We start from the raw sequence: 144,179 nt of genomic DNA on the forward strand, positions 1-144,179 counted from the left end.
GGGGTTTGTTAGACTCTTTACAGTAGCAAAAAGAGTGCGTGTGTTATTTATGTTTCTGTTTATAATATTTGAGAAGAAAGTCTGTCTAGCTTTGCCTAGTTCCACATTGAAAGCATGAAGGCTGCCTTTATAGATGTTATAATGGACTACAAGTTTTGTCTTGCCACATGCGCTCTGCTTTTCTGCATTGTCTTTTCATATTTTGCACTGCTGTTGAGTTTCTCCAAGGTGCTTTTTGTCTGACACTCTTCTTCCTGACTTTAACAGGAGCAATATCATCAATTACACTCTGTTCTCTGTTAAAGATATGGCCTTTATAAATAGCACACTAGTGTTCTCATTTAAGCATCTCTTCTTTACAGACACAGATCTAGCTTTAATAGTAGGAGAGATCAATATATCAAAGAAAATACAGAAATTATCAGACAGTGCTACGTCCTTAATAACAATCGATTAAATGTTTAGACCTAGCCTGGCTAATGTCAGACCAAGTCTCATTTGAGACTTGGTCTGGGAACCACGTGTTCATTTTCTCGTATTTGAGGCATGGTTTACGAATGCCCAGAGCCGTTTATTGGGCGCTATGAATGTCTATCAAATGCGCCTGTATGTAGCTCATAGCCAGTCGCTTCAATTATACCAGATGACGTATGTAGAGTGACAGAAATTCGACGAGGAAAAAGACGATGGGTCAAAGATTTATTTGTACACGATCGCGTTTAGCGAATATTACCGTTTGTGCAAGATAAACATGAGGGTAGAAGGTAACGTCGAGTCTGATATAAACAAACTGCTTCGGTGTCGTCATCGTCTTGCTGCTCCCTCCCCGTTCTGTGATTGGTTCCCTTTTTCAGGGGAAAATTTGGTCCATGGTGTCCAGACTGCCTAGCAGCGTGAATAAAATCGCGCTGCGAGCAAGGCAGTATGGGGAAACCCAGGCTAGTTTAGACCCTTACTGATAAGTAAATCTAGAGTGTGTCCACGATTGTGTGTGGGTCCCTGTACATGTTGAGTCAGATCAAAAGTATTCTCAGGGAGAAATCGTGTTCATGGATGAGCTTATATATTAAAGTTTTATTAATGTTATGAAGGAGAGTGGAGCCGAGAGCCGAGAGCCTAGGAGATTTTACCTTGCTGTTTTATTATGCTTTTATACCTCAGTCGGCCGCTGCAGCTCCTTTCATTTTGTAGTTTATGCATCTGAACTTGAACTGTTATTTTTGATCACTTAAATTCACATTTGATTTCATTCTAACGAAACAGCTGCAAGTGCTAAATTACTACTCATATAGGTCACTTTATTTGATTAATTAAAATTAAAACAATAATTTTAATAATTAAAACAATCATAATAAAATACTTTCATATGTGAAAATTATGTTATATCATTACTCTGTGCGTTAGCTCGGTGGCTGGTATGAGACACATGTTGCATACTGCAGTAAAAACAAAAGTGCTACGGTCTGGTGTGATCAAGAGAGTGCACGACGAAGAAGAATGATTTGGAACAGGATTTAATAATCAACTTAGAGAGGAACAAGCATCCACAACCAAAACCTATTTCAAACGATGACGAACAAAGGCTGAGGGAGAACACAGGGTATATATGCATATGGCAAACAAAGAGAACTAATTAGAATATTAATGACAACAAGGAACCTAATCAATTAGAAACCATGCTAATCGTCTCAAACTTGTACTTGGAAAACTTGTGGAAAACAAGAAGAAAAAAATATATTGTCCACTCCAGTCACATTGTAGTTCTGGCAGGATCTTTACAGCTGGCTAACTATACTGATATTCCTTCACCAAATTTATTTAAAGTTTTGGTGTATAGGTCTCTCAAAAAGAGATACCATTGATGTTAAAAATCATTATTAGATACATACCATGTACATAAAAGCAAGTGGAATAACAGTAAACCCCCATTAACTTGTTTTAAAAATGAATGTAAAAATAATTTCTCCAAAGATAATCAATCCCATTCTTTCTAATATTTTGTACATGCTTTTTTTCTCTTTGTAACCTGCCTTAAATGTTTGAAGATTATGTTTTTTTTTTTTATTGTACTCAATATTATTTCTTTCTTATTTCTACACGTTTAAGCATATATACATGATAAATATGTTATTTGTGTATATTTTCATATGGATATTATTGTTTTAGTTTGTAAATTGATATTGTTAAATAAAAAAGGGAATAATAGGCTTACCATATAGTCTAGATGGAAATAGGGGTCCACGCGCACCCCCCGGCTTTTTTTATGCCACCTGATTTTTTTAAATCCTTAAAGTGTCTATTTTCAGAATCTGCCAGGTACCAAGCTGAAATAATGTCCCAAAGGCTTCATTTTTAACCCTTTGCTGCACCCGACCGGAACCAGAAAAATCTAAAAATGATGTAGAAAGTGGCATAACATTTGAAGTAAACAACATACAGAGACAAATGAACACATTTTCCCATACAATTCTGACCCCAGGAATTTAATGGAATGGTTATTTTTGACATTTGACAACATATTGGCCCTATTTCTGGTCTAAAATAGCAAAAAATGGCCAAAGATGTGTAGAGGATCAACTATATTTTCGTTTTCTCAAGCGCATAGGGTGATTTTTTTTTTTCACAACCTGTTATTTCTTTATCATTCAAGTGTCTATTTTAAGATTAAATTGGGTACCAAGCTGAAATAATGTCCAAAATGCTTTATTTTTAACCCTTTGCACCAAACCCGAAAAATCTAATGTGATATAAAGTGCCATAACTTTTGATAAAAACAACTCACAGAGACAAATGGACACATTTTTCCATACAATTCTGACCCAGGGAAATTGTTATTTGTTATATTTTACAACATCTTGACCATCTATGGTCAAAAACAGCAAAATAAAATAAAAAAAGCTAATTTGACAACGTTTTTATTATACTAATAGCAGCCTGAAATGGGGTTTATTTTAACCTTTTACTGCACCTATCCCGAACCTGAAGAAATTGAAAATAGCTTTACTTTTGAAGTAAACAAAACAAAGCAAATTAACTTAAAAAAAAAAAAAAAAAAAAAAACTACAGAAAAAATTCCAAAAAGGTCCAAAAAGTTGACTAACTGCCAGTTTGGGAATGTTGGGGCTTTGCAGTTGGCAGTTGGTGGCCGTTGGTTGGTACCTGCAGATCACCATCTCCCACTGCTCTCTCTTTTGGAACAAGTTCGAGATGGTTCTCAATGCAGAGCATAAAATCCGGGGGGAGGAGTCGGATAAAATCCAACTCCTCCCACCTTACATACCTAAACCTACCAATCTCCACCCCCTGATCCCTAAACCCACCCCTAAACCTACCCATCTCCACCCCTAAACCTACAATCTCCACCCCTTATATAAGATCCGACTCCTCCCCTCGGATCTTGTGTACTGCATTGAGGTGCTACTGACAAGTTCAGTAAGTATTTGAAACTATAATTAAGATATACCTTTGTAGTCATAACTAAGTCATAAGTAATTACTATATAGTACTATTTACTATAATCACAGGCTTTCGGAAAGCAAGAAGCTATCATATCTGCACAGTATCCGAGATATGAGACTCTGTGAAGCAGCCAGTTCACCATACCGCATGATGGATATTTGTGAACAGATTCCATTAACATTAGAGGACTTGCCTTTGGATACAATTGGCTATCACCAATATTGCTATAAAAGCTTTACAGGGAAAATAGATTGTTTACAAGTGTCAAAGGTTTCTACATCTGGTGAATCATCATCATTGAAAAAGGACTCTCTGCGCCATGTCAAATCTCTGTCAATTCAATCTGAAGGAGCTCCAAGAAGGTGTTCCTTCTTGTTTCCCAATCAGTGCATTTTCTGTGACAAAGCAAAATCCAAGTTCAAGGGCAAGACTGAAGAGCTTACAAAGTTTCAGAGCTGGAAACACAAGGAACCAGCCTGGAAAGTTATTCAACCTAGGGCACAGGTATTAAAGAAAGAGGCTCTTTATCGCAAGGTGCAGGACAAGGACCTTTTTGCGATGGAGGCTAGGTATCATCTATCATACAGAAACAACTTCAACACAGAGTACCAAACCCATGAGCGTGGAAGGGAGAGAGCAGAAAAGGCAGCAGACAACACTGACAGCCTGCAGGCCCAGAAGATAGCAGCACATAACAAGTCGTATTGTGTGGTAAAGGATTACATTCTTAGGAATGTGATTGAATGCAAAGAGGTTGTCCATGGGCAAAGAAGACCCATGTGCAACTTGTACATGAAGACATTGGAAAATCAAGGTTCCCTTTCGAGAACGGTCACTTCGTATTGCATAGCTAATACACAGTGGGAAACTCCTTTCCTCGAGAATATTGAAGCTAATAATTTAAAACGCAGTGCAGCTGCACAGCCAATGGGCGAGCTAGACGCTCTGCTGTGTTCGCTGTGCAGCTGCACTGCATTTTAAATTATTAGCTTCAATATTCAATGTCTTCATGTACAAGTTGCACATGGGTCTTAGCTGGACAAACCACTTTGCATTCAATCACATTTCTAAGAATGTAATCCTTTACCACACAATACGACTTGTTATGTGCTGCTATCTTCTGGGCCTGCAGGCTGTCAATGTTATCTGCTGCCTTTTCTGCTCTCTCCCTTCCACGCTCATGGGTTTGGTACTCTGTGTTGAAGTTGTTTCTGTATGATAGATGATACCTAGCCTCTATCGCAAAAAGGTCCTTGTCCTGCACCTTGCGATAAAGAGCCTCTTTCTTTAATACCTGTGCCCTAGGTTGAATAACGTTCCAGGCTGGTTCCTTGTGTTTCCAGCTCTGAAACTTTGTAAGCTCTTCAGTCTTGCCCTTGAACTTGGATTTTGCTTTGTCACAGAAAATGCACTGATTGGGAAACAAGAAGGAACACCTTCTTGGAGCTCCTTCAGATTGAATTGACAGAGATTTGACATGGCGCAGAGAGTCCTTTTTCAATGATGATGATTCACCAGATGTAGAAACCTTTGACACTTGTAAACAATCTATTTTCCCTGTAAAGCTTTTATAGCAGTATTGGTGATAGCCAATTGTATCCAAAGGCAAGTCCTCTAATGTTAATGGAATCTGTTCACAAATATCCATCATGCGGTATGGTGAACTGGCTGCTTCACAGAGTCTCATATCTCGGATACTGTGCAGATATGATAGCTTCTCGCTTTCCGAAAGCCTGTGATTATAGTAAATAGTACTATATAGTAATTACTTATGACTTAGTTATGACTACAAAGGTATATCTTAATTATAGTTACAAATACTTACTGAACTTGTTCCAAAAGAGAGAGCAGTGGGAGATGGTGATCTGCAGGTACCAACCAACGGCTACCAACTGCCAACTGCAAAGCCCCAACATTCCCAAACTGGCAATTAGTCAACTTTTTGGACCTTTTTGGAATTTTTTCTGTAGTTTTTTTTCTTTTCTTTTTTTTTTTTTTAAGTTAATTTGCTTTGTTTTGTTTACTTCAAAAGTAAAGCTATTTTCAATTTCTTCAGGTTCGGGATAGGTGCAGTAAAAGGTTAAAATAAACCCCATTTCAGGCTGCTATTAGTATAATAAAAACGTTGTCAAATGAGCTTTTTTTTATTTTATTTTGCTGTTTTTGACCATAGATGGTCAAGATGTTGTAAAATATAACAAATAACAATTTCCCTGGGTCAGAATTGTATGGAAAAATGTGTCCATTTGTCTCTGTGAGTTGTTTACATCAGAAGTTATGGCACTTTATATCACATTAGATTTTTCGGGTTTGGTGCAAAGGGTTAAAAATAAAGCATTTTGGACATTATTTCAGCTTGGTACCCAATTTAATCTTAAAATAGACACTTGAATGATAAAGAAATAACAGATTGTGAAAAAACAAATCACCCTATGCGCTTGAGAAAATGAAAATATAGTTGATCCTCTACACATCTTTGGCCATTTTTTGCTATTTTTGACCAGAAATAGGGTCAATATGTTGTCAAATGTCACAAATAACCATTCCATTAAATTCCTGGGGTCAGAATTGTATGGGAAAATGTGTTCATTTGTCTCTGTATGTTGTTTACTTCAAATGTTATGCCACTTTCTACATCATTTGTAGATTTTTCGGGTTCCGGTCGGGTGCAGCAAAGGGTTAAAAATGAAGCCTTTGGGACATTATTTCAGCTTAGTACCTGGCAGATTCTGAAAATAGACACTTTAAAGATTTAAAAAAATCAGGTGGCATAAAAAAAAGCCGGGGGGTGCGCGTGGACCCCTATTTACATCTAGACTAATAGTAAATCAGGGTGAGACAAAAACATGTTTTGGAAGAAGGATTGATGAATGTTGTAAGAAGGATGTATTGACTTGTTAATTATGAACAAAAGAAAGTTACATAGTTTGCCTTTAAGCAGTGAAAATAGTATTGCATTATGTAATATACAATGCGTAATATAGCCTATACATCTTGAGCACTGTGTTTGACTTTTATTTAACTACTTTTCTCCTTTTACATTTAAGATGACACGAGAAAAGCCATAAAAGGTCATTATGTGTTTAAAGTATTAACCCTTGTGTGGTGTTCATATTTATGTTATTCAGCCAGTGTTCGTGGGTCTGGTGGACCCGCTGCATTTTGGGTTTTTTAATTCAACATAATCAAACAATTTATGTTAAAATACTCAACAGATGTTTACTTCATCCCAATTACAAGCAATATAAACAGCATATATGGTTAATATTTTCCCTTTACCTTTGTTAGAACACATTTAAGAATTGCAGCCTTGTGCGGGGACGGCAGGGGTAGAAACAAAACTCACTTTTGAGCTCACACTCTCTCACACTTGCACACAATCTCTCTCTCACATGCACACACACACACACACACACACACACACACACACACACACACACACACACACACACACACACACACACACACAAACACACACACACACACTCACATACACTAACAGCAAGCCCTGACAGGAGGAGGACAGAGTAAGGGTACCCAGGACCTAAAATTTCCACACTTTTAATAGCCCCGGGTCTATTCCAGTGGACCCGAACATCCTTTGTGTAATATAAATGTGTAGGGGGGGGGGGGGGGGGGTGGGGGGGGGGGGGGTGTACAGTGTGTGGTCATTGAAAATGTGTTCTGATATATGTTCTTCACAGAAAATGAGCCAAGGCCAATGAGTCTGAGGTTGAAAAAATAATTAATTGTATCATTTTTCTTTTGATAAAAAATGAAAACGGGTCCTACAGACCCGAACACCATACAAGGGTTAAATAAAATCTCAAATATGGTTAATTATTTACAGTTCTTACTATTCCCTTCAGCACAACACTGTGGGGTTTCCTCACTGAACACTAGTATTGTGGGAGGTGAAGATGCACCTGCGGGGAACTGGTCTTGGCAGGTCCGTCTACACGCTAATGGTTCTAACTGTGGAGGGTCCCTCATCAGCCACGAATGGGTGCTCACTGCGGCTCACTGCGTTTACTTCTCGTAAGAACACAAAATAGATGTATAAATCAAATAATGTGTGATTTACAGGAATGTGCAGTTGTTATTCTCAGAGCAAACACACTGAGAGTCTTTTCTTCCACATTCAGACCCCCAGCCAGATACTGGACTGTTTACCTGGGCAGACAAAGCCAAAACATTTCAGTCTCTAACCCAAACGTGGTGAGTCGAGGAGTCCAATCCATCATTACACATCCAGACTATGTCCCTTCACAGTTGACCAATGACATCGCCTTGCTGAGATTGAGTGAGCCAGTGAACTTTACCAGCTACATCAGCCCAATCTGCCTGGCTGCTAATGACAGTGTCTTTTACAACGGCACCACCTGCTGGTCCACTGGATGGAGACGAACCAGCTCAGTAGGTAATGATCATTAGAGACTTTTGACAATTTATTTTCCTTATGCTTTTAATTAGGATCAAAATACTGTAATCTGACATATAATTTAATGGAAAGCTTACCTTATTGTTTTTGAAATACTGTCCTAAATACTGTAAAGAACAACAACGAACCTCTACTGACCAAACCCCAGATTTGGCCAAGTAGGACACAGCATAGGCTTACATAATGATTACAGTATCCACTTGTTAAATCAATTAAATTCAATTAAAATATATATTAAGTTTTTTTAGATAGTCTCCCTATTTTCTCTCCATTGATTTAAAAAATATCTTGTTCCTTTCCTTTATCATCTTAATGATTCTATAGAAAATACAGTATTATAAATGATCTGAAATTACTTTCTATATTTTCCGAGTCTGATGCACCTCACATCATAAAAAAATAAAAGTGTCACATTTATTACTTTAACCCTTAACATTTATTCATCATTTTCCTTAACATTGCTTTTCCCACTGTGGTTTGATTTGAGCTCTGCCCTCAGTTACTCGATGTGAACTCATCAGCTTAGAAACCCAAATGCTGTGAATTTTCAATCATATTCAACTAATTTTCACTAATTTCATAGAATGAATGAAATGCATTCAAACTACAGTTGAACATTTCATACACAAAAGAAAAAAATTATTTTGGGAACTAAATCCACTTAATACCATTTTGTGCATAATTGATAACAAAAACAGATTTCGTGCGTGCATTATGTCCATCACATACATTTCTATAGCAAAATGTCTTTCAGGAAATTAGCATTTTTTACATTCTGAGTGAATCTTTCACAGAAGGTGTTTTCTGTTCCCTTTTAAAAGCTACACTCAATGCTGCGCTTTGCACTATGGGAAAAACTTTGTGCGACCAGCTGTGAAGTATGTGTATAACACGTCAATGAAAATTGACTTTGAACTTGACAGCCTCAGACGGTGATGTCATTTGAATGGGCGCTAGTCGGAAGTGTAAGACTTGAGAAATTAGATAAATGCCAGGCAGTCTACTTGAGGAACGACCACTCCCTGAGAAGACAAAGGACCTTTCTGGAAATTAACATTTGAACTCTCTCTTGGGAAACTAGCACCATCAATCGAGACGCAAGTCTCACCTAAGCAATCCTAATCCACATCTTTTTCCCATGACCCCCCATTCCCCTGTTCCCTCTTTCGATCATGCTGAGATCACCTGAAATTCACCCAAAAATCTATATGGTTTAATGTGAATAATTATCATACAGTATTACACATGTTTAGTATCATTTGAAATGTCTCAGTATGACTGGTACAGAGGTCTCATTCCCAAAGAAGTAAAACAAAAGGTAATAAGGTATTTAAGAGTTTAGAGATAACTGGCACACAAAGGAGGGTGGGTTTTCCAGGCAAATGGCTTCCTGCTCCCTAAAGGTGTAAACTCTGAATGTAAATTCCCATTGTTAGCAGATGTTTCCATGTGAAAGAAGTTTCTGTCTATATAATGAAATGCATCTGCCTGTGATGCGAAGTGTAAGCAAAACATCATGTATTTTATAATGCATCATGTATTTTATAATGTCATGGTATTGAATCTTCTCTCTTTATTCCAGAGCATTTGATGTTTTGTATCTATTATCTTTGAACTGATTATGAAATTGACCTGATACATTTACCTGACATAATAAATTGTAAACATTTGATTTTATTCTATACAGAAGCAATAACTAGATGTGCCACAGGTGCATCCTCAGGTTTCTTTGTCTTCAGAGCCATACTGTGTGTGTGTGTGTGTGTGTGTGTGTGTGTGTGTGTGTGTGTGTGTGTGAGTGACAAGCTCTTTCTTTCTCCTCTCACTCTAATTTAAGGAAAGAGAATAAGAAGAATGAGCAACGAAGGTAAGAGGTGTGTGTCTCCTTGTTCAAGGCCCATGCCTGAATATGACACACAGACCCAGTTTTGCTTTGTGTGTTTGGGGGAAGAGCATTCTGCCCTTGCGTCTGAGCATGGTGAGTGCGAGCTTTATGAAACGTTCAGTTAAAGTACTTCACGTTCACTTTGCTTATTTCAAAGGGGTAGCACCCACAACGTGATTGTGGGGCAGGTGCGATCCGGTCGAGGGGTGAGAGATGGGTATTAAAATTTAAAATTGGTACCCCTTTATAGAGACCTTGGCAGCGTGGAAACTACTGTTGGGTATCTCTCTTAAAAACTGTAGAATAAGGAATACACTGTCTTCCTTGTTTCAATGGTGTGGTCTCCACTACCGTGAAACCTGAGCAGGAGTATCTGCTGTAATAAGAAAATCTCTTCTGGGCAAAGGGGCAGAGAACATGTTCCCCTCCTGGAGAGAGAGTCAGGCTACTACAGTCGGTACTTTCTGGTTCCCAAAAAAGATGGTGGGATTGCGTCCGATTTTAGATCTTCGGTCCTGTCCAACATCACGATTGGTTCATCACAATTGGTCTCTGAAAAGCACTGTGACGCTACGGGAATGTATGAGAAGGAAATCGAGTCAGCCGACCTGCTATATGTAGCTGATTCTGAACGAACTCGTCTTCGAGATGAACGTGTTCTAACGCATTTTTAGTCAATAAAATTTTAACATGATAGTACATATTTGACCATTAATTTTTTGACATTATAGGGGAACGCCGAGCTTCCCTTGCAGTCTTAAATAAATCCCCACTGCTGCACATCATGGAGATCCAGTTAACTGTTTATCGGCTTGCCACGCATTGATTGATGGGGTACCACTCGGGAAAGTGCAAGAAGGCTCACTGGGAAACGCATTTCTGCGGGGGCCCCAGGGCCAGCTGTGGCCAGAGTTTTTTTCTGTGTCGAGGGATATCCACTCAGGCGGAGAAGAAACAACTGGTGGAGGGACGAGTCCGAAGGGGCAACAGGTGTAACTGTGTGGCCCCGAACTGGTCCCAAACAGCTGGCCAGCTGGGGGCAGATTCTCCACTTTCTCTGGGCCAGAGGCTGTTGTGAGGCTTGTCAGCGGCACGATTGAACAGGCCAGCAGGAATAAGTGGAATGAAGTGACCTTAGAAGCTTCTGACTCCAAGGAGGAGGTGGCGGGCAAGTTGCAACATGCAACGGTCACAACGTTGTCTTTTCAGACCGGTACATGCTCGCTGAGCAGTGGTGTCTCAAAGCGAGGAAATTGTAAGCAACTCGAGGCAATAGATGCCAGTGCAGTAGGAGGGCACCCAGACCTCTGTTACTGCATGCCCTTTATATATGGCCCCTCAGCCGGTATTAGTGGACACTCGTTCTAGGAGCCATTGGCCCGGGGAAACGAAAGGTCTGTTTACGGGTTGAGGGTTTGGCGACAGGCCAGGGTTTTTATCACACGGAGCGTGTCGCTCTGCCACGGCCACCTCTGGACTCGGCCCGTGAAGCCAGTGCTGAAGTGGTCTTCATATGGAGGAAGAAGTTTCAGTGGGACCTTTTCTCACTTCTTGAATAGCACTGAGCTGACACACCTCTGAGAGATGTGCTGGACCGAGACCATCTCCATACTAGAAAAGAGATCCTCAACCCTTGGGTGAGTTTACTCTTTCCCATTTGACCTGAAGACCCAACTGGCTATGGAGCACTTGAAGGGTAGGACCATGTACTGATACTTCATGCCTTCGAATGCAAGAACACAGGAGGCCTGTGGAGCGGAAGGATAGAGATCTGAAGTACATGTCTTTCAGGTCGAACGCTGCAGCCCAAGCATGGGGACGGGGCATTTTTGAAAATGCATCTCTGTGTTTAGCAAGTGAATGGAGGCTTTCGAAAAAGGGCCCGTTTCAGTTGACACCAAGATCCAAGATAGTCGTAACCCACCACACATTTAGGGTACAATGAAGTACGGGCTCATGGAAGCCAGACTTCATATCGGCTGGAGGGAACGGCTAGCTCGCGTCCTTCGGCAGTAGGACTGCGATGTACACACACAGAACAGGAGCACTGCTCAACACCTAGGTGTGATGAATCTCACTAATTTTTAGGAGCATCTCTGCTCAACACCTAGGTATGATGAATATCACTGAGCCTGGGCGGAAGCCGAGCGAAACGAATCACAAGCCGAGTCTGGAGGTACCGTTTCAGGCCTGGTTGGACCGGTTGGAAGCATTTTAGGCTTCCATAAAACCGCACCAGGGGCCAGGGAACCACAGACGTACCCGAGGTGGGGCAGCGAGGTGGAGGACAGGGACCCGACTCGAGAGGCTCGAGAGGGACAAAGGCGGCTCGAAGGCAGGGTCTGAGTGTGCAGTGCAACACTTACCACGAGACGGCCAGGGATGCGAGAGAAAGTGGATGACCGAGTCCTCAAACCGCACCCAGCTGCCGTGCTGGCGAACAAGAGGGGTGAGGGGTGCAAGGCTTTACAGGGCCTTTTTACACACCGCCAGACTTGACATCTCGGGACCCAGGAACAGAGGAATTTGCTCTTTTTTTGAAGTGTGGGTACCACTTGCTCTGCCTTTTTTGGGACCCAGCGGTGGAACAGACACACACACAAACAAAGACTCCACCCAGCCCTCATCCGGGGGGGGGTGGATTGCTTTCGCTGTCACTTGCCATCTGGCTTGGCAGCGCCTAGAGCGGACTGGGTGTCCCTACTGCGGCTGGCTCTATGCTGAGGCCTTGCTGGAGGCTGCTGCGGAGGTCCAGCGGGAGTGGCGGCAGGGGAACACCCTCGGCGACGAGCAGGCAGAGGAACTGCCACTGGCGGTGTGGAGGCAGCAGCACGGTCTGGGCTACCCTCGTGCATGTCCATGAGTGCCCTGACCTGATAGACCTGTAGCAGCGCCATGGCACGCAAGAGGAGGCGGCTTGCCCACAGGCCTTGTAAGCTCTTCCCGTCAGAACGGGCAAGAATTCAGACGAGGGACCCCGTCCAAAAAGCAGCGGCCGCCGGACACAGGTGCACCTGTGTCACGCCAGGAAGCTCCATTGGAGGGACAGCCTCGCAACCCTTCACCGCTCCTCCGTCAAGGGTAGTGAGGAGGGAAAAGCTTATTCAGGCAGTTTCTGACAGAGAAAGGTGCCGTCTACAACCTGGTAATCTCTCCATGCACTTCGGGAAGGAAAGGCACTAGGGCGGTGAGCTGAGAACCAGCGCGGCCCGTCCTGAGATACCTTGGATGAAACTGTTCGGGACACGGTGGAGGATTCCACTCGAGCCCGACAGCCTCGGTGGCCCGATTCAGCATAGCTGATGTTTCTGGATCTGGCTCGGACACTCCCAGAGGGAGATAACGCAGCCGAGTCATAATTTCCAGAGGTCAGCTCACCCGCCGATGCTGCAATCGGCATCCTGTCCTCTGGAGAGGCCCCGAATGAAATGGCTGGTCGGTCCATTACAGAGGGACCAGCACGCTCAATGGGGGGCTCCACCGGCTGCGATGTGATAGAGTGAGTGAGGGTCTCACAGGGATTGGTTACTGGGCGGGGAAGCCTCACTATGATCCTCTGATCACCCATCCCACACAGCATCGTAGCGGGGCGTGGTAATGGGGACTCCACCCTCACGCATAAAGGTGAGTCTCGATCTCAACACCGCGATAGTCATATCCTCGCAATGAGAACACAAACTATCCACAAAAGCTGCATCAACGTGCTGCATGTATACACATACATTATATATATATATATATATATATATATATATATATATATATATATATATATATATAGGGAACAGGGCAGGGAACGATCGCATTCAGAAATGCACGGGTGGAATGGCATCTTGAAAAAGACGCAAATGCACCCGTGTTGCTCTTTCAGGAAATGGGACTGTTGTGAACTTAGAATCGAAAGACCAGGAGACTTGGTTGTTTCTTCAGCAGGATTGTTTATTGAAAACACGAGCTGTCGGTAGCTGCAGTCACCAAGTCTGAATCTGTGAGATGTTCTCTTACAGTTTATATACATTTAGGGGCAGGAACCAAAACTTTGTGATGAAACAGGTTTCGGAACCTGTTTGGGACTGAGAGTGCTGCCCACCCTAATTCACTCAGCATATCCATTCAAATGCTGAGACCTGAGAACAGGACTGACAGGACTCTCTTGCTAAAACACAAACTCCAAGAGTTTCAGTAAATCAGGACTGACCAGAGTCTTTTGCTAAAAAACTCTTATAATAACAATTTATACCTAACCTTAACATGCTAAATTCAATGTAAACCTAAATTAAACATTTTAATAAATTTGGAATCCCACATTTGCCCCTTTGAGAGTCTTAAAAAAAAAAACTCTCACAAAATACAAATTTAGACACTTAAAAGTTAATTCTTGTAACTTGTGTAAATTACAGGCACATAGCAAGTTCAATCTTGTAACTTGTGTAAGTTACAGGCACAAAGCAATGATCTGTGTTGTTCATCTGTAATTGCATGCTGACACAGAAACAAAACATGCAATTAGGGTCCGTGAAGTTCTTACGGGTAATATTCTTTTATGGTTGGACCAGTCATTTTCTCGTGAGAGGCGTGAGTCATTTGTTGAATGAAACACTTGATACTGTGGAAGCATATGTAGAACGCCAGTAGGAGAAATAACAGCAGCATTGCTATTTCTTTAATCCACAGCCAGGGTTTACCAATCAAGTTTCCGAACCATGAAGAATTGTCTTCAGTCATCTGGTGTAATTTTGTTGAAAGATCAAGAATGTCTTGTTGGATTTTGTTCAAGTTCTCTGTTGGATCCATTAACCCGGTGCAGCACTCAGGGCCGATAATGGTGCAGGCTCCTCCTTGCGTTGCAAGAATGTAATCCAAGGCTACTCTGTTCTGTAAGATCATTATCTTGTGCGAAGCGAGAGTGTTCGTGATGTTGCCCAGGGCCAAAGCCGTATCATTGGCCAATTTCTGTACAGAATCCGACAGGCTTCTGACTTGATCGAGAGCCTGCATGACACCATACGATGGTATTAAGGCTCCAAGAGTTCTTGACCACCACGTTTGAACACAAGTGAGTCCTGGAATGCAGCCATCTTTGTTGGTAGAAGGAGCTGAATTTTGTAGCTGCGGAGAGCTTGGAGTGTAGTGTGTATTTTCTCTGATAACTGGTAGAACATAAACCAGGGTGCACCTGCCGTTGAATTGGCTGGGTAGGATGCTGTAGACAGAGATGGGGTGTGCAACCCATGGGATTCCGGCTCCTACTGAAGGTGCATGTGGCGTGCAAACGTTCTTTCCAGCAAACAAGGCATTTCTTGACATATTCATCAGCTCTAAGAAGATGTTGTTTCTGGGGTCCACACTTTGTGCGATGTCCATGATGGTTAGTAGTAGTACGACAATCTTGATCATGATGAGGGATGACTGAAGTTCCCGTAGGTGAGTCTGCGTTGTGTATTTTTTTCTTCTGTGTTGGTTGTAGTCTCTGCAGTTGGTCTAGTTGTTTTCTGGAGGTTGGGTCTTCATATGCAGTAGGTCAGTGCATATGGTTAAAAAACAAACAAACAAAGAACAACTGCAACAGACCAGTATTCATTGTAAAGACTACAAACATTAGGGTTGTATCCTCTATTCAATCTGAGTCTGCTAATTGTGGTTCCTTCTTTCCCTATTTCTTAATTTATGAGACACCTAAAAAGGAACAGTGAGGTGAGGATGGACTATGGTTGGGAAGGGCCTATAAGGGATTGTGTGTCCACCCTCTGGTGGAGTCTGCCAACATGACTCAACTCTCTCTCTGGCACTCTGTACTGCCTTTGTAAGGTGTTCACAGTAAGAGATCAGGGCATCTGAGGCAATGTGAACATCAGCATTTCTAAGGTCAATCACACCTGGCATCTGCATTGGGCGTCCTGTAATAATCTCATGAGGGCTCAGTCCTACTGATCTGTTAGGTGACGCTCTCATACTACACAGTACAGCTGGCAATGCTTCCACCCATGACACTCCTTCCTGATGCATTTTGCTTAGCCTGGTTTTGATTGTTCTGTTTGCCCTTTCAACCTGTCCTGATGCTTGTGGCCTGTAGGGGCAGTGCAGATTCCACTTAACCTTCAACATTCTAGACACCTCCTTGACAACCTGTCCTGTGAAGTGTGTACCTTGATCTGAGTCAATGCAATCTGGTAATCCCCATCTGGGAATGAAATCAGTGACAAGACATTTAGCAGTATGTGCAGCTGTAGCACGCCCTGTTGGATAAGTTTCTATCCATCTTGAGAACTTGTCTATTACTACCAAAACGTCAGTTTTTCCCTTACAACGAGGCAACGATATGTAATCAACTTGCAAATGACGAAATGGTCCTGGTGGAGCTGGGGTATGTGCTGCTGGTGTAATGGCTGCTGGTACATCATTATTTTTCTGACATGTAACACACCTTTTGGCTGTTTCTGTGGCTACATTTCTGAATTTTGGATTCCACCATTGATTTGAGAACCTGTGATTCATCGTTGCTGGACCACTGTGACCCAAATTGTGTATTTGTTGAGCCAAATATGGCAGCAGTGATTCGGGAGCAACATACTTCCCCCCTTTGGTCCAGCAGCCAGATGAATCAACGGTGGCTTCTGTGCAGTACTACATGAACACACTTGTACAGTTACATAGAAACAAGCCTGTTTAGCTGCTACATCTGCAAGAGCATTACCTTTAGCTTCTGTAGTGTTAGTTGTGAGATGTGCTTTCACTTTGATCACCGCTAATTTCTTTGGAAGTTTCATGGCAAACATAAGATCTTTCACTAATTCAGCATGCTTAATGGGGGATCCAGCAGAAGTTAGAAACTGTCTGCTTTGCCAAATGACACCAAAATCATGAATAACCCCAAAAGCATACCTGGAATCTGTGTAGATATTTGCAACTGATCCTGAAGCTAGTGTGCATGCTCTAGTTAAAGCTACCAGTTCTGCAGCCTGAGCTGAAAAATGATCTGGAAGACGACCTGAAGCTACCACCTCAGTAGTGGACGTTACTGCATAACCTGCTCGTCTGTTCCCTTCAATTACTTGAGCTGAACCATCAACAAACAACTCAAATTCTGCATTTTCTATGGGAGTTTCTGCTGTTTCACTTGTCGCTGCATATGTAAGCGTAACACAATCATGAGTCATTTCGCCTTCATCCTCTAACACAACTTCAGTCATTGCAGACATCATACATGATGAGGGGTTCGTGACTGGTGCACGCTGTAAAACAATGTTCGGGGCTGTGAGAGTAGTTAACCAATTTCTCCAACGAGAGGAAGTGACAGAAGTGACTTTTGCTTGATTCATTAGTGCGGACACTGCGTGAGGGCATTTTACATTTACCGTCTGACCTAACACCATTACTGATGAAGCCTGAAGCACTAGATGAACTGCCTGTACTGCTCTGAGGCATGGTCCCATACCTTGAGCTACTATGTCAAGTTTACCAGAATAGTAATGAATTGGACGTAAACTGCCCCCATGATCTTGCATTAGACATGCAGTCATAAAGCCCAAGTGTTCATGGACATAAAGCACAAAGGGTCTATCAGCTTGTTCAATTCCTAATGCTGGTGCTTGACATAGTGCTCTCTTCAAATCATTGAATGCTTTGAGGTGAAGTTCTTCCATACAAACAATATCTGAATCTTTACCATGGCCTTTCAACAAGTCATAGAGAGGCTGAGCAATCGAGGCATATTCTTCAATCCACGGTCTACAGTAACCTGCTGTTCCTAAAAATGAGCGTAGTGTTTTAATGGTAGTAGGCGGAGGTATGGCTTTGACTGAAGCCGCTCGATCCTGTGTAATGGATCTATTTCCTGCACCAATTGTTTGACCCAGAAATGTGACTTGCTTTTTAGCAATTTGAGCTTTGTGAAAGCTGCATTTGTGTCCTTTTTTATGCAAATAGTCCAACAATGATGCCAATTCAGTTTGATGTACCTCGTGATTTGTTGAGGCAATCAAAATATCATCGATATATTGGATCATAGTGGACCGTTTTACTGGACATTCTGGGTCACACAAATCACGTCTGACAGCCTGATGGTATACGGTCGGGGAGTTTTGAAATCCCTGAGCCAATCGGGTCCACTGATATTGTTCATGGTCAACTGTGAAAGCTAACCATGGCTGGCTGTCAGAGTGCAATGGTACAGAAAAGAATCCATTAGACATATCAATTACTGAAAAAATCTTACAATCTAATGGTAAGCCATTACAAATTGTAGATGGATCTGCCACTAGCGGGGTGATTTTATCAATGTTTTTATTGGCTACTCTGTAGTCTATGGTGAGTCTCCATGTCCCATTGGATTTCTTGATGGGCCATATGGGTGAGTTACAGGGACTGTTGGTTTTAACTAGCACTCCTTGCGTCAGCAGCTTTTCTACAATAGGTTTGATTCCCTGTATGGCTTCCTTACTGATCGGATACTGTTTGGTAACCGGGGGTGGAGTTCCTGTCAATTTGACTGGTTCTACACCTGTCAATAAACCACAATCATCCTTGTCATTAGCCCAAATTGGATGATTCAGTAAGAAAGCATACTCTGGAGGGATTGCATTATTGGTAGAAATGTGTGCTGAGGAAATTTTAATGCTAGCAGATTCTGAGGACATGTCTAAAGTTAGATGTACTTGTCTCAGAAGATCCATGCCTAAAACTGCACCTGTATTCAATGGAGCACATAGCAATTTTGTCGTCAGAGTTTTCGGGCCAAATTGTACCTCTATGGGCGGGGTTTCATACAAAATAGAATCTTCACCAATTACGCCAGTTAAAGAAAGTTTGGTTTTCTTGTACGGGATGTCTAAACCTTTAGCCAATTTTGTAGGAATTATCGTAATCTCTGCACCTGTATCAAGCAAAAAGTCAATCTCTCTTTCTTTTATGCTACCTTTCACAAAAATTCTTTTGTCATTATGATGGATTAGCGGGGAAAGGTAGCTACTCACAGCCCCAACAATTAGTTTTTTTCCTGTTCTTTTTGTGCTCTTAGAAGAGCCTGCGCGAGCTGTCCTAAAGTTTCAGTGGACATTGGCTGAACTACGTCCGGGTTGTAGGCAGGTTGAGAAGGAGCAGAATTTTGCATTCTATTTCTTTTATTATCTTGCAACTTCTTCCTACATTCTTTCTCCCAATGTCCTAGTTTTCCACAGTAGTGGCATGTACTTTCTTTTTTAGTCCATCTATTGTCTTGTTTCATTGGGTTAAACGTAGCTGCTGCTATTCTCACTTGGGTTTTAACATCAGCATCTCTTTCCCATGTAGCTAACCTGTCTAGGTTACTTCTGGGAGTTCCGTTAGCCCACGTAACATGTAGGAATGGCAAGGCTGATCTGTACTCAGCTATAAGACCATCTGCCCAAATTCGGCTTAGAGCTCCTCTATCATCTAGTACACTTTCAGAATCCTCCACTATTCCACTGTACGTTGCAGCTGCCTGAGAAAATCTTTCAGTGTATTCACTTATAGTCTCTCCTTTCTTTTGTACACATCTAGTAACTTTCGACCAATCTATTTTGGGTCCTAAGAGATTCTTTAGGATTTTCAAAACACCTTCTCTCAAATCGCCTTTACTGACATGTTGCAGTTCGGAAGTAACAGCAGACTCAAAACTGTTAAATTCAGATTCAGTTAGAATTTGTGACATCAGCTGTGTAACTTCTGGCAACGACATGTCGTAAAGACGCATTTTACTTATCAATGCTCTTCTAAATTCAGAAAATTCTGTGCGTGCTGAGGGTAAACTCTGGGATAGTCTCTCGATATCTTTGGGTCCTAGCGCTTTGGCAACAGTTTGTACTTGGACAACAGAAGAGTTGAGAGGAACACTTTCAGTTCCCTCAATTCCCTGAGACCTTCTCCTAGCGCCACACACCTTCACTGAATCTACTGGCTCATCAGTTACTGATTGGATGGCTACATCTGTTTCAAAAAAAGCTTGTAAGTCAGGGTAAATGTTATCTGGCTGACTAACTTCTACATCAGTTTTTTCTATAGCTTTGTTGCGGCTCAATTTCTTAGTCAACGAAGATATTCTAGCACGTAGCTCATTTACCTGTTTCTCTAGCTCTGAGTTGCGCTTAGACTGTTCTGTAGCTTTTGCTAAAACAAATTCTCGGTGACAACAAATAATGCCCTTCATATGGTTTTTGCGGATGCTTGCTCCAAGCACCTTTTTACACTCATCTACTGACCAAGGGTGAATTTCATATTTCTGAGTTAGTTCCTGTCTAACTTTTTCAGTGACTATTAGGTCCATTTGTTCTCTTAACATATTTTTGAATTCACTTTCTGACCACGATGGAGTCGCAAAGCCACCTTTTTTCCGTTGTGGGGATCAGTCTGGCATTTTTTCTAAACATTTCTGTGAGTTTTCTTTGTTACCACACAATAAAAAATAAATAAAAAATAAAACTTCTCTAGGGTACACTTGTTAACACATCAGCTATTGTTAACTTTCCAAATGACCAACACTTCACACTTAACCTCCCTGCCTACAAAAAAAACAGAGGATAAACCAAAATATTAGCAATTTACGCTAAAATCTTCCCTGCCTAAAAAAACAGAGGATCAACCGAAATAACTAACACGTAAAGCTAATTCTTCTCTGCCTAAAGCAAAGGGTACACAATATTAACCTGTAATGTTAATCTTCCCTGACGGGCAGAGGGTATCTTTCATCTCTAAAAAAAACTTTTTTTAGAGGACACCTTAGTTAACAAAACCCTGCAGCTGTCTGTTAACTCTTCTCTGAACGGCGCAGAGGAAAAAAACACATATACTGGTCTGTAGCGGTTCTTTGAATGGAGTGAAACTCACCAACCCTTGGTTGTAAAGGAAGATTCTGGAACTCAGTCAGGCTTTGAGATCTTTGAGCTTGAAGTTTCAATCTGGAGGAAGCTGGAAAAATTCAGTCTGGTAATCTTTGTTTAGCTGGAAGTTTTGCTCTGGATTCCAAAAGATGCAGTCTGGAAAGCAGATCTTTTGTTGAGCTTGCTGTTTCAATCTGGATTCAGGTCTTTGAGCTTGAAGTTCTTTGAGTTTCCTTTTTCTCCATCCGGGTTCACGGCACCAAGTTGTTGTGAACTTAGAATCGAAAGACCAGGAGACTTGGTTGTTTCTTCAGCAGGATTCTTTATTGAGAACACGATCTGTCGGTAGCTGCAGTCACCAAGTCTGAATCTGTGAGATGTTCTCTTACAGTTTATATACATTTAGGGGCAGGAACCAAAACTTTGTGATGAAACAGGTTTCGGAACCTGTTTGGGACTGAGAGTGCTGCCCACCCTAATTCACTCAGCATATCCATTCAAATGCTGAGACCTGAGAACAGGACTGACAGGACTCTCTTGCTAAAACACAAACTCCAAGAGTTTCAGTAAATCAGGACTGACCAGAGTCTTTTGCTAAAAAACTCTTATAATAATAATTTATACCTAACCTTAACATGCTAAATTCAATGTAAACCTAAATTAAACATTTTAATAAATTTGGAATCCCACAGGACCCATCACCAGTGCCGGAGCACACAGTGGAATGACCGCAGCAACACTGAACAGTGAACTGAAACAGTGAAGCACTAATTTTTCCACCGTCTAACCAGCTGTCAACAAACACAGAAATTTGATGCTGTTAAAACAGAAGTTGAGAGCTCAAAGCTTGCGATCACCGCTGCACTCGCGCTGTAGAACCACCAGCAACTGGGAGAGTCTTCCTAGAAGAACACCGACACACTCGCTAGCGTGATCCCATTCATTCGACGTTGACTACGTCGAACGTGAACGATTGAAAGGGAACATTTGTTAACTTTATCTCCTGTTTACAATAAAAGAGTTTTAGAGTGCAGATGTTTTTTACATTTTTGGATTGACGTGTTATACACATACTTTACAACTGGTCACGCAAAGCTGTTCCCTTAGCGCAAAGCGCAGCATCTCGTTCATGCTTTATCAACAGGGTTATCGTCAAGTAACCAGAGACGTTATCCATGAAATTAAAAATTAATTCAGCCTTTATCTTGTAATGATATTAGAAAATTAAATAAAAATGTATTTTATTATATTTTCATCATAATGTCTAAAAAGCCTGTTTTCTTGATATGCAAATTAGACACTCAGCTCAGTTCTAGAACTCTGCAGGAAGTGAAGATGAAAGTGGTTGGGAATAAGGAGTGTAGCTGCAGGTTTCAAGACTCCCCATATTTGGATATCACTCCGACAATGATCTGTGCTGAAGGGGAGACGGGAAACGGAGCATGTTTCGTAAGTTACAACAGGTTATGCAACAATATTGTTTAATTCTTAATAGTAATTTAAGGGTTTGGTTTGGTTTAATTAAAACTAACCCTGGTGCAATTTCTCTGTTAGTGCTGGTCATTTGAATAAATGCTGCCTCAAGTGCCTCTAAAACAGGGGTGTCAAACTCAGTTCCTGGAGGGCCACAACCCTGCAGAGTTTAGCTTCAACCCTAATTAAACACACCTGATCCAGCTAATCAAGGTCTTCAGGATTACTAGAAACTTCTAGGCAGGTGTTTTTGGAGCTGGTTGGAGCTAAACTCTGCAGGACAGTGGCCCTCCAGGAACTGAGTTTGACACCTCTGCTCTAAAAAGAAAGGGACTTTTTTTGGTGCTTTCACACTAGCACTTTTGAGCAATCGAACTCTGGTTTGGACCAAGCAAACAAACCATGTGTGAAAGTACCCTAAAATGCACGGCTTTGAAGTAGTTCCAGGATGACCATATTGCACCTTAATATTACCTTGTTATATAAAACATGTCTTATCATCATATAAGTTAAAGCTTTCTTCATACAACATATGTTCCATATAGCTCATGTGGTATCTTTTAAATAAATATTTAATGGTATGAATTCAAATTCCTTTTCAAATTTTAATTTTTTTTAGGGAGATTCTGGCGTTTCATTACAGTGTAAGCAGGATTCTGTATGGATCTTAACTGGTGTCTTACATAGTTTTTATGGAACTTCTTGCTTCACTGGAATTACACCTGACAGTTATGCTAGAGTATCCGAATTCCAAAACTGGATCGTAAAGAATGTTAATGGATCAGACATTGGATTTGGGACTTTTAAGTCTGATGGTGAAGATAAAGACAGCAGCTTCCTGTGCTATAGAAAAGGTAAGAGTGAAAACGGGGAACAATTATTAGTAACCTGGGGCCGGTTGCACCAGCTGTGCATAAGTTACAACTTAGCCATTTTATATGTTGAAATACTTGCTTAAGCGCCATAGTTTAAATGTAACTCTAAAAATAAACTAAATATTAAAGTAAGCCTCCTACTAGGAGTAACACCTGGAATAAATTAAAGTAAGCCTCCTACTAGGAGTAACACCTGGAATAAATTATATAAATTGCATCAATAAGCTCTTGTTTTACCCAACAGAATTGAATCCTTTAGACATATACAATAATAGTGACATTTACACTCACTCACTTACATTTTAGGGAGAGAACATTATTTGAATAAATTCCTTTGAAACCACTCTTCAACACAAACCCATCCATAATAGTGTGCCTCTGTGTACATCGGTCCATGTTGTGCATGTCAAATAAATCAATCATAATAAGAATTTTTTGTATCAGTATTTATTGATCCTTATTAATTTTGAAAAGCCTTCAATTTCATGTTATTTATATATAAAAAATACCCTGAAAAAAACTATTGTTTTTCATGATTACCCTAGTGAAAAATAAATACACTAAAATGTGTTTGAAATACATTTATTTTATACTAGGTATACTACAAATAAATTTATATTTATGTACTTAATATAAATATTCTGCAATTGTACTTTTAGTATGCTAGATTGGTATAATTAAAGTCTGCTAAATTGGAACAACTAATTAATGCACTTTAATTAGAAATAATGCTGATGTTCAACTAAAGCTATACTTAAATATATTGGTAACAATTTACAATAAGGTTCATTAGTTAACATTAATGTATTAACTAAAATGAACTAACAATGAGCAATACATTTGTTACAGTATTTATTAATCTTTGTTAATGTTAGTTAATAAACATCCAGCTGTTCATTGTTCATGTTAGTTCACAGTGCATTAACTAATGTTAACAAATACCTTTAATTTTAAAAATGTATTAGTAAATGTTGAAATTAACATTAACTGAGATTAATAAATGCAGTAGAAGTATTGTTCATTCTTAGTTCATGTTAACTAAAGTAGTTAACCAATGTTAACTAATGAACCTTGGAACCAATATATTTGATTGTGCTTAAGTGGAACTATTGCAAATATACTTTAGGTACACTTTAAATATCTTGCATTTAAATAATCATATTGTGGCAAAGCGGGGAGCTATGGGGTGGGGTGGGGTGGGGCGGAGCGCTTACTATACATGCACTCAGCAAACTCAAATTGATATAGTTTCCGACTACGCCATCTGGGGGATTTCACCCCAGGAATTAAACACAACCTCTAAAGGCACGCACAGGTCCTAATCACCATTGGAGTCAGACACATAAGTAATTGATCGTACAAAAGTATTTTATTAGCAGTTAAGAGGCATCCATAATTAAAAGAGGCATTGACCAGCAATCACACTCATCTCATCTCAATTGTTAAGTTCAATCATTAGTGGCAAAGGAACCCAGGCTTACCAACAGGGGCAGTCTCAGAATATCACCCTTAATGAAAATCACTCAAATCACAGTGCACACACACTAGCACACACAGCGACTAATGTCAGAGAAGACCACAACACACAGTGAAGGATGCCACCACCAAAAGGTCACCCGTCTGCCCCCGTGTGCCCAGGTCCTGCCAACAACCAGAAAGAAAAAGACATTAAGATAGAGCAGAGATATGCATAAACAAAATAATAATAACAATATAAAGAGTAACTTAATGCAATTCCAGGAAGGAACCAACTACTCGGTTCTGCCCGGGTCGTCACAAATCAAGATAAAAAAATAGCAAAAGGAAGCATAAACTCAAATTAAAAATAAACAAATGATTAAATAAATTGGTAACCGTAGAATTGGTTAGATGAAAGCAATATATATATATATATTCAATAATCACAATAAATGAATTGAAACTAAAATACAAATTCAAAAATACCCAACCATTGAAATCAATTAAAGAAATAAACCAAAAAAAAGGAAAACAAAAGAAACTCAAAGCATATCACTGAAACACAGCTTAGGAAGCACGAAAAAGTTCACTTAGAACAACACGGAAAAACTCATTAAAGGAACACAAGGCAAGTCTGAGTGTTTTTTCTCTAAGAAGCTCCCCCTAGTGTCTGGTAGTAAATGCTTTCAAACACTCTGTGTAAAAACCATAGACTGTAAAAAAATATGGACGTAGTGTCCGTGACGTCACCCGTAGGTTTCTGAAGAGCATTTTTGAAGCCTAAAGTGGGCGGAGCCGGCCGTCGCCATCTTGGCCTTGCGTCACTCCCGGATAACAGAAAATGGGCAAAGAGGCGGGGCGTGAGTGGAGCTGAGGAGCTCAATTAAAAGTTCCTATTTTTGCCCTTCGAAATATTATAATAGTTAAAAGACATGGCTACAAGTGAGACTGTGTATCGTGATTCTGTACTATTCTGCTAGTTGAAAATGCATTATGCAGTAACTTAATATTACTCTGAGAGTGTGTGTGTGAGACAGTGATTTATGTGCATACATGTCAGTCACTCTTTTTTTATAGTCTATGGTCCGTCAGCGCGGCATCGCTCGTCAAGTTCGTAGAGAGCTTATTCGGTCCATTTTAAATTCTGATTTTGGCCACCTCTCCATAGATATATTGCCTATGAAGTTCAAGTAAATGAGCTAGAAAATCCGCGCTCATTCAAGGATGTACATTTAACGTTATTGCATGGACGGAGAAAGCGCCGACGCCTGCAGGATTTCATCTGACGGTACATAAGCATATTATAATCTATCTGTTCCGTGAGAGCAGAACGAACGAGCCTTTATTGACGTTTTTAAATCTGATAACTCCAAAAAGCAACGAAATTGTCAGACATCCATTAGTGCATGTTCACAGAGGAAAACAACTGAAATACAGCGCTGGTTGTTCTCTCGAATGATACTCGACGACAACGACGGAACCCAAAGTCGTGGGCGAAGTAATGGGTGTTTTAAATTGTATGAAATAATCCCGAAAAAAAGCACAAAACACTGCAGAGATGGCAAGTTCAGCAGCTAAAATTTGCTGAGGTGAACTGACGGCTAGTAACAGCAGACAAACGGCTAGCATTGACATCAGCGGCAATCCACCTGTCACTCAAGTGGCCACACCCTTGCAGAACTTTAAATATTAATCAACTAAACGGAAGAGTTATAAAAAAATTCACCCCCCTCACAGTTGTCATGAAGGGCAAAATTAGCTGTATAGACCAAAGCCACATACAGACACCAGGCTGTAAACATGTTTTTTTCTGCTGTAAAGTTGGTCATTTTAACATGGGGGAGATAGAGATTTGACTCACTTCTGACAACAGCCTCAAGCGGCCAGTCAACGAATTGCAGTTTAACTCACTTCCGTGTTGGTTTCAAGAGAGAGACGGGGAGGTTGCCGCTTGGTAAAAACGAACTGTTGTCCCTCCCCCCTCGCCACGAGCAACCCAGCTGATCAGCTGTCAACCCAGCTGAGCAGAGGAACGGCTATTTCAAAACCAGTTATGTCTACCGAGGCAAGTAAAGCAATATTTTCTTTCCAACTGATGGCGAATTATTATTATTATTTTTTTATTGTGTTGTCATGCATACTAGTATTTTTACCGGGAACGAACGATATGAACGAGGCGAACTACTGCTTTCGTGTTTGTTTGTTTTTGGGAGAATGGGCATGAGCATAAAAAAAAAAAAAAATATATATATATATATATCGGAGGCTAATATTTGTCTAAAGTTATATTAGCAAGGTCTATAAGTTCATCTGGTAGAATGATGGTTTAACTTTGCTTGTCTAAGAAAACATCAGAACGTTTTTTCTAGCTCGATCATGATATGTGCAACATTTTGCGCGTCTGATATTGCCTATTATCAGACGCGTTGACTTAGTGACATAAAATAAAAGTGTAAGTTACACAAATAAAACCGACAGAGGAACGGCCAAACAACTACAGAAATCAAATGTGTTTGCTAATGACAATGCTAACATCAAAGTTATAGTATCTAGCGTAGCCTACTAGTAAGCCCGTAACAGACAGCGATCATAATAAAAACCTTTACAGACAATAGCAAACATCCTGAGGTCGCAATTACTTGAAATTGAAATATTAAACACAGTTTATTCCAAAGATACTTAACTTACAAGTGCAACAGCAAGAAGGCCAGGTCAGCATCCGTTTTGCAGGCTTCTGTTTCTCTCAGTTCTCGCCATTCTGAAAAAGCCGGTCCGATATTTTCTCGAGTCTGACTTCTTGCTCGGTCAGTCTCCCTTTTCCTCTTTCGTTGGTCCTCCGACAAAGATTTCCTAGCTTTCTGCTTCTTTTTTTACAGGCTCAGCCATAACTCAATCTATCGTTGCCCGTTGCTTAACGTTATACATAGCCGGTGCTTGAATGGGGGCGTGTACGTGTGAGTGCCGTCAAGCAATTCGTTACATCGCGAGACCTGATATCACGCGATACTTCCTGACGGCGAGGCCGCCGACCCGCCGGCCCAAAGTTGCAAGTGAGTTTTTTCCGCTCTCGGGCACCAGGGGGGTGCAAAACCACCACCATTCAACCCGAAATAAGTAATATAACCATTCCACTTACTCCGAAGCTGTTCAGTTAAGGTTAAAAAGTTACTTAGTGTCCCTTTAAGAGCATATCAGTCTCGGGCTTGACACGGACTAATTCGCTGGAAACAGATGAAAACTCATTGAGAGTGTCTCAGTCTTGTGGAAACAGAACAGCAACTATAATGAGGAACAGAGCGAACAGCAACTCTATGATGATGCATTGCACGGAGCATATAACAATTGATCAGAAGGCCGCCATTGCCCTTGTCACGCGCAATAGCAGATGCTGCACCGGGATTAATATCCCGAATTCCTAGCGATGCATGGAGCCAGATATCCCCGATAAAACTCGTCGGCAGAGAGCGCGGATGAACTTTAAACGTATCAAATGTCCACATTTGCACAGCCAGTAGTTAAGAAGCTTCAGCGGTCTTCACAAACGACAACATGTCAACACTGCACTCCAGCACAAGCAGCAGGACGCGTAGATGTTTTTTTATTGATTTTTTATTGATTTTTTTTATTGAACAATTATTCATATACAAAAGATAAGGCAATATTAGTAATCTTTACAAAGAAAACATACAAACAGGTGCATGAAATAACCACAAATAACACCAATGGACTGGTGGCCCGTGCTCTTATACACCCAAGGTGCCAGCCCATTGTCTAAACCCATAGACTGTAAAAAATAGGCTAAACCTCAAACTATGACAAATAGGAGGGGTAGTAGCCCATCCTGCCACAATATTATACAGAGATCGTACTATCCTTACTAATAGTGATATTAAAACACATTTTAGGAAGGTGCATTGAGCAATAAAGAATTACTCCACATAAAGTTTCATTATAATAGTTGTATCAGTAAGTCTTGAGCAATATGTCAGTAAATATGTTAATGGATTTGTATTATACGTAGTATGAAATAAATGTATTTTCAATACATTTTTGTATAGGTTTTTTTCACAAGGGTATGTAGTAGACCTAGGCCTATTGTATCTTAATAGAAACATGGCATTTCAGCACAACTTCTGTTCACGTATTTGATAGCTGTTGGATCATTGAGGGTAAACGTTGTATTATGCAACTATGCATTACTTTACATATAGCTTTTGACCTAATACCTGCATTTAAAACAAATGGTACAACCAAAAAAGTACAGAGATAGTTATGAACAAGCTAGTTAGTAGATACTAAGCCTCTAGTGTGGACTTTACATTCCAATTTAAGTAACTTATGGCTGGTGTAACCTTACCCTGGTTCTATAAGTTAATGTAATAGCGAACATCAAATAAAAATTAACAATACTTTTAAAGCTTTTATAAAGCTCGGGTAGTGTTTATTTATACATATACATTTGTAACATTATAAGTTGTAGAAATTAAAGAGATAGTTTCTTAAAAAAAAAAAAAATTTGTCATAATTTACTCGTTTAATGCTTCATGTTTCAAAACCTGTATGTCTTTCTCCTGTGAAACACAAAAGAAGATATAAATATATATATATATATACAATTTTTTTTATTATTATTATTATTATTATTATTTTTGCCCGATCCAGTGTTTTTATGAACCCAATTTATTTCCTGGCAGACTGATTAAACCTGGGCACCCCAACCCCTGGAAACTAGTAGCCAGTTAACAAAAATGTCCAATTTCAGCCAGTTTATGCCAGTTTTGAGTGCAGTGCATTAGGTCCTTGGACATGCTGTCAGAGGCTGAGACAAAGTGACATGTAACTATATGTGACATTTCATTTGCTACATAGCAATCGCTGAATTATGTTATAAATCACTGGGTTTTTTTCTGTTTTTGTAATATTTTATATATTACAGACCTTTTCTACCCATTTGGAAACAATGACATTAGTAATCCCTCTCAAGATGATGGAAGCTCTCCAGTAGTATCCTTGGAAAAACCCTTTGTATATTTTGGACGTGTTTATCGACAGACCTATGTAAGAACATTGTCTTCATAGATTATATGTATGTGTGTATGTACTGTGCATTCAGAAAGATTTCAAAATTCATTCCATACCCCACAATGACAAAGCAAAAAAATTGATTTGTGATAATTTATTTAAAGAACACACTGAAATATCACACTGACATCAGTATTCAGAGCCTTAATTCAGTTAAAGCACCTTTGACAGCGACTAAATCCTCAAATCTTTCTTGGTGTGATGCAACAAGCTTTACACACATGGATTTGGGGATGAATTTAGTAAAAGTTATTGTTCTCATTGTTTTGACCCATGTAACCTTGTATTTGAATAAATAAGGTTATGACACCAACATTTTACATACCAGTGAAATTTCACAATTCTCAATTTTTATACCTTAACAAAATCTGCTTGGCAATATAAAGTTACAACATTTTTAAAGACAAGTAAACAGTCAGTAATAAAATAAGAACGAATGAACAAATTATAAGTGATGGCACAAATACAGTAAATATAATAGAACAATGATACAAATGGAATAAACAGCGTTTTAAAAGGGGACCTATTAAGCTCCTTTTTTCAAGATGTAATACAAGTCTCAGGTGTCCCCAGAATATGTCTTTGAAGTTTCAGCTCAAAATGTATGGAAGTAAAATAATGCCAAATGTTTTTGAAACAAAAAAGCCTGTTGAATTGCACTACTTGAAAAAAATATGCATTGCATTAACCATGCGTGTATTTTAATGCATTGTATTTTTAGGGCTTGCATTTTTATAGGCTGAAATTCAGCATGGTTGAATATTTAAGCTGTGAATATTTCAATTCAAAACATTTCAAACACATTTTCATTATTAAAAATTCAATAATCCATATTCACCTTTCATATTTCACTTCCAAAATAGTCAGCTTTGCAAATTTGCTTCCACAAATTCAGTGGTTCAAATTCGACAGAAAATTCTACGTTGACATCCAGGAACTGCAGGAAAAGCAGTAGATTGCCGAGCATACTGTCCATCTGCTGTTAGTCTACCTCACCAGCAGGGTGTGCAAAAGCGTGTGTTGTTGACGAAGACTAGAGCAACAGTTAGAGCAAGCCATTCATTCATAAAACTAATTTACAGCAATGTAAGTGTATTTGTGATTATTATGACGACTGTTTTATGTTAAATTCAGTGTCTTCACGGTTACTTTTCCTGTGTAGCCTACATGCATCTTTCTCTACTGTGAACGAGATTATAATGTTATTCCCCCGATGCAGATGTACAGATCCAATGTTACATTTGAGGTTGACATATATTTCTCTTGGTTGTTTAGTTGCCTTAACTTTATATTGCCTCAATACTTCCGGATTCCCCTACTGGACATAAAACGCTTAACGTATAGCTTAATGGACTTAAGTGATATTAAAAACCAAACTCGCAAGCAAGCAGATGGACTCAGAATATGAACTTAACGCGCAAAGTTTAATGCTGAGCGTTTCCCAGTGATATCCTGGCATAAAGTTGGCTTGACGTTCGACAGTCGTACATTTAGGGACCGTCTCTAAAGTTACATACGACATTGGTATACACATTTCTAACTTAAATAGCATTTGAATAGAACGACTTACACCGTGTCCTAACTACACGCGCCGCGACACGCGATGAAAGGTATCTTTTCCCTGTTAATCAGAGTGTTTGTCCTAACCAGCTGCGACGGCAACACACGACGGTTCTAATTTAGAAACGGTTTCTATTTTTCTGCGACGTCGCGCTGGAACAACAAACACAAAGTGTTGCAATGATAATCTCAGGTACTGTTTATGTGCTTTATTTCATGTTTAAAGCGTGCAATGCGACTCTGAATATCATTTAGTGCTCCAGCTTTGTAGCTGTATAAGCAACAATGGATAATTCACCTCAGATCTTGAAATTAAACAAATGGAAACAAGAAAGTTCAAACTGTGAACAAACAAGTGTATTCTTTGACAAACATTGTTTTAGTAACTCAGTAGCCTATGTATTTTTTAAATGGTGTAATATTTGTACATTTGATTATGTAGCTACTTATCCATTTTCTAGCGAGTGCGTCAAGATTACTCTCTAGTGCTGTGCACTTGCCGCGAGACTCCGCCCACACGCTGTTCTGATTGGCTGTGATTTTTTATTGACGTTGTGGCGTCTCTCAGTCGCGTCGCGTCTATTGTGGACAGACACACTGACTGTCGCTGGAATCTTATCGCGTAGCGTGCAGTTAGGACACGGTTTTAGAGTCACAAAACCAACTGTAAAGTGTTCATGTAGGTGTCAGGCATAATGCGCACCTTTTAGATTTTTGATATTTATTCAAGTCAATTGAAGTTTGCTATTGAAGTTAGATTAGAAACGTTTGACCCGACGGAAGGGGAATCCTTGAGTATGATGAGGTCTTAAGGGGAAACCAATTTAATCCTGTTCATGGTAGAGAAAGCTGATAACATGTAGGCTACACAGTCAAAGTAACAATGAAGTTATTCAATGAAACATAAACACAGCTTTTGTGTCTTTATCATCTTTTCCGCATATATACTGACCCAAATAATCATTTTCATTTTATGAATGAATGGCTTGCTCTAACTGTTGCTCTGGTCTTCTTCAACAACACGCGCTTGAACCCCCTGCTGGTGAGGTCGACTAACAGCAGATGGAGAGTATGCTCGGCAATCTACTGCTTTTCCTGCAGTTCCTGGATGTCAATGTTGAATTTACTGTCGAATTTTGAACCACTGAATTTGTGGAAGCGAATGTGCAAAGCGAAATAAAATGGACCAAAAATTGTAAAAAAAAGTGGATTTTTACCATTATAGGCTGGTTGTTTACACACACACTGTGGACACACATCTGTGTTCAAACACCTTATAGTAGTGAATTTTGCATAATAGGTCCACTTTAAGATTTTCTGGTAGGTCTAACAGTAGTATTTAGATAAGAATTACTACAGAATTTAAATGGTTTAAAAGCACTTAAATGAATGATTGGCTGATCAGAAGATGCGGATCATCCACAGAAACCCAGATGATCATATACTGTAACTCTAGCTAAAGGATATCAAGAAAAACAACAACAAAAAAAAAAAAACAGATACTGCCTTGAATGATTAAATATTTTTCATTAAATAATTTTTTTATTAAATATTTTGCTGACATAATTATAGACAATTATTAAAAATTTTAATTAAAATACTTTTAAATAAAACAGGTCATGCATTGATAATTTGAAAGAAAACAAACTTGGCTTTTTAAGAGTTTTAAGGCCAAATCTCTTTATAACATGGTTTTATGTCTGCTTCAGGTTAATAACAACGGGCATTTGACATTCGATGGGCCTCTTTCAGATTATTCACCTTCGCAAGTCAACAGAGACATCATTGCTCCACTGTGGACAAACATGGACAACACTGTCACTGGAAACATCTCCTATCGTCAGGTCACCAGAGGCGGACTCTTACTAGCAGCCTCAAACAACATAAACCGGTATTTTCCCAATCTGAACTTCACTGCCTCATGGCTGTTCATTGCCACTTGGGATAAAGTACCATACTTCCAGAACTCACAATCGGTAAGCCAGCGTATTTGTTAATGGAAAATTTATTTTTGAAATCTGTGTTCCAAGCTCTATTCAAGTAATTTGATGGGATATATTGATTTAATTCCAATTTCTTCTGGTGTCTCTAATGCCGGGGACACACTCAACGATCTGAAACATTCTAAGACTGAACTGATCACACTTGCTTACTTTCCAACGGCTAGTGCAGATTTTAAACACCGAATGTGAACACCCATGTTAGGCCAAGTATAAAATTGTTCCAAACAATGATAACTTTTAGCTATAGTTATAAAACTAACAGAATAGAGGTGCGGTGACATTTTTTTTATGTATTCCCGCTTTTGTTTAACCTTATGTTTTGTTATGTGGTCCTTTAGGTTACTTTCTGACCTGTTCTGATCCTGTTTCCTGTGCCACATGTTGTAGACCTGTATAGTTTTTTAAGTTAATTAGTCTTTGATTGTTCCCCGGTGTGTCTTGTCAGCCTGTTACCTCTCGTCTTTACCACTGGAATTTAAACCCCTGTGTTTCCTGTCTTCTTTGTCAGGTCTTGTCCCTCAATGGATGTTATACGTTGGATGTCTTTGTTCTGTTACTTTGTTCATGGTTCCTTGAAGGGAAACCAAGGCTTTCACAAGCGTTTGAGAAAAACGGTTCATAACTCAAAGCTTTGAACTCAATGCGCATTAGCGACATCTGGTGGTCAGACTTGTTTTCTCCACCATATCTAACAAATCATCTCGGAGCCGAGTATATACGGATTGAAAAAGTATGTGACCAAATAAAGCTTCGGAAGTCTGTGACATACAAGAGTGGAATCAATCTAGGATCAATACAGTTCTATCTAATCTGATCTAATTTCTCATCTAAATTAATTTGTGTCAATGAGACCACAACTCGTGCCATGTGTACCTGGTCAACGGATTCACATATTAATCAATAATATAAAATATACAAGTATGTGATCATAATTAATAATTGATGTGAGTAGTTGAAAAAATATTTTGGGTGAGCTGTTGGGTAACTGTAACTGTCTGTTCGGGTTGTGGTAGATTTTTTTCTTCTTTCAGGACCTGACTTAAATTTACCTGGGGCATCTCCAATCGACACCCAAGCGTCTACAGTCGACACTTAATAATCTTTATGGGTCATTCTACGAAAATGGTGGCTTTCCTGTCCCGGCCTCAACCACCAAGAAAAACACTTAAAAGTGTCAGATAATGACACAAAATATATGTTTTTTGTTTTAATTGAAGTGTTTTATTGTTAATAAAACATATGTAAGACAGTTATATTGCAAAACACGGTCAGTACCATGAAATTGGCTTGTCCCTCGGGTCAGGAGTTATGGTTTAGTGACATATTTTGAGTTAAAAAATATATTTTTCTCCCCCTTTAAATGTCATAATACAAAGGGAAGTAGTATAGTTATTTAGTGGACTACTTAAAAAACTAAAATATCAACTAAATATTATAACTAATTTACAGGGAATACCTGTCCCTCAATTTCATGTCACTGGTGTTACAATTTATAAAAAACACCACTTTGAAAAAAATCAACATCCTTGCCAACTTCTTTCTGGGTCAAACGTTCATTGTAGGCGTGGCTGTTTTGAAAAGCACATGGTGAGTGTGCACTCTCTCTTCATCTTTTAGCAATTTGATAAGTAATTTGATAATTTCATGCGAGGACTTAAGATGTGTCACTGGTGTTCTACAGTTTATAGTAAGGGGAAAGGAAATTTTATTAATATAATTTTTCAAATTGCATGATTAAGTGATTTATATACAATTTAAGAAGTGTGGTTTGAGCTACTGTGGCCGCCATCTTAGATATGCCGTTTTGTCTGCAGATTTGTCACTGGTGTTATCGTCACTGGTGTTACTGTTGCTGCTGGTAACACCAGTGACAATCAATAACACCACTAACTTTTTTCTCAACATAAGGTTTCATAAAAGCCTCAACAATTATATTAATAAAGACTTGTTAGCATTTCATAATAAATGTATAAAACATTGTTTGAAATAATCTTATGTTTTGTCATTGGTTTCACTTTGCGTCACTGGTGTTACATTGCGTCACTGGTGTTACCGCCACATGGCATATTGGTTTTCTGGCATTCTATGTTCACAGTTTCATAGAATATGGTTTTTGTATCTACCTAACTGTTGCTGCATTCATTAGTAAGCATTTTAAGGATATGATCATTCAATTTTGATCACTCAACCTCAATTATTTCTAATGTTACAACAAAAAACACAATGGTAGAAATAGAAAAATGTCACACAATAGAACTTTACACATGCCTGTTTAAAGTAAATTATTACTAATCAAGACAGTTTCTTAATATTACATTAACTTTTTCTGTCTTTGATTATGTATGCAAATTAAATAGTCAAATTACATATTGGGAAGCCTGAATTGTCATCTAAAATATAGGTAACACCAGTGACAAAAAAGCAGCACAAGCATTTTTTAATGTAATGTAGTAAAAATATAAAAATACTTTAAGCTGTCATTTAAGTTGATTTATAATGTTAAGAGGTTAACTATTATCTGACTATAAGTTTTGGTATAAAAAAAAGAATTACATTTTTAAAAAGTTCTCTGTTCAAAAAGCCACCATTTTCATAGAATGACCCTTATACTCTAGCACTGCGTCTACAGTCGACAACTGGCTTTGAGTCGGATGACGTCTCGTTCCTTTTCCTATAACCCTATCAAAGTGTCTAGTAAGCTTCACTAACTAGCTTGCTGCGCAGCATTAACTAGACAGACTCCAGACAATAGATCATCTCTACACTCTTTGAGACGAGCTTCTCTCCAGGTGTTGGTGTGACAGCGAGTTCCAGAGAGTGCACATTCCCTGCTGATCTGTGCAGTGATCTGTGTTTGTGTGTTCTCTCCCTGGTTGCTTCAACACTCTGTGTCTTTTTCCTCTCACAAAAGAGCTTGCACGGGTCACGTCTTTTTAAAGATGTCTCACCCGTGCACTTCTGGTTACGGCCGGACTGTTTCCGAGTTTGATGGGCACAATCGCTGCCTTGAGTGTTTGGGCGTAGATCACGCTAAGGCAGCCTTTGTGGATGAATCATGTTCTCACTGTGGGAACATGACCATCGTGACACTGCGGTTGAGACTCAATGACCTCAAGTCCCCTCATCCACACCCCAATCTACCCCCTCCTCGAGAGGTGGTACTTTGGTGGTGCCAGCATTGTCCGAGTCAGATCCCGAGCTGACGGCCATGTTTTCCCAGGCAGCCGCGAGCATCGAACTAGAGTGGAACCCTCCGCCCTGTCCTGAGCGCTCGCGGCTGGACGATTGTTTTTTGAGCATGGCCGCTGATCCCCGTCGGCATCGCCCCCAATACCATTCTTCCCGGAGGTGCATGAGGAGGTCACAAGGTCCTGGAAGGCACCCCGTTCTGCGACCTTCTCCGTCTTTCCTCCCATCAACGAGGCCGCTGCCAAAAGGTACACTGGGGTTCCCCTGGTGGAACGCTCTGTTGCGATGCAGCTGTGTCCGCAGTTGTGTCCGCAGTTGTGTCCGCAGAGCGCTTCCTCCCGCGGCGACCCTAAGCACCCCTCCAAAGCCTGTACTCGGTCGCCATGTGCGCGCAGCTTAAGTGCGAGTGCGCGCAGTCACTGCTGACTTACCTGAGATAGTTCGAGGGCAAGAGTGCGGTTCCACTAAAGTTATTTCAGAGGCTCCTGGGGCATATGACATCCGCAGCCGCAGCAACGCCACTCGGATTGCTTCATATGAGACCACTTCAGCTCTGGCTTCGCGATCAAGTCCCGAGGTGGGCATGGCAACAAGGCACGCTCCGAGTACCAGTTACTCCGACCTGCCATCAGACCTTCACCCTGTGGATGAACCTCAGCTTTCTACAGGCCAGAGCGCCCTTAGAACGAGTTTCCACGCATGTTGTTGTCTCAACAGATGCCTCCACCACGGGCTGGGGCGCCATGTGCAATGGACATGCTGCCACGGGCTCCTGGACAGGACCCCAGCGCCTTTGGCATGTCAATTGCCTCAAGTTGCTGACGGTACGTCTGGCTCTGCACCGCTTCCATGCATTGCTGAAGAACCAACACGAAACAACCTGCAGGCATTTTCGGTTGAAGAAGCGTGCCTGGAATTCGGCAACCTATTCTCACATGTGTACCCCCACATGTGTATTTCCACTGTAAGCCTCTCTCGAACATGTGTCTTTCCCTTGGCAAGCTACCTTGCCACCCCTGGGATTGAAACATTCCACCCTGCAGGCTGGACATCCCAGTGTTTTTCCATATTCAGCCCTCAACATCTCAGTTACGTATGTAACACTCGTTCCCTGAGTAGGGAACGGAGACGTTACGTCTCCCTGCCACTTCCGCTGTACCGCTGGAACGCCTGAGTTCAGTCTCGGCTCCTCAGCAAAGAAACACATCTGCATGTTGCATATCTGCTGCATGTTACAGGTGAGTAATAATGGAGACCTGACCTTTGATAAGCCACTTTCCCAGTGGGATCCCTATTATTTTCCTGCATACCAGGGTGGAGCAGGCAGTGCAGACGACCAGGGCGGATCAGACAGTGCAAGCGACCAGGGCGGATCAGGCTGTGCAGGTGACCAGGGCGGAGCAGGCTGTGCAGGCGACTAGGGCGGAGCAGGCGGAGCAGGCTGTGCAGGCGACCAGGGCAGAGCAGGCTGTGCAGGCGACCAGGGCGGATCAGGCTGTGCAGGCGACTAGGGCGGAGCAGGCGGAGCAGGCTGTGCAGGCGACCAGGGCGGAGCAGGCTGTGCAGGCGACCAGGGCGGAGCAGGCTGTGCAGGCGACCAGGGCGGAGCAGGCTGTGCACCCTTCAGGCGGCCATGGCGGAGACGACCAGACACCAGCTCAGGCACAGGAACAGACACCGGCTCAGGCACAGGAACAGACACCGTGGCAGCGGCTATCTCTGCTGAGTGCTCAGATTCAGGCGTGTCGGCGGCCATCTCTGCTGAGGGCTCAGGTTCAGGTGTGTCGGCGGCCATCACTGCTGAGGACTCAGGCGACGTGGCAGCGGCCATCTCGTCCGGAGACACTGGCTCGGCGGCGGCCCTCTTGTCCGAAGACACTGGCTCGGCGGAGACCATCTTGTCCTGAGACACTGGCTCGGCAGCGGCCATCTTGTCCGGAGACACTGGCTCGGCAGCGGCCATCTTGTCCGGAGACACTGGCTCGGCAGCGGCCATCTTGTCTGGAGACACTGGCTCGGCAGCGGCCATCTTGTCCGGAGACAATGGCTCAGCGGCGGCCATCTTGTCTGGAGTCACTGGCTCGGCGGGCGTGACGTGAACAGTCTCTGGATTGGCAGAAGTGACGTGAACAGTCTATGGATCGGCAGACGTGACGTGAACAGTCTCTGAATCGGCAGACGTGACGTGAACAGTCTCTGGATCGGCAGAAGTGACGTGAACGGTCTCTGCAGACGTGACGTGAACGGTCTCTGGATCGGCAGAAGTGACGTGAACGGTCTCTGCAGACGTGACGTGAACGGTCTCTGGATCGGCAGAAGTGACGTGAACGGTCTCTGCAGACGTGACGTGAACGGTCTCTGGATCGGCAGATGTGATGTGAACAGTCTCTGAATCGGCAGACGTGACGTGAACAGTCTCTGGATCGGCAGACGTGACGTGAAGAGACTCAGGCTTTGCAGGCATGACACGAAGAGACTCAGGCTTTGCAGGCATGACGCGAAGAGACTCAGGCTTTGCAGGCATGACGCGAAGAGACTCAGGAAACGTGGAGGCGGCCATCCTGGGAACCAGAATCAGGCGTGGCTGCCTTCTTGGCTGGAGATTCCCCCTTAATGCTGCTGGATTCATCGTGTGGTCGGTCGTTCTGTTACGAAGAGGCAGGAATGAAGCAGAGAGAGAATCCATATGCAAGCACTTAATTTAATGAAACAAAACAGGAAAACCAGGGCAAACAATGGAACACAGAACTCAGGACAGAGACATGGAAACAGCTACAACGACCGACCAACAACAACTGTAGCACAGAGGTTTAAATACACAGGCAAACGAGCTAAACAAGATGATAAGGGGACGGGGCTAATTAGAAACACCTGGGAGACTAATAAACGAGAAAAACTACAAAGGACTACAAAACATGGCACAGGACAGGAAATAACAAAAATCCACACAAAACAAGGGGAACACAAGACAGGAATCATGATAGACGCTTTTGACATTTCATCTACATCCAACGCACATGGCACCCTTTAGCGTCAATATGAGACGCAGATAGATATGGGCCAGAAGGCGCCTCCTAGCGGTCTAACCCTAACCCTACCCCAGACCTAAACCTACCCATAACCGAACAAAGCTATCTGCGTCTCATATTGACGCTAAAGGGTGCCATGTGCGTTGGATGTAGACGAAATGTCAAAAGCGTCAGTATATGACGCCCTAGGATGAGAATGCGTTGGATATTTATATGCATTTTATGTAAGTAGTCTGTTATACTGTTATGAATGTCTCATTGATTTACATTACAAGCTATCAGAATTTCAGCATACTTTTTTGGCCATATAATATAAAATCAGCAACTGCTCCAAACTGCATATTTTTTTGCTCAGTTTTTTTCCCTCCTCCAGTGTGAGCTTCATATTCTCACTAAATCATTCTGCTGTATATAAGCCATAAAAGCCTGATGTATCAAAAAAAAAAACGCTGAACAAAAAACATGCAATTTTTTATTATTTATTTTTATAATTTATCTAAAAGCTCTGTTTATGATAATTAAAGCACATAAATGGGAAGATGAATTGCTTTAAGTAAAGGCACTGCAGAATAAATCAAGCATAAAGAATTACTCAATGTCTATGAGATTTTAGGATAATTTTCTGTTTCTGGAACAGAGTTCATCTTTTCAAGTTGTTTTGGTCTCTGGTGGCTCTCTGTCTTTTGTCATGATGAACTACGGAAATATCTCCTCTACAAATCGATTGTTTCAGGTTAGAAAGAATTAGATCTCTAAACTCTGGCACTAAGATAGTACTAGAGTACTTGTAATGATCTTGATGATGATTGATCTTTGTTTACTCAGGCTGGCTATGACACAATAGACTCAACAAATTATTTTTCAATCCCTGTGGCTGATGCAAATAAGCTGTCCAACTCCAGCAATGTCAATGTGACAGGACGATGGGTATTCCGTGTTGATAGCGGGCCTAAGGAGGGTAACGTCACTGTTTAATATAAAGTATTTGATAAATAGCCATGAAATATAACATGCAAGAAAAATGTATGCATTACAAATCTTTAAACAGTCATAATGATACTATTGGGAATATTAGGAATATTCTACCCATATGGAGATGTAGAGGATAAGAAAAACCCACAGTCGGATGATGGAAGTTCTCCACCGATCCCCTTGCGGCAGCCATTTGTGTACTTTGGCCTTGTATATGACAACATTTTTGTAAGAAGCATTCATTAATGACATTCATTAATATTTATTCCATATAGATGATGTTAATTGAAAATCCAGATAACATATTTTGATCCTACAGGTGAATAATAATGGAGACCTGACCTTTGATGAGCCATTTTACCAGTGGGATCCCTATTATTTTCCTGCATACTCGACTAGAGACATCATCGCTCCTCTGTGGACAGACATTGATACTAGGGGGAAAGGAACCATCTCTTATCGACAAGTAACAGATGGTCGTCTCTTGAATCGGGCTTCAAGAGACATAAACAAATGTTTTCCCAACTTGAACTTCTTTGCCTCATGGGTTTTTATCACTACATGGGATAAAGTACCGTACTATGGAAACAGAGAGGCAGTAAGTATTTCAGTCACACTTTAGATTAGGGTCCAATTCTCACTATTAATTAACAATTAACTATGACTTTTCCCTCATTACACTCCTAATTACTGCTTATTAATGGTTAGTAAGGTAGTTGTTAAGTTTAGTTATTGGGTGATTAAGGGATGTAGAACATGGTCATGTAGAATAAGGCATTAATATGTGCTTTATAAGTACTAATAAACAGCCAATATCCTAGTAATGTGCATGCTAATAAGAAACTAGCTAATAGTATGAAACTTAAACTTAAGTGTTACCGGTTTTTCTTTCAATAAGCATGCACTTTTAAAACTTGAATGTTTATTCATCTCTCAATCATCATTGTTTTGTATTTCAAGTTTTACCCCATAAAAACTACAGAGATTTGATCATAAAATTAAGCATTTAAAATATCATCTTAATAAGACATAATTGGCAGATATAGAGTGACAACTGATATTTCAGCCCGTTCTCATCCCAAGGCGTCATATACTGACGCTGTTACGAAGAGGCAGGAATGAAGCAGAGAGAGAATCCATATGCAAGCACTTAATTTAATGAAACAAAACAGGAAAACCAGGGCAAACAATGGAACACAGAACTCAGGACAGAGACATGGAAACAGCTACAATGACCGACCAACAACAACTGTAGCACAGAGGTTTAAATACACAGGCAAACAAGCTAAACAAGATAACAAGGGGACGGGGCTAATTAGAAACACCTGGGAGACTAATAAACGAGAAAAACTACAAAGGACTACAAAACATGGCACAGGACAGGAAATGACAAAAATCCACACAAAACAAGGGGAACACAAGACAGGAATCATGGTAGACGCTTTTGACATTTCATCTACATCCAACGCACATGGCACCCTTTAGCGTCAATATGAGACGCAGATAGATATGGGCCAGAAGGCGCCTCCTAGCGGTCTAACCCTAACCCTACCCCAGACCTAAACCTACCCATAACCGAACAAAGCTATCTGCGTCTCATATTGACGCTAAAGGGTGCCATGTGCGTTGGATGTAGACGAAATGTCAAAAGCGTCAGTATATGACGCCCTAGGATGAGAATGCGTTGGATATTTATATGCATTTTATGTAAGTAGTCTGTTATACTGTTATGAATATCTCATTGATTTACATTACAAGCTATCAGAATTTCATCATACTTTTTTGGCCATATAATATAAAATCAGCAACTGCTCCAAACTGCATATTTTTTTACTCAGTTTTTTTTCCGTCCTCCAATGTGAGCTTCATATTCTCACTAAATCATTCTGCTGTATATAAGCCATAAAAGCCTGATGTATCAAATATGACGCTGAACAAAAAACATGCAATTTTTTATTATTTATTTTAATAATTTCTCTAAAAGCTCTGTTTATGATAATTAAAGCACATAAATGGGAAGATGAATTGCTTTTAGTAAAGGCACTGCAGAATAAATCAAGCATAAAGAATTACTCAATGTCTATGAGATTTTAGGATAATTTTCTGTTTCTGGAACAGAGTTCATCTTTTCAAGTTGTTTTGGTCTCTGGTGGCTCTCTGTCTTTTGTCATGATGAACTACGGAAATATCTCCTCTACAAATCGATCGTTTCAGGTTAGAAAGAATTAGATCTCTAAACTCTGGCACTAAGATAGTACTAGAGTACTTGTAAAGATCTTGATGATGATTGATCTTTGTTTACTCAGGCTGGCTATGACACAATAAACTCAACAAATTATTTTTCAATCCCTGTGGCTGATGCAAATAAGCTGTCCAACTCCAGCAATGTCAATGTGACAGGACGATGGGTATTCCGTGTTGATAGCGGGCCTAAGGAGGGTAACGTCACTGTTTAATATAAAGTATTTGATAAATAGCCATGAAATATAACATGCAAGAAAAATGTATGCATTACAAATCTTTAAACAGTCATAATGATACTATTGGGAATATTAGGAATATTCTACCCATATGGAGATGTAGAGGATAAGAAAAACCCACAGTCGGATGATGGAAGTTCTCCACCGATCCCCTTGCGGCAGCCATTTGTGTACTTTGGCCATGTATATGACAACATTTTTGTAAGAAGCATTCATTAATGACATTCATTAATATTTATTCCATATAGATGATGTTAATTGAAAATCCAGATAACATATTTTGATCCTACAGGTGAATAATAATGGAGACCTGACCTTTGATGAGCCATTTTACCAGTGGTATCCCTATTATTTTCCTGCATACTCGACTAGAGACATCATCGCTCCTCTGTGGACAGACATTGATAATAGGGGGAAAGGAAACATCTCTTATCGACAAGTAACAGATGGTCGTCTCTTGATTCGGGCTTCAAGAGACATAAACAAATGTTTTCCCAACTTGAACTTCTTTGCCTCATGGGTTTTTATCACTACATGGGATATGGTACCGTACTATGGAAACAGAGAGGCAGTAAGTATTTCAGTCACACTTTAGATTAGGGTCCAATTCTCACTATTAATTAACAATTAACTATGACTTTTCCCTCATTACACTCCTAATTACTGCTTATTAATGGTTAGTAAGGTAGTTGTTAAGTTTAGTTACTGGGTGATTAAGGGATGTAGAACATGGTCATGTAGAATAAGGCATTAATATGTGCTTTATAAGTACTAATAAACAGCCAATATCCTAGTAATGTGCATGCTAATAAGAAACTAGCTAATAGTATGAAACTTAAACTTAAGTGTTACTGGTTTTTCTTTCAATAAGCATGCACTTTTAAAACTTGAATGTTTATTCATCTCTCAATCATCATTGTTTTGTATTTCAAGTTTTACCCCATAAAAACTACAGAGATTTGATCATAAAATTAAGCATTTAAAATATCATCTTAATAAGACATAATTGGCAGATATAGAGTGACAACTGATATTTCAGCCCGTTCTCATCCCAAGGTGTCATATACTGACGCTGTTACGAAGAGGCAGGAATGAAGCAGAGAGAGAATCCATATGCAAGCACTTAATTTAATGAAACAAAACAGGAAAACCAGGGCAAACAATGAACACAGAACTCAGGACAGAGACATGGAAACAGCTACAACGACCGACCAACAACAACTGTAGCACAGAGGTTTAAATACACAGGCAAACAAGCTAAACAAGATAACAAGGGGACGGGGCTAATTAGAAACACCTGGGAGACTAATAAACGAGAAAAACTACAAAGGACTACAAAACATGGCACAGGACAGGAAATGACAAAAATCCACACAAAACAAGGGGAACACAAGACAGGAATCATGGTAGACGCTTTTGACATTTCATCTACATCCAACGCACATGGCACCCTTTAGCGTCAATATGAGACGCAGATAGATATGGGCCAGAAGGCGCCTCCTAGCGGTCTAACCCTAACCCTACCCCAGACCTAAACCTACCCATAACCGAACAAAGCTATCTGCGTCTCATATTGACGCTAAAGGGTGCCATGTGCGTTGGATGTAGACGAAATGTCAAAAGCGTCAGTATATGACGCCCTAGGATGAGAATGCGTTGGATATTTATATGCATTTTATGTAAGTAGTCTGTTATACTGTTATGAATATCTCATTGATTTACATTACAAGCTATCAGAATTTCATCATACTTTTTTGGCCATATAATATAAAATCAGCAACTGCTCCAAACTGCATATTTTTTTACTCAGTTTTTTTCCGTCCTCCAGTGTGAGCTTCATATTCTCACTAAATCATTCTGCTGTATATAAGCCATAAAAGCCTGATGTATCAAATATGACGCTGAACAAAAAACATGCAATTTTTTATTATTTATTTTAATAATTTCTCTAAAAGCTCTGTTTATGATAATTAAAGCACATAAATGGGAAGATGAATTGCTTTAAGTAAAGGCACTGCAGAATAAATCAAGCATAAAGAATTACTCAATGTCTATGAGATTTTAGGATAATTTTCTGTTTCTGGAACAGAGTTCATCTTTTCAAGTTGTTTTGGTCTCTGGTGGCTCTCTGTCTTTTGTCATGATGAACTACGGAAATATCTCCTCTACAAATCGATCGTTTCAGGTTAGAAAGAATTAGATCTCTAAACTCTGGCACTAAGATAGTACTAGAGTACTTGTAATGATCTTGATGATGATTGATCTTTGTTTACTCAGGCTGGCTATGACACAATAGACTCAACAAATTATTTTTCAATCCCTGTGGCTGATGCAAATAAGCTGTCCAACTCCAGCAATGTCAATGTGACAGGACGATGGGTATTCCGTGTTGATAGCGGGCCTAAGGAGGGTAACGTCACTGTTTAATATAAAGTATTTGATAAATAGCCATGAAATATAACATGCAAGAAAAATTTAGGCATTACAAATCTTTAAACAGTCATAATGATACTATTGGGAATATTAGGAATATTCTACCCATATGGAGATGTAGAGGATAAGAAAAACCCACAGTCGGATGATGGAAGTTCTCCACCGATCCCCTTGCGGCAGCCATTTGTGTACTTTGGCCATGTATATGACAACATTTTTGTAAGAAGCATTCATTAATGACATTCATTAATATTTATTCCATATAGATGATGTTAATTGAAAATCCAGATAACATATTTTGATCCTACAGGTGAATAATAATGGAGACCTGACCTTCGATGAGCCACTTTACCAGTGGGATCCCTATTATTTTCCTGCATACTCGACTAGAGACATCATCGCTCCTCTGTGGACAGACATTGATAATAGGGGGAAAGGAACCATCTCTTATCGACAAGTAACAGATGGTCATCTCTTGAATCGGGCTTCAAGAGACATAAACAAATGTTTTCCCAACTTGAACTTCTTTGCCTCATGGGTTTTTATCACTACATGGGATAAAGTACCGTACTATGGAAACAGAGAGGCAGTAAGTATTTCAGTCACACTTTAGATTAGGGTCCAATTCTCACTATTAATTAACAATTAACTATGACTTTTCCCTCATTACACTCCTAATTACTGCGTATTAATGGTTAGTAAGGTAGTTGTTAAGTTTAGGTATTGGATGATTAAGGGATGTAGAACATGGTCATGTAGAATAAGGCATTAATATGTGCTTTATAAGTACTAATAAACAGCCAATATTCTAGTAATGTGCATGCTAATAAGAAACTAGCTAATAGTATGAAACTTAAACTTAAGTGTTACCGGTTTTTCTTTCAATAAGCATGCACTTTTAAAACTTGAATGTTTATTCATCTCTCAATCATCATTGTTTTGTATTTCAAGTTTTACCTCATAAAAACTACAGAGATTTGATCATAAAATTAAGCATTTAAAATATCATCTTAATAAGACATAATTGGCAGATATAGAGTGACAACTGATATTTCAGCCCGTTCTCATCCCAAGGCGTCATATACTGACGCTGTTACGAAGAGGCAGGAATGAAGCAGAGAGAGAATCCATATGCAAGCACTTAATTTAATGAAACAAAACAGGAAAACCAGGGCAAACAATGGAACACAGAACTCAGGACAGAGACATGGAAACAGCTACAATGACCGACCAACAACAACTGTAGCACAGAGGTTTAAATACACAGGCAAACAAGCTAAACAAGATAACAAGGGGACGGGGCTAATTAGAAACACCTGGGAGACTAATAAACGAGAAAAACTACAAAGGACTACAAAACATGGCACAGGACAGGAAATGACAAAAATCCACACAAAACAAGGGGAACACAAGACAGGAATCATGGTAGACGCTTTTGACATTTCATCTACATCCAACGCACATGGCACCCTTTAGCGTCAATATGAGACGCAGATAGATATGGGCCAGAAGGCGCCTCCTAGCGGTCTAACCCTAACCCTACCCCAGACCTAAACCTACCCATAACCGAACAAAGCTATCTGCGTCTCATATTGACGCTAAAGGGTGCCATGTGCGTTGGATGTAGACGAAATGTCAAAAGCGTCAGTATATGACGCCCTAGGATGAGAATGCGTTGGATATTTATATGCATTTTATGTAAGTAGTCTGTTATACTGTTATGAATATCTCATTGATTTACATTACAAGCTATCAGAATTTCATCATACTTTTTTGGCCATATAATATAAAATCAGCAACTGCTCCAAACTGCATATTTTTTTACTCAGTTTTTTTCCGTCCTCCAATGTGAGCTTCATATTCTCACTAAATCATTCTGCTGTATATAAGCCATAAAAGCCTGATGTATCAAATATGACGCTGAACAAAAAACATGCAATTTTTTATTATTTATTTTAATAATTTCTCTAAAAGCTCTGTTTATGATAATTAAAGCACATAAATGGGAAGATGAATTGCTTTAAGTAAAGGCACTGCAGAATAAATCAAGCATAAAGAATTACTCAATGTCTATGAGATTTTAGGATAATTTTCTGTTTCTGGAACAGAGTTCATCTTTTCAAGTTGTTTTGGTCTCTGGTGGCTCTCTGTCTTTTGTCATGATGAACTACGGAAATATCTCCTCTACAAATCGATCGTTTCAGGTTAGAAAGAATTAGATCTCTAAACTCTGGCACTAAGATAGTACTAGAGTACTTGTAATGATCTTGATGATGATTGATCTTTGTTTACTCAGGCTGGCTATGACACAATAAACTCAACAAATTATTTTTCAATCCCTGTGGCTGATGCAAATAAGCTGTCCAACTCCAGCAATGTCAATGTGACAGGACGATGGGTATTCCGTGTTGATAGCGGGCCTAAGGAGGGTAACGTCACTGTTTAATATAAAGTATTTGATAAATAGCCATGAAATATAACATGCAAGAAAAATGTATGCATTACAAATCTTTAAACAGTCATAATGATACTATTGGGAATATTAGGAATATTCTACCCATATGGAGATGTAGAGGATAAGAAAAACCCACAGTCGGATGATGGAAGTTCTCCACCGATCCCCTTGCGGCAGCCGTTTGTGTACTTTGGCCTTGTATATGACAACATTTTTGTAAGAAGCATTCATTAATGACATTAATTAATATTTATTCCATATAGATGATGTTAATTGAAAATCCAGATAACATATTTTGATCCTACAGGTGAATAATAATGGAGACCTGACCTTTGATGAGCCATTTTACCAGTGGTATCCCTATTATTTTCCTGCATACTCGACTAGAGACATCATCGCTCCTCTGTGGACAGACATTGATAATAGGGGGAAAGGAACCATCTCTTATCGACAAGTAACAGATGGTCGTCTCTTGATTCGGGCTTCAAGAGACATAAACAAATGTTTTCCCAACTTGAACTTCTTTGCCTCATGGGTTTTTATCACTACATGGGATATGGTACCGTACTATGGAAACAGAGAGGCAGTAAGTATTTCAGTCACACTTTAGATTAGGGTCCAATTCTCACTATTAATTAACAATTAACTATGACTTTTCCCTCATTACACTCCTAATTACTGCTTATTAATGGTTAGTAAGGTAGTTGTTAAGTTTAGTTATTGGGTGATTAAGGGATGTAGAAAATGGTCATGTAGAATAAGGCATTAATATGTGCTTTATAAGTACTAATAAACAGCCAATATCCTAGTAATGTGCATGCTAATAAGAAACTAGCTAATAGTGTGAAACTTAAACTTAAGTGTTACCGGTTTTTCTTTCAATAAGCATGCACTTTTAAAACTTGAATGTTTATTCATCTCTCAATCATCATTGTTTTGTATTTCATGTTTTACCCCCATAAAAACTACAGAGATTTGATCATAAAATTAAGCATTTAAAATATCTTAATAAGACATAATTGGCAGATATAGAGTGACAACTGATATTTCAGCCCGTTCTCATCCCAAGGTGTCATATACTGACGCTGTTACGAAGAGGCAGGAATGAAGCAGAGAGAGAATCCATATGCAAGCACTTAATTTAATGAAACAAAACAGGAAAACCAGGGCAAACAATGGAACACAGAACTCAGGACAGAGACATTGAAACAGCTACAACGACCGACCAACAACAACTGTAGCACAGAGGTTTAAATACACAGGCAAACAAGCTAAACAAGATAACAAGGGGACGGGGCTAATTAGAAACACCTGGGAGACTAATAAACGAGAAAAACTACAAAGGACTACAAAACATGGCACAGGACAGGAAATAACAAAAATCCACACAAAACAAGGGGAACACAAGACAGGAATCATGGTAGACACTTTTGACATTTCATCTACATCCAACGCACATGGCACCCTTTAGCGTCAATATGAGACGCAGATAGATATGGGCCAGAAGGCGCCTCCTAGCGGTCTAACCCTAACCCTACCCCAGACCTAAACCTACCCATAACCGAACAAAGCTATCTGCGTCTCATATTGACGCTAAAGGGTGCCATGTGCGTTGGATGTAGACGAAATGTCAAAAGCGTCAGTATATGACGCCCTAGGATGAGAATGCGTTGGATATTTATATGCATTTTATGTAAGTAGTCTGTTATACTGTTATGAATATCTCATTGATTTACATTACAAGCTATCAGAATTTCATCATACTTTTTTGGCCATATAATATAAAATCAGCAACTGCTCCAAACTGCATATTTTTTTACTCAGTTTTTTTCCGTCCTCCAATGTGAGCTTCATATTCTCACTAAATCATTCTGCTGTATATAAGCCATAAAAGCCTGATGTATCAAATATGACGCTGAACAAAAAACATGCAATTTTTTATTATTTATTTTAATAATTTCTCTAAAAGCTCTGTTTATGATAATTAAAGCACATAAATGGGAAGATGAATTGCTTTAAGTAAAGGCACTGCAGAATAAATCAAGCATAAAGAATTACTCAATGTCTATGAGATTTTAGGATAATTTTCTGTTTCTGGAACAGAGTTCATCTTTTCAAGTTGTTTTGGTCTCTGGTGGCTCTCTGTCTTTTGTCATGATGAACTACGGAAATATCTCCTCTACAAATCGATCGTTTCAGGTTAGAAAGAATTAGATCTCTAAACTCTGGCACTAAGATAGTACTAGAGTACTTGTAATGATCTTGATGATGATTGATCTTTGTTTACTCAGGCTGGCTATGACACAATAAACTCAACAAATTATTTTTCAATCCCTGTGGCTGATGCAAATAAGCTGTCCAACTCCAGCAATGTCAATGTGACAGGACGATGGGTATTCCGTGTTGATAGCGGGCCTAAGGAGGGTAACGTCACTGTTTAATATAAAGTATTTGATAAATAGCCATGAAATATAACATGCAAGAAAAATGTATGCATTACAAATCTTTAAACAGTCATAATGATACTATTGGGAATATTAGGAATATTCTACCCATATGGAGATGTAGAGGATAAGAAAAACCCACAGTCGGATGATGGAAGTTCTCCACCGATCCCCTTGCGGCAGCAATTTGTGTACTTTGGCCATGTATATGACAAGATATTTGTAAGAAGCATTCATTAATGACATTCATTAATATTTATTCCATATAGATGATGTTAATTGATAATCCAGATAACATATTTTGATCCTACAGGTGAATAATAATGGAGACCTGACCTTTGATGAGCCATTTTACCAGTGGTATCCCTATTATTTTCCTGCATACTCGACTAGAGACATCATCGCTCCTCTGTGGACAGACATTGATACTAGGGGGAAAGGAAACATCTCTTATCGACAAGTAACAGATGGTCGTCTCTTGAATCGGGCTTCAAGAGACATAAACAAATGTTTTCCCAACTTGAACTTCTTTGCCTCATGGGTTTTTATCACTACATGGGATAAAGTACCGTACTATGGAAACAGAGAGGCAGTAAGTATTTCAGTCACACTTTAGATTAGGGTCCAATTCTCACTATTAATTAACAATTAACTATGACTTTTCCCTCATTACACTCCTAATTACTGCTTATTAATGGTTAGTAAGGTAGTTGTTAAGTTTAGGTATTGGATGATTAAGGGATGTAGAACATGGTCATGTAGAATAAGGCATTAATATGTGCTTTATAAGTACTAATAAACAGCCAATATCCTAGTAATGTGCATGCTAATAAGAAACTAGCTAATAGTGTGAAACTTAAACTTAAGTGTTACCGGTTTTTCTTTCAATAAGCATGCACTTTTAAAACTTGAATGTTTATTCATCTCTCAATCATCATTGTTTTGTATTTCATGTTTTACCCCCATAAAAACTACAGAGATTTGATCATAAAATTAAGCATTTAAAATATCTTAATAAGACATAATTGGCAGATATAGAGTGACAACTGATATTTCAGCCCGTTCTCATCCCAAGGTGTCATATACTGACGCTGTTACGAAGAGGCAGGAATGAAGCAGAGAGAGAATCCATATGCAAGCACTTAATTTAATGAAACAAAACAGGAAAACCAGGGCAAACAATGGAACACAGAACTCAGGACAGAGACATTGAAACAGCTACAACGACCGACCAACAACAACTGTAGCACAGAGGTTTAAATACACAGGCAAACAAGCTAAACAAGATAACAAGGGGACGGGGCTAATTAGAAACACCTGGGAGACTAATAAACGAGAAAAACTACAAAGGACTACAAAACATGGCACAGGACAGGAAATAACAAAAATCCACACAAAACAAGGGGAACACAAGACAGGAATCATGACATAGCCCCCCACTTAACGAGCGTATTCCAGACGCTCCTCAGCAAAACAGTCCAGGAGGGTGGTGGAGTGGAGGCGGACCTAGGGGCGGGATGGAGGGCCAGGCCCGTGGAGCAGAAGAGGACCTGGAGATTGCGGCAAGACGGGAGACCAGGGTGGAGCAGGCAGTGCAGGCGACCAGGGCGGAGCAGGCAGTGCAGACGACCAGGGCGGAGCAGGCTGTGCAGGTGACTAGGGCGGAGACAACCCTTCAGGCGGCCAAGGAGGAGACGAACCTTCAGGAGGCCAGGGCGGAGACGACCCTTCAGGCGGCCATGGCGGAGACGACCTTTCAGGCGGCCAGGGAGGAGACAACACTTCAGGCGGCCAAGGAGGAGACGAACCTTCAGGAGGCCATGGCGGAGACGACCCTTCAGGCGGCCAATGCGGAGACGACCCTTCAGGCGGCCAGGGAAGAGACGAACTTGCAGACGGTTCAGGAGGCCAGGGAGGAGATGACCCTTCAGGTGGCCATGGCACAGGAACAGACACCGGTTCAGGAACAGACACCGTGGCAGCGGCTATCTCTGCTGAGGGCTCAGGTTCAGGTGTGTCGGCAGCCATCTCTGCTGAGGGCTCAGGTTCAGGTGTGTCGGCAGCCATCTCTGCTGAGGACTCAGGCGACGTGGCAGCGGCCATCTCGTCCGGAGACACTGGCTCAGCGGCGGCCCTCTTGTCCGAAGACACTGGCTCGGCGGAGACCATCTTGTCCTGAGACACTGGATCGGCGGCGACCATCTTGTCCTGAGACACTGGCTCGGCGGAGACCATCTTGTCCTGAGACACTGGCTCGGTGGCAGCCATCTTGTCCGGAGACACTGGCTCGGCGGAGACCATCTTGTCCTGAGACACTGGATCGGCGGCGACCATCTTGTCCGGAGACACTGGCTCGGCGGTGGCCATCTTGTCCAGGGAGACACTGGCTCGGCGGTGGCCATCTTGTCCGGAGACACTGGCTCGGCGGCGGCCATCTTGTCCGGAGACACTGGCTCGGCAGCGGCCATCTTGTCTGGAGACACTGGCTCGGCGGGCGTGACGTGAACAGTCTCTGAATCGGCAGATGTGATGTGAACAGTCTCTGGATCGGCAGACGTGACGTGAACGGTCTCTGGATCGGCAGACGTGACATGAACGGTCTCTGCAGACGTGACGTGAACGGTCTCTGGATCGGCAGACGTGACGTGAACAGTCTCTGGATCGGCAGACGTGACGTGAAGAGACTCAGGCTTTGCAGGCATGACACGAAGAGACTCAGGAAACGTGGAGGCGGCCATCCTGGGAACCAGAATCAAGCGTGGCCACCTACTTGGCTGGAGATTCCCCCTTAATGCTGCTGGATTCATCATGTGGTCGGTCGTTCTGTTACGAAGAGGCAGGAATGAAGCAGAGAGAGAATCCATATGCAAGCACTTAATTTAATGAAACAAAACAGGAAAACCAGGGCAAACAATGGAACACAGAACTCAGGACAGAGACATGGAAACAGCTACAATGACCGACCAACAACAACTGTAGCACAGAGGTTTAAATACACAGGCAAACAAGCTAAACAAGATAACAAGGGGACGGGACTAATTAGAAACACCTGGGAGACTAATAAACGAGAAAAACTACAAAGGACTACAAAACATGGCACAGGACAGGAAATAACAAAAATCCACACAAAACAAGGGGAACACAAGACAGGAATCATGATAGACGCTTTTGACATTTCATCTACATCCAACGCACATGGCACCCTTTAGCGTCAATATGAGACGCAGATAGATATGGGCCAGAAGGCGCCTCCTAGCGGTCTAACCCTAACCCTACCCCAGACCTAAACCTACCCATAACCGAACAAAGCTATCTGCGTCTCATATTGACGCTAAAGGGTGCCATGTGCGTTGGATGTAGACGAAATGTCAAAAGCGTCAGTATATGACGCCCTAGGATGAGAATGCGTTGGATATTTATATGCATTTTATGTAAGTAGTCTGTTATACTGTTATGAATATCTCATTGATTTACATTACAAGCTATCAGAATTTCATCAAACTTTTTTGGCCATATAATATAAAATCAGCAGCTGCTCCAAACTGCATATTTTTTTACTCAGTTTTTTTCCGTCCTCCAGTGTGAGCTTCATATTCTCACTAAATCATTCTGCTGTATATAAGCCATAAAGTCAAGTCAAGTCAAGTCATCTTCATTTATATAGTGCTTTTAACAATGTAGATTTACAGAGACAAACGTATAATTTGAGGTAACAGAGATTGTTTTGGCTTTATAGCGGTTCTTTAATAAAGTTATTTTCCAGCTAAAGTTAGTTTTGATTGATTCGCTTCCGTCACAACAATCATTTGTTGTTAAATTAGGGGCCGCTAAGACGACACCATTCTCTCTACACAGACTTTAAACGCGAACCTGTGAGAAACGCTGATGGCGGTCACATGCGCATAAAGAATTGGTTCTATAGTTATGTGCGTTTGAATATATGTGCGCAGGTTTGGAATTCCCTACAAACCAAGCCTAAACAAAGTACTGGTGTTTCCTTATAATTTTGATACAGAATTTTATTTTATTTTATCAATTCGGGGTAGATACGCGAATTGAGTTTCCCGACGACGCTTTATCTGTAGAGTGGTAAAGGGATCCTCCATAGGGAGAGACTAGTTGGCACTTCAGCACTGCGTGATAAAAGCCTGATGTATCAAATATGACGCTGAACAAAAAACATGCAATTTTTTATTATTTATTTGAATAATTTCTCTAAAAGCTCTGTTTATGATAATTAAAGCACATAAATGGGAAGATGAATTGCTTTAAGTAAAGGCACTGCAGAATAAATCAAGCATAAAGAATTACTCAATGTTTATGAGATTTTAGGATAATTTTCTGTTTCTGGAACAGAGTTCATCTTTTCAAGTTGTTTTGGTCTCTGGTGGCTCTCTGTCTTTTGTCATGATGAACTACGGAAATATCTCCTCTACAAATCGATCGTTTCAGGTTAGAAAGAATTAGATCTCTAAACTCTGGCACTAAGATAGTACTAGAGTACTTGTAAAGATCTTGATGATGATTGATCTTTGTTTACTCAGGCTGGCTATGACACAATAGACTCAACAAATTATTTTTCAATCCCTGTGGCTGATGCAAATAAGCTGTCCAACTCCAGCAATGTCAATGTGACAGGACGATGGGTATTCCGTGTTGATAGCGGGCCTAAGGAGGGTAACGTCACTGTTTAATATAAAGTATTTGATAAATAGCCATGAAATATAACATGCAAGAAAAATGTATGCATTACAAATCTTTAAACAGTCATAATGATACTATTGGGAATATTAGGAATATTCTACCCATATGGAGATGTAGAGGATAAGAAAAACCCACAGTCGGATGATGGAAGTTCTCCACCGATCCCCTTGCGGCAGCCATTTGTGTACTTTGGCCATGTATATGACAACATTTTTGTAAGAAGCATTCATTAATGACATTCATTAATATTTATTCCATATAGATGATGTTAATTGAAAATCCAGATAACATATTTTGATCCTATAGGTGAATAATAATGGAGACCTGACCTTTGATAAGCCACTTTACCAGTGGGATCCCTATTATTTTCCTGCATACTCGACTAGAGACATCATCGCTCCTCTGTGGACAGACATTGATAATAGGGGGAAAGGAAACATCTCTTATCGACAAGTAACAGATGGTCGTCTCTTGAATCGGGCTTCAAGAGACATAAACAAATGTTTTCCCAACTTGAACTTCTTTGCCTCATGGGTTTTTATTGCTACATGGGATAAAGTACCGTACTATGGAAACAGAGAGGCAGTAAGTTTTTCAGTCACACTTTAGATTAGGGTCCAATTCTCACTATTAATTAACAATTAACTATGACTTTTCCCTCATTAAACTCCTAATTACTGCTTATTAATGGTTAGATAGGTAGTTGTTAAGTTTAGGTATTGGATGATTAAGGGATGTAGAACATGGTCATGTAGAATAAGGCATTAATATGTGCTTTATAAGTACTAATAAACAGACAATATCCTAGTAATGTGCATGCTAATAAGAAACTAGCTAATAGTGTGAAACTTAAACTTAAGTGTTACTGGTTTTTCTTTCAATAAGCATGCACTTTTAAAACTTGAATGTTTATTCCTCTCTCAATCATCATTGTTTTGTATTTCATGTTTTATCCCCATAAAAACTACAGAGATTTGATCATAAAATTAAGCATTTAAAATATCATCTTAATAAGACATAATTGGCAGATATACAGTGACAACTGATATTTATATGCATTTTATGTAAGTAGTCTGTTATACTGTTATGAATATCTCATTGATTTACATTACAAGCTATCAGAATTTCAGCATACTTTTTTGGCCATATAATATAAAATCAGCAACTGCTCCAAACTGCATATTTTTTTGCTCAGTTTTTTTCCCTCCTCCAGTGTGAGCTTCATATTCTCACTAAATCATTCTGCTGTATATAAGCCATAAAAGCCTGATGTATCAAATATGACGCTGAACAAAAAACATGCAATTTTTCATTATTTATTTTAATAATTTCTCTAAAAGCTCTGTTTATGATAATTAAAGCACATAAATGGGAAGATGAATTGCTTTTAGTAAAGGCACTGCAGAATAAATCAAGCATAAAGAATTACTCAATGTCTATGAGATTTTAGGATAATTTTCTGTTTCTGGAACAGAGTTCATCTTTTCAAGTTGTTTTGGTCTCTGGTGGCTCTCTGTCTTTTGTCATGATGAACTACGGAAATATCTCCTCTACAAATCGATCGTTTCAGGTTAGAAAGAATTAGATCTCTAAACTCTGGCACTAAGATAGTACTAGAGTACTTGTAAAGATCTTGATGATGATTGATCTTTGTTTTATCAGGCTGGCTATGACACAATAGACTCAACAAATTATTTTTCAATCCCTGTGGCTGATGCAAATAAGCTGTCCAACTCCAGCAATGTCAATGTGACAGGACGATGGGTATTCCGTGTTGATAGCGGGCCTAAGGAGGGTAACGTCACTGTTTAATATAAAGTATTTGATAAATAGCCATGAAATATAACATGCAAGAAAAATGTATGCATTACAAATCTTTAAACAGTCATAATGATACTATTGGGAATATTAGGAATATTCTACCCATATGGAGATGTAGAGGATAAGAAAAACCCACAGTCGGATGATGGAAGTTCTCCACCGATCCCCTTGCGGCAGCCATTTGTGTACTTTGGCCATGTATATGACAACATTTTTGTAAGAAGCATTCATTAATGACATTCATTAATATTTATTCCATATAGATGATGTTAATTGAAAATCCAGATAACATATTTTGATCCTACAGGTGAATAATAATGGAGACCTGACCTTTGATAAGCCACTTTACCAGTGGGATCCCTATTATTTTCCTGCATACTCGACTAGAGACATCATCGCTCCTCTGTGGACAGACATTGATAATAGGGGGAAAGGAAACATCTCTTATCGACAAGTAACAGATGGTCGTCTCTTGAATCGGGCTTCAAGAGACATAAACAAATGTTTTCCCAACTTGAACTTCTTTGCCTCATGGGTTTTTATCACTACATGGGATAAAGTACCGTACTATGGAAACAGAGAGGCAGTAAGTTTTTCAGTCACACTTTAGATTAGGGTCCAATTCTCACTATTAATTAACAATTAACTATGACTTTTCCCTCATTACACTCCTAATTACTGCTTATTAATGGTTAGATAGGTAGTTGTTAAGTTTAGTTATTGGGTGATTAAGGGATGTAGAACATGGTCATGTAGAATAAGGCATTAATATGTGCTTTATAAGTACTAATAAACAGCCAATATCCTAGTAATGTGCATGCTAATAAGAAACTAGCTAATAGTATGAAACTTAAACTTAAGTGTTACCGGTTTTTCTTTTAATAAGCATGCACTTTTAAAACTTGAATGTTTATTCATCTCTCAATCATCATTGTTTTGTATTTCAAGTTTTACCCCATAAAAACTACAGAGATTTGATCATAAAATTAAGCATTTAAAATATTGTCTTAATAAGACATAATTGGCAGATATAGAGTGACAACTGATAATTATATGCATTTTATGTAAGTAGTCTGTTATACTGTTATGAATATCTCATTGATTTACATTACAAGCTATCAGAATTTCATCATACTTTTTTGGCCATATAATATAAAATCAGCAACTGCTCCAAACTGCATATTTTTTACTCAGTTTTTTTCCCTCCTCCAGTGTGAGCTTCATATTCTCACTAAATCATTCTGCTGTATATAAGCCATAAAAGCCTGATGTATCAAATATGACGCTGAACAAAAAACATGCAATTTTTTATTATTTATTTGAATAATTTCTCTAAAAGCTCTGTTTATGATAATTAAAGCACATAAATGGGAAGATGAATTGCTTTAAGTAAAGGCACTGCAGAATAAATCAAGCATAAAGAATTACTCAATGTCTATGAGATTTTAGGATAATTTTCTGTTTCTGGAACAGAGTTCATCTTTTCAAGTTGTTTTGGTCTCTGGTGGCTCTCTGTCTTTTGTCATGATGAACTACGGAAATATCTCCTCTACAAATCGATCGTTTCAGGTTAGAAAGAATTAGATCTCTAAACTCTGGCACTAAGATAGTACTAGAGTACTTGTAAAGATCTTGATGATGATTGATCTTTGTTTACTCAGGCTGGCTATGACACAATAGACTCAACAAATTATTTTTCAATCCCTGTGGCTGATGCAAATAAGCTGTCCAACTCCAGCAATGTCAATGTGACAGGACGATGGGTATTCCGTGTTGATAGCGGGCCTAAGGAGGGTAACGTCACTGTTTAATATAAAGTATTTGATAAATAGCCATGAAATATAACATGCAAGAAAAATGTATGCATTACAAATCTTTAAACAGTCATAATGATACTATTGGGAATATTAGGAATATTCTACCCATATGGAGATGTAGAGGATAAGAAAAACCCACAGTCGGATGATGGAAGTTCTCCACCGATCCCCTTGCGGCAGCCATTTGTGTACTTTGGCCATGTATATGACAACATTTTTGTAAGAAGAATTCATTAATAACATTCGTTAATATATATTCCACATATATGATGTTACTTGAAAATCCATATAACATATTTTGATCCTACAGGTGAATAATAATGGAGACCTGACCTTCAATGAGCCACTTTACCAATCTTATCCCTATTATTTTCCTGCATACTCGACTAGAGACATCATCGCTCCACTGTGGACAGACATTGACATTACAGATAAAGGAACCATCTCTTATCGACAAGTAACAGATGGTCATCTCTTGAATCGGGCTAAAAGAGACATAAACAAAAACTTTCCTAACTTGAACTTCTTTGCCTCGTGGATTTTTATTGCTACATGGGATAAAGTACCGTACTATGGAATGAAAGAGGCAGTAAGTTTTTCTCTCAGTTGTCATGCACATTTATTGCTTAATATTTATATTGAACTGAAATTCATGGCATATCCAGAATGATGCTTGTATAAATGAGGAACTTCTGGTTTCTTCCAGGAGTCGACCTTCCAGGTGGTTTTGGTTTCTGGCAAAAACCTGTCGTTTACACTCATGCATTATGGTCATATCACCTCCACCTCAGCTGTAGTGGTAAAGCAGTTTGGAAAATGTGCTAATAGTTGATCTTTTGTAATGTGAAATGTTTTTGAATGTGAATTTTGAGTTTTTTTCTTTGTGTTTTCTTCATTAACAGTCTGGATATGACACAAATTACTCAACTAATTTCTTTTCAATTCCTGTTTCTGACATCACAAACCTGCCATACACAAGCAATGTCAATGTCACTGGTAGATGGGTATTTCGTGTTGACAATTCATCAGAAAGAAATGGTACATATTTACCATTTTTCCTCAAATTCAGATGTCTAATTATATAATTGTTGATTCAAAACATATGCATTTGTTTGTTTCTTTAAATAGTGTGTGTAACAGAGTTGCTATATAATAATCTTATATATATACCTATATAAGCCGTATAGGTATGTAACATCTGCCTCTGTTCTGCTTTGCAGGATTTTGCTACAGAACTAACCCTCAAGGTAAATTAATTTCACATCAACAATTTGGTTTCTAGATAAATATAGTCAAATAATTGATAACTCTGTCTTTGGTGAAATCATTGTGCAAATGACATATCTATAGCAGAATGTACATTCAATCTGGCTTGTGCCCCCTCCGATTTCTGAGGCAGCTGGATTTTGAATGCAACTTCCAAAACAATCAAAACATTTTTTTTTTTTTTTTACCTTTAATCAATTAAATAAATATTGTAGGTGAAATATATCAATGCTGAAAATTAATCACCTTTTTGTGAAATTCGCTATTTTTTACAGATATTTTCAGATATTTAGTATATATATATATTTAAAGTAATCTAATGTGAAGGTGCCTTTTGCTTGGCTTCTTGAATATGGCTGTTACAAACTGCTCTGAGACACGAGGGTAGAGGATCCAAATGCAGCTTTATTAAAGGGGTTATCCAATCGTAATCCAACAAGCAGAGGGTCAAGCACAGGAAGACAGTCCAAACAAACAAACAAACCAAACCAAACAAAACCAAACAAAACAAAACAAAACCAAACAAAACAAAACAAAACAAAACAAAACCAAACAAAACAAAACAAAACAAAACAAAACAAAACAAAACAAAACAAAACAAAACAAAACAAGCAGGGGTCAGAGGCACAAGAGTAATCCACAGGACAGGAAAGAAATCCAAAAAACCAAGAGACAAGAGACAAGAAAACCAGGGAAAACGCTCAGAAGTGCAGTGCAACAACATACAAAACTTCGCAGTGAGTGAAGGGGTGAACCAGGCTCATATGGGGTGAACTAAACAAGAAGATGAGATACAGGTGAATGTGTTAATGAGTGCTGATGAGTCCAGGTAGAGAATGATGGGAGATGTAGTCTGTGAGTGAACATGAGAGTCTGGTGTGGAGTGCCCTCTGGTGGCTCTCAAGGGCACTCCAGCTGGTGACCGTTACAATGGCAGCATAGACTCGGGAATTAAAAATATTGATCAATATTTTAAAGATAACTTGTTAATCATGCTTTTTTTTCTTTTTCGTTTTTTTTGAGAATTTTGCTTGAGTAATTACATAAAATGTAGAAATTTAATTAGGATTTAAACGTGGGTCCCCTTTAACAAATGAGGTGCATGACGCCGTATGCTGCAGTACTGCTGGAGAAGTTCTTGAGTTATACAACATTATGTTTTGTTTGCAGCCTCAGATGATCCTCCCAGTGCTCAGGTGTGTGGAAGAACCACATTTAGCAGCAGCAGGATAGTAGGAGGTCAGAACGCTTCAGCTGGACGCTGGCCGTGGCAGGTTAGCCTTCTTCTGAACGGCAGACACTTCTGTGGAGGTTCTCTCATCAACAAAGAGTGGGTGCTGACCGCTGCCCACTGTGTTGATAGGTAAACTCATTCAACTAAATGCTTCAGCTTTCATGGATGCTTTGAGTAGATTATAGGGGTGAAACAGTACACAGAAATCACGTTTCAGTATGAACCTCGGCTTTGGGGTGCATACGAGTTTGGTACAACAACAAAAAAGCAACAAACCCCCCACATTTTTGTACATTTATTTTGAACAGACAGTAGTGCAAATTACAGTTTGTTTAATCCCCCCCTGAGATATTTGCTACAGTACAGCCTTTTTTAGTATATTAAAGGGATAGTTCACCCAAAAATGAAAATTAGCCCATGATTTACTTGGTGAACTTTGTGAGTACCTTCAGAGCATGGTGCTGAAGAAACATACTGGGTTTTCCATAACGATATGCCATTGCGTTCATTAACTATAATCTGGCTCAGACACTTTGTCACAGCCATTTCTTGGCATGCACTCCCCTCAGCATGGCAGCGTGGGTATCTCATTCCCCAATAGTGTCTCAGGATGCAGTGTGAGTTCCCTTTCGAAAGGTAACGTCTCGGGTTACGACTGTAACCCTGGTTCCCTGAGAACAGGGAACGAGACAGTGCGTCTCTTTGCCATGCTTCTGGGCTGCCTGCACAGTCCCTTCAGATGAGGAAGTGGATGACATGTTCTCTAGGCGCCCTCTTATACTTCCTGGTCACACTAGTAGTGACGTCATGGCTGTCACCGGCCAATACAATTGCCGTGATTAAACAAGTGCTTCAGACATCAGTCATGCTGAAGCGTTCCCCAATAGTGTCTCAGGACGTAGTGTCTCGTTCCCTGTGCTCAGGGAACCAGGGTTACAGTTGTAAAATTTTCTTCATAGATCTACATATTTTTTTAAGACATGGTTATGGGTAGGTTTAGAGGTAGGAGTGGGATTATTAGCTCAGAATATCTTTTTAATTCTAGATTGTTACTAAAAGTGTCATTCTCCTACACATTTCTCTCCATTAAATTTTATATAATCTTTTTATATCCTCTAAAATGTTATGGTTTGGTTTGGGGGAAGGGAACAATTTATTATTACCAAATTTTTTTTTACCAAAAATGGTAAAAGGTCAATTATACAAATATTTATGATATAAAAGGTTTGTAAATATTTTACGTTTTGTATCTGTAAATGTAAATGTAACTTTAATACCTTGTTTAATTAATACCTATGTATTATTGATGAGACCAGGCTGCATACTGTATATTGATATTCAAATTTCTAAGGCCTCTAAATTGTAAACATGATCAAAACTTCATGATCAAAACTGAAAATTCATTTGTACACAATCTACTACATGGCTTTTGTTCTTCTTCTTTTATTAAGTAAAATGCCTTTTGGGGTTATTATAAAAACGGCCACCTTCAGCTCGAGGTTCACGTGTCTTTTTGGTGTAAAATCTTTACTGATTTTTATAAAGTGTGTGTAAGAATAACTTTTTTTATTGTTAGCAATATCTCCAGATGTGCATTTACTGCGCTGAAACTACTTAGATTTACTTTATCTATATTTATTTATTTATTTATTTATTATAAATCTTGATAAATGTGAGTATCGAATCTGATGCATAAGTCTTTTGTAGCCTCAATAATCTCAAACATCATTATTTTGCATTACATTATGTTTTAAAACTACAGAGCTAAGCATTTAGCTTTTAGCATTGAGCACATAAAACTAAGCATTTAAATATCACTAAGACATATTATTGGCACGTTTGGCAGATATAGAGATATATACAGATATAAACTGATATTTATGCATTTTATGTAAGTAATCTGTTAAAGATCTCATTGATGATTTACATCACATGCTATATCAGAGTTTCATCTTACTTTTTGGCCAAATAATTGCCTATTGCCATATAAATATATTGTCTAAAGGCTCGATTGAACTGTTCCATTTATTTAAAAAAAAATAGATTTATAATATTTCATATGACAGGCTTTACAAGGTTGCAACTCTTCTTGACTTATTTTTCTGTCTATTTCTTTAACTTCCTCAGTATTTCCATCTTTTCTTTAAATGTGGTTTTGGGGCGTCAGACCCAGAGAGGCTTCAACCCCAAAGTTTTTAGAAATGTGAGGAAAATCATCAAACATCCCAGTTACAACTATCTTACGAATGACAATGATATCGCTCTGCTCAAACTGAAATCTCCCGTCACCTTCACTGACTACATCAGACCCGTGTGTCTAGCAGCTGATCACAGTGTGTTTAACAACGGCACAGACAGCTGGATCACTGGATGGGGAGACATTAGTGAAGGAGGTGAGAATTCATTCCTGTTTAACTTAGTTACATTAAACTCAACATGAAACGCTTTTCACAAACCCATTCAAAACAGGATAGAGTAACAGGATTCTCATGTCTCCTACAGTGTCCCTCCCGTCCCCAAATGTTCTTCAGGAAGTGGAGGTTCCTATAATTGGTAATAGACAGTGCAACTGTCTCTATGGAGTTGGAAGTATAACAGAAAACATGATCTGTGCTGGTCTACTGGAAGGAGGCAAGGACTCATGTCAGGTACACAAACCCTGTTCAACTCACTTAGTGTCACAAGGTAAAAAATGAGTGCTTCAAAATGAGAAATAAACAATTAGGCTTTCTGAAATTTTAAGGTTCATATCCAATCTGTGAAAGATTTTTTTGAGCCACTCTGTTATCAGTAATTGTAATGATTATTTATGAAATTATACTATAAATATGAACTAAAACCGCCAGTAGGTGGTGACAAGTTTTAATGAACAAGTCCTTGAGCCTCAGACAAAGTCCCTTTCAAGGAATGTTTATTCACTTGGTGGCCATATTTGCAATGCTTCTGGGCAGTTATTTCTTTTTCATTTGTGCTGCTTCATGTTTTTTCTGGATTCCTTGATTAATAGAAAGTTCAAAAGAGCAGCATTTATTTGAAATAGAATTCTTTGGGAACATTATAAATATCTTTACTGTCAATTTTGATCAATTTAATGCATCCTTGCTGAATGAAAGTATTTATTTCATTAAATAAATCTTACTGACCCCAAACTCTTGAACAGTGTATGTCTCTTTCTAAAATGATTGCATTGATTTGTATTTTCAGGGGGATGGAGGAGGTCCGATGGTGAGCACGCAGAGCTCTGTATGGGTCCAGTCCGGTGTCGTTAGCTTTGGGATTGGCTGTGCTCGACCTGAATATCCCGGTGTTTACACCAGAGTATCCCGCTATCAGGAATGGATCACATCCTTTATGTGCAGCGATCCTCCAGGTTTTGTGCAGTTTACCTCCGCTGGAATAGATTCTGACCACAATTACACCTGTCCTGGTCCTACTCCTACTTCTCCAGCTACTTCTCCAGCTACTTCTCCTCCTATTCTCATCCTACTTCTCCTCCTACTTCTCTCCCTTCTTCTACAATAGTTAAAGAAACTAAAATTCCATATTCTGCAACATCTCTTCCACAAAACTCTTCGCTATCATTTTTTCTAGTGCTTATGGCAATACTTTTCTTATTTTATTTGTAAAGATACACTACTAAAGATAAACTCAAAAGATTGGGGATTATAAGGTTGCTTTTTTCCCTGGCAAGAATGCATCACATGCTTTTCAAATGTTCTTTTAATTTTTCTATTCATCAAAGAACGGCTGCTTGAAAATTCAGCTTTCCATCACAGGAACAATTTACATTTAAAAAAATATCACAATAGAAAGCAATTGATTTATTCTATATCCTGTATCCCATCAACTTCTATATACTGGGTTATGATAATTTGTTATATTTTATTGCTATGAATATAAATATGCATGATGGATGTTGTTTAACAAATTACAAAATTATATTTGTTTTACTGGGTTTTGATGTGGCAATATAATTTGTCACAGTCAGTTTTGTATTCTGTTGATGCTTTTCTACATATGACATCACATATCAATGTCATTTCAGTTGATTAAGTGTTTTTATCTATTTTTAAGAAAGCACAGTTGTTCTGTTAGACTGACTTCTGGATGGTCTGATAGACTTTTGTTGCATTGTGGCATGAAATTATCTTTATTATCTTTTTCTTTAGTCTGAATCCTTTCATTGGGTGAAAATATTAAATACAATTTGTAATACACTTTTTAGAAATAGTAATTTCATTGTGGTTATGGTGGTATACTGCCTATAACAGGCATTATTTCTTTTTTTGTAAAGTGAATGTATCGTTATTCAATAATTGCCTACATAAATAAATAAATTGGAAGTCTTTAGAAAATGCAAAGAAAGATTCCTCTGCTGGGTTTCTTTACTGTGGGACAATCATCAATTTTCTTCCTCAACTCAATGCATGTCGTCTGGCTTTTGAGTGAAGTTACTGACTTGCACTGCCTTCACTTCTCATTTTAAATAGTTCCCCTCACACTTCCTGGGGTTTTCTACGATGTTGATGTTCCAGTAATTGTTAAATGTCTGCTGAAAAGTGGAGACCATATACATGTTCAGCAAACCTGTTTGAAAGCACTCATTATTTCTGCTTTGAAATTGCACACTTCAACTTTAAAGGGGTGGTTGATTATAATTTCACTTTTCTAATTTTAGTTAGTGTGTAATGTTGCTGTTTGAGCATAAACAACATCTGCAAAGTTACAACGCTCAAAGTTCAAAGCAAAGGGAGATATTTGCTTTTAAAGAAATCGCTTTTTAAGGACTACAACAAACGGCTGGTAGAGACTACACCACATTCCTCCAGGGTTAGTGACATCACTAACCCTAAAATTTACATAAACTCCGCCCCCGGAACATGCAGTCCATGTTGAGAAGAGGAAGAGTTGTTGTAGTCGAGCACATGTGTGAGTCTGCTGAAGCTGTCACATCTGTCTTTTCACATGCAATACACATTTAATGCGTAGCACAAATGCAATATCATGTCACTCTCTAGGCATCTTACAACAGTTCACACACAAGTGATTTATAGATTATCATGACAGAATATGCTAATTGAAGATGGTTAACTCCACATAAGCAGCATAAAATGCTTCAGTTTAAATAGTTTCTGACATTTTAGTGCTTGTCTGTGTGAGGTAATCGGAGCTGCTAACACACACACACACATGCTCTTGAAGCTCCACCCTCTGTGTGGGGAGCAGCAGCTCATTTGCATTTAAAGGGACAGACGCGAAACAACAAGTTTTTGCTCAACCTCAAAAAGGGACAATTTTAACATGCTGTAAAAAATTATCTGTGGGTTATATAGAGCTAAAACTTCCCATGCACACTCTGGGGACAAAAGAGACTTATTTTACATCTTGTGTAAAGGGGCATTATTCCACCCCTTTAAACTATAATTGATGCAGTCAAAACCAATGCTGGGGGTAACGCATTACAAGTAATGCCAGTCATGTAATCAGATAACTTTTTTTCCAAGTAACTATAGTTGACATGGTCACTGTTAACAGGAAGCGCATGAAGATGAAGATTCAAACAAAATGGTCTTTAATCCAAATATTCACAGGACACTCTTAGGGAACAGATACAATCACCAAACAATGAGCTGAAGAGTGACTTAAATACATTGAGCAACAAAATAGCTAATTAATGGGCAACATGTTAACAGGATATATAATCAAGAGACACAAAACTAAAACACATTGAAACATAACCCTGTGTGCTTCTTAATATCCCTCCTAGTTTCCTCGCTCCTCCGTCCTCCATCCTATGACGCGGAAACCGATCGAGCTCAGACATCTTGAAGGACATCTCAATTCTCTAATTTCACTGTGAGGAGGCGAGGAATGAGGAATGAGGAAGTTTCCACAGGAGTTATGAGCAAGGATGAAAACCTGACACACGAATAAATTCTCCTCCCCCTTCACATCTGTCACAATCATTTTAATTTAAGCTTTACCTTTGCAGTTTAAATAAACCACGGTCACATTCACGTTTACACAATCAAAGATACTTTGGTATAGCCCCCATGGAATTGCATACACTTGAATTTAACTTAACGTTTACTTCAGAAGAGGTATGGCCACTATTACAGCTATAAGCTGACCAACATAACTTCTCTCATAATAGCTTTGGATTGGCCATGCCGTGGTTTCCCATGTACACTTATATAAAGTAACATTATATTAAAACAGAGTTAAGACAAACCCAAATTTAGATTGGTCAAGCAGCATTTGCTGTTCTAAATGGAAATTTGCTTCTTGTCTTTGCAAACCAAGTACACTTGAATCAGTGCCAAATATTAGTTGTCACTAATCTGATGCAAAACTTGCGGTAACATACGAATCTGTTTAATCTGCTTGGGGGAACAATTTCAGAGTCAGTCAGAATAAAATCAAATGTTTACAATTTATTGACCAGGTTCAAAATCCAATTCATAGAATAAAATCATTGGTCAATCAAATACAATAACAACAATTTGGAAATCGATGAATTATAGAAATATTTACCTGGCAACGAAAACTACACACAGCGATCGTGTGGGAACCTACAGACTCCTCAAACCTTTTGCCAATTTTCCTTAAAAACCCAGATAATTCAATATGCTTAACAAATGGTGGTGTCTATCATTATAATTAGATTTTGGTCCCCCTATTGAGGGGTTCACAACTGTGGGATCAGAATTTGTAATTGAATGGGTTCTTGATACCTGTAGAAGAATACTTATTTACATACAGGAGGTAGTTTGAATGTAGGATCTGGGGGAGGGAACACCTTTAAGATGCACACCATATTTATCATATTTTATAACTTCTTTTAGCTTTTCATTATGGCTGGGAGAATGAGACCATTTTACCAGGCGCACTGAGACACTTTAAATGATACCAAACATGTATAGTTACTTTTTGTACACACTTAACATTGCACAGGTTTTCAGTGAGTTTTAGGTGAGGAGGAGAAGGGGGGAGCAGGGGGGAGCAGGGGAAGATTGTAAAAGTGAGGTGTGAGCTGCACTGTGTGCTGCGTCTCAGATGTTGCTTTTACATATGCAAGAGAGAGTTCAGATGTTAATTCTCATGAGAGCCTTTTGTTTTCTCGAGGGGTAGTCCAGACTTGCTGGAACCTGCCTTACACTATTTATATATACTTTATCGACTGGTTCAAATCAATTCAATTTCAGCTGTAAAGCAGCTCTAAAGAGGATATAGTGTTATCATTCAGCCTAATTCAGTTCCATTTTTTCTCATCCGACAGTGTCAGTGTCACGGGTGCAGCTGGCAGGAAGCACACAAAGACGAAGATTCAAACAAAATAGTTTTTAGTCCAAATATATACAACAGGAGAACTCAAGGGAAGCAGACATAATGAACCTTAACATTGACGAGAACAGACACCAACTGAAAGAAACAGGGAGTATAAATATTAAAACAAATGAGGGAGCTGATGAGATTATTAATGGGACACAAGTGAACAGGTGAATGTAATGTCTAAATAAAGGACTGGAGATGGAAAGTATTACACTCACACACACTTTTGTGTTGCCACAACACTGTTTAGCTGTGCATATTCTGTTGTCTTGTAAAATACACTTGAGTTTTCTGCTGAGCAATTTGTTTTGGCAATTGTAAGTGCTCCTCCTCACTGTTGGTTTTTGAAACGGGACATTTGTTCCCCTTATTTAGTGTAAACTCTACCGAGTAGTCAAGTGGAGTGTTACAGCCTATATGTGCTGTAATACTTCCTTATATTAAGAGGACAGGTACACAGAAACCTTTTGAATATTGTGTATATTTAAATTCTCAAATTAGTGATGTACATAATGGTATTCTGTATAGATATATAGATGTCAGTAGTGAGTAGACGACAGATTTTGCCAGAAACAGCTGTGAACATAAGGCAAGGTATGCAAGGGTTTTTCAGATAACTTATTTTGAGACAAAAATATAACTTTTTATAGGACTTTCATAGATGTATTGCTGTATTCTATATCATGAGTCATGATGATTGTATATTTCTATATGCCCCCATGTAATTTCATACACTTGAATTTAACTTAACTTTTACTTCAGAAGAGGTATGGCTACTATTACAGATATAAGCTGACCAACATAACTTATAATAGCTTTGGATTGGCCATGCCATGGTTTCCCACGTACACTTATATAAATTAACATTATATTAAAACAGAGGTAAGACACACCCAAATTTAGATTGGTCAAGCAGCATTTGCTGTTCTAAATGGAAATTCGCTTCTTGTCTTTGCAAACCAAGTAATCAGTGCCAAATATTAGTTGTCACTAATCTGACGCAAAACTTGCGGTAACATACGAATCTGCATACGAAACAATTTCAGAGTCAGTCAGAATAAAATCAAATGTTTACAATTTATTGACCAGGTAATAGAACAATAATTCAAAATCCAATTCATATAATAAAATCATTGGTCAATCAAATATAATAACAACAATTCGGAAATTGAGGAATTATAGAAATATTTACCTGGCAACGAAAAGTACACACAGCGATCGTGTGGGAACCTATACAGACTCCTCGAACCTTTTGCCAATTTTCCTTCTAAACCCAGATAATTCAATATGCTTAACAAATGGTGGTGTCTGTCATTATAATTAGATTTTGGTCCCCTTATTGAGGGGTTCTTAACTGTGGGATCAGAATTTGTAATTGAATGGGTTCTTGATACCTGTAGAAGAATACTTATTTACATACAGGAGGTAGTTTGAATGGAGGATGTGGGGGATGGGAACACCTTTAAGATGCACACCATATTTATCATATTTTATAACTTCTTTTAGCTTTTCATTATGGCTGGGAGAATGAGTTACAGCAGTCATAGAAAATCTAAGGTTTGAAAGCCAAGAGTCAAGAGCCCAACTAAAGCAAACACTCATCTCCATAATGGTGACTTTAAACTTTATTATTTTCAATAAAACATCAACGTCTGAAACTCTGGTAATTCTCAATAATAACGTTTATGACAAATTGGTTTGTAATACAATATTTTTAAATTACAGGCAACCACAGCTGGCATGTTGTTTTATTTTATACCATAAACTGAAGTTCAATGCCATGAAACCTAAAATATTACTGCCGTATTTTTTACGGTAAAGCACTTGCAACCAGCTGCCTGCTTTTTACCATAAATTTTAGTTCAATGATGTAAAATATAAAATTGCTACCGTATTTTTTACGATAAGGTACGGTAAATGCAACAGTAAGGTTTTTTTTACAGTGTACTTACAAATTTTTTTACTGTTAAAATTACAAAAACATGTTTACAGTGCACAGTTAAACAGTGTTGTGGCAGCACAAAAGTGTGTGTGAGTGTAATACTTTCCAGCTCCAGTCCTTTATTTAGTCCATTCTTTATTTACATTACATTCACCTATTCACATGTGTCCTATTATTAATATCATCAGCTCCCTCATTTGTTCTAATACTCCCTGTTTCTTTCAGTTGGTGTTTGTTCTCGTCAATGTTAAGGTTCATTATTCTGTTGTCATGTAAAATACACTTGAGTTTTCTGCTGAGCAATTTGTTTTGGCAATTGTTAGTGCTCCTCCTCACTGTTGGTTTTTGAAACGGGACATTTGTTCCCCTTATTTAGTGTAACCAGCCTGTATGTGCTGTAATACTTCCTTATTGTTCAGAGGCAGGTACACAGAAACCTTTTGCATATTGTGTATATTCAAATTCTCAAATTATGTACATAATGGTATTCTGTTTAGATAGATGTCAGTAGTGAGTAGACGACAGATTTTGCCAGAAACAGCTGTGAACATAAGGCAAGGTATGCAAGGGTTTTTCCAGATATTATTTAACTTATTTTGAGACAAAAATATAACTTATAGGACTTTCATAGATGTATTAATATGTATTCTATATAATGAGTCATGATTGTATATTTCTACATGTATTTTCTCCGCAGCTCCAATCCATTTTTAGAGCCAACTGAATCTGCTTTTATTACAATGGAGTATCTGAAGTATCTGATGCTGATATTTCTCATCAGTAAGTTTTTCTTAGTTTTTGTCAATACTTATAACACGTCTGAAAGATTTTATTTATTATTTATATATTTTTGTAGAAATGAATGCAAATAATTTACTGTTTCCTACAATGGCAATTCAACAACAGGTGTTTAGAAAGGGCAACTAACTCAGCCCAAAGGAAATAATCATTTATATATATATATATATATATATATATATACACATATATATATATAAATTTTAAATAAAACAATGATTATTACGTTTTACAAGAGAATGTTATTTCAGTCTTTCTACTTCAACATTTCATGTTTAATTTGATGTGTTACTTGCCATTTCTTTATAATTGTTTGTGAAATTGACAAAAAAAAAAAAAAAAAATGGAGATTTTCAGGTGGTAGCCTATAATAGGTCATCTGGTTGTACAGTTCATGGGTTGTCTTCAGTTGGTATCATTTTATTTTAAGGGTCCATAATAATGCGGTAGTTAGGCATTAACACACCAGTAGTAAATAATTAACTGAACATAAAGTAAAGGAATATTAGCCATTATTTATGCAGTAGTTGAGCATGAATGCACTAAAAATTGCCTTTAGTACTGTATTACTGGTAACTTATTCTGGTGAATAAACTTGAACCTCACTCAATAAGTGCCATACAAATCAAAAATTAATGTGGACATCCTTTTCACTTTAGAACAGGGGGTTATATTGTTTTTATTATATGTATATATGTATTTTATTATGCAATTTATTACTCAAAACTGTAAAACCAACACTAATTAAACAATGATGAATATTGTGCAGTTTCCTTAATAGATGGTAAATCACAGAAATATAACATTTTTAAATCACTTACTACACAAACATTTTAATTTGGGGTGACACTTTATGTCGATAGTCCATTTTAGACATGACAGCCTAAAGTTTCTAAATTTCTAACTTTGTCAAGCAGTTCTTGGCAGTACAGAAGCAGATGGAGGTGATAAAACTGTGGTCACACTGGTCCCACTTGCTCGGTTTCTGGGAGTCTGATAGAGCCGGTTCCTCCAGCTGACATTAAGTCAGGCTTCTACAGCGCTTACTTTGTTTGCCTATTACTGTGTACTTAAAACCTACCCTGCGTGTCCATACTATCCATCCTAAACAGTATGTGAGATTAAAATAAGTGTGTCCCAAAGCATAGTACGTTGAAAAGAGTATGCCAGAAGTTCCCGGATGTTCTATTTCCGGTGGATTTTCGAAGTGTGGACACATGCCCAAAAGCCACACGAGTCCTGAAAAGTGAAGCATGAAAGGAAAGGCGGTGGGTTACAACCAATTTTAGAATTGTAGTTGTGTGAACACAGGGACCTGGTGCTCAGGCACCTCAGCCATCTGGTGCTTTGGGTCAACTGGCAAAAGAGCAAACTCTCCCCCATGCAGAGTATCTCTTTTCTCGATATGGAGTTGGACTCGGTCAACATGACAGCACGTCTCACAAAAGAGCGTGCCCAGGACTTTTGCTGAAACTGTTTCAGAGGCTCCTGGGTCATATGGCATTCACAGCCACGGTCACTCCCCTTGGATTGCTTCATATAAGATGCTGGTTACACAGCCGAGTTCCGAGATGGGCATGGCACCGTGTCGCACACCAGGTGATAATCACACCGGTTTGTCGCAGAGCTTATAGCCCGTGGTCAGACCTGGCTTTTCTACGGGCAGGAGTCCCGCTAGAACAAGTGTCCAGGCATGTTGTTGTCTCAGAAGATGCCTCCACCACCGGCTGTGTGCAACAGGCACGCTGCCTCGGGCCCCTGGACTTATTTAATGAACAAACTCTTAAACTAACAGCAGCGTGATAAGAGGGCCTAAAATAACAAACCATCTTTGGGAAAAAATATTTGAAGTGTAATTTGATTGTTTAGTCTGTCTCACGCCCATTACATTACATGGAGAGGGCGGGGTTTATGACCTATACTGCATCCAGCCACCTGGGGGCAATTGAGACACTTTGGGTTGACTTTTCAGGACTCGTGTGGCACGCTTGGGCATGGATCCACACTTCAAAAATAAAGACACACCTTGGAATAATCACTGAGCTAATTAACAAGAAAAACTACAAAGGACTACAAAACATGGCACATAACAGGAAATCACAAAAGTTTTTTTTTTTTTTTTTGATCTTGTTTATTTTTTTAATATTGGTATTTTGCTGAATACATTTACTAGTTAGCAACTTAGCCGCAGCTGGATTCATAGGATGTGATTATCAGCTTATTCATGCCCAGTCAATTGGAGTATCTATCGATTGGAGTATCACCAGTATCAAAAATACTGAAATGAGCAGAGATTCTGCAACAGTTAAGATTGTGAACCACAAAGTGATTAATCTTGAACATACTCACACTGTTTGACTTTTATTTAACTACTTCTGTCCTTTTACATTTTAGATGGCACGAGAAAAGCTATAAAAGGTAACAATGTGTTTAAAGTATAAAAAATATAAAAAAATTTGTGTATTATTTACAGTTCTCACTATTCCCTTCAGCACAACACTGTGGGGTTTCCTCACTGAACACTCGTATTGTGGGAGGTGAAGATGCACCTGTGGGGAACTGGCCTTGGCAGGTCAGTCTACAAATTTATGACTATCACATCTGTGGAGGGTCCCTCATCAGCCACGAATGGGTGCTCACTGCCGCTCACTGCGTTTACTTCTCGTAAGAACACAAAATAGATGTACAAATCAGATAATGTGTGATTTAATTTGAAAGTGCATTTGTTAAAGATAATTGTTTTTCACATTTAGATCCTCAGACAGTAACTGGACTGTTTATCTGGGCAGACAAAGCCAAAACACTTCAGTCTCTAACCCAAACGAGGTGAGTCGAGGAGTCCAATCCATCATTACACATCCAGACTATGTCCCTTCACAGTTGACCAATGACATCGCCTTGCTGAGATTGAGTGAGCCAGTGAACTTTACCAGCTACATCAGCCCAATCTGCCTGGCTGCTAATGACAGTGTCTTTTACACTGGCACCACCTGCTGGTCCACTGGATGGGGAGAAACCGGCTTTGTAGGTAATGATCATCAATTTGACACATTGGACTACATGTAATCTGGATTATGTAACCAGATGAAAAATAACAAAGTATTTGTTATTGTACAACATTTTATTGAAAACCTTACTAAACCTGATAAAGTGAGATACTTTTGCCAATTTAGTTTCCTTAAACTTTTAATTAGGACCCACATACTGAAACCTGACATTATACCTTAATGGAAAGCTTAGGATTTCTCTTACCGGAGTCAAAAACTAAAAAACTAAAAATTAAGAATTACTGTACTAGTGTAACGTCTCAGGGTAGAAGAAGATGAAGCTCCAGGCAGAGATCCAAAACACTCAATATTTATTTAAGCTGAAGAATACACAGAACAGTGTGCGTGCACAAACAGAGTGCGAACACAAACATTGACCGACAACTGAAGAGTGAGTAGGGAGAACTTAAATACACCGATGATGAGAACAGAACAGGTGATGACGATGATTACAAATGAACTGATTATACTAGACAGGTGCAGACACTGAACTAATGATGATATTGATAATTAACTAAACAGTTGAAGACAGTGATGAAGGTGAAAACAAACTGAAAGTCCATGAAAACGTGACATAATCCAGGGGTGGGCATCCTGGAGTCCGGGACAGGAGGGTGACCAGGGTGAAGGCGGACGGACTCCAGGATGGCCTCGATGACCAAGGCGGAGATGATGGACCCTCGGGCGTCCAGAGCGGAGCTGAAGGACCCTCAGGCGTCCATGGCGGAACAGGAGACCACCCCTCTGGCGGTCCTGGCGGATCGGGCTGGTCCGGAGGCCATGGCGGGACAGGAGACCACCCCTCTAGCGGTCCTGGCAGATCGGGCTGGTCCGGAGGCCATGGTGGGACAGGAGACCACCCCTCTAGCGGTCCTGGCGGATCGGGCTGGTCAGGAGGCTTTCTTGGGGAGGCTCCCTGGTATAGAGTCCTGGACCAGCGAAGAGGGCGCAGTGCTGGGCAGTGATGAGGGCGCAGTGCTGGGCAGCGATGAGGGCGCAGCGATGGGCAGTGATGAGGGCGCAGTGCTGGGCAGCGATGAGGGCTTCGAGCCGGACGGGACCGGCGGTGATGAGGGCTTCGAGCCGGACGGGACCGGCAGTGATGAGGACTTCGAGCCGGACGGGACCGGCAGTGATGAGGACTTCGAGCCGGACGGGACCGGCGGGGATGAGGGCTCTGTCGCTGGATCAGCGGGCTCTGGCGCAGGAACTGGAACCGGGACAGGCTCAGTCTCTGGCTGGGTAGACGGGACATGAACAGTCTCTGGCTGGGCTGACGGGACAAGCGGAGAGGGCTCTGTGCTGGACGGGACCAGCAGTTAAGGCTCTGTGCCGGACGGGACCAGCGGTGAAGGCTCTGTGCTGGACGGGACCAGCGGTGAAGGGTCTGGGCTGGACGGGACCAGCGGTGAAGGGTCTGGGCTGGACGGGACCAGCGATGAAGAGGGCTTTGAGCTGGACGGAACCAGCGGCGAAAAGGGCTTTGAGCTGGACGGAACCAGCGGCGAAAAGGGCTTTGAGCTGGACGGAACCAGCGGCGAAAAGGGCTTTGAACTGGGCAGGACCAGCTGTGAAGAGGGCTTTGAGCTAGGTGGGATCAGCGATGGAGGGAGTTCCAAGCGAGGTGGGACCGGCGTGAAGAACCACTCTGCGGGTGCAATGCTGTCAGTTTCTCGCACGGCGGGCATGATGCTGTCGGCATTGGCTTCTGCGGAACTTGCGTAAGATGCGGGCTCGGCGTGACTGGCGTGCTGTGCAGAGTTGATAGTGCTGGTGTGTAATGCTGGCTTGGCTAAACTGGTGCTCGGGATGAAGATGGGTGGCGTGGCGAAGATGGCTGGTGACTGCGGTTGAGTGGTGATGTCCTCTTCAACTTCACCTACAGTGAAGGCTGAACCACTCAACCACAGCACATGATCCAGGTAGGCGACAAAGGTTCCCGGGAAAGTGGATGCTGGGGCTCGCTGGTGCAGATGATCATCAAGTCCATACCAAAAGACAGTCTTAAGGACATCATCTGCCCAGCTTACCCCAGCAGAGAGCTCCAAGAATTCGGCGACGTAATCCTCAATAAGTCTTGGAAGGTGGTGAGGAGTGAGTGAATTGGGGTGAGCAGAGTGAGGAGAATTCCCATCTTAAAAGCTTTCCTCTTACTTTTTAGGGTCGGTCAATCTGTAACGTCTCAAGGTAGAAGAAGATGAAGCTCCAGGCAGAGATCCAAAACACTCAATATTTATTTAAGCTGAAGAATACACGGAACAGTGTGCGTGCACAAACAGAGTGTGAACACAAACATTGACCGACAACTGAAGAGTGAGAAGGGAGAACTTAAATACACAGATGATGAGAACAGAACAGGTGATGACGATGATTACAAATGAACTGATTATACTAGACAGGTGCAGACACTGAACTAATGATGATATTGATAATTAACTAAACAGTTGAAGACAGTGATGAAGGTGAAAAAAAAGTCCATGAAAACAAACTGAAAGTCCATGAAAACGTGACAACTAGAAAATTGAAAGAACAACGATGAACCTCTTCTGATGATAAACGTCTTCTGACCAAATGTCAGAACAAGCCCCCTGGCCAAACTCCAGATTTTCTTCAGGCAATACTGGCAAAATAAAACACAACATAGGCTTACATAAATATTACAGTATCCACTTGTTAAATCAATCAAATATAATTAAAATATCCATTAAGTTTTATTAATCCATTAACATTTTCCTTTACCATGTTATTGTTCCCTTCAAATTCTTCTGTGTTGATTTAAAAATGTCTTGCTCCTTTACTTAATCATCTTAATGATTCTAAAGTAAATATAAATTATCTGGAATTACTTTCAATATTTCTATATTGGAATTAATTCACATCATAAACAATTGGGAAACACTTTATTTGACAGTGTCCTTGTTACACATGTTAGTTACTATAGTAATAACTAAAAATGATACATAACTACATGCAACTGTCATGTATAGTAGATGACAAGGAAGTGCCCGAAAAGAGGAAATGATCACAACTGGCTTTAATAATATAACTTGGGAACTAAACTTTTAGCAAATTTTACCACTCAAAGACGACAACGAAAAGAGAATGGCATGAACTGGCGGTATATATAAGGAACAAAACAAAGGGATTAATTAACTAGACACACCTGAATAGAATACGATATCATTGTGGAACCATAGTAACACACCAGGAAGGAAATGGAAGAGAACAGATCTAATTTAATTTACTAGAAGACTAACAATGAAACTCAGGCATGAACAGAACAGAAAACAAATTGAACATGTGACAGTCCTTGCACCGTGATAAGTTCAACAAGGGAGGGAGGGTGTGCAAAGAGCTGACGAAGAGCTGATGTCGGTGTGTCTTGGTCTGCTTCTGTGCTGCCGAGAACTGCTGGACGAAGTTATCGACAGCGTTACCGAAGAGGCCGGTCTGGGCGACTGGGGAGTCGAGAAAGCAAACTTTGTCGGACTCCCTCATCTCAGCCTGGTTCAGCTATAGATAACGGTCCTGGACCACAAGTCTGGACATCATCTGCCTAAGGGACTGCGCTGTGACTTTCGTCGCCCATAGGGCGAGGTCCGTCACTGTGCGCAGTTCCCGCAACAACCCTGGGTCAGAACCACCCACGTGCAGCTGTTTGAGTGCCTTGGCCTGGTAGACTTGCAGGAGGGTCATGGCGTGCAGGGCACAGGCAGCCTGTCCAGCAGCACTGTAGGCCTGGGCCTAACTTCCAGGCCTTGGATGGGAGACACGGACTACCCCGCCAGGCGGCAGCACATTGCGGGCAAAGCTGCATCGCAACTGCACACTCCACCTGGAGGTTACCCACTTACCCTTTGGCCACCCCACCATCGAGGGTAGTGAGAGCGGAGAAGGCGCCAGAGCGGTTTTGGGCAGAAAAAGGTGCCTTCCACGACTTTGTAACCTCCTCAGGCACTTTTGGGAAGAGAGGCACTGGGGTTTGCTGATGTTCAGCATGCGCTGCCCCGAGATATCATCCAGCCTTGAACATTCGGGACACGGTGGAGGGTTCCACTCGACTCGAGCCAGACGCTCTCAGCAACCCAGGAAAGCATGGCCTTCAGCTCAGGTTCAGACTCGAACAATGCTACTCTCCTCGAAGGGGGATGCGCAGCCGAATCTTCATCCCCAGAAGACTATAGCTCACTCTCCGATGCAGCAATGGACATCTGGTCCTCCGCCAGAGCCCAGTATTAAACGCTGGGACTCCTCTGAGAAGGACCAGCAATCTCAACCGGAAGCTCCACAGCTTGCGATGCGCTAGAGGAAAGGGGGGCCTCCACTGTGATCCTCAGGTCACCCAGTGTATTAGCCAAAGCAGCCTTCTGCTGGGCAGAAGGACTAGATCGGAGAATAGCAGAGGGTACTCCACCTCTTTCGAGGTATTTGGATCGCGATGGTCATCTTTCCGCTGTGGGTGCATGACTCATCTACAAACGCCACATCAGCATGCTTCCGGCCCAGACACGTGAGGCAGTGATCATGACTGTCAGACGGAGAGAGGAAATAACCGCTCCATAAACACACGGGTTGAATGACATCTTTAGAAAGACGTAACGTCACACCCGTGTTTACTCTTTCAGTTTGGGAAACTAGCTCCTTAGTTTTGAGGCACACAGGGGAACAATCGCTGCACGTGCAAACACTGTTGTGAAGCCTGCTGCGCTCAGGAATGCTCTCTCATAAGCTGCAGTGACTGCAGATGAAGGCTCTCTTCAGCCGCAATCATCGCTGATGCACCGTCACACCAACTTGACTCAGCCAGATTCATGTTTCCTCTTCTTGTCTTTGAGTTCTGTGTTCTGTTACGTATAGTAGATGGCAAGGAAGTGCCTAACAAGAGGAAATTATCACAACTGGCTTTAATAATATAACTTGGGGACTTACAAAATAAACTAATGCCTGGTTCACACGGGACGATTTTAAAATTGTCGGCCGATTTTCCAAACCTGAGAGACTCCACACACGGCGATAAAAAATCACGGGTCTAACAGTTTTGGTCGTACGGTGTGTGGTGCGCAGCCACACGGCAAAATCAACACGATTTGACTCCCGAGCATTCCCAGGTCAGACGGGAAATCTCGCAAAATCCCTCGAGATCAAACGTAATTTAATACTGTGCTTACGAGGATACTCAACAAAGTGAACATTTTGGCATACTTTTGTGTGTTTTTGTCCGTTCAAGCGTGAAAGAGAACTCAATGCGGCTGAAGCAGCATTCTGTGCGCATGAGTCCTGTGTGTGTGTGTGTGTGTGTGTGTGTGTGTGTTGTGTGCATCACACAGAGAGGAGATTTACCGACAGTGCGCCACCAGTACAGATTTAAGTTCTTATTTTTGCGTTTTATCGCGCTTGAATTGTTTCTTGGCACTTGAATGAATGATAGCGTGATAAAATATAGAGCAGCCAATGGATGAAAGAAAAAATCTACAAGCCACAGTCCACAGGCTGCGTGCTCGTTTGTCGCGGGGGACACCACACACGAGGAGAAATCGGGCCAAAAAAATCCAACATGTTGGATATCCCCGATTTGAGATCGGAACGGTCCCGACGTCCTTCCGAGCAGACGAGAGCAGTCTTAACACACCACACATGGCAGGAATATCTGATCAGATTATTTTACAATAATCGGAGTATCCTTAAGATTGTCGGAAGGGGTGAATTGGGGCTAAAATCGGCCTAATTATCCTGCCGTGTGAACCAGGCTTAAGGAGTATTAGCAAAGTTTACCACACAAAGTAAAGATGACACCGAACAAAGAATGGCATGAACTGAGATATATAAGGAGCAATATATAACAATGAAAGTCAAGAATGAACAGAACAGAAAACAAATTCAACACATGACAGCAACTAACCCTAAACCAAACCTAATCCTAACCCTATAGTTAGCACATGCAGTTATATCACTCAGTAGTTAAATGTATAATTACACTGTAACAAGGACACCTTAAAATAACCCAAAATTGTATGTAACATTTACAAATATTAAGTCAACTTTTACTTTTTTTTTACCTTGACCTTAAGATTTATCTCAGATTTGTTCATCATTTTCCTTACCATTGCTTTTCCCTTTTCCATTGCATTGCTGACCTCATCAGCTTAGCACAAAACACAAAAGTTCTGAATGTTCATATGAATTTGACTAATTGTGACTAATTTCATAGACTGAAGTAAGTCCAATTGACAAAATGCAGTCACACATTTTATGCATTTTATATGCAAAAGACAAAGGTCACATTCTGTTAACAGAAATATAAAGTCAGCCCTTCCTGAATGACATTTGTGACATTTTGAGATGATGGAAACATTTTACAATAATTGTGCACTAATATACATTAATTCATGCTTAACTAATGCACAGATAATCATGTGTTAGTGTATGACTCATGAAGAACTAAACCATTAATTAATGATTACTGCATCAGAAACTAATAAAGATTCTATATGGTTAATAGATTAAGTAATATATGAATTGTTATTAATTAAATGTGTCATAATGTATTAATTCCTTAATAACATATTTTATTAACTAATAGTGTAAATTAATGCGTTAATTACCACAATGGGTTGAAGTCATGTACTTCAACTTCAAATTGTCTGCTTTAATTAATCGTTAGCTAGTGATTTGCAAATGTATCATTATGTTATGACTTTACTTGTTGAGGCACATGACTATTAACTAATTGTTAAGTATAATGCCATTTTGGTTTTGACATCCACTCTAAACCATGGATTTCAATTTCCAACCATCATGTACAACCAAGATTTCACTGAGTCCGATGAACCTTGTTGTTCATGGCACAGGAATATGTCAGGTTAAGCTTGAGGTCGTGGTACACTGAGAACATGCGGTCGAGCACTGCTATTTCATAACACTGTGTCTAGACTGGACAAAGACAATAGAACGTCCATCATAGTCTGGACACTGGATGTGGCGCAACGCTACACGACAAAACCCCGACAGTAAACCGATGCCACACTCTATTTCTGACGTACTCTGAGCTCTTGCGCTAGTTCTGTTATGAAGGACAAATGGACTTGCAATGGTCTGTCATGTCCAGTGTACACAGCTGGTCTCGTCCAGTTTAAACAGTGTAACAGCGGTCAGGAGTTCAGATTCTGGTGTGCTGATATTTGTGTGCAGCCCAACTTACCCATCCTTCAAATACATTCTTTGACATTACATTCACTGTATGTGCAAACTGTCAATACCCTGGCATATTACTCAACAATAAGTTAATAGTCATGTGCCTCAATAAGTAAAGTCATAACATAATGATACATTTACAAATCTTTAGTTAATGATTAATTAAAGCAGACAACTGGAAGTTGAAGTACATTGCTTTATCCAGTTGTGGTAATTAACGCATTAATTTACACTTTTAGTTTATAAAATATGTTATTATGAAATTAATACATTATGACACATTTAATTAATAACAATTAATATATTACTTAATATATTAATCATATAGAATCTTTATTAGTTTCTGATGCAGTAATCATTAATTAATGGTTTAGTTCTTCATGAGTCATACATTAACACATGGTTATCTGTGCATTAGTTAAGCATGAATTAATGCATATAAGTGCACCCGTATTGTAAAGTGTTACCAAGATTATTTTTCATGAAAGTTGTTTTCTGTTATCAATGGAATTAAAAGTTTTTAAATATATTTTAATGGCGAGAGAATTAAATTAACATTTATATTAATCGTATTATTATTATTATTATTATTATTATTATTAAATCTGTACTGTAAGTGTATCATACAGTGATCCATATTTTCACCAGAATGTCTTAAAAGCCTGTTTTCTTGATATGATAATTAGGTGCTAAGCCCAGTTCTGGAACTCTGCAGGAAGTGCAGGTAAATGTGGTGGGGAATAAGGAGTGTGACTGCAGGTTTCAAGACATTACATTTTGGGACATAAAAATCACTCCAACAATGATCTGTGCTGGAGGAAAGACGGGCAAAGGAACATGTTATGTAAGTTACAACAGTTCCCACAACATTGTTGAATTCTTGATTGTGATTTATTGTGAAACTTTCCAAGGGGTTTTCTTTAACATGCACGGCTATGAAGCAGATCCATCATGATCATATTGTTCCTTAATATCACTTAATATTGTCCCTCAAATCAGTGCTTCGCACACCTGTCCTGAGGTGCAGTTGTGTCTCGATGTCGATGTGCTGCCCACAAGGCTATGGCTCTGACAGGAGTACTCTAGTCAGAATACTAGGGAGTGATTCTCTTATATGTCTCATTTAGGTATCAGCTTTGTTTTCAGATGTCTTCAATTTTACTTTAGGAGAAACATGTTAAAAAAATCAGTATTGTAAATACTGAAACTATAATTTAAATAGCATTATACATTTCAGAATATCAAGGGTTACTAGTTTAAATTGATCTTCAATGACAATGCATGTATATTGTGAACAATAAAGTACAATAAAGTAATCTTTATAAATATGACACAGCTTAAGAATTTGCCTTTTACTGACAACCACCAGTATACCAGTAACTTACTTATCCGGGGAACATCAGAGAGACAATGGAAACAGATGTATGTACATTGAACGTAGAAAAAACTAGCGACTGGATTCGAACCCAAGCGCACACGATTTACCAGTTGCGCCACCACGCACATATGCATCATGCAAAACGTCTCAGGTTACGACTGTAACCTATGTTCTACCAGAAAGACTCGGGAGATAAATTGATATAACAAGCGTATATTTATTAACAGCCCAGCAAGCATAAATTTATAAAGTTCTTTGGCGTAGGCCCCATCCTTAGCGCGCAATGCGAGGGTAGCGGAAGCTGCATATCCTGCCTGAAGACGAAGGCAGGGGCGCAGCCGACCCCCTGGAGGTAAAGGAAGGGACCATCCTGGTGGTGGTGGGGAGGATGAAGGGGAAGGTACCATCTTGGTGGTGGTTGGGGAGGATGGAGGTAATTGGCAGCGTCAGCATCTGCGAACTCAGACAAATGTAAGTACCAATCTTTTATACTGCGAGTGTTAGCACATGATTGGTTAGAAGTGAGGTAATATATGACGCACTGATTGAGTCTTCCTGGCAGAACTTACGCTAAAGTTTTCATTTCCCTGAGAACAGGGAACGAGACACTGCGTCAGAACGCTATGGGGAACGCCTCCGCGTGAATAGGTGTCTGAAACGCTTATCTAATCACGCCAATCCGATTGGCCGGCGACAGCCTATGATCACTAGTGCAACCCGAAATTATATAAGGGGAGCTTGGAGAACATGTCAACAACTTATCGTCTGAGGGGACTGTTCAGCAGGCATCCCCACGGCATGGCGGAAAGACGCAGTGTCTCATTCCCTGTTCTCAGGGAACATAGGTTACAGTCGTAACCTGAGACGTTCCCTTTCTAAAGGGAACTCGCACTGCGTCAGAACGCTATGGGTAACGATCGTCCCACGCTGCCATGCTGAGGGGAGTGCATGCCAAATTATGGCTGTGACAAAAAACGTCACAAAATGGTCCAAAGTTTCACTGAAATGCCAAAAACACTCCCCCTGTCAGTGACAGTATTCCCTACAGCCACTGCCCGAGTTTGATGCTAAACGAGGAAGTAACTTTGTGCTTTGACATGAAGCACTTGACCCTGAGCCAGCTCAAGGGCATGGATACCACAGCCGACTTTAGAGGAGGGTTCCCTTAAGAGAATATGACCAGGGGGTCCAAAGGGGTCCCGTCCAGTCACTTTCTGAGGGGGACACGAAGTCAACCCCACATGCCACCAGGGAGGCTGACCTGGTCTAAATTAATGACCTAGTCTTGCCAACAACCTGTCTGTTTCTTAAACAGAGTCTCTAACATATTTTGCCTCACTTGTGGAGGCATCCGATAGGGAGGACTGCAGATAGTGGCAGTGATGACTCAGACCCGATCATAGAGATGGGCATCCTGGAGAGTAGAACTCAGCATAGCGCTTTCTAACCCTTGCGAAAGAGGGGAGTAACTCTACCCAATCCTGGATCTACACAGTGCTTCAAAGCCATGTGGAGGCTGGGCACTCTGAAAGGGACCCTAATAGGGGAGCGCCTCCAGCTCTAGGGCTGATCTAACAGGGAGGCCTTGTGAGAGTCCTTCGACCTTCCGACCAGACTTAGGGAGCTAAGTATTCATACAGAACGATCCTCAGATAGATTCTGGAACACTATACTCAAAACCTGATAAGTATTGACCAGGCTCTGGGCTAGGTTTTGCCTTTGCAATGCTAAGCATCCAGCTCATTGGGGATCCACCTTCAATGGGGCCTGTCAAGGCCTAACTACTTGATAGCGGGACTGTTAGCAGAGATAGCCACAGAAGTCAGGTACTCTCACAGACATCTCTGTGGGCCTGGTTATACTTATTTCACTTTGGTAACTGGCAGTGTACTCAGCAAAAGTGCTATCAACCCTTTAAAGCAAGAGGAGTACAATCTTACGCTACCAGATTATTGAGGAGGCCTACTGTAAGGTCTACAGCTTTGACTTTCACGGACGTCAGCCCAGGCAGTGCTTTTTAAACAGAGTCTCTAGTATTACTTGCCTTACTTGTGGAGGCATCCAATAGTGAGGACTGTAGATCGTGACAGTAATCACTCACAGACCGGATCATAGAGACGGGCATCCTGGAGAGTAGAACTCAGCATAGTGCTTTCTAACCCTTGCGAACGAGGGGAGTGACTCTACTCGATCCTGGATCTACACAGTGCTTCAGAGCTCTGTGGATGCTGGGCACTCTGAAAGGGACCCTAATAAGGGGAGCACCTCCAGCCCTTAGGTTTACATTGCCAACAGGCAGTGTAATCAGCAGAAGTGCTATCGACCCTTTAAAGCGAGGGGGGTACAATCTTACGCTACCGGACTATCGAGGAGGCCTACAGCTTCAAATGTCACGGCATCAGCCCAGGCAGTGCTTCGGCTCTAATGGAGCATACTCAACCATCCCAAGTGGGAGGGAGTAACTAATCTGAAACTACCTGAGCCTGGGTGGTGAAGGATGATATCATATGAGCTATGGGTAGCAAAGTACTCTAAATAAAGACCCTAACAATGACCCTGAGGAATGTATCAGGGTCGAGGCCTATTATCCTGTATTTTTCCAAGACAGATTTTACATTCTCTACTTAACCCAAGGAAATGGAGGCCACAATAAGCGGCCAATGACATTCAACCTTATGACTTTATTTTATTCAAGGGGCTCAGCGGAAAAAAATCCTTTTTCAATTTTAAGGCCTAGCTGGATAAACTAGCTACAAAACTCAGCTCTAAAGGGCAGAGGCCTAAGCATACTGCTTCTTACTTTCTAGAGAGAAAAGGCCTGACAACGCCCATGAGATATCTGCATGGGAGGCTTTTTGAAGATAGCCCGCTACCTATGCTGCTATCTACTCTGTAACACCACCAGCATTTTTACGCCTAGTGCAAAAGGCGGGCCTTGGCTAGACGACTCTTGTAGTAAGAGGAGGCCAGTACTAGGAACAACTAGATTTACAGGAATAAATTATCCTGATGGGCTCTAGCTCTAAGGAGCCTACACTCAGATACTGAGAGGCTCAAGGCGAGAATGCTTAGCAAACTGCCACCAATTTCCTAGTTACTAAGCCTAAGCCAGAAATTGAGGCGGTACCGTGAGGGCCGACACACGAATATAAAGGACTGAAGTTCAGAGCTATAATCTCAACGACTCTCTAAAGTGAGAGGAGAACTGCTGCTCTAGTATAAGGTGACTATCAAGGTAACCCTTGCTTGACTTTGTAGTTCTATCTGGAGCTTGACAGAGCAGTGGCCTCAGTAGAATAACTCCCGATAGGGAGGAAGCCATCTCACACAAAAAATGTCTAATAGGTGCTCGGATGAACGGTGGCCTCACTAGAGAATTTTCCATACAGCCAACCTGTTCACTATTACAGATTGGCACTACCCGTTATATAAGCCTGACGGCTCTAACATAAGAGGAGGCCTATGGGAAGGGTATGCATAGCCTACCTAAATATGGGAACTTCAGGGCCCTAATTTCACCATCCTATGAAAACCATATTTAACACCCCCTTAATACTTCCTAACAGGGAACCAGAATTATTCATCAGTTTGCTGATAATGATGAATGCGCTGAATACGGGTTCTTCCATGCCTTCCCGATCTTATTGTGTAGATCTGGCAGGAATGGAAGGCTCACGACAGCTGGAGCTTTATGGCTGGAAAGAAACCATTCGTGAAGTCTGTCATGAGTGGTCTCTTCCCTTACATGCTCCAACGACAGCAGAAGCCTCGTTGAAGCGTGTTCCATAACACTCAACAGCTTAACATATGCGGTGCAAGGTGGCTGTGAGGGTTTGGGTTGTATATCCTCTTCACCCTCATCAGCCGTCTCCTGCTGTCTTGGGCTAGTTGTTTTTATACACAGCAGAGCACTTGCTGCTGGATCAGAGGATGTTAGTAACAACACATCCTCATCCTGCAGCTCACTCTCGCGAGTCTCTGAAGGGCATGAGAGATTAACAACTCTCTCAACCTCCTCAGCGAGCTCCCTCTGAAAAACCCCACGATTCCAATCTCTGCTCTGCCTCAGCGCGAGGACCCGAATCGCCTGGTACAGATGTCTGTCCCTCTTCCCTCGAGAAGAGAGCATACAAGAGTGGAGTTTTCTCTCGCTCTGAGCCCAAACAGTAAACACACAAGTTGTGTGTCATTAAGTATCAATATCTTAGACACAGATGCACACACTTCCTGAAGCGTCTTTCACAAGCTATGATTACCTTTTTGAAGTTTCAGGTTGAAGCGTACAAACAAAACTGTCCCCGAAGACAAAAAGATGTTGAAATGTTCTCCAGGCTCCCCTTATATACTTCCGTGTCGCACTAGTGATGATGTCATAGACTGTCGCCGGCCAATAGGATTGCCGTGATTTGATAAGCGTTTCAGACACCGGTTCACGTGGAGGCGTTCCCCGTAGAGTTCTGACGCAGTGCGAGTTCCCTTTCGAAAGGGAACTGGGGTTACTTTGTGTTCTTCCTTTACTGTTACAAGTATTACTATAAGCAAAAAAAAAAAAAAACATAAATAATGACAGCACAAATGATAGGGATTTAATTTCACGAGTGTGTGAAACTGCGTTAAACTTGAAGCTGTTGAAGAAATAAAGCCAGCAGACACAACATTAAATATCATCTGCAGAATGTTTTGCATAAACCGGCATAATTCTTGTGCACGCTCTAAAACACAGACAGTTCCGTTCGTTGGTGGAAGAATGTGAACGTGCAGAACGTAAGTTATGAATATAACTATGGATCTGTGAGACCGAAGGATGACCGTCACTACGGTCTAATAGGATGATAACCTTCGTTCCGCCTTCTCTCGAGACCTTATGTAAACAAAGTCATGCCCATGACCTCCCCCACCGGAACTCCTTTTAGTGCGGCCCATGAAGTAGCTACACCTCTGGTTGAGTGGGCGTATTCCGTATTCCCATAGGAACTGGAAACCCTCTTTCCGTATAAGCCTGAGAAATAACCTCAACCAACCAATGTGACAAACGTTGCTTAGAAAGTGGCAACCCTAGTCTGGCCTTTCCATAGCAAACAAAAAGCTGAGAATGAGACTTCCTCAAGGCCTGAGTAAAGTTTACATAGGTGCGTAATGCCCTTACTGGACAAAGGGTGAGCAAACTATGCTGATCTGTCTGTGAAGAAGGGGGTTGAAATTGAACTAACTCCAGGACTTGATTTCTGAACTGAGGATTAAGTACTTTTGGTAAAAAGGCAGGGTTGGGCCAGAGTGTCACCCCTGTGCCATCCGGCCTCCAACGTAAACAATCCTCACTAATAGATAGCGCACACAATTCTCCTACCCTTTTAGCAGAGCATATAGCCAAGAGAAAAGCTGTCTTGAGACACAAAGCTTTTAAATCTGCATCCGCCATAGGCTCGTACGGGGGCTTAGTGAGAGAGTCTAGTACTAAAGGCAAATCCCAATTGGGTACCCGCAAAGTGCGATTTGGACATAAGCGACGAGCTCCCTTCAGGAACTGACCTACCAAGGGATGTCGGCCTAATGGCTGGCCATCCACTCCCCTATGAGATGCTGAAATAGATGAAGCATAAACCCTGATTGTGCTGGCTGCTTTGCCCTGATCCAGTTGAGCCTGCAGGAATCTAAGGACAAGTGGCACAGAGCAGGTTATTGGATCAACATTCAAGCCTAAACACCACTCTGAAAAAATTCTCCACTTTATGGAGAAATTAGCCCGAGTAGATGGAGCTCTGGCGTTATTCAGTGTCTCACGTACAGTTTCATCTAGCTGTTGAGGGACGGACTCTGCAGAGGCCATACCCACAATCGCAGTGCCATCGGGTTTGGATGCCAAATCTGCCCGTCTATTTGGGATAGGAGATCCACCCGCGATGGAAGTTGCCACGGAGGACCCTGAATCAGCTGAACTAGGTCCGAGAACCATGGTCTTCCTGGCCAGCGTGGAGCAACTAGTAGAACTGTGCAGTGACCCTCTCTGATCCTCTGGAGGACCTGGGAAATCAGAGGAAAGGGGGGAAAAGCATATAATAAGCCTGTCGGCCACTCTTGCGACAGAGCATCCAGGCCTAAACTGCCCTCCTGTACCGTGAGGGAGTACCATCCCAGGCAATGGGTTGTCTCCCTGGAAGCAAAGAGATCTACATGAGCTGTCCCGTATCGGGTCCAAATTTGGGCTATTACCTCCGTGTGCAACCGCCATTCTCCTGGGAGAGGCCCTGTTCTGGACAAAATGTCGGCTGCTCTGTTTGTCACACCCGGGATGTGGATTGCTCTCAGTGAGGACAGCCGTGGCCCGGTCCACGTCAGCAGGTTCGTTGCCACCTGGAGACAGCGTAGTGATTTCGTCCCTCCTTGGTGATTTATGTGGTAAACTGCTGAGGTACTGTCCGTTCTCACTAGCACATGCTTGTGGCGAAAAAATGGTAACAGACCCTTGAGAGCAAGATGAACAGCTCTCAGTTCGAGCACATTTATGTGTTCTGATGACCAATGGGGATCCCATTTGCCCCTTACTGACCTGCCTTCCCAAACGGCTCCCCAGCCTGTCAGTGATGCATCTGTTGTTATCGCTGATCTTCTGTGAGGAAGATTGCCCAGTGGGGTTCCCCTGCGGAGAAAGTCTTTGTCCCTCCAATGGAGTAAGGCCCGCATGCAGGCCTTTGTCACCAATAGCTTCGTTCTTCTGTCCTTTTTTGGATGAAGACGAAAAGAATTGAACCATCTCTGTATCGGGCGTGTCCTCAGTAGACCTAAGGGAATCACCATTGATGCTGCCGCCATCAGTCCTACCAGCTTCTGAACCCTGTGGGCTGTCACCAGCTTCCCCTTCTGAAAGTGACCTAATGCCTTCTCCAGGCTGTCTATTCTCTGGGGAGTGAGACATGCTTCCATTGTTATGGAGTTGAAATATAGCCCCAGGAATTTCACCTGCTGTTGAGGCTGGAGACTGCTCTTCTTCCAGTTCACCATGAACCCCAGGGACTGAATGTGAGCTAGTACCTCCTCTGTGTTCCTGATCACCTGCTCTTGAGAAGGAGCACAAATTAACCAATCGTCCAGGTATGGCAGGATTTTGATACCTCGCAGCTGAAGGGGAGCTAGAGCGGCTGAGATCACCCGAGTAAAAATTCTCGGTGCCAAAGACAGGCCGAACGGTAGAACCTGGAACTGAAAGGCCTGTCCTTGAAAAGCAAAGCGGAGAAAAGGCCTGTGCTCTGGACAAATTGGAATGTGGAAATATGCGTTCTTTAAATCCAGGGACGTGAACCATTCTCCTGCACGTATGGACTGCATTACCATCTTTGTATGAATAATTTTGAATGGAAGAATTTTTAAGTACTGGTTGAGGTGCCTGAGATCTAGAATGGGACGATGACCACCATCTCTTTTTGGAATTATGAAATAGGTTGAATAAAACCCATTCTGCTGTGCGTTGAAGGGCACTTTTGCGATTGCTCCTTTTCATAAAAGAGCTTGCACCTCTTATCTCAATACGGGCTCCAATAGTGACCATAGTCATTCTGACCCTTGAAAACGGGGGGGGGGGGGGGGGGGGCGTCGAAACTGTAGCCGATACCCGTGAGTTATTGTAGATAAAACCCACTGGTCTGAGACCACTCTGGACAGGGACAGGGTACGTGGTATTGAACGTGAATCACTTTTTAAGAAAAAAACAGTCATTTCAGATAATCGAGTTGTCTTATCTACGACATTTTCTCCCCTTTCGGGTAAGATCAAATCAATAGTGAATAAACATTGGCATATCTTATCGAGTGACACACAGATCGGCCAGACTTTTCAAAACCCTCCGCTTTTTGCTTATAAGAGATCACGTAATTTGAGAGATATGCTGGTTAGAGCTGATTCTTACACTTCGCCTACCAATTGGCTTACAGCCCTTGATCCGGGCAATTTCCCTTGTAGGAGTTGCATTAATTGTAATGCGATGATTATGGGTAATTCCTTTTCACATCCACGGACCGGCAAGACATTCTCTGTGAGAGGGAGAATTACTTGCCGTACGTCCTTTGTTGTTTACTTGCTCAAATGCCCATGTGGGCTCTGTTATGTTGGTAAAACAAAAAGAGAGTTAAGAACAAGATTACACGAACACAAAAGTAACATACGCAATCACGATATTAAGTCACCCGTGGCGAGACATTTTAATGAGTTTGGACATGATATCTGTACTTTGAAATTTCAAGGCATTGAGTTAGTTAAACCTTTTCAACGGGGTGGAAATAGGGAGCGTTACCTTCTTCAGCGAGAGGCATTTTGGATTTATACACTTCAAACAGTATACCCTAATGGTTTAAATGAAGAATTGCCTTTGAATTGTTTTTTATGAAATCATGTCATTGAAATCATGTAAAAATGTATTTACCATGTATTCTGAAATTAATTTCTTTATACAGTTCAAATAGTATACCCTAATGGTCTAAATGAAGAATTGCCTTTGAATTGTTTATGAAATCATGTAATTTTTTTTTTTTTTTTTGTATTTACCATGTATTCTGAAGTTAATTTGTTTTTACACTTTAAACAGTATACCTTAATGGTTTAAATGAAGAACTGTCTCTGAATTGTTTTTTATGAAATCATGTAATTTGAAATTAATATTATTTTTTTTTTTTTTTTTTTTTTTTTTTTTTTTTTTTTTGTATTTATCATGCATTCTGAAATTAATTTGTTTATACACTTCAAACAGTATACCCTAATGGTTTAAATGAAGAATTGCCTTTGAATTATTATTTTTTATGAAATCATGTAATTTGAAATTATTATTATTATTATATTTTTTTTTTGTATAAATTGTTCATAAGGGTCACATGGATATATGGTATGTTGTGTTATTCCTGGTGTTTCCACAATGTTGGTAACTTGATGCACCTGAAGGTGCTGATGATTTGCGGAATGAGGTTCACCTGTGAGGTGTTTCTTTTTTAAAAAACAATCTTTTCGGTGTTTCATAGTACACACTGATGATGGCTTAGGCCGAAACGCGTCTGTGAGGACATGGTAATAATAAATGTATGAAAATAGAACCTGAGAGTGCGGTTTTTCATCTTTACTTCTGAGACCACTCTCTCCCAACTGGCCCGTGAAAGTTGAGAGGAACAGTCGACGGTCAGCCCCTGACCCCTATGCAGGGCCATCACGTCCTGCACCCCTTCGTGAACCTCTCTGTTGGGCTCCCCCACGGGACTGAAATCTCCTCTGGGGATAAGTGGCAGAATTTTGTCTTTGGGCACGAAAGGTCTGCCCTTGAACACTAACAGGATTGCCACTCATTTGTCTAGACCAAGCAGGTTGCTGTGGTCTTTGTGTTTCTCGAAACCTTGGTCTGAAGACTGGAGCTGGTTTATGACAAGCCCGCTGGACAGCTTCTCTTGTTGTAATGGAGCGCTCAGCCTTATCCAGCACCTCCTGAGAATTTGAATTAAAAACGTGACCGGGAATTACTGGCAAATTCATTAGTTCGCTTCTTATGGTCTCTGGCAAAGAGGTCTGTGCCAGCCATATCTGTCTACGACATAAAACAGCCGAAGACATAGCGTCCCCCACATCACGTGTCAATTGTGAGTGGGCTGCCAGAGCAGAATCAACAAGGTTCCTAGAATCTTGGTCATCCGAACTTACTGTTTTCCGTAAGGCTGCTAAGAGGATAGCCAAAGCATTGCCTGTACGAGCTGCACGTGCAGTGGCATTAAAGGATCGTGAGATCAAACGGTCAGTTTTCGCACACTCCTTCTTGGGACAGCGAGGGTTAGCTGATACATAGGCTGGTCCCAGAGTTGTCCATGATGCTATTTCTTGTTCTACCGGTGGCATGTCCCCCAGTCCAGTTTCTTTTGGGTAATGGGCATTGGCCAACCGTCTGCAGCCTGCATTGAATTGAGGTTTCTGAGATGGTTTCTTCCATGCTGTCCTCAACATTGAGGTATAATCATCTGCCACTGGAATGCAAGATGGAGAATTAGTCTGACCATTGCTGTTTGGCAATATCGGCAGCAATGAGAGGCCATAATACCCTCACACCAGGTAAGGCCACACACAATCCCACTGACTGCGCACAGCAGTAAAGGGTATATCAAGCCCACACAAAGCAAAGAAGGCCTGCACTTAGTACGCGAACGTATTTAGCAGGCCTATATCAACCCCCAACAGCTGCGAACAGTGATATAGGGCTCCAAAAGGAGAAAATACTCACCAAAATTTTTGTAATGAAGTATATTCACTAGGTTACTGATGGATACTCTGAAAGAAAACAGAAATACCCATAATATTGAATGGCTAGTATGTTTAGAAACTAGCCTCCGAATATCTGAATAATACAATAAAACTAATCTCAATTCATAAGCACATATAGCATGAATTGAGTGTTTGTATTGAAATATTGAATGGCTAGTATGAAAACTAGCCTCAAATATCAATATAAACTTATCACAATTCAAGCATTTGAATTAAAGGAGACATATCATGCTTTTAAATTGTTCCTTTTTACATATAAATCATACATTTGTAGTCTATATAAAGCGGAACTGCAATGCTTGGGTCTGAATTCCTCATTATTATAGCTCCACGGGCCCCTTTTTTACCCCTTTTCCGAGGTGCTTCTGAGAGCAACTCGTTTTGGTGCGGTCTCTTTAAATACAATTGAGACACTTCATACCCCGCCCCCTCTCCAGGTTGCAGAGGTTCAACTCCACCCCGTTCGGCCATTTTTGTAGTCTGATAGCAGAGATAGGATTATCTAGCGGCACAGAAACTTTTTATTCACACGTTATTAACAAAATGTCAACAACGGAAGACTTGTCCAGCCAGCCTTACATGTTCGAGCCAGAGTTGGAGCCGGAGCGAAATGAAAATGAAGACGACAAACCTGCAGAACAACGTCTTCATATGGATGTATCGCAATGGTGTGTTACTGTATTTATACATGAAACTTTGGTCTTCCGACCTTTTACCACCGTGTCAATTTATTTTGATTAATATGTGCGAGGGAGAGAGAGCAAGACAGCGTCTAGTTTGGAGACGGTGATGTCTTGTTTACACTTTCGCCGGGCTCCGAGAGAGAGTGCGAGCGCGCGCGAGACCGGGTCTCTCTCTCTCTCTGCTCGTTCTTTCAGTTAAACATGCGCCACAAGCGCGGCAGTTCATCTACATTAGACGGTGTAATGAAGCGTGTGGGTTACTACATCCAACAACCGATCATTTTAACTTACCCTCTCGTAACTTCTGCATCCTTTAGCTTGGACTACAAAATTGCAGCGAGAAATAATAATGGCGGATCGCTCGAAGTGTTGGGCCGGAAGTCAATGTCCTTATTTGGCAATTCCGCTGCAAATACTGTGACGTGATAGTTCAAAAAACGTCATAGATAACAGAAAAATCGGAACAGGTTGAAAAATATGACCAAAACAGAATATAAAGATATCAACGAAGCACCTGAAGAGAATAATTTCATCTTTTCTGTACTTCTAAACACTCCAAATATACAACAAAATGCATTTAAGGGCTAAAAAAGTGCATTTAGCATGATATGTCCCCTTTAAGTGATTGCATAGATAAACAAAAAATAATACAACAAAATAAAATACCACAATTCACAGGGGCACAAGGCACCTGCACCACTTTGGTGATGAATTGAATGGTAAATAACAATATAATTCGGTTCCTACCTGTACCAGGTCTCTAAGGCGAGAAAGGTAAAGAGAACGAGTCGGAAGTTTAACTCGCCTTTTATAGCGCGTGACGTTCAGCTTCCGGGGTCATGGGCATGACTTTGTTTACATAAGGTCTCGAGAGAAGGCGGAACGAAGGTTATCATCCTATTAGACCGTAGTGACGGTCAGAGTGAGGTCGAAACAGATCTGTCTGCTTGTGTTTCAGTGCGTGCGAATGAAAAAAAACAAAAAACATCTGTAACATTTCTCTGCCGATTGTCTCGGCGTACTTCTGCACAACTGCTCCTGATGTAAAACATGATGAAATGATTTGGCGGTTTTACTTTTCATGCAATCAAAATTTCACAGTCCATTTCAAAGTGCAACGAGCCTTTAAAGTAGCCTACCATTAATTGGAAAAGTGTATTACAGGTGCATTGGAGTGTATTAGGAATACACTAAAGAAATAAAACGTTTTCTTTATTTGTCATAAATTTTTACTTTTGTACCTACTTTCTATATGTATGTAAAGCTGCTTTGCAACCATGCAAAATGTGAAAAGTGCTATAGAAATACATTTTAATTTAATTAAAAAATACCTGATATTCAAAGTGTGGTTAAATTATTGAAAAGGTAAATGTAATAATTATAAAACTTACTTCATGATTATGAATTATTATTTTTTTGCAACTCAAAACACATTTCTTGTAAACTTTAATCTATACTATTTTATATACTCAACAAGTAGAACTCAAATACAGTTCATTGTATTGTACATTTAATCAGAACAGGTCAACAGAGGATTCAACAAAAATGTTACTGAAGCAGTACTTACAGGCCCGGCTGCAGAATGAAATGACTGAGGGGGCATGTGAAATTGTTAAGGGGGCTTAACTTTATACCATCAATGAACAATACACACTGATAACTTGCTTAGTAAAAAAAGATAAGCCAGCGTCATTTATTATGCATATATTAACCCTTTCACGCTTAATTTTAATATTCTAACTGACCATAGTGAGTTTTTTCAAGGCGACTGTTATTTTAGAATTTAGAACGTTCCCCCTTAATGTTTCCATGGCAACGCGTCATATTTGTCACGTGACACACCGCGGATGTATCGCTTTTATTTCCTTTTCCCTTTTTTATTCAAAATATTCACAAACTTGCTTACCATATCTGATATTCCGATTCTCAAAAATGTGTTTGTGAGTGTGTTTGGTCATTTAAAAAAAACCTTTATAAATAATCTTGATCTTGATCTATAACGTGAGATGGCTAGCTGTTTCTTTGCGCCGCAGTTCAGAGAATCCTGTGAGTCATCAATTTCTCCCGAAATACATGCAAGAAAGTGGAATAGAAGAATAGAGTAAACTACTTTATAGTTACTTCCACTGTGTTTGTCTGATATGAATAACACACGTCGGCAAATTATATTTGAATAGATTGTTATTGCTGCTTCCACAGACATCAGTGTGTATTTTACAAACTCCAAATGTATTGTTTTACTAGTGCTTAATGTGTTTTTAAATGTCTGAAACCAAAAATAAACATTGTGAGGTTGAAAACACTGCATAGTTGTGATATATGACAGCGCTGAGCGCGTCCGACTTTGGCTCAGCGCCAGCCAACGCGCGAAAGCACAATTTGAATCTGGCAGTTATGTCGTCACTCGTCACTGAACATTCTAAATCCCATATATGGGACTGTACCGCTCAAAAGGTTAAACATTTCATTTGTAACCATGAATACAAAAATGAAACTGAGGGGGCACAAATCAGATCTGAGGGGGCAATGCCCCCTTTTGCCCCCTCGTGGCGCCGGGCCTGAGTACTTAAATATTTAACAAATTAAATAATTTTATTTGCAAATTGCTCATTGTTACATTTGCGTTGTAGGCAGAAGTTGTGTTTGGAAATTCTGCCCTTACAGCACCTGTTAGCAGAAATAAGATATTTCAGTTCATACCTCACATTTTCTGTGGTAAGCACAAAAATAAAGTCTCATTTTAATATATATATATATATATATATATATATATATATATATATATATATATATATATATATATATTTCTTAATATTAAGCCTAAAATGTGTTTAATGTCACTATTATAGTATGGTCTCTGTAGAATAGCAGTCTTTAAATGCAATATATTTAAAGTGTAAAGTATACTTGCAATAGTTCCACTTTAGAACAATCAAATTTACTTAAGTATATAACTTAAAGGAGAACTCCGGTCAATTTTAACATTGAGCTCATTTTTTTGTACATTTGGAGTGCTGTCAATACAGAGAACAACGACAAAAATCGGTGTTGCCAACACCGAGTTATTCTATTTTTAAAATTTGCACCCTGTTGACTTCAATGGGGCAAGTTTTAAACCTGCTTTTAGCCTCTTAACATCCTTGATGTGTCATTACAAGTGCACAGAAAATGTGAGTGATTCCTTCAGAGTGAACACGAGTGAATCTGACTGCAGTAGATGTGAAAGATATGTATAAAAATGATGTTATTTAAGCCAGCGCAAATACCTGTTTACATCCTGTTTTTCGGTTGAAGTCCAAAGTAGTCGATTGCCAAGTTCACAGGTACTAAACCTATGCGCGTGAACTCGATTTTTGTCGTTGTTCTCTGTACTGACAGCACTCCAAATATACAAAAAAATGAGCTCAATGTTAAAATTGACCGGAGTTCTCCTTTAATATATATACTTAAGTGAGAAGCAGGAGACTCAAGCTAAAGTCTCCATTTAGATCTTAAAGAAATCTTATTTCTGTCTAGGAGGAACATTTGGGATATTAAAGAGATCTCTTTTTTTTTTTTTCTTTCAGGAAGCTTTCTTCAGACAGCATATATGTTCAATATAGCTCATGTGGTATCCTCTCTTTCATTTCTTAGGGAGATTCTGGTGGTCCATTACAGTGTAAGCAGGGTTCTGGATGGATCTTAGCTGGTGTCACTAATTTTGGGATTCCTTGCAGCACTGGAATTACCCCTGACGGTTATGCTAGAGTATCCGAATTCCAAAACTGGATCTTGGAAAATGTTAATGGATCAGGCATTGGATTTGTGACTTTTAAATCTGATGGTGAAGATAAGGACAGCAGCTTTCTGTGCTATGGAGAAGAGACAGGTAGGTGTGAAAACAGGGAACAAAACGGGTTCTATACGTAAAGCCGGGGACACACTTAACGACTGTAAGGCTCATTATGAATGTAATTTGATACTTTCGACTGATCATTCCCAAACGCGCCGAGTCAGAGACAGTCGCGTTCACAGTCGTGTTTAAAATCTGCTCCAGTCATTGGAAACATTCTGTAAGTGTGTTGAGTTCAGTCTTGGAATGTTTCAGCTAGTCGTTAAGTGTTTCACTCCTGCTTTAGTGAATGTATGAAATAAAATCAACAATATTTTTTACAGCATTTATTAAACTCGGTAAGTGTTTATTTTGCAATATTAAAAGTTGTGTGGATTAAAGTGAAAGTTTACCCAAAATTGTGTAGTAAGCAGTTTACAGATCGAAATTTCAGCCAGTTCATGTCATTTTTAAGTGTATGTACATATATATATAGTTTCAGGCCTTTTCTACCCATTTGGAAATGGAGACATAAAGAATCCCTCTCAAGATGATGGAAGCTCTCCAAAAGTATTCTTGGAAAAGCCCTTTGTATATTTTGGACGTGTTTATCGACAGACCTATGTAAGCACATTGTCTTCATAGATTGTGTGTATGTATCTGTGTCATTGCATTCGGAAGGTGTTCACAATCCACTCCATAACACAAAATGACAAAGCAAAAACCAGATTTGCGGTAAAAAGAACACTGAAATACTACACTGACATAAGTATTTAGAGAATTAACAGTTGAAGCTCCTCTGACAGGTGTTACAGCCTCAAGTCATTTTTGGGTGTGATGCAACAAGCTTTGCTCACCTGGATTTGAAGATTTTCTGCAATTCTTTTCTGCAGATTGATGTGTTAAAAATTTTTAAAGCATTAAATTATTCCTCAAAAGGACATTTTCAATATTAGATAATTAAAATCATAATTTTGAAATAATCTGTTGAATTGATTGTTTCATTGTCTCAATAACAATAATAAAACAATATTAAAATCATAAAAACAGTATTACTTTTTCAGCTTTTACACAAATTACATGATGAACTGTACATTACATACATACATGTAAGAATTCTCATTCGTGGTTTATAGTGAGTTTTGAGTAAAAGTGTAATATTAATCTTTTAAATTTTGTTATGTAGCTTGATGCTAATTGTAGCTCTAATGCCCACTGCGTCAGGAACTATTCGTTTAACAAATTAGTTTATGGAATAGAATTCACACAAGGTCCCAAGAATATGTTTTTTCATACTTCAGATAATAGGTGGATTATTGTAAGGTGGGATGAAAGTTGTGTATATTGGCAAGCCATGTAATGCCAGAATAAATGCTAAAAATGGCTGAATATAAACAAAAGAATAATGATAAAAGAATAATGAAGATTAAGTCTCATACCGGCAGAGGTGTGAAAGGTTCATCGAGTGAGAACAATAGAAACATGAATGATCGCCTCATCAGACCTTAGACAATAGACTGCAAATGCATGTTTACAGGGCAATAACATATTTTATTAGCATCTTAGCCTTCTATAAAAACTCACATGACATGGTCTTACAAAATGTTTCATATAGACATAAGTCTTGAACTGTAAACTCCCAAGAGTCATCTTTCTAAATATATGTTGATTATGAGTCTATACAGAATGACTTATGAGTAGCAACCTTTTTATTTTGGGTATGTCATTTATGCCTCACTTGCCAAAATGGGGTATATGGGGTACAGTATCCAATTTATATCGTATAGCCAAATCTCTTTTATAATATTGTTTTATCTCTGCTTCAGGTTAATAACAACGGGCATTTGACATTCGATGGACCTCTTTCAGAGCCGGTATCCAATTATTTACTGTCGCAAGTCAACAGAGACATCATTGCTCCACTGTGGACAGACATGAACAACACTGTCACTGGAAACATCTCCTATCGTCAGGTCACCAGAGGCGGACTCTTACTAGCAGCCTCAAACAACATAAACCAGTATTTTCCCAGTCTGAACTTCACTGCCTCATGGCTGTTCATTGCCACTTGGGATAAAGTACCATACTTTAACAACTCACAATCAGTAAGCCAGCCTATATGTTAATGTCATAAGTCTTTTGAAATTTTTGTGTTCCAAGCACTATTCAAATTATTTGAGGTATATCGATTTAAAGGAGAACTCCGGTCAATTTTAACATTGAGCTCATTTTTTTGTAAATTTGGAGTGCTGTCAGTACAGAGAACAACGCCAAAAATCGGTGTTGCCTACACCGAGTTATCCTCTTTTTAAAATTTGCACCCTGTTGACTTCAATGGGGCAAGTTTTAAACCTGCTTTTAGCCTCTTAACATCCTTGATGTGTCATTACAAGTGCCCAGCCATGTGAGTGATTCCTTCAGAGTGAACACGGTGAATCTGACTGCAGTAGATGTGAAAGATATGTATAAAAGTGATGTTAATTCAGCCAGCGCACATACCTGTATTTATTTCCTGTTTTCGGTCGAAGTCCACAGTAGTCGATTGTCGAGTTCTCCACTGTTGCTTAGTTACCTATGATCACGCGCGTGAACTCGACAATCGACTACTATGGACTTCGACCGAAAACAGGAAATAAATACAGGTATGAGCGCTGGCCGAATTAACTTCATTTTTATTCATATCTTTCACATCTACTGCAGTCAGATTCACCGTGTTCACTCTGAAGGAATCACTCACATGACCTGTGCACTTGTAATGACACATCAAGGATGTTAAGAGGCTAAAAGCAGGTTTAAAACTTGCCCCATTGAAGTCAACAGGGTGCAAATTTTAAAAAGAGGATAACACGGTGTAGGCAACACCGATTTTTGTCGTTGTTCTCTGTACTGACAGCACTCCAAATTTACAAAAAAAATTAGCTCAATGTTAAAATTGACCGGAGTTCTCCTTTAATTCCAATATATTTTGGTGTCTCTAAACAGACAAGGTTCATGGATTAGAATGATCAAGTTTTATTTTCTCTTATATGTTTTTAAGTCTCTAAGAATCCAGGTAAACCAATGTTAGGCCAACATAACTTTCCAAATTGTTCCAAACTAAGATACATTTTAGCAATAGTTAATTAAATAGTTAATAGTTAATAGTTAAAAGTAACAGAGTAAAGGTACGGTCACGTTTTGTTATGTATTCTCGGTTTTGTTTAACCTTATTGTTATGTGGTCCTTTCGGTTACTTTTTGCCCTGTTCTGTTCCTGTTTCCTGTGCCACATGTTGTAGTCCTGTGTAGGTTTTTTTCTGTTAATTAGTATTTGATTGTTCCCTGGTGTGTCTTGTCAGCCCTTGTGTTTACCCCTGGTGTTTAAACCCCTGTGTTCCCTGTGTTCTTTGTCAGGTCTTGTCCCTCTGTGGATGTTATACGTTGGTTGTCTCAGTTCTGCTATTTTGATCATGATTCCTTATGTTTTGTTTCTGGATTGAATCTTGATTTTTTAAACTCCACTGCATTTGAATCCTCTCGCCCTTGTTTCTGAGTTTCACCAACGTAACACGTTTACCATTGCTTGGCAAAATTTCAAGGGCGAAATCAGAAACAGAAAGCTGATTGGTTTGAAAAATGCTTCTGTGTGAGCAGTGAATTCAATAGACAATGAACCTTTTTGCCAACAAATTTCACTGAAATGTCGCTTCAATAATTTGGGTAAAAGTAATAGGAAAGCTTTTTATGTATATCAAAGCACAAAATTGAAAGATAAATATCTTTTATTTAAGGCACTGCAGAATTAATCAAGAATAAAAATGACATGACACTCTGTCTATGAGCTATTAGGATAATTTTCTTTTTCTGTAACAGAGTTCATCTTTTCAAGTTGTTTTGGTCTCTGGTGGCTCTCTGTCTTTTGTCATGATGAACTACGGAAATATCTCCTCTACAGATCAATGGTTTCAGGTTAGAAAGAATTTGAAATCTGACACTAAAATAATATTGGAGAACTTTGCACCACAAAGCTTTTTTGATGATTATGATGATAAATTTTTCTACTCAGGCTGGCTATGGCACAATAGACTCAACAAATTATTCCTCAATCCCTGTGTCTGATGAAAATAAGCTGTCCAACTCCAGCAATGTCAATGTCCCGGGACGCTGGGCATTTCGTGTTGATGGTGGACCTGAAGAGGGTAATCCTTTGACTCTGTGCAATGACTTTTTTGAAGCCATGATCTGGTCAAATTAGACCAATTACAACTTAAAAAAAAGAAGTAGAAAATGCTTGTGACCAGTGTAATAAGTATACATTTAAAGTATACATTTAAATACATTTTGTACAATTTTAATTTAGGGATTTTTGCAGTTGGACTTTGTTAAAACACTCAACCATTATAACCACTAAATAATATACAATTTAATATTAAGATATTCCTTTTTCAATTGCAGGAATTTTTTACCCGTATGGAGATGAGGATACAAAGAACCCTGCGAAAGATTTTGGAAGTTCTCCACTGATCACTCTCGAGCAGCCATTTGTCTACTTTGGGCATGTTTATAATCAACTAAATGTAAGCAGCATTTTCACATTCATGACACTATCTTAGTTTTATTGAAACAACATGAGTAGCTTTATATTCCACTTTAAGAATATTACTTAAAAGTCCAGATGACTGAGCTTTCACTATTTTGGTCTCATAACAGGTGAATAACAAGGGGTACTTGACTTTTGAAGAACCGTTTTACCAGTGGGATCCCTATGATTTTCCTGCATACTCGACTAGAGACATCATCGCTCCACTGTGGACAGACATTGACATTACAGATAAAGGAACCATCTCTTACCGACAAGTAACAGATGGTCATCTCTTGAATCGGGCTTCAAGAGACATAAACCAATATTACCCCAACTTGAACTTCTCTGCCTCATGGGTTTTTATTGCTACATGGGATAAAGTACCGTACTATGGATACAGGCGGACAGTAAGTTTTTCATTCAATTATCATGCACTTTTATTGCATAATATTTTAATTGAACTGAAATTTAGGGCATATCCAGAATGATTGTATTGATGAAGAATTCCCGGTCTCTTCCAGGAGTCGACCTTCCAAGTGGTTTTGGTGTCTGGAAAAAACCTGTCATTTACACTCATGCATTATGATCATATCACCTCCACCTCAGCTGCAGAGGTAAAGCAGTGTGGAAAATGTGCTAATATGATCTTTGGTAGTGTGAAATGTTTTTGGATTTAATGGATTTTATTCTTTGTGTTTTCTTCATTAACAGTCCGGCTATGACACAATTTGCTCTACCAATTTCTTTTCAATTCCTGTTCCCGACATCACAAACCTGCCATACACAAGCAATGTCAACGTCACGGGTAGATGGGTATTTCGTGTTGACAATTCATCAGAAAGAAATGGTAAAGAAATGTCTTAATGAAATGTGCCATTGATCTCAGTTTCATATGTCTAACTTTATAATTGGTGTCTCAAAACATGCATTTGTGTTTCTTCAAAATCCACGAGAGACAGGCCAGCAGGGTAAAACCAAAGAACAGGAAACCAAAGGCGTTCTCAGAAATGCAGTGTGACACTAGGCAAGACTTCACAATGAGTGATTGAATAAACAGGGCTTATATGGGCAGAAATGGGAAACAGGTGTCAGTAATCAGAAAAGGGAGGGAGTGCCGAACCTCTCTACGTACACCGGACCTACTAATAGGAATCTCGCTAGAGAGGCCAGTCTACTTCGAGTGAAACTAAACGAGCCAATGCACATTGGCGTGCAATCATTTGCATCAGCTGTTCAGCAACGCAGCGCGGGTATATAATGAGCAGAAGTTGCTATTGCACTTCAGTCTTTTGCTTCGGAGACTGAAGTGCAAATGAAGACTTCGAAGACTTCGATGCTTTCTACAAACTCCCAGGAGATTATGAAATTCTACGAGCCAGCTTTTTTTTGGACCTCTCCACTCTGGTACGGGCGTGACAGCACAGCAGCACGAGCGGTCTTTTTCTCTCTCTTTTCTCTCTCTTTCCTGTTTTTTGTTTTTGCCTTTTGAGCAAACAAAAAGCTGTTTTCACAGCTGGTAAGGTGCGCAGAGAGCGCTCAAAAGCCGTTTTCACGGCTGGTAAGTCCAGCGAGAGAGAGACAGTGCACAGACAGGTGCACATTCCTGTCTGTGTTTGCGGTGACCGTTCCCCTGCGTGCTTCAGCACCAGCGAGAGCAGTCCTTAAAAGAGCTTACACAGATAGAATGCGTCTTTTCAAAGATGACATTCTATCTGTGTGTTTCTGGATGCGGTCGCTACCTGGAATTGCAGGATGGTCACGATTGCTGCCTCGTGTGTCTGGGCCTCGAACACGCTGAGGCATCCTTCGTGGATGAGTCATGTACCCATTGTGGGAAGATGACCTTCTAGGAGCTGCAGTCGAGCCTCTCGTTCCTGCAAAGGGTTCCTCCTCAGAGGGTTGCTTCAAGCTCTGACACGGGAGACCTGAGGATCACGGTGAGCGCGCTTCTTCGGGGAACCAACCCCCTAGGAACCCTCATCCCTCTCACGCTCCGCAGCCAGTAGAGCCACCAATGGAATGCACTGGACCATCCTCGAAGTGTGTACCAGTCGTTTCCTTCAGTGCTCCCCGCGATGAACAAATGTTGATCACTGCATCGGAGGGTGGGTCAGACCTCTCCGCGGACAACGGCTCTGCGCCGCTGCCTCCTTCGGGTGTGCCAGCAGTGCCCGAGTCGGACCTGGAGAAGATGGCCATGCCTTCCCAGGCCGCCAACAGGATCGGGCTCGTGTGGAACCCTCCACTGTGTCCCGAGCTGTCCCGAGCATTTTCGAATGCATCCGTCCCCAAAATTGGTTTGTAGCATATGACCTGAAGGACGCGTACTTTCATGTCTCGATTCTTCCTCGACACAGGCCGTTTCTGGGGTTCAAGGGTCGAGTATATCAGTACAAGGTCCTTTGGGCTGTCCCTGTCTCTCCGTGTCTTCACGAAAATCAAGGAGGGGGCCCTTGTTCACATGAGAGAACAGGGCGTTCGCATCATCAACTATCTCGACGACTGGCTCCTACTAGCACACTCTCGAGATCAGTTATGCGAACACAGGGACCTCGTGTTCAGGCACCTCAGCCAGTTGGGTCCTCAGGTCAACTGGGAAAAGAGCAAACTCGCCCTTGTGCAGAGGATCTCTTTTCTCGGTATGGAGTTGGATTCGGTCGCACAGACAGCGGGTCTCACAGAGGAACATACTCAGTCGGTGCTGAACTGGACGGCAGCAGATGGCGGCGTCCCACTGAAATTCTTTCAGTGGCTCCTGGGGCATATGGCAGCAGCGGTATGAGATATATGAGACCGCTTCAGCACTGGCTTCACGGCCGAGTCCCGAGATGGGCGTGGCATTACGGCACTCACCGGGTGACTATCACACCGGCGTGCCACTAGACCTTCAACCCGTGGTCAGGCCCTTGTTCCTGCGGGCAGGAGTCCCCTTGGAACAGGTGTCCAGACATGCTGTGGTGTTCACAGATGCCTCTGCCACCGGTTGAGGTGCCACGTACAAAGGGCATGCAGTGTCAGGGGTGTGGACAGGCCCTCAACTGCATTGGCACATCAACTGCCTCGAGTTTCTAGCTGTACGTCTCGCTCTGAGCCACTTAAAAAGCCTGCTACAGGGCAGAGACGTGCTGGTCCGTACGGACAACACTTTGACCATTGCGTACATCAACCGACAAGGTGGTCTACGCTCCCATCGCATGTCGCAACTCGCCCGCCATCTCCTCCTCTGGAGTCAGAAGCATCTGAGGTCGTTTCGAGCCATGTATGTCCCCGGTGTGCTCAACCATGTGGACAACGAGCATTCACTAGCTGTGCTCCCGGGAGAATAGTGACTATTCATCCCCAGGCGGTTCAGCTGATCTGGAGAGAGTTCGGGGAGGCTCAGGTAGACCTGTTTGCCTCCTCAGAGACCTCCCATTGCCAGTTGTTTTATTCCCTGACCGAGGGAACACTCTGCACAGATACACTGGCACACAGCTGGCCCCGGGGCCTCCGCAAATATGCGTTTCCCCCAGTGAGCCTACTTGCACAGACCCTGGAAAAAAACATTACTGGTGTGAATCTTTAGACAAAACAATGGCACTGATATATTTTAAGATATGTCAGATATGTCATTATTTATTGAAATATTTATTATATATATGTATGTATAAAGTCATCTTATGTGAAAAGTGCCTTTTGATTGGCTCGTAGGGCTGTGAAACGATTAATCCCAATGAATTGCATCCAAAATAAAAGTGTGTTTACATAATATATGTGTGTGTACTGTGTATAATTATTTAGTATATAAAAATACTCACACATGCATGTTTATTTTTAAGAAATATTTGCATGTATATACTGTATATATATTTATATATAATTTATATTATATATAAATATTATATATATATAAAAAAAAACCTTAAATATATACAAATGTGTATTTATATATACAAAATAATTATACACAGTACACACACATATATTATGTAAACACAAACTTTTATTTTGGATGCGATTGATCGTGATTAATCGTTTCACAGCCCTAAGCTGCTTGAATACAGCAGTGCAATCTCAGGAATTGATCATATTTATCAATATTTTATGTGGGGTTGGAAAGGATAACTTTTTCATCATGTTTTTTTTTGTTGTTGTTTTTTTTAATAATAATACCTTTATAGTAATAACATAAAATGTTGGCTACATATATTGAATCAGGAATTAAACATGGGTCTCCATCAAATGAGGTGCATTATGCTGTCTGCAGCTGTACTGCTGGAGATGTTGGATAAAACAACATTGTGTTTTTTGTGTTTGCAGCCTCAGATGATCTTCCCAGTGCTCAGGTGTGTGGAAGAACCACATTTAGCAGCAGCAGGATAGTAGGAGGTCAGAACGCTTCAGCTGGACGCTGGCCGTGGCAGGCTAGCCTTCTTCTGGACGGCAGACACTACTGTGGAGGTTCTCTCATCAACAAACAGTGGGTGCTGACCGCTGCCCACTGTGTTGATGGGTAAACTCATTAAACTAAATACTTCTGCTTTCATAGATGCTTTGAGAAGATTACATTTTGACTGAGGAATTTATTTAACCTTAAGTGTCACCCCCCATTTTTTAAATATACATGAAAATGCACATTTCGACTATAAATGGTTGTAATTAAAGAATGCTTTGGAGTATAGACGTAAAATTGGTCTTGTTTTAAAGAAGACATTTGGCAGATTTTTGTTGAAGTGAAATAAATTAAAAAAGTGAAACAAAAAAAAAGTTATAGAAGTTTGAGTTTATGAAAATGTACAATGTAAAAACTTTAATTATTCATATTTTATATAAAATATATATTTTTCAAACCTGGCCGACTCTAAAACTGCTAGAAAATCAAAGCCAAAAATCTGAATAAGTTGTGTTTCAAATTTTAGGTTGATATCTCAAAAAATGAGCTTTCAGTGAGATTTTGTTTGGGCGCAGTACCAAACATTTTCACTAGGTGACAACCAGACTCCATTACTGCCCATATAAGGGCGCCTCCATTTCCATATGTTATTAAAAACATGTTAATATCTTTTTTTCTAAAATAATTGAATGGATGATATCTTTTGAACTCTTGGCATGAAAACAAACTGAGGTTTCAACCATTCTTTCATGATTTTTCATGTTCATTGCTATTTCAAAATAAAGGTCTAAACACGCCTTAGGAATATGAAAATATTCTTGTTGCAAATTGATAAATTACAGCTCCTCTCTAATTTATTTTGAAAATGTGAAATGTGTAACCAAATATGAAAACTAGAGTTTGTAAGCTTTCAAATGATATATAGTTTGTCAAGATTAGTTTATGTTTATTATAGGATATTACTGTTTTAAATATGTAATGATTTTGGGCCCACCGGTGGGCCGGTGACACTTAAGAGGTTAAAGCCTAATGTATCATATTTGATATGCAAATTTCTAAGGCCAACATGATCAAAACTTTGCTGAAAAAATGCCTTTTTGTTTTTTTAATTTTAGTATACATCTTCAATAAATAAAGGCCTTTTAGTATAACTGTAAAAATGTCCCCTTTTAGCTTGTGGTTCATGTTCTCTTATTGCTGTGAAATCTTTACTGTTTTAGACAGTATAAATGTAAGAATGAAGTATTGTTAGTAATATTTCAAGATGAACATTTACTGGACTGAAGCTGCTTAGATTTACTTGATTATCCATGTTTAATTTTTTTTTATCTTGTTCAAATGTAAGTATCAAATATGATCCATCAGCTATTTGTTCACCTCTCAATCATTACATTGCATTTCATAATACATTTTAGAACTACAGAGCTCTGATCATAAAACTAAGCATTTAAATGTTATCTTAGTAAGACATATTATTGGCAGATATAGAGACAACTGATATTTATATGCATTTTATGCAAGTAGTCTGTTCAAAGAGAGAGATTTTTTATAATATTCTGTCTAATGTCTCAATAAACGCTAAAAACGAATTTTAAATAAAAAGATTTTTCAGACTTATTTTTAATATGTTAGGCTTTACAGGTTTAAAACTCTTCTTGACTACTTTGTTTTTTTTTTCTTTATATTTCTATTTTTCAGTTATTACATCTATTATTCAACTGTGGTTTTGGGGCGACAGACCCAGGAAGGCTTCAACCCGAACGAAGTTTTCAGAGATGTGATGGCAGTTGTCAAACATCCCAGTTACAACTATCTTACGAATGACAATGATATCGCTCTGCTCAAACTGAAATCTCCCGTCACCTTCACTGACTACATCAGACCCGTGTGTCTAGCAGCTGATCACAGTGTGTTTAACAACGGCACAGACAGCTGGATCACTGGATGGGGAAACATTAGTGAAGGAGGTGAAAATTCATTCCTGTTTAACTTAGTTACATTAAACTTAACATGAAATGCCTTTCACAATCCCATTCAAAACACGATAGAGTAACAGGATTCTCATGTCTTTCCTACAGTGTCCCTCCCGTCCCCTAAAGTTCTACAGGAAGTGGAGGTTCCTATAATTGGTAATAGACAGTGCAACTGTCTCTATGGAGTTGGAAGTATAACAGAAAACATGATCTGTACTGGTCGACTGGAAGGAGGCAAGGACTCATGTCAGGTACACAAACCCTGTTCAACTTGTGTTTACAAGGTAAACAATAACGCTGTGTCCTAAATCGAATACTTCCCTACTATATAGCTTGCAAAAAACAGTTCACTAACAGAGTAGTACATAGTATTCAAAAAGTAGATGGCGAAAAGTACAAGACCGGCGAGATTCTGAAGTGTGCATAAGATTGTAACCGTCTCCAAAAAAACTCTTAGGAGGCTAACACAATAAATTTAAGGGAGGGATCTACCGACCAGATTTGCAATCGACCCCAGTGCTATAACTCAAACATATAAACTTCATAACACATATATGCCAAAAAATAGAGTTTTTAAAGTTTATATGAAAAGACACATAAAAATATTTGCATTGACAAAACCCTATATCTATCTATATATACATATACATTATATATATATATATATATATATATATATATTTCTAGAGTGTTTGGCATGGTAATGGGTATGACAAAGTTGATATATTTGGTCTTGGAGAACAGATCAGCTACACTGCTGCTGTAGATTATTGCTGCTGCTGGACTTGCTACGGTCAATACATATACAACACACTGATGTAAGCATGTAATACATGCTGCTGCTGTACAATATAGCGTACATGAATCCCCCCCCCCCCCCCCCCCCAACAGAGCAGGTGACATGATATTTGACAATACAATACAAACCGAGTGTACTGTACATCAGAAAATCCCCCACCCCCAGCAGATCTACCGCCAAAACATATATTCTGCTACTTCTCCAAAGAGCCATAGGAACGTGTGATTGCTATATATGCAGAGGCGGACAGAGTACACAGCTACATTACTTGAGTAAAAGTACAGATACCCCTTGCTAAATTTTACTCAAGTACAAGTAAAAGTACTACAGTCAGATGTCTACTTAAGTAAAAGTACTAAAGTACTTGTTTTTAAAAGTACTTGAGTATCAAGAGTACAAGAGTACATTTTCTAAATATTGCATTACTACTGCCACAGTGCTTACATTGGTAAACACAGCAAACACTTGAAGCGAAAACTATCATTAACTTGTTCAGAAAATTGAAATAGTCTGGCGAGGTGGGGCCACGGCTTGGCACATTCCCAGGATGCGATATTTTTTTTCCCAGGATAGTAGGGGAAGACTCATGAATATTCATTAGGGAAGTCATCCCTGATTGGTCTAATGACCTACCCCTAACCCCACCCCTAAACCTACCCGTCACTGGGGTTAAGACCAATCAGGGATGACTTCCCTAATGAATATTCATGAGTCTTCCCCTACCATCCTGGGAAAAAAAATATCGCTCCCGGGATGGACCTGCTGCGTCTTCATCCATTGTTTCGTCCATGGTTTCATCTCTTATCTAAATCTGACCATGGAGTTGACTTTGGCGGAAAGCTGAAGGTGATTGCTGATAGGCTGTCCCAATCAGTGGCGCCTGCACAATCCAATCACACTCTTTTTTCCTTTTTTTTTTTTTTTTTTTAGAATAAGTAATGGGTACTCACAGTTATGGATAGAAATGTAGTGGAGTAAAGAGTACAATATTTGCCTCTCAAATGTACTTGAGTAAAGTCATGAGTACTCCCCAAAAATGATACTCGAGTAAAGTACAGATCCCTCAAAATTGTACTTAAGTACTGTAATCAAGTAAATGTACTCAGTTACTGTCCGGCTCTGTATATATGTGTGTCTGGCTCTTTAGTTTTGAGTCTGAGAAATGGGGCGTATGCTTGGTCTTGGCGGACTATATCTGCCTACCTGTTAAATCTGGGCTGCCATGAGGTGTATATAAGGCGCGTGAAGCATCTCGCAGTGTAGCCCTATGTGTACTAGTGTACCCTTTTTTTTTCAAGCGGTGTCCCTTGTGACTTACCAATGTGGTGTTCTACATATGTGCCTACATACCAGTGTATGTGTGCCACTAAACTAAGTAGTCTGGGCCGTAAGGCTTGGCTCTAGTGGCCTATTAGACTATGTGTACCTGGGCCTGGTTTGCCGAATGGCTTACCTCTAATGACCTGTGACTACAGTATGTGTGTCTGAGCAGAAAGCTCAAACATATCTAATTAGAATGCGCATTATGTGTGGCTTTAACAAATGGTAACATGTTGCAGGCTAATAGAGATGAGAAAAGAAACCCTCCACAACCACCTGAGCAAATAGTATGATGATTTAACATCATTTGATAATCGTCATTGTCAAATTTGTAGGTAACAATTACCTACAAATCGTAATTGTTACCCTATTTGTAAATGTGGAGTCATTTGGAGAACAGATGAATAATGGAGTATGGCTACGAGTATTCAGCTGACCGAGCCCGAACACGCACGCAAATTAAACATAGCCTTGAAAAGTGTTGTTGGAAGTTGGTAAATAAAGTAATACCCCCAGTTAAATGGCTATATGTTTTCTCATGAAGATTTTCTCATGTCCACTATGCTTAGACGCAGTAACCTTACGTAAAAGGCTTGCTGCTGCTGTATCTTAATACGTATCTCTGCTGCTGTATGCTATTATTTTACTCCTGCGTCAAATGCAAGATTGTAAAACACCTTCTTAAACTAATAAGGCATGGTTTGTTGTTTCGTGGATTAAGCAAAGTGAATGCCCATCCCAGTTCTGGAACCCAGAGTTCCCAAAATTTTGTGAAGGTGCTTAATCCAGATGCTGTATAGCAGTGTCCACCAATAGAAATGTAAATCTTTGAGGGTGGCAGACAGTCTCTTGCTGAGATCGTTCAGGAGAGCAGAGGTGATAACGGCCTTTGAAGAGAACTGGTTTGAGGGCCGATGACAACAGGGGAAAGGGGGAAGGTTTTATGAGGCCTAGAGCATTTTGGATTAAATCCATTCGTTACATAATATTAGTTCATTGTTTATTGAACTGCTGCAACCGTTTCACACAGAATTTGATTTTCCATTCACCCCGCACTACTTTTTTTGTGTTTTCAATGTAAAAACGCTCTTGACGTTTTTAACCACAATGACACGTCCTGTGTGAACTTACTGTAAATACAGTTGTCTTGCACACGCTTAATTGAGAATTGATGTCATGGGCCAAATTTAAATAAAAACTATCTTGCAAAAAGAGGACTTATCTAGTCAGAAACCAAAACATCATGTGAGGATGAATCTGCTGTTACCATGGCCATGGTCACACAATTGTTGGAGCAGCAAAAAGAATTCTACAAGGAAATGCTAAACCTGCAGCAAGAGAACTTCAAAGGTTTCATTCAAGTGATGATAGATGGAACTAATAAGAGGCTGGATGGCGTTATAAAAGACGTCCAGGAGCTGAAGACAAGTTTGGAGTTTACACAAAATAAAATGGAGGAGGAGACGTCAGGGCATAAGGAAATTGAAGCTAAAATAAAATCCTTTGAAAGCGATATTATGAAGTCAAAACAGGACATTGATGAATTGCTCACAAAGTTGGATTACATTGATAACCAACATAAAAGGAAAAATATCATCATTGATGGGATTTCTGATGTTGGAGGAGAAAAATGGAATGAATTGGAGCTTAAAGTTCAACAAATGTTCTCCAGTAATTTGGAGCTTGATTGTACCAAGATTGAGATGGAGCGGGTCTAGAGGATTGGTCAGTACCAAGAGGGTGGAAGGCCAAGAAAAATCATGGTGAATCTGCTGCGGCTAAAAGACAAACAGCATATCCTCTCTTCTGTTAAAAAGCTGAAGAGGACCAACATCTATATAAATGAGGATTTCTCTGGGGCAGTGCAACAGAAAAGAAAAGAACTCTGGCCAAAGCTGAAGGCTGCGAGGGAAAGGGGTGAAAGAGCATGGCTGAGGTATGACAAGTTAGTCATTGGGCCAAAAGATGGACATACAGAAAAAGTATAACTTAAAGGGCACTTTAGAAGCGTGTTATTTTTAAATTATCTGTACATTTTTACATCTTTAGCTATGAATATAGGCAGAAAGAAAATACAATCATCTTTGCTAAAGTTTTCTAAAAAGGGTCTAGTCCTGGCCCACTTAAACATATGTAGCCTCAGAAACAAAGTTGATGAAATAATTACACTTTGTCAATCGGAGAATATTCATATCTTAGCATTGACAGAAACCCATTTGGATGACAGTTTTGATAACTCTGTTGTTGCAGTTGATGGCTATAACCTGTACAGAAGAGACCGGGATAAACATGGTGGAGGTGTAGCATTATACATTAAAGATAGCACTGTAGTCCTGCCAAGAAATGATATAATGTGTGTTGATATTGAAATAATATGGATACAGATCCACATCCCTCACTCTAAGCCCTTTTTAGTTGGATGCTGTTATCGCCCCCCAAGCGCTCATGTAAGTTACTTAGACAAAATATGTGAAATTGTAGATAGAGTGTCTGATGAAAGTAAAGACACTTTTCTTTTAGGGGATTTTAACATAGATTGGTTTTCCAAATTTTGTCCCTTACGTAAAAAACTGTCCTCAATGGCCAGCCTCTGTAATTTCACCCAGCTTGTTATTCAGCCCACTAGAATCTCTGTAGGTATTGATGGCAGGAATACATCTACATGTATTGATCTGATATTCACTAATATACCAGAGCTTTGTTCACAAACAGTTTCCAAAGCTGTGGGGTGTAGTGACCACAATCTGATCGCTTTATCAAGAAAAACTAAATTGCCTAAATCTGGAGTCAGAATTGTTCTCCGCAGGTCCTTTAAAAGGTTCAACCCAGAGCTATTTATATTAGACACCAATAATATGCAATGGTCAGATGTTCTTGAAGAACAGAATGTCAACACTGCTTTAAATATGTTTATGGATAAATTAATGAAATTGGTTAATATGCATGCTCCCCTTAGGAAAAGGTCAATAAGAAGTAACAGTGCTCCATGGCTGGACAATGAATTGAGATCATTGATGTTTCAAAGGGATAAAGCCAAAGCAGTTGCTCAAAAAACAGGGAAGCCTGAAGATAGGAAGACGTACTGCACACTAAGAAACAAAGTCACAAAACTAAATCATAGTAAAAAGAGTGGTTATTTTAAACAGAAAATTTATAACTCTGTGAATGATGGGAAAAAACTGTGGAAAATACTGAATGTATTAATGTGCAAGAAGCCAAAGCCATCCCCAAAATTTGTTGAATGTGAGGGGCAGTTCATTACGAAGCCACATGACATTGCAAATTATTTTAACAATTTTTTTACAAGAAAAGTGGATAATTTAAGATCTGACATGAACAAAACTGACAGTGACGCATGCCGGAAATTGGTTGATAACGTAATGCAGGGCAAAAACTGCCATTTCCAATTCAATACTGTAACTCAGGATGCCGTAGAAAAGCTGCATTGTCAGTAAGATGGGCAGGGGTATTGCTATGTCCCGAAAATGCTCTGTATATTGTCCAACTGCTACATTGAAAAATGTCGTCCAAAGTCTTGTTCTGTCTCACTTATATTACTGTCCAGTAGTTTGGACTAGTGCGGCCCAAAAACATCTAAGAAAACTACAAATTGCACAGAATAGAGCAACCAGAGTAGCTCTGCACTGTTCTTTTCGCGCTAGTGTGCGTGAGATGCATATTAAATTATCTTGGTTAACTGTAGAGGCAAAAGTGAAATATAATCTTCTGTTATTCATGCATAAGGTCATGGCTAATGAAGCATATAACTTTATAAAAGAAAAAATATTGTTTAGTGGATATGGTCATGAGCATGTGACACGCTCAGTCAGCAACAAGATAATGATTACTCCTAGTCCAAGATGTAATTTTATGAAGGAAACTATTGTATACAGAGTAGAGTGGAACTCACTTCCATCCAGCGTCAGGGAAATCAAAAGTCAATTTTCTTTTAAGAAAACAATAAAACAGAGATTACAGGAGTGAAAGTATTACCTATTTTATTTTTGTATGTTTTGTTTTAAATTGTTTAAATTGCATGTTGAATAGATGTTGCTTTTTGCATAACTGCATAATTTGTACCGTCCTTTTAAATGTGTGTCATGGCAGCTAATATATCGTATAGTTTTCATAGATCTTACTGATGTATTGATTAATTGAATTTTGTATTTTTGTATTGTGATTTCAGTGGACCCCAGGAAGACTAGCGACCACCATAGTGGGAGCTAATGGGGATCCAAATAAAACAATAAAACAATAAAAGGGAAGTTGCAAGTGGAGTCGAAGATTTGTAGTTAAAGATTTAGTTTTTTGCAATGATTATACCCACCAATAATCGCCAATTTAAAATAACCTTCTTTTTTTCGGTGAAAATGTTAAATATAATTCATTCCTGTGATGTAAAGCTGACTTTTCAGCATCATTACTCCAGTCTTCAGTGTCACATGATCCTTCAGAAATCATTCTAATATGCTGATTTGCTGATCAAAAAACTTTACCTCTTATTATCAATGTTGAAAACAATTGTGCTGCTTCATATTTCTGTGGAAACATGATAAAAAAAAAATGTCCAGGATTCCTTGATGAATAGAAAGTTCAAAAGAACAACATTTATTTGAAATAGAAATCATCTGTAACATTATAAATGACTTTGACACTTTTGATCAATTTAATACATCCTTGCTGAATGAAAGTATTATTTTCTTTAAATAAATCTTACTGACCCCAAACTCTTGAACAGTGTATGTCTCTTTCTACAATGATTGCATTGATTTGTATTTTCAGGGGGATTCAGGAGGTCCGATGGTGAGCACGCAGAGCTCTGTGTGGGTCCAGTCCGGTGTCGTTAGCTTTGGGATTGGCTGTGCTCGACCTGAATATCCCGGTGTTTACACCAGAGTATCCCGCTATCAGGAATGGATCACATCCTTTATGGGCAGTGATCCTCCAGGTTTTGTGCAGTTTACCTCCGCTGGAAATGATTCTGACAACAATTACACCTGTCCTGGTCCTACTCCTACTTCTCCAGCTACTTCTCGTCCTACTTCTCCAGCTACTTCTCGTCCTACTTCTTTCCCTTCTTCCTTAACAATAGGTAAAGAAACTAAAATTCCATCTTCTGCAACATCTCTTACACAAAACTCTTCGCTATCATTTTTTCTATCGCTTATGGCGATACCTTTCTTATTTTATATGTAAAGATACACCACTAAAGATAAACTCAAAAGTTTGGGGTCAGTAAGTTTTGTTTCACCAGCAAGAATGCATCAAATGCTCTTCAAATGTTCTTTTCATTTTTCTATTCATCAAAGAATGGCTACTGAAAATTCAGCTTTCCATCACAGGAACAATTTACATTTTAAAATATATTACAATAGAAAGCAGTTATTTTACAGTACATTGTACTAATATTTCACAATATTACTGTCTTACTGTATTTTTGATCAAATAAATGCAGCCTTGTTGAGCAGAAGAGACTTCTTTCAAAAACATGTTAAAAAATGTATTGACCCCAAACTTTTTGAATGATAGTGTATGCACAAAAATAGACAACAAAGCAATGCTAACATAAGTGGGGTTTGTGCTCAGTGACAGTCAATTACACACTAAACTAAAGAGTTTTGATCTTACAATATTTTGTTGTATTCTTGATTCATCTTACACAATGTTAATTATTCCCTGACTTTCTTCCATATCCTGTATCCCATCAACTTCTATATACTGGGTTATGATAATTTGTTATCTTTTACTGCTATATATATATGCATTTTATATGCGGATGCATATTATATTTCACAAATCACAAAAATATTTTTGTTTTACTGGGTATTGATGTAGTATAATTTGTCACAATCATTTTTGTATTCTGTTGATGTTTTTCCACATATGACGTCACATATCAATGTCATTTCAGTTGATTAAGTGTTTTTATCTATTTAAGAAAGCACAGTTGTTCTGTTAGACTGACTTCTGGATGGGCTGATAGACTTTTGTTGTATTGTGGCACAAAATTATCTTTATTATGTTTCTCTTTAGTCTGTATCATTGGGTGAAATACAATTTGTTATACACTTTTTAGAAATAATCATTTAATTGTGGTTATGGTGGTATACTGCCTATAACTTTTCATTAAGTGAATGTATCTTTATACAATAATTGCCAAAAATAAACGAATAAATAAATTGGAAGTCTTTAGAAAATGCAAAGAAGGCTGGGTTTCTTTACTGTGGGACAATCATTCATTTTCTTCCTCAACTCAATGCATGTCGTCTGGCTTTTGAGTGAAGTTGCTGACTTGCACTGCCTTCACTTTAGACTCAGACTTAGACTTAGACATTTTACAATATACAGTTGAAATTGACTGAGCCCTGGTCAGGCAGCGTCTGCAAGCAGTGTCATGGATGGAAGGAAGTGCTGTCCCGATGATTTTCTCCGCTGTCCTCACCACTCTCTCTACACGTTTCCAGTCTGAGGCGTTGCAGGCCCCAAACCAGACAGAGATGCAGCTGGTCAGTATGCTCTCTATTGTGCCTCTGTAGAAAGTGGTGAGGATGGGAGGGGGGAGGTTTGCCCTTCTCATCCGACGCAAAAAGTGCAGACGCTGCTGTGCTCTCTTCACAAGAGCAGAGGTGTGGAGAGACCAGGTCAAAGTGTCTGTGATCTGCACCCCCAGGAATTTGATGCTGCTCACCTGCTCCACTGTGGCGTTGTTGATGAGGAGGGGGGTGTGACTTGGCTGTTTTTTCCTGAAGTCAACGACAATCTCTCTTGTTTTGTTGACATTCAGGATTAGATTGTTTGTGTCACACCATTCCACCAGGTGTTTTACCTCCTCTCTGTAGGCCAGTTCGTTATTGTCCATGATGAGACCCACCACTGTCGTGTCGTCCGCATACTTGATGTGGTTTGTACTGTACCTGGCACGGCAGTCATGGGTCATCAGGGTGAAGAGCAGTGGGCTCAGTACGCAGCCCTGGGGGGAGCCGATACTAAGGGAGAAGAAGCTGGAGGTGTTTTTTCCTACCCTCACAGACTGGGGTCTGTCTGTGAGGAAATCCAGCTGCCAGTTACACAAGGGGGCATTGAGTCCAAGGGGGGCCAGTTTGCTCACCAGGTTCTGGGGGATGATTGTATTAAATGCTGAGCTGAAGTCCAGAAACAGCATTCGCACGTGGGTATTGTTCTTTTTTCCAGGTGTTCAAAGCTCAGATGGAGTGCGGAGGAGACGGCGTCCTCTGTGGAGCGGTATGCAAACTGTAGCGGATCAAAAGAAGGGGGAAGTTTGGAGATGATGTGATCCTTCACCAGCCTCTCGAAGCACTTCATGATTATGGGAGTAAGTGCGACGGGGCGGGAATCGTTCAGTGATGAAATTGTGGGTTTTTTGGGCACTGGTATGATGGTGGCAGTCTTGAAACAGGATGGAACGGCAGCATAGGTCAGCGAGGTGTTAAATATGTCCGTGAGGGCATGAGCCAGCTGGTCAGCACAGTCTTTGAGCACCCGCCCCTGTATGTTATTGGGGCCCGCTGCTTTTCGCACGTTCAGTCTTCTCAACGTCCTCCGGACATCAGCTGTCTCGAGTCCGAGCGCCTGTTCGTCTGGGTGAGGTATGGATTTCCTCACAGGAGTGTTGTTGGGTGATTCAAAACGACCAAAGTAGTTATTAGCTGTGTCCCAATGTGAAGGCTGCATCCTTCGAAGGCCGCATTTGAAGGCCGATTACACTTCCGCGACACAGCGGCGCGACGAAACGTCACAGCGGCTTGACGAAACGTCACAGCGGCGTGACGAAGGATGTCCCAATTCAAAGACTGCATCCTTCGAAGGTCGCATTTGAAGGCCGATTGCGTCACCGCGGCACGATGAAGGCTGTCCCAATTCAGTTCTGCATCCTACGAAGGCCATATTCGAAGGCCGGTTGCATCATCGCGGCACGACGAAGGCTAAAAGCGACACCAAATGCACCCTTCTTTCCCCGTGAAAGGAAGGATGCAAAAACGGATCTTTAGTGGCCTATTCTACCCCATAAGTCATTGCGCGCCGGTGACAACAGCATTTTTATTTATTTTTTTTAAGGCGGCCGAGACTAGAGTTCGGTGGTGGACAGCAAATTCACATTTAAATGTAAGTATTATGTTTTCATTTACTCAAATAGCTAGCAAACCCAGAGTTAAAGTTTCTTATAAACTTCATCTTAACTCCTTCGTCACCATCGCGTGGCTTCATTTGTCAGGTAGTTTTAGGCACAACTTGTGGTAATAACGTTATTAGTTTAACGACCTATTTGTAATATTTGCACTAGTCTATCTCACTTGTGTATTATAAGAAATATCACCCACCCTATAAAGCCCACATCAATAAGAAAAGCATTAGATAAGGCAATGGGGTTTCACTTTTATGTGTTTTTGTAGTGCTGTCATGAAAACTATGTGGTTTTAAAGTAAAAGTTTTTCAAAACAAAATTCCTGGTGAAAAATTAAAGTAGACTAGTGTGATAAACAGTGCCAATTTTCTTCAGATTTTATTTTATTTTTCCAAAATTATTCAAAAATAATGTTTTTTTTTTATTCAAAAAATGAGATGCCTACTCTCAAATAAATGAGGCCTACAATTAATCAGATGCAAATAGAAATATAAAACCAGTCCTAATTGGAAGAGAACAAGTGGACAAATAGATTGAATGCAATATTGGGTGATAATATAGCATAACAAGTGATTTATAAGCTATTTTTTGTAGGCCGGTCATTTTTGACCGAGAATACCACAAGAGTGACAATGTGCCATTTTGTACAAAATAAAAGTTTTTCAAAACAAAATTCCTGGTGAAAAATTTAAGTAGACTAGTGTGATCAACAGTGCCAATTTTCTTCAGATTTTATTCAATATTTCCAAAATTATTCAAAAATATATTTTTTTTTACTCAAATAATGAGATGCCTACTATCAAATAAATGAGACCTACGATTATTCAGATGCAAATAGAAATATATAACCAGTCCTAATTGAAAGAGAACAAGTTGACAAAAAGATTGAATCCAATATTGGGTGATAATATTGCATTACAAGTGATTTATAAGCTATTTTTTGCAGGCCGGTCATTTTTGACCGGGAACACCACAGGGGAAATTGGGTTGTGAACACCACACAAGGGTTAGGGGTCTCTTTTTGCTGTGACCAGTATAATCTGACAACTGCATGAGCGACCACCCGGTGGTCAGGCAAAAGGACATCGCAATCTAGAGAGAGAGCGAGCGATAGGGATGCACCCATCTCTCGCTCCTTAGCCAGATCGACACACGAGCCCCACCATTGCATCGTGAGTGCTGCTACCCCTTTGAATATAAGCAAAGCGAATACCTTCTGAGATACCTTCATCTGATCGATTTTTGAAGGCAGCAGAGATGTATTCTTTGCTGCCTTTGATATCCCACAATTATTTAGCCTATTGAAAAACAAACAAGCAATCCCAGCCCTGGTGAGAAAAAGTAAAGCAAAAGTAATGTAATTTACTTTCCATATAAAGTAACCACGTAAAGCAATTAGTTACTTTTTAGTAACACAATATTGTAATGCATTAATTTTAAAAGTAACTTTCCCCAACACTGTTTGTAACAGTTACAGAACTCAAGATGTCAGTGACTGGTTGTAGTTGTTTCTGCTCCATTTGGTACTTTTAAATGTACAGCAGGCCATTTTATTAGATAAACACATTACAGAGTTTGTTAACAGAAAGCTTGTGATGATCGTATAAGCAATATATCAATAATATTTGCATGCATACACATACTACATATAAGTTTGTCCTGGAAAATAATTTCACTTTGTAATCTTTAATGCACCAAAATTGTAGTTTGAGTAATGCGTTGTTGTTGTTGTTGTTGTATGTATATAAACTACAATCCCATGAAGCATTTTGTACAGCATAATCGAATAAAAAATGACAGAAATATAAAACTTGTTAATATATATATATATATATATATATATATATATATATATACACTGTTAAAAATTTATTGTAATTTTACAGGAAATTCCTGGCAACTAATTGCAGTAAATTTACAGCAAGTAATATACAGGATTATTACTGTTTATAATTACAATAAAGTAATGTATTTATACAGCAGTGCTACTGTGATTATAGTAGCATTATTACAGTAAAATGCTGTAATTTAATTCAATTTACTGTATATTTACTGCAACTCAGTTGCCAGGAATTTCCTGTATTTTCACAGGACAGAATTTTATATTGTAATTCAATGTACTATATCCTGTTATTTGTAAATATCACAAAACAATGCTGTAATTATCCGTATTAGGCAATTAAAAACACAACAGTGATTTCTTTTAAATCTTTTATTAAAAACTGTTTTCTTAGGAGGGTGTAAACCGGTGCGTTGAGCCCGTATCTCTTCTCTGCTTTGCAGCCCGTCTGGGAGTTGATTCCACAAAAAGTTCTGAAAACCGAGAGAGGAAAAAAAGTTTTAAGTTTTCATATCTGTTAAATAATGACAAATACTGTGTAAAAAACAAAAGTAACCTATTCCTACTTTGTCATAAAAGAAAATTACTTTGATGTATTTATTTAATATTAACAACATAACATTTAGAATTACATTGGCTTTTACATTGTTTTTTGTAAATATATAATGTCATTGTATGCATGCATGCACTATATCGAATGACGCTTTGGACAAAAGCATCTGCTAAATACCTTAACCACACTTCAAAATGTTTTATTTAATTAATTAATGAAAGTCGTAATGTTAAAGGGATAGTTCACACAAAAATGAAAATGCTGTCATTATTTACTCTTCCTCAAGTTGTTCCAAACCTGTATGACTTTCTCTCTTCTGCTTAACACAAAAGAAGATATTTTGAAGAAAGTCGGTAACCAAACGACTGATGGACCCCATTTACTTCCATAGTAGGAAAAAAAAATAATAAATACTATGGAAGTCAATGGGGACCAGCAACTGTTTAATTACCAACCTTCTTTAAAATATCTTCTTTTGTGTTTAGCAGAAGAGAGAAAGTCATACAGGTTTGGAACAACTTGAGGAAGAGTAAATAATGACAGCATTTTTATTTTTGGGTGAACTATCCCTTTAAACTGCTGTCCGTCAGACTCTTCTGTTTACACATAAATGTCCTGCATGGGAATACCAACTCTAGGTAGAACAGACACTTAACAGTAATAGCTGGGCCTCCATCCAACTTTTTAATGCACATTTTAACCATTTGAAAAAGAAATCCTGACCCGAAACGGATAAAATTCACAATATATTTACAATCGGAGTTATATTAATAAACACTCTGATGCTTTCGAGCTTTATAATGGCAGTGGATTGCAACATCAGTTTGAAGTTCAAAAAAGTCCATCTATCCATCATAAAAGTGCTTCACACAGTTCTGAGGGATTAATAAAGGCCTTCTGAAGCAAAGCAATGAGTTTGTTAAGTTTTAAATATTAATATTTTTCTTACATGAAGTAAAATTACTAGCTTCCGGCCAAAATAACAACAACATACAGATTTTACTCTAAAGCGCAACTTATGCAACGTACTGCTGATATTTACACTACGCCATGACGCACTACGCTACTTCTGACGTCATAAGTTGTGTAAGTTGCACTTTGAATGCAAGTAGACTGCGTATGGCCGTAAGCTAGAATTTTACTTTGTGACGTGTTAAATATAAATATTTTTCTTACACAAACTCTTCGCTTCAGGAGGCCTATTTTAACCGCTCAGAGCTGCGTGGAGCTCTTTTATGATGGATAAATGCACTTGTTTGAGCTTCAAACTGATCCACTGCCATTATAAAGCTGGGAAGTGTCAGGTTTTTTTTTTTTTTTTGTATAACTCAGATTGTATTTGTCTGAAAGAATGGCTTGGAGGTAAGTAAATCATGGGGTAATTTTCATTTAGGGAAGAATATACCTTTTACAATTAAGCAAGGTGTGCTTGGTAGGGTCTCTCTCTGGATATCAGCAGCTGTGGCAGAGGGCTAGGGAATAAAAAATGTAAACATTACCAAATGTATTAGGCTACCAATTACACAACAAATACCAATTACAAATCTATTATTATTTTAATATTCCATACAGTCTGCCAGGCAGCCACATATAATTTGAGACAAACAAAATGTTTAACTTGATTTTAATACTCCTGATAATTTGCTGCCTTCTCTGAAGACAAAGAGAGGAGTGAAACCCTTTCAACAGAACCCAGGATCCGAAAACATATTTAATGGCGATGCTGGTTGGTTTAAGTTGCGCATGCGCAGTTTATTTTAGATAAAGACAGCTTACCTTACATGACTGCTATTTCACCCTGGTTGGCCAAGCACAAAGTAAAGTCATAACATCTGAACATACCAGATGCTATATTCAGCTTTTATCACAGTTAACGTTATAGCTAACTTACAGAATTAAATGAAGATACCAACATTGTCATTTAATTAAAGCCCATATTTCAATCTCGTTATTTGAAATATTAATTAAATTAATATCCTGGTATCTTAATTTAATTCTCTAAGTAACGTTATTCAGTGACCGTAAAATCTGCAAGCTACGTGTATGCTAAAGTTAGTGTGCAAACCACCACGACTTCAAGACCCCCGGTTAGACAGCAAAACAGAAGTCCTAATAACGTTACAACAGCCTGTCCGGTAGCAAGTGTAATCAATGCAATGATAACCTGAGCTAAGGAAGCTTACCGGGCTAACGTTAATGCTTATTTTTACAGTCTGGACTAACGTCATTTGAGCTATCGTCATTGTGGTGGTTTTCCATTAACGTTACATTACAAGCTCAGCTCGACTCGATTCTACTCACCATGTTTGTTTTTCCATCGTGAATATCTAGTGTCTTGTACCTGATGTGGTAACTTACCTTTTTCCTTATGGATTGTGTGTAAGACGCCGCCACTTTACCGTTGTCAGTTCAGGTTGTTTAAAGTTAAGTTACTATACCGGGAGTGAGCGAGTCAAGTCGGGGCGAGTTGAGCCAACATTCTAGGGATCTAACGTGTCTTGCTAATGTCACTAAAATATACCAAACGAAAAATTGAGAATATCTCGTACCTTTACACCTGCATGTGGTCCTTTTCCGTATGGATTGAGTAAGAAGACGCCACTTCACCGCGGTCAGTTCAGGTTGTTTTTTTAGTCAACTCGGGGCGAACGTCACTGAAGCTAATGTCACTGAAATATACCAAATGAAACAATCAGCAGCACTCACTCATATCAACGGTATTAATATATCCATATACTTATATAATATATTTCATGTTAACGTTTCATACCTGAGATGTGTTCTTCTTCCAAAAATGTTTGATTCTCTGGTGCAGTTGGCCGCCATGGCCGCGCAATTTCAAAATTCAAACAGCAGCTATCCCACAATGCTATGCGGTGGCTGTAAAATAATGCTTCTACAGTGTAGTTACAATAAAATTACAGGACTGTCCATAAATTTCCCATCATGCATCTGCATTTACAATAAAAAAATGAATACAATATGTTGTTGTAAAATTTATTGTAAAAATTACATCAATTGCTAACAGTGTATATATATACACACACACTTGTAGTACAAATATTTAAGTAATATATATGTATATACCAGAGCCATATCTCTGGGCGTGACTAAAGAGCTCTTTTGGCACATTTTGCTTGTTTTAACTCTGGTTTGTGGAATTGTCTGTACAGCATCATGGGTAATGTTCAACACGAATTCAGCTGTTAAACTTGATTATTATAACATGATAAAGTCCAGGGGTCAGAAAGTAAAAGTCCTGCCATATGTTTATTCCACCCATGAACTCAGCCAGCTGATTTCACTATTTAGTTCTCTCTCCTGGCTGAAAAACGGTGCTAATTAGCAAAACCAGGTGACTGGAACAAAATACTGAGGAGGACTTTTACTTTCTGAACCTGGACTTTACACCTCTGCACTAAGCAGAAATAATGTGGGTCGGACTTTAACAGAAGCAAATACTATCGATTAACAACCTCGTTGCTCACCGTAGTTATATATATATATATATATATATATATATATATATATATATATATATATTTACTTTAATACATTTTCTTATTTAATTATTATTATTTATTTTTTTACTTTTACTAGCCCCGTCTGTTTGTTATTTTGAAAAGGTTTATTGTTTTTTTTTTTGTTGTTTTTTTTTTTTTTTTTTTTTTACATCAAAACCAGAGAACGAAAAATGTTGATTAGTAGTCGGAACATGTTAAATTATACCAGGATAGGCTACAAAATATGATTATAGCCTGCCTAAACTGTTACGAAAACTTGTGCGCTGGGGGATTTTTATTTATTTATTATTAATATTATTTTTTTCAAGAAAAAATTACAATACACTAAAAATTATAATAGTGCAGACAGGCATCTTTTAGAAATCTAGAACATTTCCGTGTGCGGGGGGGAATGGCAAGGCGAGCTGCGCAAAAGAGGCGCAACATTGACGTGTAAAGTAACCTCGTGTTACGTCACAACACAGCGCTTCAAACATGGCAGACAAGAGTAGTCAAGGGGACCTCAAACCTGAAGCCCAGTTTGCAAAGAGAATAAACCCTGTAAAGGACGAGCTGACGAGGGAACAGTTGCAGTTCATCCAACAAGTGGAGCTGGCGCAGTGGAAGAAGAAAGCAGGCAATCTCCGGGGGCGAAACCTTGCGACAGGACTCGCCATCGGCGCGGTAGTGCTCGGCATCTGTATCCTTTACAACTCTCTTACACAAGGTTAGTGGGCTAAAGCAACGCTGGAGAATAACGGTAGGATTGTTTTGGAATTGTTATAAGCTGTGTGGAAGAGATTGGACTTCTCACAATCAGGATATAGGTAAATCCTGTTTCAATTCTAAAATAATGCCTTCGGCAGCTTGTCTAATCATTGTCATAATGAGTAATGTGGATTTGAATGCACCTGTCAATCAAAGTGAAACGGCGAATGAACTTGGTAAAAGATCAGTTAAACTCACGGTTAAAGCTTTGGAAGAAAAAATATTATCACATCAAAAGGAAAGGAACCTTAGGATAAAGAAACTTTATAAACTAAGAAAGGAAGTTGAGCAACTGATGCTTTCAAAAGAAAATGTGTCCAAGGTACAGATTATATATGATACTTTTTTAAAGTTGAGTGTGGAAACAACAGAATTGCATGAATCATTGAAACCTTTGCTACCAAAAGAGGAAATGTCAAAACAAAATAAATGGTTTGAAATCGAAATGAACCGTAATACAGAAATAATTAAAATAATTAAAGAGTGGTTGCTTGACATTAAGGAGCAATGCAAGGGTGTTGATGATGATGAAGTTGACAGTGCTGCGCCACACATGACTGTGATCACTGATGAAATCGGTCCAAATGACAGTGTTTGTAATGTTGGTGGTAAAAGGTGTACATCAGCTTCCTGCTCCAGCCACAGGCCTTTAAAGTCATCAACCTCCTCTGCATACCTAAAAGCAGAGGCTGAAAGGGCCGCTCTTCTTGCTAGGGCAGCTACCCTAAAAGAAAAGCATGAACTGGAGGTACAGGAGGAACAAAATAGACAAATGAAGGAGGTGCTTGAATTGCAAAGTCAAATTGCTGCTCACACAGCAAAGATTAAGGTGCTTAAGTACAGAGGTTCTCCAGTGCACATTCTGATGGAATGAATTCATATCTGAAAAGGTCAAAGTACAAATCCTCTCTTAGATCCTCTGCTATGGAATTTGTTCCACAAAGTTCAAGCTATCATTTCAATCATCCACCAAAAGGAGGCAGCAAAGCCACAGTGTCAATGGAGACATGTCTCAAGGATTCAAGCCATCAGTTCAATCATCTACCAAAAGGAGGCAGCAAAGCCACAGTGTCAACGAGGGCACGACCTAAAGAAACTAGTTTTCAACAAGGTGGAACAAAAGTTCATGCTCCGCTTCACAAACCAAGCATGCCTCAACAATCCCAGCAAACCAATCACACCACATATCACACACAGGAAACGGCCATGCTTTCCATGCAGTAGTCCATACAGCGTGATGGTTTAGTGCAAACCAACGTGGAGCAAGGAAATCTTCTCACTATTATGCAAAGGCAAAACGACATAACTGCTTTGCTAGTACAGCAGCAGTCTTCACTATCATTACCCCCAAGGGATATACCAACCTTTGATGGAGACCCTCTCGAATACAGCATATTCATTAGAGCATTTGAAAATGGAGTAGAAGGAAAGGCTGCTAGCAACCAAGATTGTTTGTACTTTTTAGAGCAGTACACCAAAGGACAACCTAAGGAGTTGGTCAAGAGCTGTCAACACATGCCACCTGAAAGGGGGTATCAAAAAGCTAAGACACTTCTTCAGAAATGCTTTGGAAATGAACAAAGAATTGCCACAGCTTACATGGAGAAAGCTCTGGGATGGTCACCAGTGAAAGCAGAAGATGGCTTGCAAGCCTTTGTTTTGTTTCTACGGGTTTGTTGTAACGCAATGGAGGACATTAGCTACATGACAGAGATGAATATTCCATCCAATATGCGTGCTAGTCTTGAAGCTACCATATAAACTGAGGGAAAGGTGGAGAAACACTGCTTATGAGTTGCAGGAAAGGCACTGTCGTCAAGCAGGTTTCAGTGACATTGTCAGTTTTCTTGAGAGGCAAGTATCTATTGCCTCTGATCCACTCTTTGGAAACATTCAGGACACATCCATCTTACCATCAAAATATAACGTTGGACATAAAGTCTCACAGGTTCGCTTCAAGGGAAGGGGAAGCAGTTTTGCTACCTCTGTTGAAGCTGTTAATACTGGAAACACACATCAAGTGCAAAAAGAGAAAAATGTTACTGATAAGTCAACTAAGGTGACGTGTCTGCTGTGTGAGGAGGGTCACAGATTGGAGTGGTGCCCCAGAATGGAGAAGAAGCTGCACAGAGAGAAAATCGACTTTCTAAAGGTGAAAGGTGTTTGTTTTGGGTGTTTGACTGTTGGACACATGAGCAAAGACTGTCATAGACGTCTAACTTGCAAGTTGTGTAACCTGAAACATCCTACCTGCCTCCATATCCATTCAAAGGAAATCAAATCAGAGGACACACACCAAGAAACAAGTCATGTAGTTTCTCCTAAGACTTGTGGCCATATAGGGGCTGGTGCGCAAGACTGTGTTTTGCCAATTGTGCCTGTACAAATCAAGGCTGTGAAAGGTAGTAAGATGCTAAAAACGTATGCATTTTTAGATCCCGGCAGCACAGCCACTTTCTGCTCTGAGCGACTCATGAGGGAACTAAAGGTGAGAGGAAGAAACGCCAAGATCCTGTTGAGAACCATGAGCCAAGAAAAGTTTGTCGACAGTCATGTCATCTCAGGACTTGAAGTATCTGCACTTAATAGTAACACTTTCTTTGAATTGCCTGATGTATTTACACAATATGAGATGCCTGTGACTCGTGATAACATTCCACGACAAGAAGAGTTAAGTTGATTGGAACCAACGTTTCAAGAGTAATGGAACCATGGGAAGTGGTAAATGGCAAGGATGGAGGACCCTATGCTGTCAGAACCCTATTGGGATGGGTTATCAATGGACCACTAAGAGGAGGCAATGAGACTGGAAGCAGCTATCCTACCATTACAGTCAACCGAAATTACAGAATATCTATTGCTAACATAGAGGAACTGTTGGTGAAGCAATATAACCACGACTTTAACCCCCTGAGGTCGACAATCACGCCGGCGTGATCTGCTCGTTTTTTTTTATATCAGTGCAAAATACTCTGTTGATTTTGATTTTACATACTTGTATTGTACATCATTCAAAACTGTTAAATGTCTTCTTTTATTTGTGTACACTCATAATAAAAACAAAATGTTGTGTTTTTCGTAAAACAAAGAAAATAAACATGATGCGCGTTCTGCCGTCTCTCTCAATGTGAAACTCATTCTGAAACGCGACAGAAAATGACCTGTAACTCAGCGAATGTTTGTCACACAGACTTGAAACGCATGTCTATACAACGCTTGGAATCTCTATTTTTAAAGTATGTAAATTATATAAAAAACAAATATTCTATTTTTAAGTAATCCATATGAAAGCAGCGGCATGTACAGTTTCTCAAACGCGTCCTCATTAAATTTAATTTGAACACGTCCACACGCGCACGAGCGATTGACATGCAAATGATCCATGCGGAGAAACGCAGACCTGTAAACGCCCTCATCACCTCAAAACAAAGAAGCAGAGACTTCGTAACTTACTCCTCTCTGCTTTTCATCGAGTTTGGACAACATAAGCTGTGCTGTGCTGTTTACCTTGAATTTACCTCGGATTTACCTCAGAAGAACGCGATTTGAAGATGAGAAGATTTTTAAGGTAAGACATGTTAAATTGGTCGTGCCAGATTAAAATGTATGTTATGAAATGAGTTTGGAGTAAAAACATGAACTAAGCCTAATGTCATATATGTACATGTATATATAGACAGAAACATGAAATGTGAAATGTGAACTAGAATGGTAGGCAACCTTTCAGTGCTTGTATAGGCCTACATGTTCAACACGAGGATGTTTTTATATTCTATAATAAAACACAGCATGGTAAAAGTAGGCTAGTATATATATATATGTGTGTGTGTGTGTGTGTGTGTGTGTATTCTGTACATTTTAAAAAGCTATTTTAACCTGAAAAATCTAAAATGTATTCCCCAAATTGTGCAGCATAGTTTCTCTTGATATCAGCATGTTCACAGCTGTTTTGTTGTTGTTGTTGTTTTTAGAGGAACAAGATGCCACTGATAAGTCCTGCTGACTTCAACATTCACATAAGTCTCCATATATGAACATGCTAAAGTGAAAAATCAAACACCATGGAAATGAAAGGTATGTACTATGTTTCAGGAATGGCACAAAGGTGTGTGACAGTTCAAGTCTCTGTCTTTAGTTCAGTGTGTTAAATAATGTGTTTTTTTTTTGTCATTATGTTGTGTTGTAAATAAATCCAAACAATCAAAAAGCCATTCTTTTTTAAATCTCCTCATTCTTTGTGCAAGGTTGCTCAGAATGATTGGGCCTGATAGCTCCTAATAGGGCCATTAGGGAGTGTCTTTGTCTTTCTCAGGTGTGAAAAGCTTACATATTAATGAGATGTCTACGCCTCTTGCATAAAGCTTTATCACACAAAACACGTCGTATAAATTTTAAATCAATATATTGTCTTCTCTGAATGAGCAGTCAGGGTGATTTTCACATAGTTTTGAAGCAAATATTCTAGGCTACGTGATACAATTTTCAAAAGTCTTATGAAGAAATAATCAGTATGGGTTTCATGAGCTTATTTCAGTGACAATTTTTTTTTTTTTTTTTCACAAACCACGCATAAATGTTATTATCTCAAAACTACAAACTTTTATATACTTGCTGCTGATATATTATTGTAGCAGAGTTTGTGCTGAATACAGTGTAATCAGACTTTAGCCATGAAAATGTCACAAGTAACAGAAATAAGCACAAATGTCAGAGCATGTCAGAACACCTCCAGGGCCCAGAAAACACCTCAGACCCCAGAGGGTTAATGAGAAATCCACTGAGGAAAAGCCAGAAATGTCCAGAGAAGATCTCAAGTTTATGGAAATCCTGAACAGTTCAGTTGAACTAGCAATGGTCATTACTGCATGAGATTACCTTTCAGGGAGGAAAATGTTATCATGCCTAACAACCGTCATGTTGCTGAACAAAGGGCCCTCTGTTTGAAAAGGAAATTCAAGAAAAATGCTACATTTAAAGGAGAATACATTCACTTTCTCAGTGATGTCATAAATAAAGGATATGCAGAAAAGGTCCCAGAAAATCAAAGGAAAGGAAAAGAAGGAAAAGTCTGGTACATCCCGCATCATGGCGTGTACCATGCGAAAAAGGGAACCTTGAGGGTAGTATTTGACTGTGGTGCAAGTTTTAAGGGGATGTCGCTCAACAGTCAGCTACTTCAGGGACCTGATTTGACGAATTCATTGCTTGGAGTTCTGTTAAGGTTTCGTCAAGAAGTTGTAGCAGTGATGGCTGATATCCAGGCGATGTATCATCAAGTTAAAGTGACAAAACAGGATGTTGATTTTCTACGCTTCCTGTGGTGGCCAGCTGGTGAATTAACACAACATCTTACTGAATATAGAATGATTGTTCATCTATTCGGTGCAATATCATCACCCAGCTGCGCCAGTTTCGCTCTAAGAAAAACTGCTGAGGACAACAGGGCAAAGTTTCCAGTACACGTGACGGGCACAATTTCTATGTGGATGACTGCTTGAAGTCCCTGCCTTCAGAAGCAGAGGCCATAGCCCTGGTGAGAGACCTGACAACTGTATGCCAGTTGGGGGGGGTTTCGGCTGGTGAAATGGATTAGCAACAGCAGGTCAGTGTTGGAATCTATTGATGTGGAAAAAAGAGCTAAGGAAGTGAAACAATTGAATCTCGACAGAGACAATCTCCCTGTCGAGAGAACACTTGGACTGCAATGGTGTGCAGAAACTGACACCTTCAGGTTCAAAATGGCAGTTCAGGAAAGACCATTGACAAGACGAGGTATCTTGTCTGTAATAAGCTCAGTGTACAATCCCATTGAATTTTTAGCACCCTTTGCCTTACCTGCGAAGTTGTTGCTGCAAAATCTCTGTAGGTTGAACTGTGGTTGGGATGATCACATTTCCTCAAACTACCAACTACAGTGGGTGGGGTGGCTAGAAGATCTAAGAAAGCTCAGCACATTTAGCGTACCAAGATGCATCAAGCCTAAAGATTTTGGACAGCTTACACATCACTTCTCTGATGCCAGCGAGGATGGTTATGGTACAGTATCGTACCTGAGGATGCAGAATGACAAGAAGAAAATTCATCTTGCTTTTATTCTTGGAAAAGCAAGAGTTGCTCCATTAAAGAAAGTGACAATCCCAAGGATGGAACTAACTGCTGCCGTACTTGCAGTTCGAATTGATAGGATGTTGAAAACAGAATTGCAGCTAGAGTTGGAGAATTCAAACTTTTGGAGTGACAGCACAACTGTGTTAAAGTACATCAGGAATGAAACAAAGCGTTTTCACACCTTTGTGGCCAATAGGAAATTCCGCCCCATCTGACGTCACACAGACCCATACTCGAAAAAAAAATTCCGAAACTTGTGACAAACCGGAATGAGTATTTTTGGTACAGAAATACTCCTTCAAACGTACAATTTAATTTTTGAAACTTTGTCCATGTTTAGCATGGGAATCCAACTTTTTAAAGGGGGGGTACAATGGTGTTTCATGTATTCAGAGTTGTTTACAGTGTTAAAGAGATGGATTCTCATGCTTAACATGGCCAAAGTTTTAAAAAAATATTTTGGACGAATAACGGAGAATTTCTGTGCCGAAAATCTTACTTCCGGGTTGGTACAAGTTTCGGCTGATTTTTTTCGATTGTGGATCTAATGACGTAGACCAGAGTGGAACTCCTTATATGAGCATTTCTCCCGGAAAAGCGCGCCCGCGCACACGTCGACCAGAGGAGAGCGAGACCGCGCACATCAACGCGCTTCAACAGGAAATCATCGGCAGCGCTGCATAGGATTTGTTCAAGAATGTCTCCAAAGTGTGTTTTTGGATGTGAGGGAAAGCTTACCGTGTTCAGCTTCCCAAAGAACCCAGCGTTAGGAACAGTGGATGCAATACTACTCTATAGGTACACAAGATTAACAGGAGATTGAGTGAAAATGAGCATTTCACCCCCCCTTTAACAGTGTATAAAACTCAGTATGCATGAAATAGCATTTCACCCCCCCTTTATTTGTGCTTATGACTATATATATATGACCCCAAGCGACTTTTCTTTAATGAAAAATTCTTTCTTGAAGGTTCCCTTCATCTCAGTGGAATAAAATTTGGTGATTATTTTTTTACATTATCTATCTATACACACACAAAAAAACTGGGCTTGATTCGGTTGTTCGGCACACTCATGACCTTTGGGGTCAATATGACCCCACATTGAAATGAATGGGAAAATCGAAAAAAAAAATGTTTTTTATTTTTCATTTGTCAAAAAAAAATCTATAAATCCAGAATAAATCTGAAATTTTCAATACCACAATGAAGTCCTGGTACTCGAGCACAAATGCAATGTGGAACGAACATGATCACTTGCACACACACATGCTCGCGGACACAAACACACACACAGGTGTGATTCCAATAGAAAACATTTTTATAGAAATTGACAAATAAAATCAATAATTCCAGTATAAATCTGAAAATTCTCACACATAAATGAAGGCCTGGTACTAGAGCACTAATGCAATGTGGAATGAACATTATCACACACACTTATATGCGCCCACACACACACAGAAACAAATACACACACAGACAGAGAGAGGTGTGACTGCAATAGAGAGCATTTTTATAGAAATTGGGAAATATAATCAATAATTTCTGCATAAATCTAAAAAATTTCACACATAAATGAATGTATGGTATGAGAGCACAAATGCAACGTGGAAAGAACATGACTACACACAGATCACATACACACAGAGAGACAAACACAAACAAACAAACAGGTGTGACTGCAAAAGAGAGCATTTTTATTGAAATTGGCAAATAAAATCAATAATTCCAGCATGAATCTAAAAATGTTCACACATAAATGAAGGCCTGGTACTTTTAGAAAAAAAAACAATGTGTAATGAGCATGATTACACACACACAAACATGCACGTGCATGCACACCAACACACACAGACACACAGTGTGTTTACTCTTCACTCCTATTCCTATATCCGCCTATAGCTGTATTTTTTTTTTTTTTACTTTTTAAAAAATTATTTCTTATTATAAAGTTAATCATTTTATACATTTCGATTATTGAAATATGCAATTGCAATCAAGTAGTTTCTTTAGTGGCAACTTATGTGACATTATTGCAAATTTATATAGCATTATTGCAATAACAAGACACTTCAAAAGACCTCAAACAACAAACATTTTTTTCTAAACTATGACAAAATACTGATTTAATGTATTTTAAAATGTTTAAATATATCATTCATAAAAAAGCTGTTATAAGAGCAATAAGTCACATCCAGAAAAATGAATGGATCTCTATGGGGCCTCTGCTGGAAGTATATGGTAATTACACTTTGTGTAATAAAACTATATTATCTACAAAAAAACATCTAACCACCAGATGGCAGAATTCTGCATCTAACACCTAGATCAAAATCCAGAAACAACTCATATTTAAATTTAATCATCATAAATGTGTTTTTTTTTTCATAAAAATTGTATATAACATATGTATGCTAATTGTATGCTAATGGTGTAGTTGAGGAATTTTGCAGTAAATAGGTAAAAAAGTACTTCATATCCCCCAAAACACAGCATAAAAATATAGATGAGAAGTAAAAAAAAAAAAAAGATATATAATTTGTATTATTAAATTTTATATTTCTTGTACAAAAGCTCTGCATTTTTGGGGTCATATAGATCCCAAATGCACTGAGTGTAAACAGGAAACTAAGGTCATATGAGGGTTAAGGTGTAACTTAAGAACGACGTAGCGTTAAGAAGGTTTCGGGAAACCCAGACCTGATCCAGTATCCAGATAAAAGGTAAAAGGGGCTCTTGAGAGTGGGTGGAAGGCTCAGTCAAGCAGCAATGCCTGACGGCATGAAACATCCAGTCATTTTGGCTAAAGACCAACATATCTCCACCCTCATTCTTCACCACATTCATGAGCAGTTAGGACATTGTGGAAGAAATCATAACAAAACACTCTTTGATTATACTTGGGTCACTCTTGTTATGCATTTGATTCTTGAAATGTCCCCATCATATTTCTTAAAATGTTGAATATAATATTAAACTCAACATCTGCAGTTTTATCAGTTAAGTAGACTAGATATAGACAATATATAGATTAATGGCTCTTTATTTCCATCCTATCAGGTTACATACTGTTAGACATCCTGTTCATTTTCTTGCTGCATGTGTAAATAATCAAGTTAGAATTATTAGTTTGTGTTGTTTAAATATTTCTTTTTGGAATTTAAGTAGAAGATCATTTGTATCTACAGTTTTTTTTAATGCTAACACATACACTCACCTAAAGGATTATTAGGAACACCTGTTTAATTTCTCATTAATGCAATTATCTAATCAACCAATCACATGGCAGTTGCTTCAATGCATTTAGGGGTGTGGTCTTGGTCAAGACAATCTCCTGAACTCCAAACTGAATGTCAGAATGGGAAAAAAAGGTGATTTAAGCAATTTTGAGCGTGGCATGGTTGTTGGTGCCAGACGGGCTGGTCTGAGTATTTCACAATCTGCTCAGTTACTGGGATTTTCACGCACAACCATTTCTAGGGTTTACAAAGAATGGTGTGAAAAGGGAAAAACATCCAGTATGCGGCAGTCCTGTGGGTGAAAATGCCTTGTTGATGTTAGAGGTCAGAGGAGAATGGGCCGACTGATTCAAGCTGATAGAAGAGCAACTTTGACTGAAATAACCACTCGTTACAACCGAGGTATGCAGCAAAGCATTTGTGAAGCGCACAACCTTGAGGCGGATGGGCTACAACAGCAGAAGACCCCACCGGGTACCACTCATCTCCACTACAAATAGGAAAAAGAGGCTACAATTTGCACGAGCTCACCAAAATTGGACAGTTGAAGACTGGAAAAATGTTGCCTGGTCTGATGAGTCTCGATTTCTGTTGAGACATTCAGATGGTAGAGTCAGAATTTGGCGTAAACAGAATGAGAACATGGATCCATCATGCCTTGTTACCACTGTGCAGGCTGGTGGTGGTGGTGTAATGGTGTGGGGGATGTTTTCTTGGCACACTTTAGGCCCCTTAGTGCCAATTGGGCATCGTTTAAATGCCACGGCCTACCTGAGCATTGTTTCTGACCATGTCCATCCCTTTATGACCACCATGTACCCATCCTCTGATGGCTACTTCCAGCAGGATAATGCACCATGTCACAAAGCTCGAATCATTTCAAATTGGTTTCTTGAACATGACAATGAGTTCACTGTACTAAAATGGCCCCCACAGTCACCAGATCTCAATCCAATAGAGCATCTTTGGGATGTGGTGGAACGGGAGCTTCGTGCCCTGGATGTGCATCCCACAAATCTCCATCAACTGCATGATGCTATCCTATCAATATGGGCCAAAAGTTCTAAAGAATGCTTTCAGCACCTTGTTGAATCAATGCCACGTAGAATTAAGGCAGTTCTGAAGGCGAAAGGGGGTCAAACACAGTATTAGCATGGTGTTCCTATTAATCCTTTAGGTGAGTGTAAGTTACATTGTAAAAAAATGCATTGAATGTCTGAGGCATAAGTATAAGAAACAGAAATGACCCTTTTAGTCTAAATTTTAGCCAAGATTCATCAGATTCACTGAAAATCTACTCTCAATCAAAACAAAAATGACATTTGGTGCTTACCTCTATAAAAAAAGCATGACTTTTGCATACTTCCAGCAACCCAACGTTCATCACATCACTGAGGAGCCGTTTTTTGAGTGAGAAGTATGCACAATATTTCTGTCGCTTGGCATCCAGTGTTATGGTATAAATAATATTTGTATGAAATGAATGAAACAAAGCGTTTTCACACCTTTGTGGCCAATAGGATCTCCACAATAAGAGAAACCACTGCTGTTTCACAGTGGAGGTACGTCAATACAAAGCAGAATCCTGCTGATGAGGCTTCACGTGGGGTGAAAATTGATTACCAGCTCACGAGCAGCAGATGGATCCATGGCCCATATTTTCTTCTCTAGAATGAAAGGGATGGCCTGTTAACATTGTGGATTCTGTCTATCAGCAGTGATGACCCAGAGGTCCAAGGAGAGGCTACAGTAAATGCTGTAGTCATTAAAGATGTATATGATGATACTAAATGTAACAAACACTGTCAACACAGATACACAGAATGCAACAAATCAGTTGATGACTTATTTCTCTTCATGGAAAAGGCTAAAGATCTCAGTTGCTTGCTTTCTACAGGTGAGAAAGATGTTGTTGCTGTTGAGTCAGAAGAGAATAGAAATACAAGAGAAATGTCCAGCAGTGGACTTGATAAAATTCAACAAAAGAACAAAGTGGAAAAGGAGATGCAAAGATTCAGAACCACACTGACTGGTCAAACCATGTCCCCTGAAGATCTTGAAACTGCTGAAAGTGCCATCATTCAATACTGTCAACCAGGGGCTGCGCTAGGGCTGGGCTAAGGGGGCTTAAGCCCAGAATGTTTTTAGTAAAGCCCCGAATAATTTGTTACCTTGTCTTTCTTATAGAGCAAAACAATTAACCAGAAAAACAAATGTGAATAAGATTAGCCTACAGCAGCCGCGATTACCTAATCATGAAAAGTGCATAGGCTATTACAGTTTTATTTATTTTTCCCTTTGCATTAAAGGTACTTACGACGTGCGTTTGCAGCATTGAGCATTGTAGCCAATCACAGACATGTCTGTTGAACGCATCGGCCAATCAGAGGCGTTTAAATGAGTCGCTGTGCTGAAGATGTATTTTGCGCGAGCTCACAGAGTTCTACACTTTCGCAAACCTGTCATTATTATTGGCAATAAACTTTAGATGCAAATAAGAGATTCACTGCAATGTATTTTATATTCTTGATGCTGCTCTAATTCACTCCATTAGGCTACGCACCGCTCTGTTTGTTAGGATGACTAAAAGTTCAGCGGTCTTGCTCATCAATGTCAAAATGATTAAAGAAGTGAACGAATGCCTGGTAAAATGTAAGTAGATAAACATTTAATATTTGACTGTTTTACAATAAAAATGTCCAACTACCGACTGTATCCGGGGACGCAAATTAGTCAACTTTTTTTATTTAAATATCTAAAATATTTAAAATAATCTACTTTAATACAGTTATAATTTTTCAATATAAATTATTTAATTTGATTGGTAACAGCCTAATGTCTTATTATTTTAATTGAATATATTGACCAAATTTAAGAATTTGAAATGAAAGATGGAGCAAACATTTAATAAAATAAAACCTTATTGTAAAGGTACAAAAAATTGAGTGTTTTCAAACAGTGATGTAATGAAACATTGACAATTTAAGTTTGAATGGAGTAAAGCCTCTGTTTAGGCTATTAATAGTTTAGGCGATTATTTATTTTTAACAGTGGATTTGGGTGACTCAAAGTGCACCAGATTAATGAATTTATCTTTAAAATGTACCAAAATTTCTTCCGGGGGGGGGGGGGGGGGGGGGGGGGCATGCCCACGGACCCCCCTAGAGGTACCAAGCTCCACACACAAAAATAATGTCGAAAACACATTAGGCTATATGATGATCTATGAAAAATAACATTTAATTAACTTATTATTAAAATACATTATTAGGATTTTACCACCTCCGCCTCATTTTGAGCCAGGAAAAACCCTGTCATACAATAAGCCTTTATTTGTCTTTATTCCCATAAATCGCTTTTATAAATAATTCATTAATTCCTTTATATAAAAATACCCAATTTTAGTTTGGGCTAAAGCCCCGAATAACCACTGACCTTAGAACCGCCCCTGCTGTCAACTAGACAAGTTCAAAGAGGAAATAACTGTTTTGAAAGGGGGAACATCTGGAGTGAAGATAAGCAGCCATATTTACAAACTTGATCCAGTGTTATAAAAGGGGCTCTTGAGAGTGGGTGGAAGGCTCAGTAAAGCAGCAATGCCTGAGGACATGAAACATCCAGTCATTTTGGCTAAAGACCAACATATCTCCACCCTCATTCTTCGCCACATTCATGAGCAGTTAGGACATTGTGGAAGAAATCATCTGCTTTCTAGACTTCGTCAGCGGTATTGGATCACCAGCGCAAATGCTGCTGCTAGAAAGATTCTTTCATCCTGTGTCGTTTGTAGACGTTTTAGAGGAAAGCTGGGTGAACAAAAGATGGCAGATTTGCCGAAAGACAGACTCCAACCTGACCTCCCACCATTCACAAGTGTGGGTGTCGACTACTTCGGGCCTTTTGAAGTGAAGAGAGGCCACAGCTTCATAAAACGCTATGGTGTTATCTTCACCTGCATGGCAGTGCATTTGGAAATAACATATTCATTAGATACCAGTTCTTGCATCAATGCACTGCGCAGATTTATATCTAGAAGAGGCCAGGTATCGCACATTAGATCAGACAACGGAACTAATTTCGTTGGAACAGAACGTGAGCTGAGAGAGGCTCTGTCTGCTCTTAATCACCAAAAAATTCAAAAGGCATTACTTCAGTGTAGCGACTGGGCTATTTGAATCATTCGTTCGTTTGATTCTGAATTAACAAATTCGAACTCTCCGTGTTTTCTAAGCACATTTATTCTGAAACCCAAAGCCTTTTTACACTCTGAACTGAGATATGTAAATCAAGACTCTCGACAATCTAAATTACCATCATGGCTCCGACATGGCTGGGTTTAGAATGTTTTCGGACACTTTATGGCACCTGGGAGTAGACCAGATGGCCGAGAGACAATCATATACGTCTTCCTGAAGCTTTGCAAAGCTTCAGAAGAATTCCAAACCCCCTTTTCTCTCTGCACCAAAGAGATAACGAAACTTTCTAGAGACATTCCAAACACACAACAACTTACCTTGCATTTAATTCAGAATGATTCAGAACCTAAGATGATGTATTAAGGCCTGCATGGGTAGCCCTTTCATGCCATAGTCACGATTTTCTGCATTTGTAACTTGGAAGTGTTTCCCATAAGTAATGTTCTCAAATAGAAACATGGTCTAGGTAACCTGACCCCTCCTGCTATAGGATAACACTTTACAACACCCCCTGGGAGACTGAGGAGTCATCCCACACACACACACATACATGCATACACACACACACACACACACACACACACACACACACCTTTGTATTAGAACTTAGAAATATAATTTTCATATAAAATACAATTACATTATGCATGTGTGATTAGTTTTGCTTTATAATAGAGATGTGGTTTCGAAATGTATTCTTTAATCAATAGTGTTTTAGTTAGAGAATGTTCACTAATATTCTCTGGCAAATTGCCTTCCCCCCCCCCACACTTTGTTTTTATTGCCCTAACGGAATGTCAAGCAAACTGAGATTCCAGGAGAGGAGTAGGAATAAAGTGTTGATCCTACATTTATGTATAACCACTTAAGAAATGTATAAACAAGGATTTGATTTTCCCATATCAAATTTGTGTATCTGCAATATTATCGTGTATTAATCAAAACTTTAAAATGTTTGTAAGATGCATACAATTATGTAACTTTATGTTTCTTCCACTTTTATATGTCATCCTTGGTATCTGTTCGACCGTCTTGCGGTGACTAAACCAACCGTACATAGGGGATTACAGTACAATGTATTGTTCTGTGTGTACAATCTTCCGAGGTAGAAATGACTGAATGTTATACCATCATAAACTATGCAAATAAGTCCTTTGGACAAGACAAAGAAGAACTTTTTCCCGCTCGAGATACTCTGAGATGATTGGTTCACGTACGTGGAGCAGGCGTGAGCCCATCCTCTCCATAAGAGACAGACACATAACTTTCTCGAGAGCACTTTTACGAACCCGCTTCGCCAGCGAGAAGATCCACATGGCTCCCTTTTAAGGGAGCATTCATTCAACGTTTTCGTGAATGAATTTATCTTTTATTTTCTTAAGTCTTTTCTTTATTTTAGTCTTTGTTTAGACTCTAGCATTCTCCGTTTTCTCTTATTCTCTTTAATCTTTTCTTTATTTTCGTATTCGGACTCAGCGAAGCAAACGCAGCAAGCAACTTCAACTCAAAGAAAAAGACTCTTTGAAAATCCCGCGGCCGCGCACACCGAAGCAAGCCCTGCTTTCTTAAAGAAACACACGCACGCTGCTCTTAGGACACACGCACGAACTCTGCGTTCTTCAGCAACAAAGAGAACCATTTTGCAAGATAAGTTTATTGAACTTTTAAGGTGATTTGATTCCTTGTTGTCTCTCAAGGTTACTGCCTGTGATTTTGCCATGCTGAGATCATCTCGGTGATCTCTCTCGTCCTGAACTTCACTTTCTCCCTTCCTCTCCCTCTCTCATCTGTTATCCGTTTAGTCTTGTATTTGTCTTTACTGTTTGTATTGTTATATGCATACTCATGTAAATTGTAGAACTTGTATTCCTTAGTTCGATGTAGTATTAGTCAAATTATTAAAGACCCATTATAGATTGTCTCTGTATAAGTGTTCATTTTACAAGTCAATGAAACGATGATCAAGCTATGCTTTACAAATGCGCTAGGCTACTGTTAAGTAACCTACATTTTATAAGAACAAGAAAGTAATTTTCCATGGCCAGGAAAATATAGCTTTCTTCGAATTATAAGAAAGAGATAATTTTGTTGAGAAGTTGATGGAATTAATTTTACGACCAGTTTGCGGGACAAACAACTGTTTAATTAATATATTAATTTCCCTTAAAATTACTCTGATTAATTGATCTGAAAGAAGGACATTTTGGTATATTAATGATTGAATTATAATTCATTGTAATTGAACATTGATGTATACGAATAAGTCTAAATTTCAGCTTCAATAATTTATTAATATTGTAAGAATATAGATGAATCAACCCGATTCATAATTTTGATTCCCTATAATCATTTGAGCTAAGTCATATTCGTTACATCAGTCAGGAGTGAAATGGAGCTTCAACACTCCTACTGCATCACATTATGGTGGAACATGGGAACGAATCATTCGCATGGTCAGGCAGGTGCTGAACTCAGTCCTTCATCAGCAAAGTGTGGATGATGAAGGGTTACAAACTCTACTATGTGAGGTGGAAGCCATATTAAATGACCGTCCCATCACCAAAGTGTCAAATGATCCTAACGATCTGGAACCCTTGACCCCTAATCACATCCTCCTGTTGAAAGGCAAACCTGCACTCCCACCTGGGCTTTTCGAGAAGAGTGATTTATACACAAAACGACGTTGGAGGCAAGTTCAGTTCTTATCGGATCTCTTCTGGCACAGATGGATCCGGGAGTACTTACCTCTGTTACAGGAACGACAACGGTGGTCTAAGGACAAGAGAAGCTTCATCATTGGAGACAGTCATTGTGGCGGACTCTACTGCCCCTCGCGGATCCTGGTTATTAGGGAAGGTACTGCAGACCTTTCCTGACTCACGAGGACTTGTGCGGTCTGTTAAAGTCCAGACCAAATGCAACATTCTGGAGAGACCAGTCACAAAGATTTGTCTTCTGCAAGAAGCTGGATAAAGACTGATGTATTAGACATATGTAGCTCACATGGACATTATAAACTGAAAGCACGTATGTGCATGATGGACATTTTATTGGCTCCATTGTTTGTATGGTGTTTAATTGTTACATTATTATAGAGTAACAATTAGGGGCCGGTGTGTTGTAGCCAATTTTGATATTTATGTTTTTTGTTGGTGGTAAGTTGCATGGGGGTGACGCTCTTCCACCTGCACACCAGGGGGCATAGGCAGGGCATCACAGTGGTTGTGGAGGCTATAGCTATGAGGAAGTCACAGGTGAATAGTGACAGGGAATTACGATCTGGGGAAGCCACACAGTTTTTCAACCGTGCATGTTCATGATGGATTTTGTCATGACCAGTTATTAGCATCATGTTTAATGTTGCTTGCATATGTACGAGCTCAATTTACATCAGTAATGCAAGCAGCAGTGTTTGTAAGTCATTTTACTCTGCATAAAATAAAGTGAAAATCGAATGCCATGGCAGACCTGATTTCTTGCACCATTACGCGTGGGAGACGACTTCAAATTCCCTCAAGTTTTTTTTTTTGTGGTACGATCGCCACTACAATTGTGTTTCCCTTTCGTGGTCACTCCGAGTTACGTCGGATGACGACGATTGGGGTTTCGCCTAGAAGCCTATCACCTTCGAGTATATAAAAACGAGCCAATGGCAATGAAATGCCATGGGTCTGCGGAATTTGCATAGCGTAACTCCGCCCGCCGCAGGGGGTATATAAGGAAGTACGCTGCACAAATGCAGATATGTTTTCGCTTCGGAGCCGAGAACTTCTCCACTCCTGTAAGCCAAATATTCTGAGTTAGTCTTATCTTACCTTCGAGACGAGCGAACTCTCCGGTGTTGGTGTGACGGCGATTTCAGCGAGTGCTCACTTCCCTGCTGATCTGTTCAGTGATCTGACAGTTAGTGTGTTTCTCCCTGTTCGCTTCAGCATCCGCGGAGTTTATCCTCTCACAAAAAGAGCATTGCACGTGGCACGTCTTTTTAAAGATGCCTCGCCCGTGCACTTCTGGTTGCGGTCGCGAGATATTTTTCTCTGATGGGCACGATCTCTGCTTGGCGTGTTTGGGCGGAGGATTCGGCTGTGTTGCCGCCCTCGGGCGTGCCAGCATTGTCCGAGTCTGATCCCGAGCTGACCGCCATGCTTTCCCGGGCAGCCGCGGCCATTGGTATTGAGTGGTCCCCGCCACCTGATCCAGTGCGCTCGCGGCTGGATGATTGGTTTTTGGGAGCGGCCGCTGACACTCGTCGCCGCCCAACCCCAATACCATTCTTCCCGGAAGTGCATGAGGAAGTCACGCGGTCCTGGAAGGCTCCCATGTCTTCCCGCGATCGTTCGTCGGCTTTCTCCGCCTTTCCTCCCCTCGATAGAGCTGATGCTTGTGGGTACACTGGGATTCCCACGGTTGAACGTTCTGTCGCGATGCAGCTGTGTCCGGCAAGCGCTTCATCACGTGGTGATCCAAAGCACCCGTCCAAAGCCTGTAGATTCTCGTCTACTATGGTGGCGAAGTCTTACAGAGCGGCGGGACAGGCAGCTGCTTCTCTGCATGCCATGGCCATCTTGCAGGTTTACCAGGCCAAGATGCTCCGTGACATGCACGAGGGTAGGACAGACCCAGGGCTCTTTGATGAGCTGCGCGCCGCCACCGACCTCGCTCTCCGGGCGACGAAGGTGACCGCGCGCTCCCTGGGTTTGGTGATGTCCACAGCTGTGGTCCAGGAGAGACATCTCTGGCTGAACCTGGCCGATATGCGTGAGCCCGAGCGGACTCGTCTGCTTGACGCTCCCATATCCCAGGCCGGCCTTTTCGGCGGTGCAGTCGAGGATTTTGCCCAACAGTTCTCGACTGCCCAGAAGCAGACTGAGGCGATCAAGCACATTCTGCCCCGGCGTGCTGTTGCTGCTAAGCCACCGGTACAGAATCCTCAGCCTGCTCGCCGCCGAGGGCGCCCTCCTACGGCTCCCGCCCCTCCCACACGGCCCCAGCAGCAGCCTTCATCTGGGCCGCGTCGTGGAGGAAGCCGCAGGAAGGCGCCACAGCCCTCTCCAGCCCCGCCGCCCGCTAAACGCCAGGCCAAGCGGCGCTCCTGAGACGGGCAGCTCAGGATTGGCTTTCCTTTCTGTCCAGGAGGTGGTAGCAGGACCACTCCTTCCCCCGGTGGAGGGCCGGGGGAGAATCTTTTGTTCTCCACTCCCCGCTGCTCGTCCCACGACGGGCAGCACCCTAATGTGGTTAAAGACAGAATCGAATTCCCCAATCCTGAGCCCACAGAGCTCGAGGGCCACAGTGTGCGCCACCCTCGGGTCCCGCCACTGCCGCCCTCCTCTGTCCCAGAGGTGCGGGATGACAGCACGCGCCGCCAACGGGCCACGCTCCTCTCATCCCCCTCTGTCGCCAGACCCCTGCCAGAGCACGCCCC

The 144,179-nt window shown here is 39.9% G+C and overlaps 4 protein-coding genes across 9 annotated transcripts in view; 2 read left to right on the plus strand and 2 right to left on the minus strand.

The window, feature by feature from the left end:
* Window positions 1-45,246: 45,246 nt before the first annotated feature.
* LOC307147414 (uncharacterized protein) lies at window positions 45,247-65,274 on the plus strand (the record flags this gene model as incomplete). Its single annotated transcript, XM_079852147.1, has 27 exons — window positions 45,247-45,393; window positions 45,485-45,631; window positions 47,471-47,603; window positions 47,721-47,845; window positions 47,937-48,083; window positions 49,921-50,053; window positions 50,171-50,295; window positions 50,387-50,665; window positions 54,430-54,525; window positions 54,618-54,750; window positions 54,868-54,992; window positions 55,084-55,362; window positions 56,252-56,347; window positions 56,440-56,572; window positions 56,690-56,814; window positions 56,906-57,184; window positions 58,072-58,167; window positions 58,260-58,392; window positions 58,510-58,634; window positions 58,726-59,004; window positions 59,122-59,214; window positions 59,318-59,453; window positions 59,636-59,662; window positions 60,852-61,044; window positions 63,043-63,308; window positions 63,418-63,563; window positions 64,120-65,274. 27 exons carry the CDS (start codon window positions 45,247-45,249, stop codon window positions 64,435-64,437), a joined length of 4,314 nt encoding a protein of 1,437 aa, XP_079708273.1. The 3' UTR covers window positions 64,438-65,274.
* A 5,312-nt stretch (window positions 65,275-70,586) lies between these two features.
* Window positions 70,587-116,622, plus strand: LOC307147062 (transmembrane protease serine 9-like). 6 transcript variants are annotated; one of them, XM_079851517.1, is made up of 20 exons: window positions 70,587-70,748; window positions 70,887-70,969; window positions 73,382-73,405; window positions 73,480-73,651; window positions 73,741-74,015; window positions 81,912-82,069; window positions 97,201-97,435; window positions 97,875-98,002; window positions 99,205-99,483; window positions 101,230-101,325; window positions 101,423-101,555; window positions 101,812-101,933; window positions 102,067-102,345; window positions 102,460-102,552; window positions 102,650-102,785; window positions 106,238-106,430; window positions 108,009-108,277; window positions 108,389-108,534; window positions 115,185-115,614; window positions 115,911-116,602. In XM_079851517.1, exons 2-19 carry the CDS (start codon window positions 70,930-70,932, stop codon window positions 115,596-115,598), a joined length of 3,192 nt encoding a protein of 1,063 aa, XP_079707643.1. In that variant the 5' UTR covers window positions 70,587-70,748; window positions 70,887-70,929; the 3' UTR covers window positions 115,599-115,614; window positions 115,911-116,602. The 6 variants fall into 6 exon arrangements, with proteins under 6 accessions (XP_079707643.1, XP_079707642.1, XP_079707644.1 ...); XM_079851520.1 differs by having other exon boundaries at window positions 70,691-70,748; window positions 73,741-73,813; window positions 81,941-82,069; XM_079851521.1 differs by adding an exon at window positions 96,198-96,282 and having other exon boundaries at window positions 70,696-70,748; window positions 115,185-116,602.
* A 15,054-nt stretch (window positions 116,623-131,676) lies between these two features.
* Window positions 131,677-144,179, minus strand: part of ppp4cb (protein phosphatase 4, catalytic subunit b) — a 276,860-nt gene continuing 264,357 nt past the window's right edge. Inside the window, exon 10 of the transcript XR_013819214.1 lies at window positions 131,677-132,104. The gene's annotated coding sequence lies outside the window, so the exon portion shown is untranslated. The remainder of the gene's footprint in view (window positions 132,105-144,179) is intronic.
* LOC307147057 (integrin alpha-M-like) overlaps window positions 141,906-144,179 on the minus strand; it is a 25,463-nt gene continuing 23,189 nt past the window's right edge. Inside the window, exon 31 of the mRNA XM_079851510.1 lies at window positions 141,906-142,314. The gene's annotated coding sequence lies outside the window, so the exon portion shown is untranslated. The remainder of the gene's footprint in view (window positions 142,315-144,179) is intronic.

This window comes from Squalius cephalus (genome assembly GCF_949319135.1).
Source record: "Squalius cephalus genome assembly, chromosome: 19".
NCBI classification, from domain to species: Eukaryota; Metazoa; Chordata; class Actinopteri; order Cypriniformes; family Leuciscidae; genus Squalius; species Squalius cephalus.

Coding starts and splice junctions, on each gene's coding strand:
- LOC307147062 (XM_079851516.1), top strand. CDS start 70,930: ATGGAGTATCTGAAGTATCTGATGCTGATATTTCTCATCA. Junction 73,652..73,740: donor GCTCACTGCGTTTACTTCTC/GTAAGAACACAA, acceptor TTTCACATTTAG/ATCCTCAGACAGTAACTGGA. Junction 101,556..101,811: donor TGATGGTGGACCTGAAGAGG/GTAATCCTTTGA, acceptor TTTCAATTGCAG/GAATTTTTTACCCGTATGGA.